This window comes from Rousettus aegyptiacus, unplaced genomic scaffold (genome assembly GCF_014176215.1).
Source record: "Rousettus aegyptiacus isolate mRouAeg1 unplaced genomic scaffold, mRouAeg1.p scaffold_m13_p_3, whole genome shotgun sequence".
NCBI classification, from domain to species: domain Eukaryota; kingdom Metazoa; phylum Chordata; class Mammalia; order Chiroptera; family Pteropodidae; genus Rousettus; species Rousettus aegyptiacus.
The window spans coordinates 138,814,273-138,958,451 of NW_023416306.1; the positions used below are offsets into that span (position 1 = coordinate 138,814,273).

The window sequence follows — 144,179 nt, forward strand, 5'->3', positions numbered from 1 at the left end:
TCCCCCTGGCCTGAGCCAGCTGTCAGAGATGAGCCCTGATAAAGGCCCTGGGCCTCCTCCTTGAATTCCTTTGTTCCAGAACCCATCCCATTAGAAAAAGGTCACACATCTTTGGCCCCTTTTAATTTCAGGGGTGGAGAGGTAAAAGCCCAGTCGGGGAAACATGTGCAATTATGAGCAATTACTTAAACGGCTTTCAGACAAGCCTTGGCCCTCCACCAGCAGGCAGAGGGGCCGGCGTCTGGGTTTTGTAGGCGAGAAGGAGCGAGGGTGGGAAGGTGGGGAGAGGGGGAGGGGAGACAGCAAAGCCTTTTGTCACAGGGCTAGAAAAAATAAAAAAAAAAAAAACATTGGTATTTCCTGCCACTGGACTAGCTGACACTAACCAGCACGGCACAGGGGAACTATTCACTTAAAAGTCATCGTTTCCTTTACTTATCTGCCTCTAAAGAAACAAATCTATTAGCAGCAAGAAACCACTCCAGTGGCTTTAACTAAGTGCTTCTTCTCCTGCTGAAAATACCAAAGCCTTCCCTTCAGCTCCCGCCCACCATCCCCTGGCCTCGCTCCTCAGGCAGCAGCTCTGCGCTGGCCCGTGTCAGGGTGTCTCTGGCCACTACAGATAACAAGGGCCATTACATTCCAAATCCTTCCCCAACCTCCTTCCCTCCCTTCCACCAAAATCCCAAACCCAATTTCTCCCCGGCAGATCAAAGGCTGCCCAAGCTACAGGAGAGCTCACTCGATCAATAAATTCTTGACACGGGAATAAACAGAACAATCCAATATTTTCCTTCAGGATTTATTTGGCCTATGGAATAGCAAGCAGTACATTGCTATGCCTTTCCTTTTGAGAACCATGGAAATTTGGTGTGGAGTTCAAAATAGTTTACTCTCTGAATTAAAAAGCAAAAATCCCCAAATAGCTCCAAGGACACTTTTCTAGTCTTTGTCAATCTTACACAAACCGTGCAGTGGTACAGTTAGACGTTTTGCGTCTTCCAAAAGCAACTTTCCTTCTACTTCAACTAAGTTTGCAAGAGTTACCGAAGAGCTCTCTGAGCAAGCAGATCTAATTTTAACAATTAACTTTGCAATTTTGGAAATATAATAAAAATGAATATGCCTCTCTTACTGTTCACCCTAAAGAATTCCAAAGTGCTTCGTGGACAATTGTCTGAAACTTTGGATCAAAAAGCACAACAAAGAAATAAGTTAAATTCGGGATGTCATGCATTTGGGACATACCAGTTGCTTTTAAACCCATGAGAGTATTCATTTAAAAAAGCAATTCCATTGATTCCTAGATCGCTCTCCTATGACTATTTCTTTAACGTCTAAACTCTTAATCCATGAATTTGGAAGAGAGAGTATGGAGTGCTGAATTGCTAAAATAGTCCAGGCCATGCATTTAGAAAACAGCTGTCTAGACTGCCCCTTTACCTACGTACAAGGTCATCTTTACGCACACCGGCCTTCATGTATATCACCTGTATATTACAATTTTAGAAATAAAATCGTGCATCTCCCTCCTTTATAAAATACATAAACATATGTTTAGAGCAATATGACCTTTTCATTAGTAAGCATGGGGAATGCTCAACAAAAATCACTGAAGCATATTAAACCACTCTGATTTAGGATCCAGATAAAAGAAAACAAAGTAGATCAGTGACATAAGCCAGAAAATGGGAGGGTGGGAGGGTGGGTGGGAGGGTGGGGAGGGGAACAGTGTCTTCTGACACAATGACAGTTACGGCTTAAGCCCAGAATATAGACGACAGGATGTGTCAGGTTTACACTTAGAGCCTATAGGAAGAATATGGACTCCTTGCCTAGCTCTTTGTCTATTGCCTTCTAAAGTATGATTTAATGAGATAGCTACTATTTATTGAGAGCTCACACTTACCAAGAATGCAGAGAATCATTTGACAAGCTTTACATTATTTCCTTCAGTTCTCACCATTTAACAGATGAGGTAAGTGGTTCTAAAGAGGTTAACTGTCTTCCCCAAGGTCACACAAGAGTAACTGGAAATGCTGAGATTTGAATGGAGGCATCTGACTTCATGGCCAGCACATGAACTGTCAACCTGAAACCAAAATGTCTGCAACTTCCCCACTAGCCCACCTTCGTAATGTCAACCAAGAAGTGATAATCTCTCTTCTACAACATCTTTCCCAGTCTTCTCCAACTTTCATATGGCTTTAGCAATGTTTGTTTCATTCATGAGAATGTTTACATTGCCTATCTCTAGTTATATTGTTTTTTACACTTTCCCCTCATTCTTGCATTTCTGTTAAGTCAGGAGAAAACCAATATTTCATAGAGGAGAACATGGACCACAAAGTGCATTGGTGGGAACCTAGAAACAGGTCCAACAATTCATGTGCCTTCCTCCTACGTCCTGTGACCTTCAGGAAACACATCATTTACATTAATTTTCTTAGTTCTCAAGTGCAACAGCTTAAAGAAGCCTGGCATGATTTACTGACATCTGTGGCCCAGCAGAAGTTTATCCATTTTACCCATTTTCCTCTTCCTCCTCTTACAACAATGATTTGTACTAATCCTTTAGTGAGGCGATGGAGAAGCCTTTTGTTTCATTAATGTGCAACTGTCTTAAGATCCTTCATTTAACGACTACTTTGCCAGTCCTCTCGAGAAGTTCAGCATGAAAGTTCAGGGTCAAACAGCCTTTGGATGCACCTATGTCACACCCTCAGCAAATTCACCTGGAATATCCTGCCTGCCTGAAGACAGAAGTTAGCATCCTTGGCCTAAGGTTAATCAGCATCACTGGCCCACCTTGTGGGAAATAAAACTCTCTGAGCCAAACAACACAAATCCAAAGTGGTGGGGAGAAAAAAAAACCCAAACCAACCAATAGGCGATTTTTATTCTCTGTCTAGAAAATCAGCTGGGTGGGACCGAAATGAAATGGTGGGAATGGGGCTGGCAGCTCCAGTGGCAACCATGGCGAATAATGGCCTCTAACAACGGTGCTTCTAATTGTGATGAGCATGTTCTGGGTCTTCGTCAGCATCCCTAAGGAGTGATCATCGCCATGTTGGTGACTGTTTGGTTTGCTGCTATCTCCTTTGGCTGATTGCAATTCTGGCTCAAGTCAACCCTCTCCTTGGACCGCAGGTGAAAAGGAAACCGTGTACTCTCAAGCATCATTGTCTCTGAGGAAGAAGGCCTGCTCTCTAGTGGTCAGTCATCGAGGTCATGAAGAGAATTCTTCTAGATGCATAATCACCTCCAAACCCAGACCACCTTCCTTGACGCACCTATTTTGGCTATCAGCTGCCTTAAGCATTCATATCACATTTGAATCTTATTCTACAATGCAATATTTTTTCCTATTACCTATTTTACACTTTGATAAATTATGGGCCTATTTAACCTAAACTGTGCCAACTCCACAAAATGTTTATGCACTCTTCTGAGATAGAAGGTGCTATTTCTTTGAGAAATTATTTCTATCTCCTTGGAATCTATGGATTTGAAGATGGCTCCTGCCTGCTCACAACTTAGGAACCAGTGAAGTGTTTAAAAACAGTTACATTAAAAATTAAGACTCTAGTAGGGCAATCAATAGGAAAACAAGTTCAAATGGATGGATAATCTGACCCAACTGAATTAAACCAAAGTATATTTTCAGGATGAATTTATTTCTGCCATCTTTGCAATAAATTCTTTTCCTAATTTCTATGGGGAAAAAAAGAAAAAAATTAATTCCCTCCTCTCAATAGTGCATAAGTTGAAGAAGAGCCTGTAATGTACTGAGATTTATGTCAAAAAGTCATCAATTCAAGTTTTGTTGAATAGAGTCAAGGAAACAGTGGCTGGACAAAGAGTGTCTTAGCAAACAGAGGAGTAACTAACTTCCTCAATGAGTGAGCCTCCATGAAAAGTAACATTTCCTAGGATATGCCTTTCCATGGGATTTCTCAAATATCAGAGAATTTTGTGACGAAGGAGGCAGCTCAGCCCAAAGTGTCTCTGTGGGGGTCACAGTGAGGCAACTACCTGCTCTCCCACATGACTGTGGCCACGATAAATCTTCCCTGTCCACTGACACGCTGTCACCTGGGCTCCTCACGGCCAACAGTACATGTGCCTAAACTGGCTAAATGAATTCTTGGCCTCATAACAAAACGAAGATATCCAACCACTGGTGTTTGAGGCCATGACTTTGGCTTCATTACCACCATGCTTTCCCCAACAGGCTTAAGGAGCTATACCCTATGTGGACATGTCACCTAACATGAAACCATCAAGCAAGCGAGCCCTGGATGAGCAAGAAAAGTCTGGGGAAATTAAGGCTGAAATACTGCCTACACATCTAATTCTAGGAAGTAGTGTATTTCATATAACATGTTTCTGTTTTCAAAAATATAAAAATTGTTACAGAATAAAAATGTTTGATCTTGAAACTTTAATAAAATATAAGGCTATACAATAGACAGGCAAATAGATATTTTAACTATACTCACAATATATTATATTCATATATTAAATTATATATAGATGATATATAAATACATTTATTATAACACTATATAAATACATGTTATATTTATATAAAATTATATATATGTGTGTATATGTGTGTGTATACATATATATACACACACGCATATACATATATATGTATATATATATATATATATATATATATAATTTTAGAACCCTTCTTCTTGAGAAGAAACTGAAATAAGGTGTTTCAGAAGCTTTCCAGTGGCTCCATTTCACTGAGACCTATCAGGAAGACTCATGAAATGAGGATCTTTTTTTGTTTTCCAAAGTAAAATCACCACCAAAATTCAAGTGTACCTTTTCCTGGAAGATCCTCTTTTTACTTAATCTCCAGGTTTTTCTCTTTGTGGGGTGTCTCAGGGGCAAAGAGTCCACCTACGATGAAAGCCTGCACTTTGGGGAACTTAAGTGGAATCTAACTATAAACCAATTTTCTGCAGCAACCCTCCATCCCCTTCCTAATACTTTGCTTCTTGTCACTGTCATCCACCAAGACCTCAGCCCGTACCACTCTCCCTTTCCCACACCATGTTCCTGACATAATGGCCTTCTTTCTCGAACATACCAAGCTCCTTCCCACTCACAGGTGCTTGCATTTTCTGTTTGTCCTAACTGGAAGACTCTTCCCTGTCTCCTTCTCATCTTTCATTTCCTACCTCAGTAATCACCTGCTCAGAGACATCGCCCTGACCTCTGCACCTGAATCTGTCTTCTGCTTCCACCCTATTACTCACCTTTACATTTCCCTAAGACTTTTCTTTAGAGTATTTATCATCATTGATAAATCTTCTGCATTTATTTATTGTTAGCTCTCTCCTCCCTCTAGAATATAAGTTTCATGAAGTAGGAACCTCACCTACATTTTGTACTCTCAAACACCTAGCACCTAGGCAATGCCTGGCACATAGTAGGAGCTAAATAAATAATCGATGAATGAATGAATGAATGAATGAATGAATGAGTGAGTCAATGAGAGAACTGTCCAGTGTTCCTCAGAGGAAACGCACAGCTCCTGCAGAGAGACTATCAAATATTGAATACCTTATTTAGGAAGGTTAAAGAGCATTAACACTCCACTCAGTGTCCAGGTGTTGTGAGAACCTGCCTGACGTTGGGGGGATCCTCCAGTTTCCCAACACAAAATCACCTATATATTAAAATGCTTAGATATATTTAACATCTAGATAATGAAAATCATTACCATGTAGTGAGCGCCTTCCCTGCCAGGAATGTGTATAACACATTCTCTCATTAATCTGCACAGCAACCCTATGAGGCAAGGGTATTATCTCTACAGATGAGGAGATTGAGCCTCAAATGGTTTGCAAAAACACCTGGAACAAATAAGTATTAGAACTGGTATCTGAACCTTGTCTGTTTCATCCATATTGAAGGCTTATGTTTTTAACCACTTCTTTGTTTTGAGAAGCCCAAACAGCAATAAAGGCAATCAGCTCATGGTACACATACATATGATATCCTTGCATTTGCATAATGTTATTTGCAGTAATTGTTTTCCAACCCCTTCATACCCATCCTAGACACGTGCTTATTTACAAGATATGAATACAACTACCTCAGGGATCTTGTGAGTTTTCAGGGTTTTCAAATAGCGTTCCCATCAACTCCAATGAAAGAAAGCAGAATAATTTGAGGTTCAGCACCTGTAGAAAATGCTGTTATTTTTTCCAAGTGATAAGCACCTTACATTTATGGAAGATAAAAGCTGAGTTCTTCCTTCTTTAGTAGTAAATGTCTCCTGAAAGTAATGTGCAGGGCTGAAAAACTAATAGTCCTAAGAGTAAAATTTATAAAGTTTACGTTTCCTAATTTTTCTATAATAGCTATATCATCGTTGACACTACTCAAACAGGCTATAAAAACATTAGGATAATATTTCAGAGAAAAACAGAGAATGAAATAATTTACTCTCTTTCAACCCTGTTATTTTTCTTTTATCCTGATACCTGACTTTTCTTTCTTAATCTATCCATCATGTAGATCACTCTCTCCTAATCTTTTTTCTTTCTTCTTTCCTAGAGCTCATCACAAAAGTATCTACTTATTAAGCTCTTGTCCCTTCTACCTGCCTTTTAATCTCCCACCCAATTTCTACATGAAACTCCTCCCTTAAATTTTTTCTTCTGTGAGATGAGCTTCCAAGTTCATATTCCTTTCTGCTTGGCTTTGTATGAAAATGCAAGTGTTTAAGATTTACAACTCTGCTTAGCAGACTCTTTCCATCTATCCTGGGGCTTAACTACTGAGCTAAAAATCCCCCAGCTAAAACAGCAACAGATGGAAGGTTTTGAAGACATATTCAAATTTCCCAGTTCAACCAAAAAAGCAATAGCTTTCACACTTGTTACGTTATGGCAGGGAAGGAGTTTCCACAGCCTGATGATCCATCTTTCTAAAGGGGCATTTTCAGCTGCCTCTATGATGTATTAGCCAAATTACTGAATTTAATAAGAGCTTTTTCACAATAGAGAATGCCTATGTGCACATGGACCTTCTCTCTCAAGCCAGGTTAGAATAGCAAGTGTCCAGGTCACAGGACATCTTCCCACTCTTGGGTTATGGTGAGAAGGAGGTTTAAAAAAAAAATCAGAGAAGATAAAATGTAGAGATTAGTGAGAAGTGGTATGATATGGTGGTTAAGAGCAAAGGCCTTGGGATCTTAATTTGAGATCTTAATTTGTACGATCTTGGGCAAACTAACTTCTCCAAGCCTCGTTTGTAAAATGAGGCCATTTATAGTACCTAATTTGTTATTTTGCTATGACAAAATAGTAAAAAAAAAAAAGTACTTAACATTTTTATGGTACCATGCTCGATAAGTAGTTATCATTGTTTTTATTTGCTATAACATCATCAGACTAGGCAGCTTCTCATGATTATCAAAGAAATTTAGGACAACAGGTACATAGTCAGATGCCCTCCTAGATAACTCAAAACTATACCAGATAAATTAAGCAGGAAAAAAATAATAAATAAAGGACCTTTTAAATGTGTTTCCAATATAAATAGTCTAGAAGCAGAAAAGAGGGGAAAAGGAAAAGGAAAAGGACAGACAAAACAAATAAAGCTTGCCTCTCTCCCAGATTTCAATACAAACAATCATGGATTTAGAGAAGATCCATTCATTAATTCTTCTAAATTCTTTTCTCAAGGGAGAAAATCTCGCCAGAGAAGAGAGATAATGACTGACCTGAAAATACGAAGAGAAAAGTTCAAAACTGGCCTTCGCATTGAGGTAGCCATCTCCAGATCATGAGTGTTGACCTGTGTGCAGAGTGTCTACTGATGGAGCCATTGAAAGAGGGACCCTCAGGGATCCACATTTTCACTTTCAATCCTGAATATCCTCACATTGCAAGGAATGCTCAGGAGAAGTGGGGGGAAGTTCATCAGCCCCACCAAACTAGTGCTTCTGATGGCTGATGCTCTGACCCTCTGGCCACCAGCTGCCATAAGAGGATTGTGTCTACCTTTCTGAGATTCAGAATAACCTCACTGAAAGGTTGTTCAAAAGGCATGTCATTCAGAGCAGACAAAACAAATTCAAATGTGCGTTAGAACAGGGCTAATTCTGATGCTGAGACCAGAGTCAAGCTGCCTGCCACTTTGCTTATTTTAAACCTAGTTTATTGGGGCTAGAAAACTCAGCACCTTCTACATCCTAAAACACGATGCCAGCAGTGTTGGATGTTCCTTAAGCTAAGCTTTTGTGGTTATTTTTAGATGGGCTGAAAAGGAGACAGTTGGACCCACCTATGAATTGTCCATGGCTTAAGTAGTAGATAAGTATTTCCCCAGTGTGTGCTTTAAAATTTCACCTGTTTGGAAAAGGACACTAGCCATGTGCCTCGTTTACCTAAAATCCAATCATTCTCCTCCCTCCATAAATTTAACTATTCTATGAAATAAGACTGTTTTATTTTTATAGAGTATCTTTTTCACCAACGAAGATTTTGAAGGCTTCAAAGATCTGAAATCATTGTCAGAGGTAAAACTCTGATTTAACTGCTTTTTCTTCGTCTTTTTGGAATAGCTATTTAAAATGCTAATAGAGTCCGAGTTCATTTATATTGCAACCAACACAAAACAAGTTCCTCACTTCTTTTACTCGCCTCATCTAGAGACCTGGTGCCTGGCAAACGTTTCTCCTTTTATAACTACTTGAGCGTGGCAGGCTCTTCCTATTAGCTACATTACATCATCATTATCAAAGACGAAAGGAAATTAATTTTGTTTTTCAAGGTCTTGGCAATAAGTTGGTTCTTTACTTCATCAGACATCTGCTGTTTTTCTATGTGTGTCATTTGCGAGGCTGAGTTTTCCTTATGACTTTATTCTCATAACAATTTATCACGCAACAGTGTTTACCAGAGAACTTGTGCCGACGGATTTTTCTCTCTCCAGGCAAAAGTGTAACATTAACTTAAAGCCAATATCATCATCTATATTTCATTCTCAAATAGTTTTCTGGGCTTTAAAAAAAAAAAAAAAAAAAACCGCCAACAAGACTGTCAAGAAAAAATAACCACTTACGGTCTCTGGCTGAAATGTATTGCCAATGCAACTCCACTTTGTTTTAACAGATGGGCCTTTATCAGCAAATTATGTGGGCAGTTCACCAACTTCCCTTAGGAATGGAGGAGTGCTTCCATTTACTTGGGCTCTTATCTGTTCACTTAAAGCCGCATTTAACCACAAAATTCTAGGTATTTTTTTCATATATTGATACAAAGGATAAACTACAAAAAATCTTCTGTTCTCCAATAATTAGTCATTCCTGGACCGATTAATAGATTCTTAGCCTTACTTCACATTGGTAAAAAAAAAAAAAAAAAAAAATCAAAACAAACAAACAAACAAACCACTGGCTTCTCTAATGGGCTCTGTATTGATTCCTTTGCCAAATGTAATCTGGGTCTCTGAAAAAGCTCTTCACAATATTTACTTTGATGAATAATCTGCTGGGGTTCGACTCATGTTTTTCTTTTCCTTCTCCAGTCTCTTACTGTGCGTCTCACTTTCTCCAGCTGCTGACGAATTCAGCCTCGATTCTGCTGGTAAACACAGCAGCAAAATTCACGTGAGGCTCTTGTTTCAGACAAGTCCACAGCTCTAGAATGCAGCGGGATAGAGAATCTGAGAACTAACTTCGAGGAATATTAGAGAAAACCTCCATTTGCCACATGCTTTATGCATAGACCTGTGTTTTTCTGTTTACATTTTTTATAGAGGCGATTCATGCCAAAAAAAAAAAAAAAAGAGAGAGAGAGAGAGAGAGAGATGAATGATGACACTTAAAATTTTATTTTATCCTGAAAATTACTTTCACCTTTCCTTGTTGCAATTTTCCATAATCATTTCCACAAGAATCAAATCCCTAGGCCTCAGTTTCTCTAAACCTATAAAATGAGAAGTTTGAACTAGACCCAAAGTTGAGTGTTCACGAGAAACACCTGGGGAACTAGTTCAAGATGCAGCTCCACTCCCAGCAACATTTCTGATTCAGTTGCGTTAAAGTGAGACCCAGGAATATTCCATTTTTGAGTTGCCATTGGAGGTCTAACGCAGATAGTCCTGGACCATGCTCTGATGAACCATGCTTCCTCTTCTAATAGTCTGTGACTCTATTTTTAAAAATATCAGTGGAATATTAGCCGATTATCTGGGCCAATCTTAACATTTAGTGACTAACCTATCTCCACTAGGTGCCTGCCTCATTAGCATCTTTATTCCCTGTGTCTACTTTGTGAGCAGTGCAAGCCCAGCTCCAGCGGAGGTTTTGAGGCTGAGCTGGGTGCAGATAGCAGCCCTGCCCACCAAGAACTGAGCACACTGGCCTAGCCCAGCCCAGCCCAGCCTGTGTGCTCCTCCCAGCCTCGGAGAAGGAGGGCTCTTCAAAATACTACTTCCCTTTTGTGTTCAAAGTGAGTTCAAAACAGCAGACACTTCCATTTTCAAGGTTAAGTGCAGAAACCTTTCATTTTAAAGGCAAGTAGTGACTTTGGGATCACCCACGATTTTTTATTTATTATATGACGTCTTCTCCATTAGCACAATGAGAGAACGTTGTTGGGATAAAGTTAGAAAACCAATTACGACCCACATGACAAATGAACCACAACTGAGTGTGGAACTTTTCAAAACCACTCATCTTAACCTCAGGCCTCATAAATGAAAACCAGAGAAAGTGCATGGCTGGCGTGACCCAGAGGCCCAGTGCTCACACGTGCTGACGGAATTGACAGGGTGCTGTGTGCACAAGAGTCCAGCTCACTGGCATATTGAAATCAGAGACCAAGGTTTGACCAAAGCTTCCTTACTACTTGTGTGACCTAGGCCAAGTTATTTCACTTCTCTAAGCCTTGGTTTCCTTACATGTAAAATGGGGTTCACGGTTACAGTCGTCCCCTCCACCACCACCACCCTTATCCAGTTTTACTTTTCATGGTTTCAGTTACCAGGAGTCAGTCTTGTTCAGAAAATATTTAATGGAACATTCCAGAAATAAGATATTCATAGGTTTTAAATTTGTGCCATTTCAAGTAGCGTGATGAAATCTCATGCTGTCTTGCTCTCTCCCACCCAGGACATGAATCGCCCCTTTGTCCAGCATATCCTCGTGTGTACAGCACCCGTCCGTTAGTCACTTAGCAGCCATCTTGGTTACCAGATTGACTATCTCAGTATCGTGGTGTTTGTGTTCAAATAACTCTTATTTTACTTAATAATGGCCCCAAAGCTCAAGAGTAGTGGTACTGGCTATTCAGATATGTCAAGGAGAAGCCGTAAAGTGTTTCCTTTAAGTGAAAAAGTGAGTACGGTACAATAAGATATATTTGAGAGAGAGATTACATGCACACAACTTTTATTACAGTATATTGTTATAATTGTTCTATTTCATATTAGTTCTTATTAATTTCTTACTGTTCCTAATTTATAAGTTAAACTTTATCATAGTTGTGTATGTACGAATAAGAAAAAAAACATGTATATATAGGGTTCAGTACTATCTGCGGTTTCAGGCATTCTCTGGGGGTCTTGGAAGGTATCCCACACAAATAAGCGAGGACAACTGTATTCAACAAATCTTTTTTGGATACCTGGAGTGAGCCAGCAACTATATAATAATCAAGTAGTGAACAAAACAGGCAAAAATCCCTGCCCTCAGCAGGAATACAGACCAAAGACAAAGAAATGGAAACTGCAATGTCAGGTAGTGCTAAACCCATACGTGCTATGATGACAACTAAAGCAGGGTCAGGAGATAAAGAGTAAGGGACTGCTGTTCCAGGTAAGGTGGTCAGGGAAGGCCTCCCTGAGGAGGGGGACTTGAACGGAGGCCAGAATATAGTGAGGAAGGAGCCTCGTAATATCTGGGCAAAAGCCACCAATGCAGAAGCAAAGTGTAGGTGCAAAGGCCCTGAGGCAGGAGCATTTGAGGAAAGGTCAGTGACAGCAAGGAGGCACGTGTGGCTTAGGGACAGGAGTGAACACAGAGTGGTACGAAATGACGTCAAAGAAGTAGCCAGATCAAAAACAACCCGAAAGGGAGCCCTCTGCGTCTCATTCGATATCGATGAGGAGCCATTAGAAATTCTGAGCAGCATAGCCTGATAGGATAATTCCAGTCACTGTTAGAAAATGAGACCATCAGGGTGGAGGTGTACACAATCAGGGTAAGCTAGGTCATCCTTCCTTGCTGCAATCTGACATAATCATTTCTACATGAATTAAACACCTAGGCCTCAGTTTCTCTAAACCTATAAAATAAGATGATAATAACCACAAAATCTCAGTGGATTATAAAAGCAAAGGTCACTCCATGTCCATGGCTGGGGTTCTGCTCCACCCCTCCTTACCCTGGGACGCAGGGATGGAACTCCCTCTATTCAAACCACTGCAGATCATCTTTATGGAAGGAAAAGGGGGCACGGCAACTCATGCACGAGCTCCAAAGCATCAACCTGGAAGTGACATGCGTCACTTCTCCTCATATTTCATTGGCCAAATCGTTTGATCACATCTCACTTCAAAGGCAGTGGGAAAGTACAATCTACCATGTGCCTGCAAGACGGAATATTGGGTAAACAACACTAACGAATACCACACAGATCAGAAGGAAGCAGAGAGACTAATTAGGGGGCTATATTACAGTAATTCGGGCAAGAGATGAGAACAGCTCAGACCAGGCAGCCTCAAGAGAAGTGTTAGGAAACAGATGCAGAAGATATTTTGAAGACAGAGACAAGATTTGCTGATGGATTGGATGTGGAATAATCATAACCACCTCACAGTGGATTTATTTTGGTGCAGATTAAATGAGGTGATGTATACAAAGTTCTTGCACAATACCAGACACACTGTAAGCCTCAACAATGGTGATTATTATTGTTGTAGTTCTAGACTGAAGAGGTGCTTACAATAACAAAAAAGAACAGTTTAATTTTGGACCATCCTATTTTCCAAGACATATAGTTGCTTTACTTTTAACCCCACCCCCACCTCTACCCCCCCCCCACCACACACAGTTTCCAAAAATGATCACAGTAATTATTATCAACTTGACTTTAATTGGTCTTCACCTCTTTAAAAAATCTTCTAATAATAAATTGATTTTCCTAGTAGCTTCAGAGAAGCTTTCGTTCCTGTAGACATGTTTGAGACCAAGAAAGTAGCCTGCATAAAAGTCAGGAAGCCCACAGTCTTCCTGCTCAGATGTTGTAGATTAATAGTCATTCGATTTGGGAATGTGAAATGAACTGATAAGAAAAGCTGTACGTACCAATGACATTCAGGAATGAAAACTGACAGATCACCTGCTTTAGAAGATTTGATTCTTCAGATTTCACAAGGGGGAGAAAAAGACCTTTAGTAACATTCGCTCTCTTATGGCTTACATTAAACAATTTAATATATAACATGAGGGAGAGAACATGATATAAACAATATATCCAGGAGGAAAAATAAATGACCTCAGTCCCAAGAGGCACTGTTATGCACTGGTACTATTCATGTACATTAGAAGGAATGATGTATCAGTTTTACTTCTAATCAGTATCCAAATATATCACCGTCGGTTCCTGGAGTGCATTACACTATCTCACAATGCATGCTCACATTTTACATTAATGTGGAAAGTATCCATCCGTTATCAGGCAGAACTTAATTCTATACTGAAAAATGAGGTGTCTGTTTGGTACGCTTCTATTTTAAGGTTTAAAGTCATTGAGAAACCAAATCTAAAATAGAACTTTGAAACTAAACTATGCTGTGTTTATGGCACAGATGTTGAGAGATAATGGTTTGTTGGGTGTCTGACTGAAGGCATCACCTATGTTTTTGGTGCCTCTGGTTCCCAACCCTGTGTGGGAGCATCTATCCCAACAGCATTATGAAATTCTTAAAAATAGTATTAGAATAAATTTTAAAATAAACGTATAATGCATGTGGCTATCCCTGTGTTAACTGTCCCTATAAATAAGCAAAACATCCCAGAAAATGCTACGACTTTAGCCACATGCCCAGGCCACTGCAGATGTTCCCTAAAGTGGATCTGATAGATTTACCAAGCATCTTCTATGTGCGTAGGATGTAGTGCCACGTGAAATAACTAAATATGTGCAACTATCTCTGGTCTCACACTCTCAAAACAATTGAGGATTCAGTTGACTTCTGATGGGTATAAGTGATGGAAACACAACTTGATCTAGCCCAACCAAAACAGAAAAAGTGGAGGGAGGTGGGAAGTGATTGGCTCACCCAACTAAACTATGAGGCAAGTGTAGATCTGGCATTAGGGATGGAGGAGTAAAATGCTCGAGTGCCCTGTTTCTATGTCTCACTCCTATGCATCTCTCTGTGCATCAGCATCATTCTCTCAGACTGAGTTTTCAAGAAAACACAACTCTGACACTCCTATATTCACATCTTGATCACCAGAAAGGCACCAGAAAGAAAAGAACCCTTCCCCAGTGGTTCTATGAAGTAAAGCCGATTTTCTCCCACCCCAGCCAGTTTCAAGCTACCACGCTGAGGTCACTGAATGGGGAGTAAGGAAGAGAGGTGCATGAAGGGCTCACCTGAGCCTGTCTGAGCAGGTGCAAGCAGGTGCGAGCCAGCTCCAGGACAACACTGAGTACACTGTACTGCATACCCCTCTATACACATGTACCAAAAAATTGTACCCTGGCCCCTGGTTTCAAGGGATTTTTCAGAGGAGATGGAGAAGGAAATAAATAATTACAATACAGCATGGTAACTGCTATCTACAGGCACACACAGTGATAGCCCAAAGGTGAGGGTGATCCCCTCCACCTGGGCTGATGTTGAGCCCTCAGAGGAGGCTTTATAGGAGAAATGTCTTTATGCTTGAAAACGTGTCTTTATGCTTATAAGTGTCGTGGGGGGAGGACGTGCAGAGAAAACACGGTGCACAGAGACCCACGGGAATGCAACAAAAATTGGGAGAAGGGAGGAACTGTGAGAATGGCCCCAGGGAAGGTACAAGAAGCTGCAAGACTTTTGTGAGGCTGGGGGTAAACCAGCGGATGGGTCATGAGGACATTGCATGCTCTCTGAAGAATTTGAATTTTTATCATATCAGCCAGAGGTTTACAACCTGTTATTGATTGATTGATTGATTGATATTTTTTAGGTGAAGCAACCCTTGGTTGACCTCACAGATAGCAAGGACCTCATCAGCTTACAATCCCTTATTTTATTTATTTATTTGTTTGTTTGTTTATTTATTTATTTATTTTACACCTGCAGCACCTGGTCTTCCTAGGTGGTCTCCCATCCAAGCATTCCTGCTTTTAAATAAATAGCATTGCTTTTCTGTAATGAAATCATCGAATGATAGGAAGAAGGAAAGAAGGACTAATGTCCGATGGCACCAGGAGACAGAGAGGAGGATGGAATCCTATATTCAGGAGATGGAGCGACACCAAGCTCTCCCATCAACATGGCGGGGAATGAGGCTGTGGAAAGGGCGCGGACAAGCCCCAGTTTTCAGGCTGGAGCTCCTGGAGAGATGGAGGTGCAGCTCGGCAGGGCGTGGCTCACAGGGAGCACACTGGTTTGGATAGAAGACCATGAATTCCGTTTCTGACATAATTCTGGCCCAGCTTATCTTCTGGAAAGCCAGAAGAAGCAGGACTAAATGAGAGATAAAAAGAGAAAATAACAGCCACAGGAAGTTTGGAAAGGGCCAACGAAAGCTGCACGGCAATGAACACTTGGAATTGGTCCTTAGAACTATCTTGAAACTGCTGGTCTTTATTGACTGGCCCATTACCATAGCCACAAACACACCATCCACCCAAAACTTGTGGTCCTGCCTCTCCCTCAGTCCCTATCAGGTCCTCTGCAGGAGCACAAGGCTGAGCGGCTTTGCAATCGGATAGGATAGATACTACCTCAAATTCTAGCTCCACCTCTTCGTAGCTGGGTGACCTCGTGCATATCAGCTCATCTTTCTAAGCCTCGGTTTCTCTTCTGTAAGATGGAGAGAGAGTAAAACAGCACCTGCCTCGTCATGTTGTTGTGGGGATCATGGGATACTATAAGGCAAGTAAGTGCCGGCACAATGCCTGACTCAGACAAGGCATTTTATCTTTTTTTCTGTTAACCTCAGGTAATCAAGATTCTGTCTCCTCGCACTCTAATATAAGCTAGACAATACTCTACCGCAGCGGCTTTCAACCTTAGCTATGCACGACAGTCAACTGGAGAGCTTTTAAAAGATACCAAGACTCAGGCCCCAGCGCCCAGGGAGTCGGACTGCATCGGTCTGGGGCGGAGCTCGGCATTAGTGTTTTGTCGTCGTCGTTGCTGTTGTTTAAAGCTCCAAGGTGATTTTAAGCAGAGTTCAGCACCACTGCTTTCTTCACACACTAAATCTGAAAAAGGTTTCTCCTAGGTTGTATTCCCTCTTGACCCTTCTGACAGCACTTCAGAAGAGAAACAGATTGCTTAAATATTGTTCTTTTATCCCAAACATCCAAAGCATAGAGCAATATGTTATTATCTAGGAACTTCTTTTCTGAGAAACATAAATACCACCTTCCCCACAGGAAGAAAGGAATGTTCTTCCCCACCCAAAAGAAACCTGCCCCTTTCTCACTCACCCAGGCAGGCCGAAAAGCAAAACACAATTGGAGCTTGGTCAGCGCAAACTCGGCCAGTAGGAGAGCAGCCAGTAAGCGGCACGTCTTCCCGCGGGCACGGTCCAAGCCGTCCCAACCAGGGAAGGGACCCGGAGGCGTGGGGGGCGGGGGGGGGGGGGGCTCCCAGAGGGCGACGCCACATCTGCTCACTGGACGAGTCGTATTTAATGGGTGTTGGCTCTTTCTCAGGAGGCACATGAACCGCTGCCCTGCACCGACACCACCCACATCCACCAAACCGACGTGCGCGCATGCCAAAAGCCAGTTCCTCCATCTATGCTCTGGTCTGCAGGAGGAAAGGAAATAAGGTAGAATACGAACGAACAGCGGAAGCCCAAGGTACCGGATGGGTGAATACTTCAAAGGAGGGGTGTCTAAGTCATCGCCTATCACCAGCTGCCCCCTCTAAACAGGAAAGAGAAACTTTTCTGACAACAAGAAGTAGCTTTATGGTCAATTTATCTTGTCTTTTGCAAACCTTTATCTAATCTAAAATGTTTGATCTCCATTGTTTACCAGTTTAGGAGTATTTCGATGAGGGGGTTCCAGGATATACCTTCCATGAAGCCTGAAATTCCAAAATTCCATTCAGTAATGAGGCTTGCTGCCTTAGGTCACCCACCTGCCCTCCAGGGACCCTGAGGCTTGTAGATTTCAATATAAAACAAACTGACACATCTCCAATGGTACTGAGAGGAGCACCTAAAAGACAGCGTTTAGAATGTAGGTGCCAATGCTATCCTTGGTTTTGAGCTACACATTTTTAAAGAATTGATGGACTCTTGAGCCTGGGCAGCCCAGCCGCAGAGTGTCTAGCCATTCTTTATATACTTAGGTGGCCCAGTTCAAATGTATCTTCACAAGAGCTGGGGCCCAATGGCCGATGTCTGACACAGACCGAGCCTTGGGACAGACACTTGTAGAGTTCGAGCCATGACTGCAGCAGCTGTGCACCCTCGCACAGCCGTGGACCCAGAGTCCTTAGCGACCCCACAGCGGCTGGAGCAATTCCACCCAACCCCTCCCTCTACTTTCCTCCTCTTTTTCTAAACCTTGCTTGGACTGGTAGGAAACTGTAATCTTTGGCTGAAGAACATCTCTTGTATTCTCATCAGGTATCAAAAAGACCCCGGGGCACTAGATAGAGAAGGAGAGAGCAATAAATAAATAAATATAAAGAAAAACAGGAGACTAGGAGTTTGACCATCACATGAACAAGGAATTAAAACCCTTCTGCAAGCTTACCTTTATTTACCAATTGTCTACAATTTGCTTTAAAATACTTCAGCACATGCAAACGGATATTGTGTATCTTGGTTTAAGCCGTTAAGTCTAGGGCTGGGTTGTCCAAGCCCAGGGAAGAATTTGGCTCAAGAATGATCAAATCTCCAACAGTTAGCTGGAATTCTCTTCAAGAAACCTGTACTCCGGATACAGCTACTAAAAATGCTTCAAATCTATATGTCAATCAAATTCAAGGCTTTCAAATTAACATATTTGATGTCAGAAATGGGTTGTTGCTTTTGAAAACAAAAGTAGTGGTTTGTTTACTAGAATAACAACTGTTAGAAATAGGTTGTCATTGGTGAAATTATAAGTATTTAGTATACGTTTATTGACAACAAATATGTTATAGAACCTCCCCACCTCTGCATGAATTAGGTATAACATTCTAGGTCTAGCCCACACCCAAGTGGAGATTACACAAGGGCGTAAATACCAGTAGGGGGTATCACTGGGGACCATCTCAAAGGCTGGCTACCTTCTGTTTTCAGCTATGGATCCTGAAGGGTTCTAAATTCCTGATGCCAATTGTAAGGGTAAAAAAAAAAAACAACAACAACAATGACAACAACAACAAAAAAACCTAAAAAACCTTGCCTCTAGACTCTTGCCATTCGCCTCAAGTAACTTTTCACTTAAGACAGTGGGCAGAGTACCCTCCATTGAACGTCCTGAGCTCCTTGGTCAGCAACCTTTTTTCCAGAAAGTTCTTCTCTTCTCCTCGATTATAAATGAACCAAGTCTATGTCCTGGATCCTCAAACTAAGGAATGTATTTGGCAAATACACTTGACCTGAGGTATTCGTGTTAATGAGGCTTACCACGTTATCCTTCACAGGAAACACATTTGGACCTGAACTGAAGCCTCTGGTGATAGCACCTCCCTGGGAAACTGTTCAGAAAATACTTGGAATGCGGAACTTTCGAAGTTAGAGATCAGAGAGTCTGATATCCTTGCCTTAGAGCTGCGAAGAAAACTGAGGCCCGAAGAGGGACATCTGACCACAGACTTTCCCAAGTTCACATAGCTAGATTTTCAGGGATATTAACAATCAATCTTTCTTTCATTCCCTCTCTCAAATAAATAAAAGAAAGCTTTTTTGTCACCCAAACATAGCTCTAGGGGTGGTAGTGCTCGAGATGGGGGAAAGGGGTGAGTCTTCAGTAGAAGACCCAGGGCTTAATGCTAATTACATGTTCGTTGGTTTGTCTTTCAACACCTAGAGTTTTTCAGCATATTCTGGTAGTTCCAAAGCCTGTAACCACCCAACTCTTCTCTGTTCTCTTCCCCCACCACTTCGTGCACCCTCTCTCCTTACGCTAATCGCCCCACCCGTGCAAAGGGAGAGGCTACCACCACATCTACCCTAACAACGGCTGTCCTCTGAGCACAGCATCCAGTGCCAAGAATGAGACTTGAGCACCAAGAGCTAGAGTGTCCGGTCATCTGGGACGAGCTTCACAAGATGCTATGAATCAGACTGCCCTTGGAAGGCAGGCTTCACCCCTTAACTTCTTTATGTGCAAATGTCATCATCGTTTTTTGACATTCGGACAAAATCTAGTTACACAAGCTGATTAAGCATCGGCATCATCAGAGAGAAGCAAATCTCTGAGAGACTCCAGCAGAGGGCTTCACGTTCCATTGGAATGCTAGCTCACCACCACCACTCAGGAGAGTATCAAAACCTCAGTCGTGGGGTCATGCTCTGAAAACCAAGAATTCTTGGTCTGTCTCACCAGGGCCAAGGCAAGTGCAGCTCTCTTTAGATGCAAAGGAGTCACATCTCTGGAAACCTGGTTTCAAATGTACAAAGTTCTCAATATTGGACTGTTTGTTGGATTTGAGTTGCGTAGTATGTTTTTGAAGCCTCTGAAAGGGAAACAAAATCCAAGCTTCGTGAAGAGGACTGGGTCTATGTGTGAATGTGCGTTTGCAATCTTCTAGTGGAAAATGACTTCAACAGGCCTTTTATGTGGCTTAAACCAGCTTTCAAACACTTGACACTTTTGGCTTCCTGATCAACAGGTTTGACTAGAGGATGCCTCAGACGGATAGAAATTTCACCTGGGTATCGGTCAGGGAGCTCTGAGCTGCTGCTAAGTCAAATCTGCCCCTCTTTGCGAGTCTGCCTTCATGCCCCATCACACCTCCTGGAAGATGTTTGGCAGACCCAAGAGTCAGTTGGCATGAACCAGTTCACAGTACCTTTTAATTTCCCTTTTTTGTACCCCAACAACATGAGGTATTTCCTGCCTTGCCACAAGCCATGCCCCTAGGTCAAACATCTCCTGCTCACATTTTACTCATCAAAGGCCAAGAGAAAATGATTGGACAGCACTTACAGAGATGACATCAAAGATCCAGCTGAACTGGGCCTAACAAAGTGCCCTAGGCGCTGTGGGACGGAAGAAGAGCCCCCTACAGGGTGGGCACCCCAAATCTGGGCAGCTCTCCTGACAATGAGGAGAACCAAGCACTTACACAGGCACCTGGAAGTCAGATGGCACACAGGGGGGGTGAGTCTCCCTCCTAAATATCCGACACAATTTAGATAAGGAAAACCTCTGATAATAGAAATTGCCTAGGAGGCCTTTGTAAATTCCCTGGCACTCTTACTTAATAACTTACCTGTCCCACATTAAAGCATTGACTTATTCTTCATTGAGTCAACAAACATTTATTGAGTGACAGACATAAGAAAAGGCTGAGTATTACATAATTATTTTTTTACTACTAGAAAACCACAGTGCAAACTCCCAGTCCAGGGATTATATGATAATGGGGATAATGGTGCAGAAATATTAATACATTTTTTTGTAAACTTTTCATTGAAATTCAGCATACAGATATAAAAGGGCACAAATCATAGGTATGTAGCTTGCTGAATTTTCATAAACTCAACATTCCCATGCAGTCAACACTCAGATCAAGAAACAACACATTACCAGCACCCCAGAAATTTATTTTGCATATCCCTCCCATCAACGCTCCTCACCAAAGTTAGCCACTAACATAACTTCTAAAGTCACAGATAAGTTTTCCTGTTTTCAAACATTACATATGGAATCAGTGTAGGTACTTTTGTATCCGGCTTCCTGCATAAAAATGTTGTTTGTGAGAGTCAACTACATTGTTTCATGTTGTTATAGTTTGTTTATTCTTATTGCTTTACATCTCATTGTGTGATTACGCCACCACCTACTTATCCAAACTACTGCTGATGAGCATTTGAATTGTGTCCATTTGGGGGCTATTATATAGAACGCTGCTATGGACATTCGATTATGTATCTTCTGATGAACATGTATATTCATCTTGGCCATTTACATAGGACAGTTGATATGTTCTTTTAAATAATAAAAATCTGAAAAGACTTTGAAAAGCACAATGTAAATCTAAGTCTTTTTACTGGTGGTACAGATGGCCCCACTTCGATCCAACAAATTTCTTCTCATTTCTTCCCTTCTAATGTGTAACATGATCTGCTTCTGGTACCTGGAGCAAGTTTGGGTGTTGACTTTTGTCCTGGCCGGGAAACTAGTTCTCTCAAGATTCAGGCCGTGGCCAAAGTTTCTGAACTGATCCGCAGCAGGCAGCCTGGGAACCGCACCTGCCCTGGGCAAAGCTCACAGGTCTGCACAGGAAAGCGAGAAGCCGTTCAAGGGGGGCTTCTGAAAGCATGGCCACTGCACTCCAGACTGTCTCCAGGGCTGCCTGCTCTCTCTGATTTCAGATCCTTTGTGTGCCAGCTTTGAATGTCTTGCTTGCTCTGGAAACACTGCTAGTGCTTTGTCATGGGCCCCAGAGAAAAACCACTGGCATTCTAAGCACACTACTGTCGCTTGGATGGCAAGATTCACCTGATGCCAGTGGGCTGGGCCCAACACTGATATGGCATGTTCCAAAGGGTGAGGTTAACTTGGTCACTCTGCCGGTACTCAGGCTGGCTCGTCACGCACCCCTCCCCCAGCACCACCCAGTAAGGTTTGGGACTTCTTGCATAGAACTAGACAGAACTTCTAATAATTGAGCTCTCCCAAAGTTGCAGCCTCCAGATAGGTTTTTCTACTTATCTTGTCTAGTTAAACAGTCGCATCCGCTCCCTCCACCACAGTAGGTATGATTTTATTTTATAGATGAAGAGGTTGGAGGTTGCCAGAGGTTACACAACTGCCCAACGTCACCAATCTAGCACATAGTAGAGCGAGGATTTCGACCTAGATCCAAACCCAGCTGTTTTTCCGGTACAACTGGAATCTCAAGAATTTTAATATGACTGAAGAAAAGATAATCAGGAAATCGAGGAGGGTAGTTAGTGACAAGAACATGGACATAAGAATTGGGAGATCTGGATATAAACTTCCATTTCAGTTTCCCACCAACTAATCGCGTGATCCTAGGGAGGGCACGCACACGTTCGGAACAGTGTCTTTAACTAACAGTGGCGGGCGGTGCGTTACTCACAGACCACACCTCTAAGAGGCCTGGGGCCACGACTTCTCCTTACTGCAGTGTCCCCAGCACCGAGCATCGTGTCTGGCCCACAGTAGATATTCAACGAATGTTTAATGAATGGATGAATAAACGCATGGGACTACATACCAGAATCTCTTGCAAGCTTTTTCGAAGTGTGCATGCCAAGGCCTCACCCCATAAGCCCTGGTAGGTTGGACTTAATCATACAAATTATTAAAAAAAAAAAAAAAAAAAAAAAAACCCTCTGTAGGCAGTTCTGATTCAGACACATAGTATGAAGTCACTTCCAACTCTAAAATTATATTATTCTATTAAATTAGCTGTATAAATAATCCATCACTAAGTTCAACATAAATTTATTTATTCAATTTTATATAGTTCCCTCTTAATTAGGACACATAGGCAGTATGTACTCTAGATTCCTTCAAATCACTGAGAAGTTGGTCTAATTTCTTTCCCTGTGTTCAGCTAACATAACCTTTTTCCCCCTTCACTACTATATTCTTCTTCCAGTTGCATTAAGTGAAAGGTCTATTATTTTCCTTAAATTACGCCAGTTGGATTAAGACCATCAAATCTATAAAAACACAATATCCAAATAAATTAGAAACCAAATAATTTCTTTTTCTGATAGAATCCCTGTGTGCTGGTTCACAAGTTTTTTCTCTTGTCTTCATCTAAAGTTCAGTTGGAAGGAATAACTGAGAAATTTGTCTTCATTCAGCACTCAGTAGGTGTGTGCCACATGAAAAAGAGAGAAAAGGAAGAAAAATGAAATCAAATCAACCTTGCAAATAAGTCAAATGACCCAGAAACATACAAATAAATATTACTGGCTCGTTTTTGTCTTAGGAAGGATAAAGCTAACTAATACTGGGTTTTAGTATTTCACCCATTTGGCATTACCCTACCCAAGTACTGTTTGCCAGACTACACGGAAACCATATTTACTTTAAACATTGACACCTTTAAACGCCCACTGAAGGTTTTTTTCACAGCCACAGCTTAAGAATTTACTCTTCTGCTTACCTGAGAAACACTGGCCTCCCCTATTACAATGGGGCCCTGCAATCCTGTAACTTTCTTCTCTGTTTTCTACATAATTGCGAGCTATTCAATTTTCTCTCTTGCCACCGCTAGTCCCTGGGTGCTGTATGGCTTTTCCACTTGGGTGTTATTAAAAAACTGAAGAGGGCAAGAGAGAGAAAGTGTTTGCTGGCTCCTGCCAACCAGGCCCTTCCTTCCAAGGCCGCATGGCTCTAGTTTCTTTGTTTCCTCTTATGTTTAATTTTCTTTGGCCCAGGCTCTCCTCAATAGTTTTCTTTTCGCATTTTATCACCATAAATTAATTAAAATGTTTCTGGCACTGAGTTCACATCTGATCATCTTGGCAGGATCCCCTTACACAGATGGCGAGTAGATAAAGGGCGATCCAAGCATCCAAGAACAAGAACAGCCCACATAGGGAGCCAACTGAGACATTGTGAGAGGAGAGTCCAATGAAAAACAAATTGCCACAAGGCTAAATCTACAAGTTAGGCTAGGAGAGTAAAAGGCACAGGTTGGGGGGTGGCAGGGAGGCTCTTGGGACTCTTTGTACTCCATTCCTTCCCCAAACACCCAGAAGAGAGCTGTTGCCCTAATGGAAGAACCAGGAGAGGTTGTTCTACCTCTACTTCCTCTTCACCTTGCAAATTTGGGTGATTCAGGTGAGCGACGCAGGGATTGGGAGATGGGGGAGCATTTCAGAGGTAAAATGTGGCCACAGGCAATGGGAAGAAGCCATGATCAACCTTGACCGAGAATCTACTATAGGTCAGACACCATGCTACACCCATATGGGCCATCTCCAACTCCACGTCCCTCATCTTCCACCCAACACTGGGTCATTTCTTCTTGACCACCTCAAAGGTTCTTTAGCATTTGCACACATGCATTCATGTTATCATAATGCTTCCCTGTCTGCCTCCTCCTCTTGTTGTCATTTACTGTTTGTCCAGGCCCTCCACCCACCCCGACCTCTGACAAGATGGTAAGTTTCTCAGGAATAAGAATTGAGTTGTGTACTTGCTAGGCACTTAGTAGGTGCTGGATACACACAGTGAGTTGAATTTTAAAGTTACAACAAATATATATCTTATTTCCAAATTGTTGAGCATCAACTGTTAAAACATAATATTTTTTAACCATCCCTAAACTTTATTTTAGAATTCTTCAAAGAAAGAGAGAGGAAGAGAGGTAGGGGCAGGGATGAAAGCAATTAAGTCCCTTACTGTTCTTTACTATTATTTTCTTTCATATGCTAATTTGATAAGCAAAATCTATCGGTGATATATACAAATAAGTATATATACATATACTATACTTTATACACACACATACTGATTTCTTTGAAAAATCTTTCTGCATGAATTTTTTCAAGAGTATGATGGGATACATTCTGAGAAGAGAACAAAAAATATTTTAAAAATTTAATGTTGCCAAGTGTTCCTTGTTTTTCTGTTCTTTGTTTAAGTTCCTAGAGTCCTATACCCTGCACTCCCAGCATCACTAAATTCAGAGAAATACAAAGCAGATTTAACCATGAAACAGTACATTAGAGAGCTCTGGGGCCCTGCAAACCTCAAAGATACAGGGTCGAGGAGTGCTATTATTTTTATATTAGTTTACATTTGTCTCTGATTTTGAAACAATTCTCAATGTTTTTGTCTTGTCTTTGCACTTGCACTTGCACTCGGTCTCGTGTGCGAGGCGTGTCGGCTACAGTTACATAGCAGAGCCAGAGGGAGTTCTCGGTCAGAGACTCAGGGCCTGAGAAAAGGCCGGGTCTGGGAATCACTTGTCTGGGGAGACTCTGGCCTGGAGGGGTGGATTGAAACCTTTAGGGAAACTGGACTTCCACCACTCACATTTGGTTCTAAGGAGCTCCTTAAAAACAGCTTGGAGCTCACTCTGTCCTGGTAAAAGGACATTTTGCAGACGCCGCTAACACCGCCCATCCACCAGTCAGGATGCTGAGTCATGCACCTTTTTGGTCATCAGCCTCACCCATTCTCTTAGGGGTTCACGCCTTCTCTTCCATATTTCACGTTTCCTGTATTTGAGAGCTAAGGAAGTGAGATGAGGGTGAAGCATAAAAAGAACTAGTTTAAAAGAGATAATTTAAGTAAAGGCAATCTAAGTGTAAAAAAATTAGACATGCTGGTTCATTTTGGCACCACACGAATCCTGGAGGGTAGGCCATTAGTATTCTCTTTTGTAAATTAGGAAAAGGAAGCACAGAAAAATTCATTATCTTGCCTTTAGTTTGCTGACACTTTGCAGGTAAAGCTTGGAACTTAGGCCATGCAATTCCAAAGCTGCCAAGATTCCCACTCTAACGCATGCCCTGTTGCTGGAAGTATATATACCCAGGCAAAATTCCAGTTTTAAAAAGGGCAGGACCAGAGGGTAGGGGGTAGACAGGGGGAAAAGGAAAAAAAAAGAAAAGAAAAAAAAAAAGGAAAAAATTGTAAATAATTTCTTCAATTTAATAATTTAAATAAATAAATAAATAAATAAATAATAGAAAGGACAGGCGAGCTGGCACAGAAACAAAAAGGACCCACCAGCAGCTTGTGAATGTGTGTAAAGAACACATGGAAAACTCTGGGTCCAAACCCAGGCCTCTCCATTCTCCTTTCCCTCGCCCTCCTCTCCCTGGGTGTAGCCTTTGCACAGATGATATTTAAGACATTTCGGACAACTCAACATCAAATTTTTTACCAAAGGTAAGAATATCAAGTAAGCCTGCTTAAGCAAGAAAGCTTGACCAGGTAGTCTTTTTTAATTTTGCTATCAATCTAAAGGCCATAATGAAATCCTGTTAAATTCTGTTGTGAGCCTATACTGGTTCCTTGCACTAAGCAAAGACAGAAAACTATCTTGCCACGCTTTACCAGTAGGAATCCCTATTTCATACAAACAAAATTCTCTTCAGATGCACTCCCCACCTGATGACATCAGATACATACCAGGAGTGAGCCAGCAAATGATTTGCACTCGAAAAAATTTATTTTTGTCCTTGTTGGGCAGATGGGGGTGAGAGGAAAATGGAAAACCAAACTACCAATTCACATCTGGAAGCCAGGCCCCTGAACCAACTCAGTTCAGATAACTTGTCAACTGGTCATAGTCTACGAGATCAGAAACAATACCTTTCAACTAAAACATTTTTCTCAGGGTAAATTCTCATGACAGTCCGAAGATATTGGAGTCAGGTTTGCCGTTGCGGTTAGAAAGAGAAGTATTAAAGCCGCCCGTCTCCACTTCTCAGGGTTGTGTGCTAGAAACAGTGTCTGGCATTTGGTCTGTGCACATTGATAAGCATTAGTGACACCCCACTTTAGCTGGTGAGTGCAGCAGCCTCCCCACCAGGAAAGAAGTGAGCATGGGGAAGCGCCTGCTCTTCGCGATGTCATAATAAAGCCCAGGCTTTCCACATACACAGTAATCACAACCCTTCTCCCTGTGCCTCCTAAAAGAAAGGACAGGTCTCAGAACACTGGATGTCCCACTTAACTGAGGTTGTGTAAGAGACTGGATCTCACTCTGTGCATCCACAGTGACCTGGGAACTGGGCACAAAGCCACTCGAAGGGGTAAGGAAAATACCTCCCCTCCACTCCCCATAAAACTGCTTATAAAGAAAACAGAAGTAATTATGGGAAAAAATGCTTAAAAACCTAGAGGGCTCTATTAAAATGAACCTCACATGGATTCTAGTTTAAGTTTCCAAGATTCGGGCAAGAAATATTCATGTTTAAAGCCTCCCTTATCCAAGATACTTGGTACGGCCAGCATGGTTGTCCAGAAGCCTAAACAAGCTCCTCTAGGTGACTAGTGGCTTCTCTTTATTTTTAACTTACTGCACAAATGGCCTCAAAATAGAAACAAAGAAAATTAGAAGAGAGAATAGTTCCTTTGCTCCAGCCACACACTGTGGACTTGTTTTTAATCTCATCTTCCCCCTTCTAACCCTTTTCATGGGCCAACATGATTTTTACATAGTAAATAAATGGCTCTCTAATCTCATTGTTAAAAAATATTTTCCAAGTAACTCTGAATGTATTAAAATCCCACAGTGATCCGTCTAGCCACACTCTGAGCCACATCCTCTCCTACCTGCCGCCAGTTAGATCTATATCAAGCCAGTCATTTTTCAGGCCTAAAGATTCCTTATTTGTGCTAACACAATCCACTTCCAAGTAGGTGAATAGCGCCCAATCCCTAATAAGATAGAGAGGGACCATAAATCACCATATAAATGAGCACTAGCCTTACTGGGTGTCTTCCATTTGCCCCTCTAGATCCACTGTCCACCCTTCTCCATTCTGATCCATGCCCAGGAAGGCTGACTCATGTGGACTTTGTCTTGAGCTCCTTGCCCTCTGGTTTCTAGTTGGGGTCAGCCAATGGGAGTCACCAGCAGGAGATCAGAGGGCAAGAGGAGAGTGAGGTCAGGGTATTTATTCCACCAGCTCTTTTCCTGCTGGGTCTCCCTGGATTGAACACATCCTTCTCCTGAAGGCCACAGCTCCTCTCCTGCAGCCAACTACTCCAGATACAACTACAGCTCTCAGGGCTGCATAACTGCTCCCTCCTCTCACTCCTGCAGGCTAAGGGTGGTAAGTCTTCCCACTATCGCTGCTTTCCCTTAGCTGTACTCAGACCTTTATAATTAGTCTCTTCTCTTGGCCAAGCTTCTTGAGTGTACCATTGATTTCTACTGGGATCCTGACTCATATATTAGACAATGCAGGAAATGACTGGGTGGACACCAAGTCATGTTCCCATTTCATCCTGTGTCTAAAGGCAGTGGGGCAGGGGAAAGCACCCTATAGTCCTACAGCAGAAGGACATTAGAGAAAAATCAGTGAAACAGATGGAACTCAATTTAATCTTGCAGAGGGCCTACCACCGACCTAAGAACTCTGCTTTTCCCTGAATCTCAAGGCCACACTGAGTGCCAGGGGCCGCTCCTAGACTGAGGCATGACTGTCAGATACCTCTGTGCTCCATTTCAGGTCCTCTCAGCCCCCTTTTTCCTCCAGCTGTTCCTGTGGCAACCAGCTGCACACAAGTGCACTCAGCCTCAACCTGGCCTCAGCTGCACCCAGGATCTCTTACGTTTTGCCAGGGCTTCTCTGACACAGTGGCAATATGGGACACCCTGGCACTCACACGTGCACACCTCTGGAGGTGCAAGGAAGTTAATCTCATGGAACAATCCTTGACCTATGGAGCACGGGAGCCAGTGGAGAAATGCTTCCCTCTTCTGTCCCTTGGGTAGATAATTCTGAGGTGCATTTTCCATGACTCCTCAGGGGGGTCCTAGTGGAACTGAGTCCCAGCTGCCCCTGGTGACCAGCTCAATGATGCACCTTTGCTGTGGCTTTCCCTCTTTCCTTTTTTCACTATTCCCAACATCTCCCCTGCCAGCAACACCACCACCCACACATATGCGTCTATTCTCATGGAAGACTTCACAAAATACACTACCTGCACACAATTCCTTCTCTCTGGCTCTGCCGGAGAGAGCCCAAGCTAAGATAGGAAGTAAGAACTCTTTATCGTTCCATAATAGAAAGAAAACTCAGAAAGGGGAGAAATAACAATGAGGAAAATACCTCCTTCTTATGCCTGTTTGAAATCATCCCCAAGTGCTCAATGACCTGGCTGGCAAACCCCAGGATTTCGAACTTCCTCAACCACATAAAAATGTGTCCTGGCAGAACCACACTCCACACCAGCTACAAGGTAGTTTTTGATGTCCCTATACTTTACATTAGTCCTATATCCACTCTCTTTCAGTGGGGGGAGTAAACCAAGGATGGACACACAAAACCCACTTCCCCTGGCATAAAGGCCAAGTATCCCCAATGTCTTCAGGAAGTGCATAAAACTTGATTTCTACAGTTTATCTTCTGACTGCTCTATTTGCCTGATGCAGAAGGAATCATTTCTTCAAAACTCAAACGCTTTTAAAGTTATCTATCCCACCTATTTCCAGAAATTCTCCCTAGTACGAATAATTCTTTTTTAAAAATGCTTTCTTCTTTCAAAAAGTCAAGAAATGACTCTTCCAGTGGCCTTTGGGGTGTACAAGAAAATACATTGGTTTCATATATCATTAGTCCAGGGTGGCGGGGGGAGGGGAAGGTTCATTTGATGGAATCAGGTGAACTGAGGGGAGTAAGACAAGTAGGGAGAATGAGCAGGAAGGTACAGTCTAGTGGTGAGTGCTGAGGGAAAGGCTCTGGCACTCAGGAAGTTCTATTCCTAGAGATGTCAAATGGAATAACTTTAAGCAAGCCACTTTGCATTCCTTTAAGTCAGTAAGATTCTTTTCAGTTCATTCATCTGTTAAAATGAGAACAAGTTCCACTTATCTAGGACAAAGATCAAAGCCAGACAACTTCTTATGTACGAATATTCCTGGGACCACAAAAACAAAGCTAGAAACCCTGATAGGATGGTCTAGCAGTGGAATCTCAGCAATCTAATACCTGGCTTCAAAATAAAGTATATGACTTGTTAGGTAGTTTTCCAAATAAATCCCTTATAGAGGGCTTATGTCTGGAGTTCAAATTCTTAATAATGCTGGTAGGTTATAATGAACAGAATTTCTACTCCTTGTCTTCTTTAACTTTATAAGTCAGCCCCTGGGCATGCACACAAGTCCCCCTTCTCCTTGCCTTTGTTAATTTATCCAGTAATAAAGCCTCATGCCCAGGGCCACACAGGGGGCTGAGATGAACATCACAGGCCCTAACTCTGTGGAAAACGGTCTTTCAGCAGTAGCATCTGGCTTCTTGGCATGTTCCCCCAGCTGTTGCGCTGACAGCTCTAAAGTTGCTTTTTACTTTGTCATATGGTTCAGCTGCTAATGAGCTGTCTCTTCTTGCTTGTCCTCCTCTGGGTCATTTTTCCTTTCAAAATTGCATTGAGCTCCAAGAAAATTGCACACCATGACTCCTCTGCAGGAAAGCCTCATCTCTAGTTGCTGTGGCATTCAAGGGCTGAGCATCCCAAGTGGGAGTAAGCAGTCCCAACGTTCGAAGGGGAAACATCCCATTACACTGCCGGGTACATTTATTCCACAAGAAGGAGGCCTATGAAGAAGAGATTAGGTAACTTGACAGGCGCAAGTGGTAGACTAATATAAAGCATTATTTGTCTTTATGTTTACACAGAACTTATTACCATAGTACCCAGGACTTAAACGAGCACATAATTTTGACACAAAAGGCCATGCGTGCTCCTCATAATTGGCAAACCGGTTGGATTCCAAGTATTTTCTCCTCTCGGTGCCAATATGAATACTCAAATGTGAAATCTAGCACCTGCGCATGGTTTCTTAGGCTCCTACCTGCCCCATCAGCAATCTGTGGAGACGCTGCATGGGCAGTAACAGACCAGACAAGAATTGGATGTCTAAACACGAGCCTGCTTTCCTAAAAGTCTATGAGTGGCTGAAGAAATCACCATGCAGTTGGCTTCCCATTCAACCCTTCCAGAGATACCCAGGGTCCAGACGAGCCCACAATGACTTTCCAAGTGACCAGAAATCAATCAAACGTGCAGGGCTCAATCCAGAGAACGCCATCCCGACAGGCTACTGATGTTGTGGCCCTGAGGTTGTGCCACACAATGGCCCCACTCTCAGAGAAGCGATAACTACAGAATATAGGACAAGGACAAACACATCGCAAATTTAAATTGCCTATAAATGACGTAAATGACAGAAAGCTGTAAGCATTTTTTAGAGCATATCAAATACAAACCCCTGAAATAAGCATAAAGGAGTTTCTGCAGTAATTTAATCTTAAAAGGTAGAACCATTTCTGGTAAAGTAAAAGAGAATGATGAGGAAATGACTTGATGAAGAAGAAAGAGAAGACAATGTGATACAACAGCAAAGCAAAGCCTGAGACAGAATTGTGCGGATGGAGTGGAGCTGTTTCTTCAGGAGAAATTCAAGGGGCACCTGAAGCATTGATTATATGGCTAGAACCCCGTTTTCTCTCAGCTCCCTTAAATTCTTCCATCTGTGACCTTTTTCCAACCCCCTTCATTTCTTCAATGAATATTTGAGCTCCTGGGCTGGGCCCTATGGAGATCTGAAAATATGAAAAAGACAAGAGCTCTGTCTTCACGAAATTAAAGTCTAATGGACAAGTTAGGGCAAGTTTACATGAAAATAGAAGGCAACATTTTATACCATTGTACAAAATGCCACCAGCATCCTAAGGAAAGAGAGCTCACTTCCTCTCACAGGGGTAAGAAGAGGGTCTTCAGGGAAGAAGTGGCACCTCAAACAGACCTAGAACAACAGAATGTCAGCAGGTAGGGGGGAGGGAGAGCACATTTTGAACAAACAGTAGGACATAAATAAAGGCACAGAGGTAAAGGGTAAGGCGATGGAAAGAGTTTGCTCGGAATAAAAGTGTATGCAGGGAGACAAAGGACATGAAGGTAACTTGATGCAATTTAACACTGGAAAGTTGGGCTGAGAAATAGGGTTGAATGCCTTGAATGACAAACTATAGAGGCTGAACATCCTTTTGAGTCCATGAGCAGAAATCCATTGTTACATTATGTTAAATGTTGAGCAGAGAGTGATGTAATTAATTAGAAGCGGGCATTAAAAGAAGTTTTATCTGGCAGCAGAGTTCTAGTTAATTGGAGATGGTAGAGACTAGTAGCCCAGGACAAATTAGCAGGTAAGAGGCAGCATGGTGCTGGACTGCAGCCATGGCAATAGGAATGGAAATTTGGGTTAGATGCCAACAAGGTCAGGCAACCTTCTGGATACGCAAGCAAGAAGCGAGAAAAGAACAAGCTGAGGTTTTAGGCCTGAGAGAAAGGAAACTGGGATGCCAACCAGTGCAAACATGACTCTTCCTTTAAAGTGAGATTAAATTTGAGATGCCTGTGGACTATCCAGCTAGAGATGGTCAGCCGGAAGTTGGGGGAGTGCTGGCACTGGTGTGAGGGGCTGGATTGCAGCCCTGGCCCTACCTCTAGCAAGTTCTAGTTATGTGATTTGGAGCAAGTTAGTAAACTAAGTCTCAGTTATCTGTAAAATGGGGACAAATATTGTAAATAGTACAATATTAATATCTCCAGCATTGCAGTGAAGATTAAATGAAAGAATAGATGTTAGCACTGAGCCAAGAACCCAATAAGCCTTCAGTAAGTACTGTCTACTGTTACTATTCCTAGGGAGCCATTGCCTTCATTTCAGTGATCAAGTTAGTGCTTAACACTGGACCACAGCCTTCCTTCTGCCACTTTGCATCTTAAGGCCCTCCATAGGCTTCGTGTATAGCCCTTCTTCCTCACTGTTCCCTGGGGTGTGAGCCACCTTGGCACTTGTTTGATCCACCCAACCTCTTCTTTCTGACATGCCTGACCCTTGATAAATGCCACGGCCCCCAAACACGCTTTCTATCACAGATCCTCATCCTGAATTCACCATCCGTTGCTACCCATGTCCTCGTGGAATGATTTGTTTTCTAATCCGGGGTCAAAACGAGGGGAAATGGGCCCACATCTCAGCCAGAGGGTTTGACTTCAAGTCTTAGACAATATATTTCCTTACTATAAAAGTTGTAAAACATTAGGATACTGTTACGTTTTACTGCCCCTCCTTTGTGCCCCCATAGCGCTTTGTCCATCTCTTTGTGGCAGAATTTATCACGTTGTGTTAGAGTTGGTTATGGACTGCCTCCCTGCCAGGCCATGGGCTCCTCCAGGGCAGGGACCAAACCTTATTCATCTTTGTTTCCCCAAGCGTACCGTAGATATTGAATAAATACTGAAAGAGAGTTAACAACAGCTTCCATCTGTATAGGTCCTTATGTTTTGCAAAGGCCGCTGAGGGAGAAAGTGGAATCTGGCTCTAGAATGCTGAGCTATAATTTTTCTCTTGTTCAATATACCTTGAGTAAGTATACCCATCAAAACGGGAAGAAATAACATGCCTGTTTTTAAAAAGCAACAATTCCAAGGCTTTTGAATTTCACTAATAAGTTTTTCAAATCACCTTTTAATTGGGATTAGCAACATAGTGTTCCCAACTACTTACTTTGCCAAGCAGGTACATTAAAGAAAAACAATCAACTGCTACTCTGTTCATTTCACGAAAAGAAGATTTTAAGCTCCCCCACTGAAAAGAAGGAGAAGGAGGAGAAGGAGGAGGAGGAGAAGGAGAAGGAGGAGGAGGAGGAGGAGGAGGAGGAGGAGGAGGAGGAGGAGGAGGAGGAGGAGGAGGAGGAGGAGAGAAGAAGAAGAGACATAAACATAAGCCTAGACAAAAATAACACCTTTTAAATGGACAAATACAGTTTTATGGAAACCCAACACAGTAGCCTGGCTTTTCCACATTTCACCAAGGACAGCAGACTGGACCTAGGACCCCGACTGAGGTTGGACAGCCATAGTGTTTCTCCAACTGCCATATTCTTGGATGTCCGGAAAATGCTCTGTTAGAATTTTTTATATGTAAAATACACATAAGGTAAAATTTACCATTTTATCCATTTTTAAGTGTATAGTTCAGTGGCATTAACTACATTCACTTTGTCGTGCAACTGTCGCCCCCACCGATCTTCAGAACTCTTTCATCTTACAAAACTAAATTCTATGCCTATAAAACACCAACTGCCCATTCCCCTCTCCTCCCAGTGCCTGGCGACCGTCATTCTGCTTTCCGTCTCTTTGAATTTGACTGCGCTAGGTGTCTCATAAAAGTGGAATCATACAGTATTTGTCCTTTCGTGACGGGCTTATTTCACTTACCATTATGTCTTCAAGGATCATCCATGTTGTAGCATGTGTCAGAATTTCTTTCCTTTTTAAGGCTGAATAATAGTTCATTGTATGTATAAACCACAGTTTGTTTATCCATTCATCCATCGATGGACATGTGGATTGTTTCCATCTTTAGGTCTTCGTGCTATTAAAATCTTTAAGTCATTTCTTTCACATGATATTGATATCAAACATATAATGTAAGTCAAATCCTGGATCACCTTGTTGGTGCCTTACAACCGAACACTGCTCTGGGGTAACCACACCTGCTTCTGCCTTTCTACAGTATATGATTCACATGAGACAGTCTTATGGTACTTCACATTTAAAAACACTGGGGGAGGACTTGGGTCATCACAAAGCACACAATAATATAGGCATACAGTGCTCAGAAGAACCTTTACCATAACAGTTTTTACTCCATTTATAATGTGAGCTAATGTGTTAGGTGGCCCTTGAATTTGTACATAGCTTTTTCACCAGATTGTTACCATAAGTATAATAGCAAAAAAAAAAAAAAAAACCAATAAAGAATATTTGTAATTCTAATTCCAACAATAATTGAATCAAATAGCCATTTGATGCAGATTTCAGTTCACTGTGATGCGAATCTTACATTCTAGTGCAAAAGACACCTTCACACAATTAACTGACGCCTCATTCAAATTGGTATTTGAAAATTTGATTTTCAGCAAATCTTAGATTTAATATAAGGTCTGACTTTCCTTCGTAAACAAAGCCTTGAAGTTATTATTAATCTTTTTTCTACAGCTGACTTGTATGTACAGAAATACTCTGAACTAGCAACACTGAAGTTAAAAGTACAAATTAAATATAGGACTGGATTCAAGTTTGTGTTTCTACTATGAATCAGGGATTTGGGCTTTAGCAAAACGACACCGTCTACTCTATTTGGTCAATAGTATTGCTATTTTGAATAGTATTGGTTTTGTAAGCATAAGAAATCAGCATCCAATGTTATGTGTATATTCAGGATAATAACAAATAGGATATAAGTCAGCACCAGGGGCGCACACGGACAATGTTGTCCCTTTAAGAGGTCCGTACATTTCTCCAGTTTGAGAGGCTCACGTTTTGAGCTCTGTTCCTGGAATGCTCCCCCTCATGTAAGAAGCAGTGGGGCAGGACAAACCAATTAAGTGTTCCTAAAAACAGCTTACCAAATACCATGGCTGCAGGATAACAACACCGAAAGCCAGCCAGCAGTTTAGAGTGGAGCACAGAGAGGAATGACCCCAGGGGACACCGAGTTAAAAGCTCGGATTTCACTTCCCTTGTGTAGCACTTTCCTTTCGAACTGCGACCTCTATCGCCGCCACTGAGAACCACATCTCTTCCCTAGTCCCTGAGGTGAGCACTCTCCCCTCCAGCTTCTGGGCCAGATTGCAGCCAAATGACCCACCAGGCACTCCCGTGGGATAGTCAAGACATTTGCCCTGGGAACCGTAATACAATTTGACCTTCTTTACGCTGAAGTAAGCACACCACCTGTCACCTCTGAAAACTCAGCCTTAGAGGCAAGCACATCTGGAACCAGCCTATAAACGTAGTCCTGAGATTAATGTTGAACAAGAAAGAAGGCAAAGGTATTCTGCCACTGATTTCCACTTACTGACAATTCCCACTCAGCAGCAATGTTCAGCTTCCACATGTGGACACCTGAACACTTCCCTATCAGCAACGCTACTCTTAGATCTGCCAAAAACAGGCTTTAGAACACCTCAAAATACATCTCAGCTTCTTCGAATCCTCAGCATGTGGTTTCTAGTGTCTGTGCCTTCTGAAGGCAGAATCTGAAGTGACAAGGGTGACAGTGATGAGGCTCACTCACAGAACTGCCTCAGGCACATTTAGAGGCTCTCCAATTTTCACCTCTTATCAATTAAGGCCAAAGTAGGAATTGAGGCCATAAACTGAAATCCTAGAAACTCGTCAATGCACAGGAAATGTTCAAAGTTGCCATCTCCCCAGGAAGGTTACATTTCCAAGAAACCAAAAGGAGAAAGAGAAGCGTGAAAATGTCTTGCCTCGAAGCTCACTGAAGTACACCTACGTTTGATGAAAGGGTAAATAAAGGCGTGTACAATGCCCTTTTCGCAAAAATGATTTCCCTATTAACATGGAAATAAACTTCACGTCTTGAACCTTGAGTGCAAAATATGATTACCTATAACCCTGATTATGCAACTAATCTGCTGTCCAATGGCACTGACTACCCGAGTGAGATGCCCTGTTGAGAATGAGGAAGGCAGGAAGGCTGCTTCTCCTTAAGTAAAACTTGTTTTGTTTCGCACCTGAGCACAATTTGGTAGGCCTCACATTTGCTGGGTTATTTAAATAGCGCCTCTTAGTCACAGCTCCTGTGGTGTGTGCCAGGATTTAGCGGCACAATGTGATTGTATCTTAAACATCCTGGCCCTCCTCACTTTACCCCTGAAACCAGTTTTGGTGACTGACCCTGCTTTCTTTGCAGCCTTATCAGCCTCTTCTCCCCTTCCTATGGTGGATCTGATCTCCTGCCCAACATTCCTGCGCTGCTGTCTGGCTGAGGGCATTTCCCTTCGCTGCTCAACAAACAAGTTCCTTAGGCTTGTTTTTTGTTTGTTTCCAACACAAGTGCACCACTTTCTGGGAAGTTCCTAGTTGTTTCAGGGAGTTAAGCTTCCCGTTTTGAGGGCTTTTTTTTTTTTTTTGAGGTGAGTGCCCCAAAGTTAATGTGAGATCAGCTAAATCATAAAAACAATTTTGCCTCCCTAGAGACACTGGCTTTCAAAGAAAATTTTATTGCTTGCCTGTACATTTGATAAGAGCGATGAGGAAAGAAAGGAGAAGTTCTCCAAGTCTTCTTCATGTCATCTTTCATACTCCTGTCCCAATTTCAACCCCTCAAAAGTAATACCAGTCTTCTATTAGCTAGCTCTTACTAACATACTCCTTTCACTCTTAGAACTTTACTCTTACCTCAGTACCTGTAACTAAATATAGGGTAATAATCATTCTTCCTGTTGTAAGGTTTTTCTATTTTTTTCCTTTCCCTTTGGGCTTTACTCTTACACTTGGAATTGAAATGCATGAACACCGTATTCTACACACCTCCCCAAGCCAGCTTTGTTTTATTATCTTCCTCCAAGAAGTGGAACACTGTATCCCAGAAACAGGGCTGGTAAGGGCATAGCTGAGCCAACCCTTTCTTTGGCTGCCTTTCAAATAGTTGTTTAAAACAAGATATGTTCTCAAGCTGGAAAAAGGAATTACACATGATAACCTTAGAAAGCAGCTACTTGCTTTATCCAACAAATATTATTTCACGACACCGTGACTCGATGTGGTCAATTCCAGGCCAGAGGCATGCCACTGAAATGGCTACATCGAGATGAAATTAATTTCGATGGAACATGACCATATCGAAATGTTATACTGCATAGAATGGCATAAAGTTGGTATAATTACCACACACTTAATAAGTACAGGATAATTATGAAAAGGATAATGCAAAACTCTTTATTCTGTAAAATGACAAGTGACTCCAGCTCTTGGTCCTTTACCTCACCAACTGATTTCTGACAGTAGCACCTGCTCTGGGAACAGCAGTCTTAATGAATGAACTGACCCGAATCACTCACATCATTCCTCCACTCCCCAGGACAATGACCACATTTATAAGAGAGTAGCCTGAACAATTGAAATATATATTTTTCTCTAGGCAGAGCTAATTAGAACCATTAAACACTGACACCAGAACATCAGATTACTTAGCTCAACCAACTCGGTCAGATCCCACCCCACTCCCCTCAACAGGCAGAAAAAAACTACTTTTCTTTCACAGACTGTTAAGACAGGCACATAAGCAAGCCCAGATTCAGGTCAATGGACAAAAATACAGTCTGGACCTCAATGGAGTGGGTCCACAGATACACACTGACTAAAAGAAAGTGACAACACGACCCAAAGAACACATACTTCAAGAATTTTGTGAGCCGAAGACTTTTAAGCTAGGCTACCAAAGCTGTTATTGCAGAATTCATCTACTAGGAGTATGTCATCATGGCGTCTAGGAGGAAGGAATTCTGTCAACTACCCACTCCAGCACTCCCACCTGATACCACCAGGTGTTAAGATAATAATCAGCACATCTTGTTCTCCAAGACATAAGCCCCACCAAGGCCAGCAAGGGATTCCTCCCTATTTCGAACATGTCCAAATAGCATCATCAGAAAGGGGTGATTATGCTATTACCTGCTTTCCTCGGCCATTGTAGGCACATGTGTCCTCGTGGTGAGAGGTAATTGCAGTCTGGGTCTACAGTGAAAACTTGGCTCAGAGGACACTCCTTGAGTAAAAGTGACTCTTCCATTATGGTTGCCTTTTGACCCGTACCCCAGATATCTGCAGCATCTTTTCTATTCAGCTTTCACCGTGGACATACCCTATAACTGAAACAAAACATTCGTTTGCCTGCGCCTAGGTTCCCCATATGCAGTGTGAAGTAATAGTAATTCTCTCAACTTTCAGGAATAAAGAAGAGCTGCACGCTGCCCTTTTCTTAACAGAGTAATCATTTCAATAACAATTCCTCCTATTTTCATGTTTTTAACTCTTAAAACTCAATATGTATAATGTACCTGAAATTAATAAATTCCCCAACATCTTTGAGTGACACAATATTATTGTTCCATATAACTGGATGTTTATCCAGAAGAAAAGTAATTTATTCTATGACTTACAGTGAATCCATGGGGAAAAAAAAAACTTAAAATCTCTTTACCATTCACTTTGTCTTACTTTCAAAATGTAGAACGTCCAGTTAGTCCTCTCCCTTATAAGTCTTCTTTAAATCTTATCATAAGGAAACAAATTAGCAAAGCACGATTTGTAGGCAGATAGACTCACACCCCAACTGCAAAACTGAACAATTGTCTAATAACCAAAACCTGAATTTAGAAATTTTATTTTTTAAAAAAGACCTGCCGATTTGGTCTTCCCCTGCCCTTAAGAAACTCAGTACCCAATGCTTCCCTATAAATAGTTGTCAATAAACACAACTGCTGCAAATGTATTCAGTAAATGTTAAGGTCAAAGGCCTTCACTGTTTATTGCCTTGTAAACTCAAAGACAAGTGAATTTATTGCTTGAATGAGTTTCAGGGTATTGGCCTTCATAAAAGTTCTGAATCCCAGGTACAAAATGCTCCATCAACTCACACCAAAGCTATTCTGCACAGAACTTAAGAGACCGCCCACCAATGGATTCATAATTCAAATATGTCTTGGAAAGTGTATTGTTTGCCATGTTGCATAGATCCCCATGGATTACTGCTGAACCGTGCCTGTCATTATTACAAGAACTTGCTTCAACTAAACTATAAATTGCTGCTGCTGCTTCTAAAACAATATCACATATTAGTCTGCCAATATAAACTCCTCAAAATATAATCGAAAAGATGTCAAGAATGGAAGAGTTTATAATTTTTCTCTAATCTTCACATAAGGAGATTATCTATAATCTCCCTGATGTAAAATTTGTCAAATTTAAAAGAAAAAAACATTTCATATCAGATCACATAGGAGTGTATGAACTACTTTAGATAACTACATTTTTATATTATTCAAATCCTAATTTTCCTAAATTTTCTACCCGTCACTTGTCAACTTTAAGAATCGATATGCCTACTAGAAATAGCAAAAAGAGAGATCAGAGGACAATTATTAAATAGTTATTTTTGGAAAATTTCTGTAAAAGCATTATGAGAGTTTACATTTCTATTTTTAAGATAGTTGTGTAATTTTTTTTGTACATTTCACTGGTTTATGTTTAAGGTTTTCATTCTGATATAGATATTTTAAAGTTAAATTTATTTCTATAAATAAAACCAGAATCTGGGCTCCAGGACCATTGGGCCTTACTATCTTGAGAACCAAAGCAATATAATGTACAAAGGCTATGGTATTAATACCACAAATGCAGTATTCATTATAAAGTTTAAAATAAAACATCAAACTTAAACCACTGATGGTAAAATAGAATTATCCTAGACTTCTGATTCTCTTTCTGGCATTATAGCTATAGTCTCCCAAGAATGCTTCTGAAATCATACCTTGTATGAACCTGAATTAAAATAACATTAAATATCTTCCGACTGCCAAGACACAGAGTACCAAAAAAAAAAAAAAAAAAAAAAAAACTCATGCACATATGCACTAATCTCACCATAAAATGCAGGCTTGGGCTTAATGCTAGATTATGCCATTTTTCGACATTACCCAGGGAGGAACTGAATTCTTAATTATTTTCTCTCACTTGAAATACTGAATTATACCACTTTTATCCTTAATAAATTCCCTTCATCCTAACAAACATTAAACCACTCTCCAGTTTCTCCAAAGCATGGTTTTAATCAGGAGTTTCTTCTGTACATAAGATCAAAATAGTATCATTGGAAGATACTAAGGTACATTTTTGCTATTTTTATCACAATAGCTACATGAAAATTAAATATATTAGATGACTTACAAAGTAGCCTATGTAAAAAAGAAATGCATTCTTTAAGCAATATCTACCCTGCATTACTGAAATGATTAAGACATGAGCCCAGCTCTTAAGGAATTAATTGAGAGACCACCAGAGTGGGAGTCTGGTGTGAAAACAGATGATTACAATGTAACATGGCAATAGTAGAGCTACTTCAAATGACTAGATAGTTTAGAGATGGGAAGGCAAAGCAAGAAGTGATAACTCTGCCTGCACATCATTTTTGTTTTTATTTTTAGGTACTTACAGCTCATCGCCCCATGAAACAGCCATATAATAAACCAAAATTCATATTATTTTTATGCTAAAAGACTATCTAGGGCAAGATAAAAATAATATACATGTCTACAAGACATATTGACAAGTCTGGAGTCTCTACACAAGTGAAAATGGATCATCTTTAGACGAATACATCTCCCAAAAGGTAGCATGAAAATTCTACTACTCTTGTTGCTTTTTAAAAAGTTATATGCGTTGGGCATTTATTTCATAAATATGAAAATTTATGTTCACACAAAATCTATGTACAGATATTCATAGACTCTTTATTCAAAATAGCCAAAAAAACTAGCAATAAGACAGGTGTCCTTCAATGAGTAAATGATTAAAACAAAGTGTGGTTCAACCGTACCGTGGAATATAACTCAGAGACTCCATACCTGTCAACATGTCTTGTAGACATGTATATTATTTTTATCTTGCCCTAGATAGAGTCTTTTAGCATAAAAATAATATGAATTTTGGTTTATTATATGGCTGTTGATAGATACAACCACTTGGATGAATATCCAGAGAATTATGCTGCGTTAAAAAAAAAAAAAAAGCAGTCATGAGAAGATACATATTTATGTAACACTTTGGCATGACAAAACTTTAGAAATGGAGAACAGATGAGTGGTCGCCAGCAGTGAGAGAGAGGGAGGGGTGACTCTAAAAACAACATGGAGGACATTCCTGGTGACGGAACTCTTCAGTGTCTTGATTGTGGTGGCAGATACACGAGCCTGCACAAGTGCTAAAGTTGTGCAGAACTAAATACACGCACGCACATGTATACGCACAGACACACACACACAAATGAGTACAAGTTAAGCTGGGGAAATATGAACAAGGTCGCCGGATTGTGTAAATGTCCGTATCTTGGTTGTGATATTATTCTAGAGTTTTGCAAAATGTTACCAATGGGAGAAACTGGGAGAAGTGTACATTGGATCTTCCTGCACTATTTCTTACCATTTCGTGTAAATTTGTAATTATCTCAATAAAAACTTTAACTGAAACATTTTTTAATTTTTAAATTTTAAATTAAAAGTTATGTTTGTGATATATTATTAAATGATAAGGGCACAATGTGAGAGAATTCACCGTCATATACAACATCAATGTAAAAAGAAGAGCATTAACTATGATCTCTCTCCTCTCTATGTCTAAATACCACTGGTAAATTTGACTTTGATTCTTCTAAGCAGCCACTGAGGGACTATTCCTCATTCAGGAATCTTGCTGGAGGGCAGTAAGGAAGGTGAATTTAGCTTTCGATCCATTTTGATAGCCAGTATAATAGATAAAAAATCCTCATTAACTAATTTACTGGATGGTACATTCTAGCTTTCAATTTTCAAAATGACACTAAACTTAAGATGTTGCAGGATGTATAGGCATCAGTTGAACTAAAGCAACCTGCATCTAGAAATATGTTAATTATCTGATGCTGAAAACACAAAAGGGATTAGAGGAATTCCGAGGCCGTTTCCTAAAACCTTCATACCTGGTCCATGAAGGGGCCGAGCTCCTGATCACATTCTGACATGAGTAAAGGCCTTCTCTCTCATCCCCTCAGGCTCTTAGGGATCTAAGGCACTTTTGATAGAGATTGTCCGTATGATCAAGGCATTGATTATACCTGTGTCTTTCAGCACGGGTTGGAATGTATTTCAGATAAGACAATTCTGTGTTTGAAAAGTGATCCATAGTCTTTCAAGTGAAAAACGTTTCTACAGAAACACTTTTTAGAATAAGCGCCCTAAGAAGCAGAAAGGCTTTTAATGTATAGGGCCCCTTATTCATTCTAAGTCCATAAAAAATCGCGCTGTGCTGACCATTTATTGACATAACTGAAAAGAGATGTGTTTGTCCATGAACTGAAGGAGGACCGGTAGAACAAAAAAATGCCATGAATAAAAGGCTCTAATTTCAGCCTTACTATCATGAACTACAAGATGAAGGGGACTTTGTTTACATGTAGTGTGTATAAGGAAGGGGAAAGCACGGTTTATAACCAGAAGGTGATTAAGCAGCTTTAGGAGCATGACTCAACCTGAACTCGTTTTCTAAGCATCAAAATGGAAACCATGATTCCTCCTTTACTGGATTTATCAGATTGTTAAGAGAATTCGATGAGAAAATATACACAAAAACTTTACATTGTTAAAGCACTGTAAAAAGATAAGGGATTGTTATTAATAGTCCAAAGAGAAGTCTACTATTAAAAAGTCAACAGAAAATACTCTCTAACTTAAATTCTGAAATGTGCTTCTAAATCAAAACATTACCTGAGTATTTCCTGTTAAGAAAAAAGAAATGCGGAAAGACTATTTAATTGTTGAACCAATTTTCTTTGAGAATTCCTGATTGACCTAAAATTCTACCAGGTACAATAGGTGATAGGGAAAAAAAATCTAGGATAATCATGAAACAATTTGATCTAATAAGAATTAATAGTCAAAGTGAGATTTCTGAAAGGGTACCTTTACAATTCTCTGGTCAGCTTGGTTGTATCTGATCGTATAGAAATCCCCTCATTTGTTGTTGTTGTTTGTTGTTGAATTAAACTATGCAATTGGAGGGCTGAAGGTCTGATTTTACATTTTCAAAAAGTGGAGACCAACAGGAATGAAGTCTCACCACTTTAATACATGCAGGCTGATTTCACGTAATTAATGCCAACACACCTGATGCAAGGAAACACCCAACAGGTATAGCATGTCTATGAGCAGCCTAGGATCTTTGCCAGATTCAGAAAGGAGGCAGACATAAAAGTGCTTCTATGGACTCATTTGAATTTCTTGCAAGGTCGGGCCAAATCTTCAGATCCACCCAAAGGGCTGGGCTAAACCCAGTGACTAGGCAACACTGCCTTCCAGTGGCAACAGTATTTATTAAGAATCAAAAACTGTAGAGTATATACAGTATTTCAACTAGATAATGTCTGCTTGCCCTTAGGCTCCAGAAAACACGGAAGGATTATTTTCAAAGCAATAGTATAGGCACTAATTAAAATCCCACTATTAGTAATACTCTTTCTTAGTACTTGCTGAAAAAATTCAGAGTACCTACCTCCCTGTTGCAGATAGGAAGCCCACTCAGAACAATTATGTTATTCAAATAATGTCACAGGATAACTCTGAACTGGCTTGAGTTTGGTTAATCCTGGATCTCATCATCAAATGCATATTCAGTAGCCAGTGGTTCCAGACATGACGAAATGAAACTGATGCTTTGCAAAGTCATTGTTCTTTGCAAAGGTTGTTCTTATAACTTATGAAAATTCCCATTTTTCCCTGATCAAAACCAATCCAACGATACCTTTTTTATATTTCTCTTAAGTTCTCTAAAATGCCTAAAAAGTACTAAGGATATTCTGGATACCTTAGAAACAATTATTGTGTTGCATTTTTTAAAGTCTGTGCTAACTAGGAAATGTCATTCTGACTTTAAAGTCTCTTGGCCCAAAAATACCTTTTGTAGTTATTCCCCATTCTGAATTCTCCATTCCTGCTGGCCTGTCAGAAATCTCTCAGTAAGTTGATGGGATTTATCCTCATTATATTGATCTATGGCTTAATTGTCACCTTCCTTGTCTGTCTCATGGCTTCTGTCTCTTAGAATCCACATCTCCAGTGCTAGCATTCATTCTTCCTAAGCTGCTGTACCACATAAATATCTTCAGAATTTGTTTATAAGGGTCTGAGCAAGTTATACCAAAAGAAACTAGGGCATCTCTCAAAAGTCCTGCCTGGCTGAGGGGAATTAGAATAGTAATGCCAATATTGTAAAAGTCTCATATATCTGAAGATATCAAAGCACTTCTTGAAAGTTTTTTCACTGACAATCTCAACATCTTAGAGAGTTGAGCAGCCTAATATCATATTGACTGGAGGGGACAACCAAGACATATAGAAGTTTCATAAATGTCTCCTAATAAGGGATTGATCAAATGTGATAATAAATCATTCTGTGGCATACTATGCAACCACCAAAATAATAATTTAGATAAATGTTTATTGATATAGAAAGATGGTAACAATATATCACTAATGAGACAGAAGAGTAGGTAAGCAGACTTAATATATAATATGATGTTTTAGCAGATGTGTGTGTCTCTGTGTACGGAGGCACCACCAATCTAAAGCTATCCAACATGCACAGACAATACCCATGAGCCCTCCTCCCACCTCAGTTACTTCTCAATAAACAAAAATATATGTAAATTCAATCAGTTCTTGTATTTTTTTTTTTTAAGGCTTTAGACAAGCTCTCTAGTATGCTGGCAAATGTTTAACGACTGGTTCTCCAAGGACAAAGGCCTGATTTGTGGCATTTGTCAATTTTCGTAGTGTAAATCCTCTCAACATAATCAGTTTTAAACTACCAACTTTATGTTACTGAACATGATGTTGGGAAGAGATGCTCACAATTGGCTCAATTGCTCTTGCAAACTCATGGCAGCCAGCCTCAGCCACCAACTGCCTAGGCTTTACTTGCACATGTTGTAATCTGTAGGCCACTCTTATATAGACTAAACAATAGAATGTATGTCTTAGGTGGTTTTTATTTATTTCATGTTGTTAACCTATATACCTATATTTCTACTTTTTCAACAAAGACAATATGTTTCCTATGTTGTCTTTCCCTTAATTAAATTTAAAAAGAAAATTGTGTTTCTTTTATTATCTTGAAGCAGAGAATATCTTTGTAACTGTGACACAAAACCTAGAACCCATAAATAAACTTGATAAATTTAACAACATAAAAATTAAACCTTTTATGTAGCAAAAAAAAAAAGCTCTCATAAGCAAAACTGAAATAGAAATTAACTGGGGGTGGAAGGAGAGAAAGTATGGGCAATTTGTTTCTCGGAAACATCATCTATTCTAATATATAATTATTTCTGAAATCACAACCTGATAGAAAAATAAGTAATGATTTGAACAGGCTGTTCAAAAAGAAAAGAAAAAAAGAGATGGCTCTTAGATCTCACCCATGTAAGAGAAACACAACTTAAAATTTAACATGGAGATACCATTCATTTAATCTATCACATTGGTAAAGTTTCGAAAATGTGAACACACATTCTGTAAGGCTAGGATTGGAGTTTAAATTGGTACAAACTCTGTGAGTGCAGTAATCTGAAAAATGACTTCACAAAGGTATCCACATGCTAACTGGGACCCCATGAATATGCTACCTTACATGGCAAAAGAAACTGTGCAAATGTGATTAAAGTTATGAATCTTGAAATATAGAGTTTACCCTCTATTATCTGGGTGGACTCAATGTAGTCACAGAGGTCCTTATAAAAGAGAAGCAGGAGTGTCAGAGTCAGAAAAGTTGTGATGATGGGAGCAGAGGACAGAGAGAAATTTAATGATGCTCTACTTCTGGTCTTAAAGATGGAGGAAGGGCCCACAAGCCAAGGAATGCAGGCGACCTCTAGAACTGGAAAAGATAAGAAAACAGATTTTCCCATAAAGCCTCCAGGAGGAACATAGCCCTGCCGACACCTTGATTTTAAGACTTCTGACCTCCAAACTGTAAGATAAAATTTTGTGTTATTTTAAGTCTAAATTACCACTAAGTTTGTGGTAATTTGTTACAGCGGCAATAGGAAGCTAATTAGGTAGAGCAATTTGGCAAACTATAAATGCATATACTTTTTGGCCCAAAAACTCCACATCTAGGAATTTAACCAAAGATAAATTCATGTACGTGAAGATGATGCACATTTTACATTGCTCTTTGTAACAGCAAACAATCGGAACCCATGTAAATGGCCATCAAAAAGAGGTTTATTAAATAATGATACATCCACACAATGTAATACTATGCAACCATAAAAAATGAATAAGAAAGTTCTTCATGTCATGACATGACAAAAGTGCCAAGATAAAGAAAAAGAAAAAATAAACATGCTTTTAATATAATAAGTACAGTGGGTACAGTATGCTAAGAATTACATAAAAATGGGCAGGAGGGAAAATACATACAGTACTTATTTACACATATATGCATAAATATATCTAGAAGAATAAATAAGAAACTAATAGTATTTGTTGCAAAAGGGAAGGGAACTGGATGGCTGGACAGTGGGAGGGAAAGGAAGACTCCCTCCCAGACAGCTCTGACGTTTTGTTGAAATCGGTATATGTAATACAAATAGTTTACCTATTCAAAAATTTAAATTAACAACAGATTATAAATTAAACAAGAAGGAGATCATGTAGCCCCACTGGGGTCACCCACGAAGTAAACAGAGATGCCATTACAAATCAGAGGGTCTCTGCAGAACGTTTCATTATTTTTGAGGTAGGCAATGCCAGGAATTCCAATCATTCTATAACCATGGGGGTGGATTCATGACATTCTGCGTGACCTAAGGAGTAAGATGGGGGAGCAATTTCATAGTCAGGTGAGTTGCGAATAGAGGTGTGTGGTCGGCTAGAACAGAGCTAACTTTATATTGCCTCCAAGTGAAAATTTATACTTGCTTTAAGTCATGGGTGAGAATTCTTTAGAAGTCCCTGAAAAAACCTTGTTCACTCTCAGACACCCTGAAAGTAGGGTTGCCAGATTCAACAAATAAAATTCCAGGATACCCAGTTTAAATTTGAATTTCAGATAAACAATGAATAATTAAAAATTAAGAAGTTTTTTAAACACAGCAAATGCCTTTCAATATTTAATTCTTTGTTATTTATGGAAAATTCAAATTTAACTGGGCGTTCTGTATTTTATTTAACAACCCTACCTCCAAAGAACTCCCTTAGAGGTCACGTGGCCGCTGTGGGCCAGCAGGTGAGGACAGACGGGCCCATGCAGATGTGCGTGTGCTCCACTCACAGCCTCCACCACTCTCATAGACACTGAAATACCCTTCTGGGAGGACAGACTGGAGAGCTGAACAGGTTTGCATGGCAAGGCATGACTGCCCGGGCAGCATCACTGGCCAAAGACAAAGGCACATGGCTCCAAGTTAAAGTGAGTCTCTAAGCCCACTTCTGGCCCTAGAGTTTCTCCTGAAGGTAATGTGTGGAATGCTTTAGAAGAATTTGGAATGGGGGTGGGGGGAGTGTCAGGCAACTCAGAGAAATGTTCTCCCAGCCCAGGTAATAAACGTATTCCTTTCCCTAAATACCGTTAAAGATGTTTTAAAAAAATCTTTAAAAAAACCCTTTAAGCTGACCTCCTGCCAAAGTACACATCAATTATACAGCTTCAGTCAGGCGGATGCTCGAGGAAAGGGGGATAATGTTACACCCAGCTGGGCACTTTGTAGTTAGCACAAATGTAATATAAAGCACAGCAGAGTTCGTCAAGTGTCTGTCTGGATTTTCAGTTTTCATTAGCGCTATAATTAAAACCACATTTTCAGCTCTATTACCTGTAACAAGAAAGGAATGAGAAATGAGGTTGTCAAGGTCAGGCTTTTCCAGCTATTTATACTGAGTATCTGCAGGCCACAAGTTGTTGAATTTGGTGTAAACCAGAGCGACGGCTGAATGTCGCACAAGGACCCATCCTGTGTGGCTTGAAAGGCACACTTATGAGATCACTTCCTTTGAACGGCCACTGGGCCATGTATGTCTACGGCGCACGAGAACTGCAAACACGGGCAGTTGGGTAAATCCACTCTTGGCCACGGTGACTGGCCCCAGGAGAGGCTTCTCTCCCATTAAGACCCAACTGGTCACATGTCTTAAACAGTCCCAAAGGCTGTCCCCAGACACACTTGTTGAGGACAAGAATCCTAAAAATCTAAAGGCCATCTTCTTCCCGCCTAGACTATGATGTTCAAGAGAGGCCTGGGTAGGAATGTAAATGCTAAACCTCCCTCGCATCTCTCCCTCACCTGCTCACACACTTCACAGAGGCCTCACTATGTGCAGCAAATCACGTCAGCCTGGTCTCAGACCTAGAATCCAGTCACTTCTCACCACCCTCTGGTCCACAGCACCAACATCTCTCCCCCGAATTCGGACAGGAGTCTCCCTGCTTCTGCCTCACACTTCCTACTACGGTTTGAATGTTTGTGTCTGCCCAAAATTCACATGTTGAAATGCTAACCTCCAATGTGATGGTGTAAGGAGGTGGGGCCTTTGGAGGATGATTAGGTCATGAGTGTGGAGCCCATGAATGGGGTTGGTACCTTTATAAAAGAGACCCCAGAGAGCTCCCTCACCCTTCCTACCATGTGAGGACGCAATGAGAAGATGGCCATCTATGAACCAGGAAGCAAGCCCTCACCAGACACCAAATATGCTCGCACCTTGATCTGGGATTTCCCAGCATCCAGAATTGTGAGAAGTAAATTTCTGTTCTTTATCTGCCGCCCAGCCTATAGTATTTTGTTATACCCAAAGGGACTGAGACACTCTTCCTCCAACCCGCCCCCTTCACCTCACACGCACATCTTATAGTCTGTTCTCAACAGAGCGGTCAGATCATGTCAGCACTCCTCTGGGCAAAGCTTTCCGGTGGCTTCCAATTCTCTCAGAGGAGAAGCTGCAGCCCTCACAGTGGCCCTCAAGGCCCACTCCCTCTAGCCTCCTGTCACTTCTCTAACTGCACCTCCCACTACTCTCTCTCTCTCTCTTCCCAGCACAGTCCTTCCTCAGGGCCTTTGCACTTGCTTTTCCTCTACCTGGAGCTCTCTTTTCCCTGTTGTCTGCATGACTTACCCTTATTCGAAAGGCACCTTTTCTTCCAGTGAGGCCTTCCCTGACTACTCTACTTTATAATGCAAACCACCGGCACCCCACCCACACCGCTAACCGTAGCATTCCCTATTTCCCTCCTCACTTTCATTTTTCTCCATGGCACTTATCACTATCTGGTCCATGATATAATTAATGTTTTCTTTATTTTTTTTAAATGTCTGTCTCTCTTCACTTTCTAGTATATAAATTTCTCAAAACAGTGAATTTATTTGTATTTGTTCACTGCTGTGTTCCCAGTACTTAGAAAGAGTCTGATACATAATTAACATTCAACAAATGTTTGTTGAATGAATAAATGAATGCAATCCAGAGATGGCACAAGCCAGAACCAAATGGGCCCTCTTTGAGTGAGTGGATCAGTAGGTCCCTGTGGCTCACCCAACCAGAAAGTGTTTGTGGGACCTCCTACCCAATGATGGGGCTCAGGCAAGTACTCACTCTCTGGTCGAACCTTAGAGTAGTTGAGATACATTCTTACACACCAGAAATGCCCTTATGGTAGGTGTGAGCTGAACTCCCCTCACCGTGTGGGAGGTAGAATACTCTGCAATAAGATTGTCCCCCTTGCATTCCAGCCCAGGCCCTGGGTAGTTTGAACTGCAGCACCAAATGCTTGGCTTTGAAGGTTAATTTCGGGTGACAAGTTGGCTGGGCCACTGGGCTCAGATATGTGGTCAAATATTATTCTGGATATTTCTGTGAGGGTGAGATTAACATTAAATTGGTGGACTTTGAGTAAAGCAGATGGCTCTCCCTAATGTAGGTGGGCCTCATCCAATTAGTTGAAGTTCTGACTAGAACAAAAGACTGACCTACCCTGAGCAAGAGGGAATTTTGCAGCAGATAGCCTTTGAACTTCAACTGCACCATTGGCTCTTACCTGGATCTCTAGCTTATGAGGTCATTCTGCAGACTTTGGACTAGCCAGTCCTCCATAATCACATAGGTACATTCTTTGAAATAAATCTCTCTGGAGAACCCTGACTAATCCACCTACCACCTAAGCTGTTCAGAGGCAGTTCTCCTAAGGATCAACTCTCCTGCAGGAAATGACCCTCTTCCAAAGTGCCAACTGCTCTGGAAGCTTGAGCTTCTGTCACTGACAAGAATTCTTTCCTCCATCCATGCACAAATGCTTACACAGCCCCTAAGCATTTCAAAGGACACTAACTGGCCTCTTCCTACCTCAAAGGGTAACAAAGTATCCCATATTACAAAGACAGATGTTCCGCTGCTGTGCTAAAAGCTGCAAGGAATTTTTTTTGATTTATGTCATTCTTCTGAACAATCTTAACAGGTGCAATAGTATTTATTCATATACTGCATGCAAACATTAACAGTGGCACTTGGAGCAAACGTGTGGCTGAAGCCTAAGAAGCCAAGTAGAGAATAGAACGATTAAGAAAGTGAGCCCAAGGATTCCAGTCCCTGCTCTGCCACAAACTAACTAAATAAAATGTGTCCATTCCCTAAGTCTCAGTGCTCCCATCTTCAGAATGATAATTGTAGTACCTATCTCAAAAGGTTGTAATAAGTGAAAAAAAATGCAAGTAGCACAGACATCCCCATTCCTGGCACATGGCCCATACGCTGTGAATGTTACTGTTATTATTGTTATAGCATGATCTTAGCCCTGAAGAGTCTTCTAGAAGCCCAATGTGGCACTTTGTTGGATGGGCTTAAATCATTTATGACTCTGGGTTACAAGTGAAGAACAGAAAATATGTGGAGAAGACCTGAAGCCCCAAAGAGCTGTTGCTGGAAATGTAATAAATGGAAAGCTGTTGCGCAGGGATACAGAAGCTTGGAACAGGAAGCGCTCTCAGAGGTCATCCTGCCCCTAGAGGATTCTCTTCTGCAATATCCCCAAGAGTAGTCATCACATCGATTCACTCCACAGTGACAGTGGGAGGCCAATCTCACTGCATTGCTAAGCAGACTGAACTGGGAAGAAACTCTATGAGTTATTCATGAAGAATAGCAATAAACAAGTAAACAAACAAGTGCATATGTGCCAGGAAGGAAATAAACAGGGTGCTTTAGCAATTCAAAAGAGGAGGGTCTGAAATGTCCAGGATAAGCAAAGAGGATGCCAGGGGCTGGGAAAAATGAGAAGTGGGAAGTGACTTCTTAATGGTATGGGGTTCCTTTCAGAGGTAATAGAAATGTTCCAAAGTTAATTAGTGGTGATAATTGTACAATCTTGTGACTATACTAAAACTTACTAAATAGTACACTTTGAAACGATAAATTCTATGCTATGTAAAATGTTATGTGAATCATAACGCAATTTAAATTTTTCTGACAAAAGAAAAGCTATAGTAGCTATAGTAGACTAAGAGAAAGCCTCTCTGAGGAATTTACATGAAGCAAGGGACAAGAATAAGAAAGAGCTACCATGGGAAAATGTATGAACAGGCTCACTGAGTGGATGGAGGAGCAAATGCAGAGAGTGTTGAATGTGGACCAGCTCTGCACAATACATAAATGGTCCCAAATTCAGCTGGGTGGCTGGGAAGGAAGGGAGAGAGAGAAAGAGAGACAAGGTTGACAGGTCAGAAGAGGCTATATCTGACAAGGCTTTGGTAGGCACAGTAAGAAAAGGGTGTTCATGCTAAAAGAGATTTTTAAAAAACTACTGAAGGCTTTTATGCAAAGGGGTGCCCTGCTCCAACTGCCATTTTTGAAAAATCACTTACAGCTCCCTGCACATAAAGCATCAGTTACCCAGCAGCAGGACCTACACAAAGTATAAAACATTAAAGAGGTTAATTCTCCTAGTCTATGGCCTTGACACCATGACTGTGCTTGATCTCATCTAATTGCCAAAGCTAAGCAGGGTTGAGCCTGGTTAGTACTTGGATGGGAGACCACCTAAGAATACTGGTGCTGTCGGCATTTAAAAAAAAAAAAAATTAAAGAGGTTAATTTTCACTAGAGTCACTTGTGTACTTTAAATAAAAACCGAACCAAAGTATACAAATTTGAAGATGAATTTGTTTATAAGAAAAATGTTATAAAGGGTAATATGAAAATAATACAGATTTAGGGTCTATTCCAAAATGCACTTAATCTCTCTCCCATTAAATATCTGGTAATAAAAGGGTACTTACTCCCCACTATCCAGCTTCTTTTTCTAGTGACAGTGGCAATGCTATTATTAAGACATGAGCGCCCTCTACAGGTATGAGTCTAGATTGCGCCTTACTATTGAACTAAGTTAAGCCTGGGAAAAGATCTACTTTTATTAATAGTGTGAATAAAAAATTACCATCCCCTAAGCCCATGCCACCCGTGATAAGCTGGCTCCTCTAATACTTTTTCTAAAAACCAGATAAAAACATAGGAATGGAGTGATATTGGCAGGTTTCTTAGATATTTGTAATATCAACACAGAGATTCATCTGTTTGCCTTTTTGGGTAATATATTCCCTCCAAAGACCAAAAAGAAAGTGTGTGTGTGTGTGTGTGTGTGTGTGTGTGTGTGTGTGTGTGTGTGTGTGTGTGTGTACATGTATACACATACATTCTCACTACTAACCAATATTCTACCTCATTATGTAATTGAAAGGACAGAGCATGTGTTTGATCATCTCATCTTCATCAAAATACTTGGTATCAAGTCAATGAAATGTACTTGCCATAAATTGATAGGGAAACAGGGTAAGGGACTGGCTTCCCTTGGCAAGTGACAGTGGCCCGAGGCCGGAGAAAACACTGGAGACCACCAAATGAACAGCCGATAGTATAGTTATGTTTGAAAATGCAGTGGATATATAGATGGGTGGCCTTAAAGTAAAAATGTGAGGAGATAAATGGAAACAAGAAAATCTGATGTGAGGTGATTAAAAAAAAAAAAAAAAAAAAAAGAATATCCAGGGAAAGATACCTGTGCAACCGCTGGAGGGGGTATAAGGAAAAGCTATTTGTCCATGAGATAAATGCTGTTCAACTGGAGCTGAGCAGCCTGGAAACTGGGAAATTATAATTTGTGAAATGCTCCGATGGCTCCCTCTATGGTCCACTCTTCACTCCTAATATTCTTAGGTAAAGTTTATTTGAGGAGAGACAAAGAGGAGATGTACTGGGCACCTAAATGTGGCATTTGAATTCAGACCAGTCTCGCTGTAAAACTTCTACGCCACCTTAAGTACCAAGAACGGGGAAATGTCTGAGTCCCAAGAGGCATGGGGGAGGCGGTAGGAAAACAGATTCCATCCTGCGGTTCTGCTTTTCACTGACTAACGCAGCCATTAAAAAATGAAATCTGTTCTCTAGACAAAATATGGTCAAACATTCCTGCGCGCTCCATCCTTTAAACGGATTTAAATATTGGCCTGTCTTCTCCGTGTTTGCTTTGGTTCCCTTGGCCCACATTGGAGTCCATGGGCTCTTTCACTCACTCATCATCTTGCCTCCCGCTGCTTCGGCAGAGAATGAAGTAATAATTCAGCAAGCTGTTCAGGGCTTCCCATCAGCCCGACGACTGCACAGCGCCCTGTGTTCACGGCTCAGGAATTCCAGTGGCGGTGAACTCCACGGCCCAGCCAGCCACGGGAGGGACCCTGCTCGCGTTGGCTCTCCTGCCTAAATGAAAGCAATTTGGGAAGCAAAGTGAGAAAAGCACTAGAAAAGCACATTAATTTCTCCTCATTGGTTCTCACATTTTCTCATGAAGCTGGACTGTTCGCAGCCACCCCTTCAACTGCATAGTGGTGAGGGGTTCAGACGCCGCTGGGGCGGGGGGGCGGGGGGGGGGGGGAAGGGGCGGAGGGAGTGCAATTATATCTCAATAAAGCTGGGGGGATGGGGGAGAGAAGGTGACTATCGTGTAGAGGCTAGTTAATAGATTGCTGAAAAATAAATTACTGATCCTCTGTTGCCTGAGAGCAACCTGCTGTGGCTTTTGGAAAGCTGCTTTTGTGCCTTGCTTTTCTTCCATCTGAGCTAAAAAATCCTGCTAGAGTCCCACTGTTCAGTTTATTACCCAGCTCATCCTTGCCCCTCAGAAGACAGAGGAGGTAGGAGCCTGGTATTAATGAACACTGTGGGATGTGTTTGTACCCAGAGCTCTCCACAATAAAAAAAAAAAAAAAAAAAAAAAGTTTCCAAGTGCTTCACTATATTGATTTAGTCGCCAATGAATTTTTAACATAGTAAAAAAAAAAAAAGTAATCTTTTTCCCCCCTATTAAAGTAGAAAGAAGCTCTAGAAGATACTATCCATCAATAAAATACCATCTTCGTGAATAAGAGCTTGAAACAAGCTCAGTGGCGGCCATAGGACTAGTTAGTGATTTCCTGGAGAAGACTTGATAACAGAGAAAAAGATTTTCCCCTGATGTAATGCGGATTTTTAAAATGGACTTTATATGTTTATTGTTTATTTGGCTTTGGCACTGGAAAATCAGACCAGGCACTCAGCTCTTTTCACAGGACTAAGTTTTGAACTTTTGCATAATAAGAGCAAAATAAGAGGACCAGGACTGCTTGAAATGGTGAAGAACAGAAGACTAGGATGATTCAGGAGAAGGGCTTCAGCAAGCAAACGGGAAGGCAGCCAATCCTCTGAAAAACCTCCAACGATAACCAACTGGCTGAAAGCCAGCAGTACGGGATTATAATAGACATCAATAGACACTAACCATAAGTACAGAATGGTGAAGGATGAAAAAAATAATACGGTTAATAATACTAAAAACGTTAGGATGCGCAAAGTAAGAATGAGCAAGGAAGACACAAGGAAAACTATACTACTATTTTATTTTAGCTACTAATTCTTAGCAATAACATTTATAATGGTATGTTATTATCATATTAACCAATAAATCTTTTAAACTACTAAAGAATTGAAAAAAATTATATGTAACATATATAGAAAGAGAAAAACAGAGAGTACTCCGGGTAAATTAATAAAGCTAAGCCCATAAAGGTACAAAGTTGAGGGCATTAGCCAAATGACTCCCAGGTACAGAGATCCTAAAAGCCATGCCTGAAATAAGCAGCCAGTCTTGTTGTTGTCATCTTAATTCATTTAGTATACAGTCAATATTTATTGATAATTCAGCTCTAGCAACAGCAGTAGAGACTGTCAGAAGCTTCATTATGTCTTAAATTGAGAGTTCCAGCAGACAGGAACTCTGATTTCCTGGTTTATTTGTACAATAGCACAGAAGCCCAGTACATAAGGTTCTCAAGCAATGTCTTGATTTTCCTATCACTTTCTGTTTTTCAGTTTGTTTGTTTGTGGTATGTATGCATATATTTTATAGATAATGAGAGTTAACATTTAGTAAGTGTTAGTTTTGTGCCAAGCACCATCCAAAATGCTGTGCACATATTAATTCATTTAGCCCTTAAAATAACCTTTTGAGGAGGTACTCTGATTGTCCCCTGTGCAGAGAGGCTAGTAATTCTACTACTCATATTCTCTATCTCAAGCTCCAATTCCACCTGCTGGCAGAAATGATACTCTGAGCTACATTTAGCCATTTCAAGTTTAAAATCAGTTCTGGAGTTTCTCGTCTCCCTCGTTTTCCCTGGGCGTTTTTCAAGCTGCTGGGGCTTGTGCAGCATCATAACACCTGGAGAAGTCATCTCATCCCTTGTGGCCATCAACTTCCCTACACGAGCTTCTGCTGAGATGTTCAGCTCCATTTGGTCCTCGGCTCTGATGGATGACCCTCCAGCCCAGCATTTGCCGAGGGGGTTAGATTCCCATCTGGTTTCCAGCCACTCAGTACATACTCTCACCAAGGCTAGTCTCCCTACCAAAAGACCCCTCAGGCCCCACTGCTCTTGCTCTGCCTCTTGGCTAACTCCCAAGCCCTCCTTAAGTGATGTGAAACCGTTTAGGCTCTCCTAAGGCTCCCTAGGCCAGGAAACCGGAGGGCTGCTGAGGCCCTCTCAGTGTTCACACATTCCACTGCCTTATCTACGCTTCTTCAGGGACATCTCACCAGTGCAGTAGGGAAGCTCCAGCATCTGCTTGCGTTCCCAGGCCCCGCCCTGGGAAAAATCACAAGCTCCCTCTGTCCTTCTATCCTCTTACAGATATAAATGTCCTGGAATACTGCCCCTTCCACAACACGCACTCTCCAGGAAGGGAGGGGCAGCTGCTGTTTTCTCTAAAAACACAGCAGCATCTCATACCTTTCTGCCTCTACCTCACCTCTTTAGCCAATAGTTTTTTCTCCTCCGTGATTCAGAGGAGTAAAAACTTGACTCCTTAAGAATTTTTCACAAATCATACTTATACCCATAAAATGGCTTTTGAATTTAAAGCGAAAAATCAGACACTTTGTGTTCTCTGATTTCATCCCGACAACCTTTCCCTGAAGTGATGATGGCTAACGTCATGTGCCCAGGCTCTGGACAGGGCCTCAAAGTAAAAAGGAGGAAATTCAACAAAGCATAGGGGAGGAAGATACACACAAGTCATCACTCCAAGATATGATGCCCCCATAAACCCATTAGGAAAAAAGTGTAATAGTGGTAGGGACCTTCGAAGGCACCACACACTCTAAAGGCAAAGACCAAAACATCTCATTGGACTCAAAAGGCTACAGATTATATGATTTCATTGTATGACATTCTTGCAAAAGCAAAACTATAGGGGCAAAAAAAGATCATATTTATACAAAGGCATAGTATTCCACTGTAAAAAAATGAATGAGGTATTGATACATGCTACAAAGAGGATGAACCCCAAAACATTTTGCTAAGTGAAAGAAGCCAGGCACAAAAGGTCACATATTTTATGATTCTTTTTGTATAAAATATCTACAATAGATATATCCATAGAAACAGAATGTAGATTGGTGGGTGCCATGGACTTGAAGGAGGAAAGAATGGAAGAGAAAACTATAATGAGTTTTGCTTCGAAATAAAATAAATGTTTTGGAAATAAACAGAAGTGCTGATTGCGCAACATTGTGAATGTACGAAATGCCACTGAATTGTTCATTTTAAAATTACTAACTTTATGTTATATGAATTTCACCTCAATTAATTATTTTTTAAAGATATTGGTCAAGAGGGAGGCTTGACTACAAAGAGGCCCGGGGATGTTGTGGGGGTGGCTGGAACTGTTCTGTATCTTGAGCGTGGTGGTGGTTACACAGCTTTCTGTCTTAGTCAAAACTTGCACAACTGTACACTAAAAAGAGTAGGTGGCACTGTATGTAAATTATAGCATAACTTTTAAATGGCTCAGAGAGAACTATCCAACAATAGGAGCTAAATAAACGTTATTGACTAAAGCATGCAATAGATAATTGTACTAGAGAATAACCACTACACAGAAAGAACCATAGAAAATATTTTCTACAGTTTCATTCTAATGAAAAGAAAATTGTACTGGCTACTATAAAATGGAATTCATATTGACAATCTTTCATCATCACATTACTCACTGTATAAGGATTTGATGTGTATGAACCTGTTAGAGAACTTAACTGAGATCATTTTATAAAAATGAAAATGTATCAGTAGTACATAACTCTCAATGAAGGAATGAGTTCTAATAGGTTATTTGTGAAATAATGTAGCATAGAACTCTAAGGTCAATTACAGCAAGACAATTTAAACTATTCTTTTCTTTTTTCTTTCCAACATTCAACATTATTTTATATTTGTTTCAGGTTAAACTATTCTTGACAAAATAATTTCAAGCATAATAGTCTACTCGCTTCCAAGGTACTCTGACTATCCATTGCTGTATAACAAAAATAATTAAATTAAAACTAATTAAAGAGTGATTTTGTTATCAGCTCCCAGTTTTGTGGTTTGAATGGGCTCAGCTGGATGATTCTGACTGGGGGAGGCGGGGCAGGGCGGGGGGCGGTCACACAGTTGCTGTGCAAAGCTGACTGTGGCTTCAACCTGAAGGCTCAGTTGGACTGGACGTCCAATATGCCCCACTCCCATGCTGACAGTTGATGCTAGCTATTGGCTGGGAGCCCAGCGCGAGTCTGTAAGTGGCCTACATGTGGCCTCTTCGTGTGACCTGAGCTCCACACAAGCCAGGAGCTGGGTTTCCAGAGCGAACCAAGAGCAAGTATTCCAAGGAACTCAGGAAGAAGTGCTAAAACCTCTTATGACCTCTAGCCGTGGAAGTCATAAAAAAACAAGTGGCAGGGCCAGCTCAGATTCTAGGGGAGGGGATGTTTCATTGGTGGCCATCTGTGGAGAATAGCTTCCAAAAGAAGGCAATATTTATGAGGGTTTTGAATAATATTAAGTTTTCAACTGCAAAATAACATTTTGTCTTTTTCTCATAAAAATTAAAGCGAGTGTCCATTTTAGAAAGTATACATCTTGGCAACTAAATATTGCACAATTTATTCATTCCGCAAATATTTATTAACTGCCTACTATGTGCCCATCACTGTGCTAGGCACTGAGGATACATGGATAAATTAGAAAAGGGGCCTGGGTCCCCTTAGGGCTTAAAGTCTAGAGACTGCATCATGGAAACAAATTAACAAACAAAAAGTTCCATAGAACCTGTTGGCAGGCAAAGATAGAAGGGCTGGTTCTTCCCAAAGTGGAGTGAAGCAATGTCAGGAAATGCTTCAGATAGAAGGGACTTCTGAGGGAAGACTTGACAAGCAAGGGTAAATGCCTTATCATTTATTTGAGGACAGAATGGGGATGGGGTAAGAGGACTGTGAGAAGGAAAGAGGGCATTCCAGACAGAGAAAGCCAGCAAAGACAAAGGTGCAGAGGCATACCACATGCTTGGGGAACTGAAGGCAGTTCCATGTGGCTATAATACAGAATTCAGGAGGGGGTTTATAGATATAGGCACCAATCTTGCACAAGCTTACACAGATGTGTTTAATTTGGTCCACAGATCATGTGTTTTTCTTTTTCATTTTCATAATGAACTACCACACAGTGTTTTTAATTTTTAAATTAGTTTCCAACATTTAAAAAACAGAACATTTAACATAAAAATCCAGCTTGTCATAAAAAAAAAAAAAAAAAAAAAGCTTAATTTGGCTGTACTGGGCCCAAATTCCCACCTGGCAACAACTGACTGGAGCCAAAGAAAGTCCCCTTTACATGGAATTATAAAGTCTCCAATTTATACCCTCCACCCACCATTCCTACTGTTCTTTCCACTGTAGGCCTCTGAGTCTCAGATCCCCAAGAAAGCTAAGATGCGTAGCTCAATTACCAATCTTTTATGCTATGCTCAACATTTGAACTGCATCAACAGTGAGGAGCTAGGAAAGGGTACTCAGTAGGGAGATGGTATGATCAGATTTGCATTTTTGAAGGGTCGCTCTGGCACCATCAAATGATTCACATGGAGAATGCACTGGAGAAGCGAATGAGCAGAAACAAGGAGGCAGGTGGAAAACTCAGTATTCCAGGTGAGAATTGATAAGGCCTAACTGGGGCAGTGGCAGTGGAGATGAAAAGAAGGGGACCAAAAACGTGGAAAAGGCAATACTTAGTCACCAATTAAATATGGAGAAGATAGGGCAGGGAAGAATAGAATGATGTTAGGTGTGGGGCTAAAGTGACATGGAGGGAAAGCAAGTTAGAGGAAGGAACCATAATTCCAGCCTTGAGCTTTGCTGCCTGAGGGCCATCAAGGCAGGAGGTAGTTGTGTACATGGGTCTGGAACTCAGAAGGTCGAGAAGTGGAGATTAGGATCAATAAGACAGCCAAGGGGGATGGAGGGAGGGAGTATGGGTTGTTAAAAGAAACCCAAGCAAAGGAATGCCGAGTTTCCAGGACAGTAGGAAGAGGAGGAATCAGAGAGAGCTAGGACAGCTCACTCCTTCAGAACTAAAGGAAGAGGGAATTTCAAGAAGGGATCCGTCATCAGAATTAAGGATCACAGAAAGGTCGCCTGAGGTGTTCATTGAATGTGACAGGAGGATGCCGTCAGGAGGTGACTTTCACAGAGCATACCTGAGGAATACAGAGGTATGGGCCAGAATTCTAAGCACGGTTGGTGTGAAAGATAATAGTCAAACAAAAGACACTATGTTGTGTTTAAGATTCAGGAAAAAAAATATATCAGAAATGACTTTATAAAGGACTTTACCACGGGGGGGAAAAAAAAAAAAAGAGGTCATTTAAAATTGTCCCCTTTAACCAAGAGGAGTTTACATGGCCTTTTTTTTTTTTTAACCTTTTCCAATCAAGCACCTCAGGAAAGAAGATAAGCAAATGTCCTTCTGGCTCATTTAGATAAACCGGTTCAATTTAAGAATCATTATTTATTTTCACCTAGTCCACCAATCTTAAAACAAACTTCAGTATAAGGGATCCAAATGTAGATTTCCTCTTGAATTATAAACAAGTTTTACAATAAAAGATTGTTCTTTTATTTTTCTATTTTGTTGTCAAGAGATTTCACCAACAGAAAGTTTCTTGATAAAATGCGATTTGGGATTTATGCACTTATCCTAATAAATCTAGCTAGCGAAGAAGAAAAAAATATATATTTCTATACCTAAAGGAGAGACATATTTTCTGATTTCATATTTTCCTTCTGAAAAAAACTTTTTTTTCTTGTTTAATTCTGTGAAGGATCATAGGACAAACAAGAAGTGAGAAAGTAGAATCTCTGAATACAGAGCTTTCTATTAAAAAACTAGGCTGTAAGGGTAAAAAATATTGAGGTAGTTTAGGAGATTTGGAGATTGTTCTATTTGTGTGTGTGTGTGCGCGCTCTTCTATGGGCTATCAAGAAGCCAAAAGTGAGGAGAAGGCAGAAAACCGCTATTGCAAGATTCCATGGAAGGGAAGGGATCTGTCTTATATAGAAGGGATGCCTTGTTTGAACTATAAGAAAAGAGGTGAGCGTTGTCATGGCCACATGATGTTATAGGTGCAGACAAATTTTTCTCTGTTAGGAAGGCAAGGTCACAGGCTGAGCCAGGGGAAGGGGGCCACTTCTTGAGGAGAGCAGTGCAGGTTAGGGGAGGAAGGGAGCAGAAATAAGTGAAAAGACTGACAAGTACACATAAGGCCACAGTCAAGGCAGCTATATTTACTTTCAATTTGTCCCATTTAGTAAAGAAATGCTTTTAATTGCTTCAAACTGAATAAAAAGAAAGTGGGGAAAATAAAAGAGAATAAGGAATGGGCAAAATGATATTTACTGTGCAATAAAGAAGAGAGCGGGCTTATACTTATTCATTTACTTATTTATTCATTCAACAAATACTTAGTGGCTATCATGAGCCAGATGCTTGCCTAGATACTATTTACAGTCATTAACAAGACAGAAAAAGTCTTGCCTCATAGAGCACACATTCTATCTAGTCCTTTCCATATATGCCAAGGTGATCCCTACTCACATTCCCACAAAGTGTTTGGTTTTTTCTCACAACTTCCACTGCCATACAGGACATGCTAGTCAACAGCCTCTCTTCCTAGTAAAGGGCTGAAGCACAAAGAACAAGTGTGAATCAGCTTCATTTGAGGACAAGTTGGTTAGTACTCATTCAAATAAAACTGGAAGGACATTTCAGAAAAAGAATGCCATAACTAAGTTTGGGATTTGGCCAGGCCTCCAGACTTAAGTCTCTGAAAGGATCAGTGTCTTCTAATAATCCATCTGACATGTCATGTTCAGAATGTTATTTTCTGATTGAGTAACTAGGCATGAAACTACTTCTGGACTCAGCGGCAGACAGATGCTATAAAATCCATGCATGGTCCCCCAGGTGTTTACTAAGGAAGCTGAAAGGGGCAAGGGATGTGGCCATATCCTCTCTGGTCAAGTTTCAGGATAAATGGATTTAAAGGACAGAACTGTAACCAGGACTTGGCCACCCTGGGAAGGAACGTGGTGTTTGAACAACATCCTTCCCAGACTGAAAGCCACTCAGAGCTGGATCGTCATTCCAGGCATTTGGCACACTGGTTTATACTAGCAGCCAAGTGCATAATTGCCAGGAACTAGCCAAATCCACGGAGACACCGGTCACTTCTGACTGCTGAAAAATGTTTGTAATATACTGTAATAAATGTAAGCCTGATTCATTTAATCAGATCTGAGTCTCACACTGGGGATTTCTGTATGGGAGGGAGATGTTTACTGAAAAGCTACTTTTCTCTATTGCCATCTCCCATTCCAGGAAGAACAGAACTATTATCTAGTTGGCCTTGCCAATTTCTGTTTTATATTTTAGGTCATTAATGTGAATGTTTCCATCTCATTCTGAATTCATTCTAGTACAAAGTGATGAAAATATCCTCCTTCTTCTTATTTTAAATTAGGTTGAAAATGAACTAAGTATTACTGAAAAACAGAAGATTTAAGAGTATCAGACTCTTCACTACTCACGGCAAATTTCTCAAATTGGTTTCCCCAAAACCAATGAGATGGGATGGGGAAAAGGTGCTAGTTATACTCCTCTGTAAGAAGCCGTCTGGGCTGTAGCAACTGGGGAAGATGTGTAGCTCACCTTCAGGAGCTGGCCAAACTGCTTCCTCACAGGAAAGTGAAAAATCAAACCAGCTGTTCTGAGTTCTCTTTCCCAGCTTCTTTGATGTAGAGCCTTGATTCCTCAAGTTCAGAAATCTGATTTTTCCAGAGACAGATCTAGCCCTTACTGGTTCATATCAGTCAAACTCACTAGGAAATTCTCTGAGCTCAGAAGTCAGATTCTTTTGAACCCAGGCCTTTTGACTTCAATGCCCTTGCCCTTTCTGATGGGGCACCCTGCCTTCCTAGTGGGAATCCACATGCAAGTGTGACAAGAGGTGACAAAATGATGGGAGGAGGAGGGCAGCCACCAGGGTAGGACAGGCCATGTGGAGAAAGCGGACAGTGGACAGCAGGACTAATTTGCCTGAGGATCAGGAGCCAGAGTTCAGTCCCAAGACAAGCTGGGGATGGGGGAATGGCAAGAAATAATTGATCCCCACTCAGAACTAACATATGAATGAAACAGAAACTATCTCAAGAAAACGGCGGAAGCCAGATTAGGAAAACTAGACACAAGGCACGCCAGATGGGCCCACCACCTCCAACTGAGTTTCAGAACCATCTATTCCAGCTCTTTCCATCTAGGACCAGAGCAGATAAGAACCTGTAGGTGGAGTCAAAGGGCTGCCACCCTTGGGGCTGAGAAGAAAAGCAGGGTCAGCGAGCTAGGCAGATCATTGTGATGCCAGCACCAGCCTTCGGAGTTCAAAATTCTTTTCTACAGATGCTTTCTTGACTGTTCTAAAATGCACTATTGAGTCTATGGCCATGCCACCCTTGATCTTGGAAGCTAAGCAGGATCGGGCCTGGTTAGTACTTGGATGGGAGACCACCTAGGAAGACCAGGTGCTGTAGGCATAAGAAATAAAAAATAAGGGCTTGTAAACTGACAAGGTCTTTGCAATCTGTGAGGCCAATCGAGGGTTGCCTCGCCTATAAACAAACAAACAAATAAATAGATAGATAGATAGATAGATAGATAGATAAAATGAAGTGTGCTGTTGATTCTGTTTTACCTCTGGAAAACTTTCCTAGAGATGGCTTGAGAGAAAGTGACCATGTAATTTACCACCTAAACCGGACACTTGAAAGTAAAAGAGCTGTTATTAATTATAGCCATACAACAGTCATAAACCAGGACTAATCCAGGCCAACCGGGACATGTGGTCACCCTGGCTTGAGACCAAGCACTGAGGACTCAGGCATTCTGGACACAGCTGGCAGCGGGTGAGATAATCTTGCTAGGGGTTGTACACAGGAGTCCAGGGACTCCTGGGAAGTAGCTCACCCTAAGGGAGAAGTCAAAGTACACACACTGGGTTCAATGACATCAAGACAGGGCCAGAGAGCAGGGATGATTTTACCCAGTGTTGGCTGCACCCAATGTCCTATGACCCAGGTTCCATGGCTTTAAAAAGCCAGTGAAATTTTTTAAAAAGCTGTTTCATTAAAATTTTCACAGGACCCTGAAGATTCAAGGATTAGCAAAATCCTGTGACAATAATTTTAACAGCAACAGAAGGTGCAGTTGGCACAGCAGCTGGAAGTGGAAGGGCGAATTGGTACAACCTCTTTGGAAAACTGCTTGGCAATACTGACTAAGGTAAACATATGCGCTTCTATTCCTAGCATACACTCAACAGCAATGTATATGTATGTTTACCAAATGACATGGACAAGAATGTTTATAGCAGCACTATTTATAATATTGGAACTACCCAATGTTTATCAACAGCAGACTGAATAAATACATTTTAGTATATTCAAACAATGAAATACTGTCATGAGAATGAACAAGTATAACCACGTATGACAACATAAATGAACTCACAAACATAAAGCTAAGCTAAAGAAGCCAGACACAAAAGATACCATTTATATATAATTCACAAACACACAAAATTAAGCAATAGTTTCAAAAGTCAAAACAGAAGTAACCTTGTAGGAGATATCAGACAGGCACATAAAAGGAGGCCCCTGGGGGCTGGTAATGTTCCATTTTTTGATCTGGGTACTGGTTATTGGTATGAAATTTTATTGAGCTTATCATTTGTCACTTCTGCCACATTCTACTCATCAAACTAGTCACTAAGTCTAGCCCATATTCAAGAGGAGGAGTGTTATACACCACCTCACGATGGAGCGTGGCAGGGTCACATTGCAGAAGAGTAATGTGGAATGGGTGAAATTGTTATAGAAAAGATAGTCTATTCCAATTTAAAAATGCAATGACATTTCAAATTGTAAGTCATATTTTAAATAAATTTTACAATCTACTCCAATTATCCAGGGCAAATTAGAACTCTGCATTATTCTGAGGTAAAGCAGAAATCTTAGGAAAGTAAAGAAGAAAATAAGAGCTCCAGCAATCAAAGCAAACAAGACCAGGAAAAATGTTCCAGTTTAGGTCATATGAATTCCCTGGACTAATAACTGTGACCAAAGGAATAGGGTACATGTATGGGTCAGTCCTGGTCACATGCCCACAAGATGACATGAAATGGAAAAGAAGTAATTCATCAAAGAGAAAAACAATGGGAAAATAACACATCTACTGCAAATGTCATATACTGTATCTGACTGTCATCACATAAGAATTTCTTAAAATTGGGTCAAGAATGGGGTATGTCCTCTTCAAGTTGCATTTAACTCTAAGATTCCAGTGTTCTCTCCCTAACACACATGTCACATCTATTAGTATTAATATTAAAATATTTTTAAAATATAGATCTAGTTGTAAAACATATATCCAAGTACAACTACTGATGGCAATTATGTTTCATTTCTCTTTGAGCATCTCTTAAAATACTCATCTGTCTATGAACATATGTAAACACTTTTATGTTTGGTAGTTTGGATAAGTCTTCTACACTATTTTGACCACACACATTTCTGTTAACAGCCATGAGTCACACACCAAAAATTAACTGAAAACTAGAGGTGTGACAGGCTGAACTTAAGCGCCACTCCTCCCCTCAGGGGAGATGCTTGGAAATTAGGAAGAAACCAAGTTATTGTTAGGCCATTTAACCAGATGGTTGAGCCACAAGCCTTGTCAGTTTATGTGGGGACCTCCATAATTAAAGGGACCAAGCCAAGTAGAAGAAAACATTTTAGCATAATAAAGCCAAAACTTTTATTTTGTAAGAAATGGACTTAGAGTCATGTTATTAGAAGAACTATACATTTCTGTCATAGACTATGCACCAGAAGTGGGCAAATTTTTTCTGTAAAGAGCCAGACAGTAAATATTTTAGGCTTTTTAGTAGTTACGGTCCCTGCTGTAACTACTCAACTCTACAGTTAAAACACAGGAATAGCCATAAACAATAAACACATGAGCGTGGTTGTATTTCAATAAAATGTCACAAAAACAGGCCTGTGAGATTTGGTCCATCGGCTAAAATGTGCCAACCCCTGAACTAGAGCACCTCCTCTCCCAAAAAAAAAAACTACATCACAAAGGTAAGATGTGTTTGTTTTCGGGTAAAGACAAAGCCTGGACACAGCCCCCCCGCTGGTAGAGAGAACAAACAGAAATTGAAATACTCCAACTTACTCCACCTCTCCACCCACTTCTAGCATGGGAGCTTGTCCTCTCCTCTCTGCAGACACAGCAGGAGCCAGAACAGACTGAGATTGTGTTTATATCCAGCTGAGGCAAGAGGTGACAGAATTTGCAAAATACTCGAAGAGGCTGGGCTTCATTAATTCCAAAGGGGAAGGTATGTGCTGAGGGACACTTGATGCTGAAGATTAAAGACAACATCTGTGGAGACAACATGGGGAGAAATGGCAAGAAAGCAAGAGTTAGGAAGTCAGGGAATATCAACATCCTGAAGCCTGCCCAGAGAGGACTTGCTCCGCTGTGCCGCACGAAGATACGAATTACCTTACCTAGAGCCCAGGTCTTAATCTATCTTTGGAACTTCTCTTGAGTCCTTCAGCAAAGATGCTCTGAAGCCTCCCACAAGGCCCTGCCGCATTTCCTACCATTCTACCTCAGTCAATCAGCCTCTCCCGGTCTGGCCTCCTTGCTGTTCTTTGAATAACCTAGGACACTACCACCTCAGGGCCTTTGTACCTCCTTACTCTTCAGACCGATTAAAAGTCCTTCCCTAAATATTCAAATGATTCACTGTCTTCCTTTGGGTATTTCTCAAATGACATCTCTTCAAAGATGCCTTCTTTAACTTTTCTGTCTAGAATAGCATCCCCATCAGGCTCCACTTGTTTTAATTTTTCTTCGCACCACATATCACTACTTGACTATCTCCCCCAATAGCATGTGAGCCCCATAAAGACAGGGACTTTGTTTAGTTCACTCTGGTATTCCAAGCACTTTGAATACTATGTAGGACACAGATGATGTTCAATATTTATTAACATCAAAGAATAGATGAATCAAGTCCGATGTGTCTGTTATGGCTCATTTTATGTATCAATTTGTCTGGACTATGGTACCCAGACATTTTGTCAAACATTATTTTGGATATTTCTGTGAGGGTATTTGGAAGGAATTAATATTTAAATTGGTAGACTTTGAGTAAAGCCAACTTCTCTCTATAACGTGGCTGAGTCTCATCCAATTAGTCAAAAGCCCTGGTAGAAGAAAAAGTCAAAAGGGCAGAGGAACAGAACCAATAGGATATATTCATAAAGAAATTTATTTTAAGGAATTGGCTCCTGCAATTGTAGGAGGATTAGTGAGTTCAAAATCCTATGAGGGGGGCTGAGGGCTTAAGACTGCGGAAAGAGTTTCAGTGAGAGTTCAAAGGCAGTCTACTACAGAACTGGGACTAGTTGATGCTGTATATAAAGTCTAAAAGTTGTCTGATGCCAAGTGCCCTTTTGACTTTTTCTTCCTAATAGCTCCATATCCACTGGTTTTAACAATACGAGTCAGGGAGCTGAAACTTCTGCATATTTTTGTTAGAACAGCAGGTAATATTGCTCCAGGTGACTTCCTTCAACATGGCCAGCAAAATAGAGCCTGGAGAATGGAGAAGAGAATAATCAAACATATTTTATAAAGATTATAGCCCATTATGTAAGAAACATTGGCGCTTGGAGCCATCTGGAGACTTTTTATCTTCCCTTCATACAATATTATTTCATTCATATTTAGTAAACTAGAAGGTTGATCTACACCCTAACTAGTCTAGATCCTATAATGATAAAGAACATAAAATATCATACGAGGTAGCTTTATATTCCAGATTTTTAGCCATTTCCATAGTATTTGCATGATTAGATGTGCCCATAACTATAAAGTCTATATCAGGGGTTCCCAACCCCAGGGGCCACTGACCGGTTTGGGTTCATAGCCTGTTCCGCACTGGGCTGCACAGCAGGAGGTGAGCGCCAGGGAGGGAGGGAAGCTTCATCTGTATTAGCAGCAGCTCCCCAGCGCGATTACCGCCTCAGCTCCACCTACTTATAGGGGCACTGGTGCCAAAAAGGTTGGGGACCGCTTTTCCTTGGGATGTGTTGTGTTTTCATAAGATGCTTCCCCACCGCTCGCTGCTCTTAAACTTTTCTTAAGGAAAAAAATAAAACAAAACAAACAAACAAACAAAAAAACAAAAAAGAAAGAAAACAAAACAAAACCCCCTACCCTGATACCACTATGAAATCCTGCCATGAGGGAAGCAGGGCTTCCCCAGCACCTGCAAAGCGCTGGAGCTTCCTTTAGACGATTTCAATCGGCCCCCTCCGCGGTCCCAACTGGTCCCAGGAGCGCGCTCTCCCAGCCAATCAAAGTTCAACAGGGCCCTCCTCCCGCGCGTCTTTCAAAGGCCACCTAGGAACCAATGAGCGGTGAGAGGCCGAGCCTAGGCATCCGGGGGCGGAGTAAGAAACAGAGAGATAGTGTGATTGGCTCCTAGGAGACACCACGCCCCACCTCACAGAAGGATGTACCAATGACCTGAGCAGAGGGACGGGTTCCGCTCGGGGCTGCGAGACGCCGGTGCTGCCCTAGGGAGGCGGTGGCGGTCAGGACGTGGGGCATCCTGCGATGAAGCCGGTGAGTTGGGTCGAAGCTTGGAGGAGCGAAGCTGCAGGGATGGGAACGGTCCCGAGGCCAGTTCTTGGGCCCGAGGACAGCCTAGGCTTGGTCGCAGAATAACTCAACGCAGCAACCGTCTTGGGTAAGGGAGGTGGCACTTCGCGGGAAGGCGAGAGCGATGACCGAGAAAGAACAGGGTCAGTGGCGAGCCAAGGAAAGACGGACATTCGCTGTGCGCCTGTTGTGGCCTGTCGCCTGCAGGTTGGCCTTAGCCTCACGGCAGCCCTGCCGAAAAGGGCTGAGCCTCTTTTTACCAAAGAAACTGGGGTTTCTAGAGCTTACGTGTCTCTGTGTACCAGTCTGCCTGATACTGCAGCCCCAAAGAATGTCCAAGGCTACCCTGTGCCCCCTGGGGAGTAGTCCTCACCGGAGATGAGGAAAATTTCATGAAAGATGATTGCCAACCCCCGCTTGTGGGTGTTATCACCATTATCACCGTCCCCCAAGGCCACCTGGCACTGCGTGCTTTTCCCGGGGGTTCAGAATCCCTGCGCCTGGGAGAGCGGAAATGTCAAACAAACTATGTTAGGATTTGTAAACTTGGCTAGGAGAGCCTGAGTAAGTTGGCCACACGAATTGAACATCTCGAATCATTAAAACTGCTTTGAAGAGAAAGAAAGAAATAGATGCAAGGCACTGAAGTTCCGACTGATTCACAAGGTTGACATTATTGAAGGGCCTTCATTTGAGTTGAGCAGATAATAATAATACAGATAGAACCAAAGCAACTCAAACCCATATTCTAATTTGGCTCCGAAATGGGATCTTGTAATAACAAACAAGACCATTATAGAATATAGCTTCAGAGCTAAAAAGGACATTAGGTGGTTACACTTACTTATCCCCATGTTATCAAGTGGAGGGACATCAGCTGTCCTTCCCTCCTGGCCTCCTTCTCCACTTGTCCTCAGAAGAGGATATGTGAGTAATCTGATCCTCAAGTTTGAGAGAAGCTGAACACAAGTAGCCCTACCCTTTCTTCCCTTCTCTCTGCAGAGAGTACTTTCTGAAGTGCTCTCTGCCACCCTGGAGCCCTGGGTTGTCATTGGCTGCCAGTGACTAGATGGATGAATCCAATTCTGGAGTGAAGAAATGACAAGCTCACCTGACCGCAGCTTTAAAGCCATATCCACTCTTTGATACTCAATAATAAAACTAATGTGTTGATCTCCATTCGCCTCTCAAGTTTCTTATCTCTCAGTTGGTTCCAAGTAGAAAGTAGAAGAAAGGTGTGTTTTTTTTATTGGCCCTATAAAACTAGCAGTCTTCCATGTAGACACGATGCCTACAGCATTGAATTATGACTCCTTATTTAGGTCAGCACACAAAGTCCATCTCAATCTCTTTAATCCAGCGAGTCACAGATTATTACACTTATACTTCCCCTCCCCCAGCACTGAACTACTAGGCTGTATGAGGGTCATTTTTTGAGAAATGGGGTAGGTAAAACTACATCTCTAGCTTTATTTCCTCTGCTGTATCACAATTCCCAAATATACAAGTCTTTTCTCCTTTTGCCTTAACTTGTTCTTAATTTGCATAAAACTTCCTGCTTATCCTTCACAACCCAGTTATGCAGCTCCTCTGTGAAGCTTCCTCCAGCTCCCTAAATAGCCACTCCCTTTTGTGTTCTAAAGTGCAATAATTATGCTTTCGTTTTAGCATTTACATCTTTCTCCGGTAATCTGTGTGCACATCTATGTCTTCAGCTATACCGGAGGTAGGCAGTTTATTTTATGGATCTTTGCTCTCTAGAACTTGACGAATGAAGATGTCCAAGAAATGTTTGCAAATAAATGAGTTAATCTTCTCACTTAATAGTTGTGGAAAACTAAGATCCAGAATAAACTACTGTTGCTTGTCCAAGATTATACAGTAAGTGACAGAGCCAATACCAAAAGTCAGGTTTCTTGATTCCCAATCCGACTCTCTTTCCGCTACATAATGTTGTAATTATATATAGGATGTTAAATAGCAATAATTTATTATTGATATTGCTGATCTCTCTGATATTTCATATTGAATAAATTACAAATATGCAGTGTGTGTTAAGCAAAGATTAACCATACTAAGATCATATATAAATATTCATTACAGTTATTTAACATAACTGACTTCTTTTGAAGCCTAGTTCATTGCAAACAAGTGAGTTCGACTCATCAGATGAAGAGCCTATTGAAGATGAACAGACTCCAATTCAGATATCATGGTATGTTAACATTTCTGATCAATGACGAGCTAAAATATTTGATGTGTACATCATAACCTTTGTAGAATGTAGTCCACATATTGAATATATTTTATAATTATCTTCCACTGTTTATATAATTATAATCTTTAAGGGTTATCTAATTCCATGATTACTGTCCATGACAGAATTAGGCTTTTGGAGGGTTGTGGGTCCTTCTTTATACATTGAGAAAACCATAACAGAAACAAGGAAGTAAGGAGTTGAAATCAGACTGGAATGATCTCCCATTTAGTACCAACACTTACCTATTTTTTTATGACAAAAGACTAGTGTACATAGTATGAAACATTTAATCATTTATCATTTAGTCAAATCCTAGAACTATGTGCCACTGTAATGCATCTGTCAGCAGACACTGTTTAAGATTAAAGCCACATTATCATAGATACAATAACAAAAACACGGTTCTATATAAAATCGACTTCTAAATCTTGGCAGTGATTTATGGTTATACCAGATTCTCTATAACCAACAATCAAATGCTTTCTCTAATCCCTGTAAATGTAATACTCTCTCTTTTAAAAAGCACTGTTCCCTACTATAGGAAGAGAAAAAGAATGTAAGTGTTGTCCCTAAAGTTTTTTGTTCTGCCATCAAATAGCAATTTTCTTTCATTGCTCTTTCTAACCCCACTTTGAAATTCAAAACTCATCTAATTTTCAAATTCAAGTGGTATTTGTGTGCTGCCTCCTGTTTTCCTAAACTCATCTTGTCTTGCAAATAAAGTGAGCCCCTGCCTTCATTGTCCCTGAGTACTACAAAGTGGGACTATGATTTCTTGAAATTATTTCATTTTTACCAAAATCCAGTACAACAAAGAATGGGTAGCTGGTGGTTTTTATCATATAAAATTATATCTGTTTAAGGAAGTCCTACAAAGAAATCTTAAAATAGTAATATAGAATGAATGCTCAGGATGAAATTGTCAGATGGTCATTTTCCAGCTTATTTGCTAAGGTTATTAAGACAAAATATCTCAGGTAACATACCATAAGTAACTTAAGTACACTTTATACTAGTTGTAGGCAATCTAGGCTTTGTTATCATTATGGTAAGTTTAAATTAACCTACCACTTTTAAAACTTAAATTGTAACAAAACAAATGATAAGTCTCTGTTTCAAAAATTGCCTTTTTGTGACCATCGATATTTAATTATAAATTTTTGTTGTGTGACTAAAACTTTAAAACACCCTTATTCAGTGGCAAGCATGCACATTGGTTAAATTGAATTTCCATTTATAACTTTTGTAACTTTTAAAAATTCAAACTGAGCTTGATAAAGTTTTTTTTTTTTTCAGGCTACCCCTGTCACGCGTGAATTGTTCTCAGTTTCTTGGTTTATGTGCTCTTCCAGGTAGGTACCACTACAGCTGGCTTCTTATTGCTACATTACACCATTTTGTGTTTTTTGTTTTGATTTGTTTTGTTATCAGCATTCTCTGTACTGAGCAATAGGAGAATTTCACAGACCATCTGCATGGGGAACTCACTTTTGGGAAGCCTTCATGGGGGCCATAGGCGAAGGAACATAGATCTACCCTTCAATCCTTCTGGATCCACATTCACAGTTGTACCTTTCCATTTTACCTGTTTTATGAAAATTTATACACTGGGGTACAATGTGAAGCTTAGGGCGATAGCTAAGCACTTATTACAGAAAGGACATAGAATCCCTGGCTTATATTCCTAAGAATTTAAGAAATTGAAATTCATATTCAAAATGGAATTTGAACATATAAATGATCATATGGGATGACTTTCTAAAGTAGCTATATATATGTTTAAATATACTTGTTATGTATAACCCAGATCTGACTTTTTCACTTGTCTTATTACTACTTATAGGTTGTAAATTCAAAGATATTAGAAGAAATATCCAAAAGGATACAGGTAGGTATAATAGTAAACAACTGTATTAATAGTTTTTTTTTTTTTATAACACTGAAAACATCTTTGTCAAAAAGAACAAACTGTAGTCTCTTCTCAGTATACCAAATAAATATTTGATATTTCATAAAATTTCAAATTACAGACTTATCTAATAAGTGAAGAGGTATTTGCGAAGAGCTAATTGTCGTAGTTATATATAGAAATTGCATTCGAGTTTAGAATGTATAAGTTGGAGAGAGAAACGTATGTAAATAGAAAACTGGCATTGCACTGCACAAATCTTGGAACATGCTGTTCTTTACAGACTTGACTGTGATAGTAGAAATTTTCTGGATAGAAAATGTAGAGAGCCAGCATGTAGGTGGGAAAGATGGAGTGGTGTCCGATCTTTGCATGCCCACGGATGTTCATACAACTGTAGCCTCAAGTCTAATAATCCCAATCGGAATTTACATATTGCATGATACTAAAATTTTAAATTTTTAAAATATTTTATTCTAGTTGGCCTGGAATCTTTCAAGGCTAATAGTCCTGCCAATGTCCTTATAAAACATCAAAATAAAAACATATATCTTGCTTGGTTCTGATCAGTATAGATTTTTTAAATCTTAAAATTTTTTTCTGGTTGTTTTAGGATATCAATTTGCTGATATACTTTCTCTAATTTATTCCTTACCTACCAAAAAAGACTTAAAGAGGCTAATAGATTAGTTGACCCTTGCAAAATTGGGAAAGATTTTCTGATTTTGAGACAACCACCATGGTAGGAAATTTTCATTTGGAAAATATTTAAGTCATACACAAAATATAATGTAAATCATTGCTTCAAGTACCAATCTTGCACATTTTGGAAAGACCTATTCATTTAGTATCTTCTGTAAAAGGGCTTTCCAGTGTTTTAGCAAACCCTTTCTTTTCCAATGAAATCTTAAATGGAATCCAATATGTAAAACGAATGACAATGTTTGATGGAGGAGGCCTACAATCTCCCTGCAGCTGTTCCTGTAGTTCCTCCTAAGAGTACTTTCTAGGAAGTTTGAAAACCACTGTATAATGGAAATTATTTAGTGTGTACAAAGGCAAAGAGAAAATTACCTACCATTAAAAATGGTTAAGTACGTTAAATCCTTTTAGAAGTACAAAAATGTGATAGTATTATCTAGAGTAGCACCATCCAATAGAAATATAATGGGGGCCACAAATAGAAGCCATATATGTAACTTTATATTTTCTAGTTGCCACATTTAAAAAAAGTAAAACACAGGTGAAATTAATTTAACAATATTTTTATCTAACCTAACATTGCTTAAAAAGTATCATTTCAATGGGCTTTGATTATAAAACAAATTATGAATGAGATAGATTTTTTTGTACTTAATCTTTTAAATCAGATATGTATTTTATACTTAGAAAAAATCTCAATCTGGACTAGCCGCATTTCAAGTGCAAATCTAGAGCTTCATGATCAAAGGCACTTTATACTTAAATAACTAAATGTTGTTGGATTTAGGAGGCAGGGAGGGTGAGGAGGCTCAGGTCAGCCAGAATTAGTTTTTCATTATGAACCAAATGTTCTATAGTAACTATTGCCGTGAGAAAGTTCCAGTGTATAGAATGGTCCACGGTACTATTGCTTGGATCATATTCATTATAGTGAAAGCGTCTAAGTTACATAATTCTAATACAGTTAATGTTTTATTTCCTAGAGACCTAGTCCCAAAATTAAATGCATGATGGTGTGGTACAGTAACGAATATAGGGGAGAATACAAGAGCACTGGCACTGTGACCATGCTGGAGATTTTCCGTACAATGCTTAGGATAAGCAAAAAAACAGAGTGATGAAAATAGCAAACATGGTTGGTTTTGTAAGAAGAAAAACAGGAAAAAAAAGTGTCATCATCCCTTCTTCAGAGTTTGTTTTGAAATATTATATGGTTTTAAATTTCTTTTAAAGCAGCATTTATTGTAAAATTATTTCTCAAGAACAGCAATATAACTGACTCGTGTTAAAATTCAGTAAAAAGCATTTGAATTATAAAGTCAGATTTAATTTTAATCACCTTTCAGTTCAGATGTTTCTAAGTGACTTGATTTTTACCCTAGTTTGAAGACAAGTCAATACATTTTAGATTTATCAATAAGCACTTCAAATTTATAGATTATCATTTGTTATTTATTCAGTTTAAGAAATTTAACTCCATATTCTCACTCTTGACCATATTTAAATTTGTAATGTTTTGTACATGTATGTCTTTGTATCTCGGTCTATTGGCAGAAGAACTAAAGAGCTATGGTATACAAGACATATTTGTTTTCTGCACCAGAGGGGAACTGTCAAAATATAGAGTCCCAAACCTCCTGGACCTCTACCAGCAGTATGGAATTGTCACGCATCATCATCCCATCCCAGATGGAGGGACTCCTGACATAGCCAGCTGCTGCGAAATAATGGAGGAGCTTGCAATCTGCCTTAAAAATAATCGAAAAACCTTAATACAGTAGGTTCTCCTTTTCTCCATGCATTACATGAGAAATGTCCCAGTCAGAATGATTTTTTTAATTACTGCATCCTTTTTCAGTTACTACCTACTTTGTAATTTGTCACGAGGATCAAAAAGAGATAAAGGATAAAAAGTACTAGCCCGGTATAGAGTGTGTACTCCGATATTTGTTATTATAACTTTTGAAGAATAAGGACAATAAACGAGTAGATTTGCAAATTTTTAGAATAGGGTTACAGGCTTTTTTTTCTTTCATTTTGTCTTAGACTTTCAGTTATCATTTTGAGACACCCTCTCTCAAAAAGGGTGAGTCATTCATCTCGTTAACCTTACTTGTTGGTCAGCCTTTCAATCACTCCCAAGAGCAAAAGAGTCAATTTTTAAAAAAATTAGCAGCAAAGAAATCATCCCTAAGCAATAAGAAATCTTAAAAATATTCTTGAAAATTATAATTGATGATGTGAATTTGCTATCACAATGAAAGAAGGACTCTTATTGTTTTTCTATGATTTTACAAACACTGCTGGTATGAAAGTTTAAAACAAAATAAAAAGAGGTTAAGAAAAAAATGATGAGAGAAGAACAAAATGGCTTGGGGAAAGGACGAAGAGAGTGACAACCAGCAGGAGACAGTAGCGAAGATGAGAAGTAGTGCTGTGGGTGAGAACCAGAGGTGCTCAGCTGGAAGTGAGACACAGAGTAGAGGAAGGTGAGCCAGCGCAGGTAACAAACTAGTCCTTCTCTGTGCCAATTGCACTTTTTGTATTCTACTAAGCTGCTAATCCTTTCTGGAACAAGATAAAGTACTAAATAGTTTGATACCTCAAAAGCCCTAAGGTCCCTGAAGTCATTGCATTAAGCTAGACAGTATGCAGACTCCACCAAGTATCCAGTATAGTCTCAGGGCTGGCCCAGCCAACTTCTCTCCTTCCACCTAGAGCTCAGGGCCCTCATGCCAATAGTTACCATTCTGAAGGCAAAACAACTAATACAAGAGTTTTTGAGGACACAAAACTGTTTGTAGCCAAACTCAACTCTGATATACAGAGAAGTATAGCCTACCGAGTAGAGAATAAAGATACAGAAGCAATCCTATAGTCTATTGTTTCCAAACTTTCTCTAGAGAAAAGCATAATCTCTCAGTGTAAGCAATTACTAATTGTAAAAGCAAAATTTTAGACTAAATAGTTGTCCATGCTAAATTTTCTAAATCTAAGTAAAATAGCATTAGATAATTAGATGGAGCTAGTGAAAAATATTTCCCAGTTTTTTAACCCATTTTCCAAACCAATTCTGAGATCTTTTTTTTCCAAATAAATCTTTGAAAGCAGCCTCTCCTAAAAAGATTCCAGGCATCAAACTAGCTCAGATTAGTAAAGCTTAACAAATTCTACTCTAGCAGGTTCTAGCGTACTGAATGCTCTGATGTTTGAACAGAATACAAACAGGTTGGAAAGATGGGTGGGTGGGCTTGCATATGTTAAATGCTTCAGGCTCACATAAAACATAGCATCTGATGACAAAATTTTCATTAGCCTACACCTTTCAAAAGTGTCCTACAGTGACTACTGTTTGGACAAAGACAATTTTTCATCCATTCTGCCATCTTTGAGTGTTCATATTGCTAGACAGCTCTTGAGTAAATGTTTTTCACTCTTGTTGGCTACCAGTGCTATCTCACAGTTCTCCCCTGGCATTTTCATTCCTTTATAAAATCGGTGAACGCTGCTTGCCTACTATATATACCATTTTCTAGGGCTGTTGTAACAAAGTATCACAAACTAGATAGCCTAAAGCAACAGAAATTTATTCTCTCCCATTCTGTAAGCTAGAAGCTCAGAGTCAAAACCATGGCCACACTCCCTCTGAGACTCTAGACGGAAAACTTCCTTGCCTCTCCCCAGCTTCTGGTGGTGGCAGTAGATCCTTGGCATTCTTTAGCTTGCAACTGCATCACTCTAATCTCTGACTGTCACTACATGATCCTCCTTGTGTGTTTGTATCTTCACATGGTATTTCCTCCTATACGGACACCAGTCATATTGGGTTAGGGCCACCCTAGTGACCTCACCTTAACTTGATCACATCCACAAAGACCTTATTTCGAAATGAGGTCACATTCAGAGTACTAGGGATTATGACTTCAATATATCTTTTTGGGGACACAATTCAGCCTATAACACATACTGTGTTCCAAAGTGAATTACAAAACACACCCTGTGAGGCGCAATCCCCACCCTCAAGGAACCCACAGCTTACTACACTACCACATAAGTGCAATAAGATTCACACGGGATATGTAAGGGGCAGTGCACAGGACAGCAATGGTTTAGGTGGAGACACAAAGGCATTTTGGGGAATAAAATTTGAAGTGGGTTTTGAAGGATGAGTGGGAATCAGAGAGAGGAGGGAAGATAAGAGTAAAGAGTAGCAAGAGGTATAAAGTAGTTTTAAAGTAGTATTCATCTTTCAGAAAGCCACTGCAGTATTCTACCTCTCTCTACCTTTCCATGGTAGATCCTCATCTCTGAAACAGGCCTACATCTGGGACACTATAGAAAGCAAGTTCACGAACACTCCAGCAGTCAGCACCTGTTTGGTCCTCTGTCTCACATCCTATCACAAGACATGTACCTAGACCTTCATCTACAATATACTACAGTTCAAGTTAAGTCTCAGCACCCAGTTAGGTTCAGCACGTCTTCTAAGAAAGTTAGAACGTGTGCAACACATTTTTTAGGATCTTCGAAAATGATTAAAATGGTTTTGTTGCTTTCAGGGTTAATTTTAATTTTTATGAGAAATTCAGTTATGCAGAACTGCTAATATCTTCATAATACTAACATTCATTTACTTCTTACTCTTTGCCAAGCTGCATTCTAAGCCCTTTCAATGCTATCTCATTCGGTCCTCACTATGATCTAGGTACTATTGCTGTTACCATTTTATAGGCGAGAAGGCTGAGGCCTAGAGAAGCTACATCACTCCTTAGGTTCATACATCTAATAAATGACAGATCCAGGATTCAACCTAGGCGGTGGGACCCTAGAGCTTATGCTTTAAAACTCTTTGATACACAACCTCTGCACTCTTTGGATAAATGAAGTTATTATACCAATAGCTCTTGTTCCATAACCACTAAGATTTTGTCCAGACAGAGGAAAATAATCCAAGTGGCCATTGGTAAAACAGTCTGACTCCTACCTCTTCAGTAATATGTTCCACTGCTCATATGTGGATCCCAGAATTTAAAGAAGTCACTAAAAAGGCCCTGCCTCCCTTGACCCTTAGAAGAGTTCAGAGATTTCATCTCAGTGTGCAAGGCACTATGCTAGGCATTAGAGTTAAAACTATGAGGCAGAAAGAACAAGCCTGTAGTTGTAATTGTGGGGATGAAATGAAAATGTGCAAATTTCAAAACTGTACTTTTTTTTCAGCTGTTATGGAGGAGTTGGGAGATCTTGTCTTGGTAAGAAATATATTTTCATTATTCGGTATTTTTTTTTTTTTTCATTTCAAAGTAGGCAAACTCCTGTTTCTGGGCCATATGCTCACTGTATGAAAATGAAACCAAACACAATAAAGTCTGCTAAACCCCGAAGGATTACTTAATGCCCTAAATTTGGCATTCTCTAGGAAGACTGGGTGGGACTGGGGGTTGTTTTCAGCATTGCTTTGGCGGGTTCTACAAAATAATTTACATCTTAGCATCTGTATTCTTGTGTTTTGTTTTGTTTTCTAATATTCTCCCTATGCAGGTGTTATGATACTGACAGTAACTTCTAAATAATATCCACAGGTAACATAAGTATGAAAACCAATGTTAATTACCATATGTTTACTTTAAACTTTTAAAAAATGTGTTAGGGAAAAAAGAAGTTAACGAAATGGCATATTAGAGTAACAGTTATTCCTTTTTGTTTTGGACAGTACGGAAATTGAAAACTTTTATGTTTCAAAGAACACTATCAAAATCAAAGACAACTCACAGAACAGGAAATACTTACAAACTATATATCTGATAAGGGACTCACACCTAGGATACATAAAGAACTTTCATAGCTCAATAATAAAGACAAACAACCCAATTTTTTTAAATGGACAAATGATCTGAATATATATTTCTCCAAACAAAATATATAAATGACCAACAAGCACATGAAAAAGATGCTCGACATCATTGGTCATCAGGAAAATGAGATACTATTAAGATACTATTGAACACTCATTAGTGTGGGTGTTCCAAAAAATGTAAAATATATGCGAGGATGTGGAGAAATCGGATCCCTCATATACTGCTAGTAGGTATGTAAAATGGTACAGTTGCTTTGGAAAATAGTCTGGCAGTACTGCCTCAAACAGTTAAACATAAAGTTACCATATGACCCAGCAGTTCCACTCCTAAGTGTATACCCAAAAGAAATGAAAACATTTCCACACAAAAACTTGTACTTGAATGTTTATAGCAGCATTATTCATAATAGCAAAAAAATAGAAACAACCTAAATGCCCATCAGTTGACAACTAGATGAACAAAATGTCTATCCATACAATGGTATATTATTCATCCACAAAAAGGAATGAAGTACTGGTACGTGCCACAATTTGTATGAAAATGAACACATTATGCTAAGCAAAAGAAGCATGTCACAAAAGACCATATATGATTTCATTTATATTAAATGCCTAGAATAGGCAAATCTATAGAGACAGAGAGTAGATAATTGGTTGTTTAGGGCAGGGGTAATGAGGTCATAGGGGGATTTTAACAAAAGGGTGCAGGGGTTTTTTGAGATGATGAAAATGTTCCACAATTGACTGGTTGGTGATGGCTGCACATATCTGTGAATACACTAAAATCCACTGAATTGTATACTTTAAATGAATAGTGTGGTATGTGAATTATAACTCATTAAAGCTACATAAAAACCAAAAAAAAAGGAATGAAGCCACTGCTAAACTTTAATTTAACCAATTTAAAATCATAATTTAACTGTCAAAAACACATAAGGCCTCCATCTTTTCATTCATTTCAATTACACCGAACTCAGTCTTCTGTACCAATATAAGTCTAATTAAATATAAAATGCTCTATCATTATTTAATAATATGCATTTTTTTTTATCATGTTCTGTTAGTAGCCGCTTGTCTCCTACTGTATCTGTCTGACACAGTATCACCACAGCAAGCCATAGACAGCCTGAGAGACCTAAGAGGATCTGGAGCAATACAGACCATAAAGGTAAGGAGGTTGACTGTTCTTGTGTGGGTGTGATTAAGTGTGCAGCAGACCCTTACAAATACACCGTAATTCAGCATTGCAGGGAAAGAGGAAAATTTCCCCTTCCCTCTGCTGGTTTTCAGCTGGTTGAATAATCAAATCAACATAAGACAGATTAACAAGAGAAAATCAAATTAAATTTAGTGCACATGGGAACCCCACACACAGGAAAGAAGATCTCAAATGCACAAGAGATTCTGAGACAGAAATGGAAAATTACTTACATATGACATTCTGAGCTAGGGAGGAAGTAAGGCACCTTAGGGCTTCGGAAGGTTAATTGCATGAAAAGCCTGTGTTCAGTAATCGATAATTTGCCCTGGTCATCTCTGATGATCTCTTGTATGAGTAAGGCCCCTAATTCAAATTCCTCTAGGTAGTTTGAACTTCCCAGGATCTACCAGTGTTCAGTTTTTGCCTATTCGGCTCTCACTTAGAAAAATAAGAAGGTTACTATAAGCTTGGTAGTTTCCTGGGTAGATTTTCAGCCAAAAAGATCTAATGAAGATCTAATTATATCACCAAAATGCTTAATAAAGATGAATGACTATAACACAAAAAATGTAAAGCAATGCTAATTACTCTTTGCTGTGGATAACCAAAGGTGATATCTTCCACATTTACTTTTCCCTTAACATTCAAAAATACTGCCATAGCAATGCTCAAGGATATTGTTATATACTAATCATGTTGCTGAAAAGATTCTGCAGATTTCACTTTATCTGTAGCTCTGTAAAGCTAACTTGCCCTCCTTTCCCAAGCACCCAGCCTCAGCTTTAGTACTAAATCAGGAGCAGGCACTAAAGGATCCTGGCCTTTACACAGCTCCTTGAGCTGCAGAGTCCATCTGCCCAGGGTTCAGGTCTAACCAAGTGTCATGAATATGAATTATTATAACTGATAATTTCACCGAGCAGCCTGATTCTCAGTGCTCAAATAAGGTCTTTCAAAAACCAATCCATACAGGACCCCACTTCACTGCATAGGTTCTGAAAACAGAGCTGCCCATATTATCTGTTACGATCAAATGATGCTTCAAATTCGAGATGTTCTCAGGTCTCTCTTTTAAACAAAATACATGATCAAACACATGTGCATATGTATGTATATGCATGTTTTACACCTTTAATCTTGGAGAGAATTAAGCCCATATTAATATGGGCTGTCGACGTATCACCTCAGCATCCTGTGGCAAACAGGCTTTTCCCATCCCTGCCGATTTAAGTTAGCAATATGCGATTTCAACTCCCTAGTGAGATGAAATGAGACTAGCAAAGTAAAAATATCCTCTAGGAAGCTATTAAAATTCTGAATAAAGTTTTTTTTTTTGGCTTATCTGTTAAAATTATTTTTATTATTTGCTATAAAAATTATTCCAAAGGGAGTGTCATCACGAAAAAGCAGAAAACTAGGACTTCTATAAATAAATATTTTCTTGAACATACCATTGTTAATTGCTACAGAAGGTATCTTCTCCTCCCTACTTAGCCCCAGAGGAATACATTAGCAAAAAGAATGCCTTCATGTACTATTTTTAATCTTACTTGTTCCTGCCAGTAAAGGGAGAAATCAGATTTTAAAACATTCATCTGTATTTCATGCTACCTTCTGATTTTTAGAGATTTTTAAAGCAATAGTTTTCACACTATATGTAGCTTTATTGAAAGATAAAACTTCCCCATGAAACTTCCTTACCTGAAAGGATATAGAATTGTTCTTAGCAAATATTTTTGATTCCTGATTCCTGCTAGTATTGTAACTACTCCAGTAACTAGTTTTCTACAATGTGTTTCAATACATCTTTACTTTTTTCAGCAATATAATTATCTTCATGAGTTCCGGGACAAACTAGCTGCACATCTATCATCAGGAGATTCAGTATCAAGATCTGTATCTAGATAAAAAAAAAAAAAATTTAAACAGCATATGTATATATATGACCGTGTCTGAAATTTAAGAGCTAACATAACTTGATTGAAGTGAAAATACTACTGTTATCACCTTGATTGTAAATGTGTATGTGCAGATATTCCTAAAGCTTTTATTGACAAATTTCATTGTGTCTCTTTCATCTCTTATAGGAGACAGAATAACTGCTGTATACTTTCCTTTTTAGAAATGCACTGGTTGCTCTGGTATATTTTATGTGGGGATAATGCTGGAAAAGTATATGGAAAAACATTTGACTGCATTTATCACACTTTTACCTCATTTTACTATTTGTAACTACCGAGTGACATATAACATAGTAACAAGTATGAAAATTTGTTATTTAAATGACTTTATTTAAATGACTTTCATTTAAACGTTATTTAAATGACTTTCATCCTTTATTCCTCCCAAAATTTTTCCCCTTATTTTTTCTACTTCATAGACATACAAAATTGTAAGGAATCCTACAAATTATCTAATCATCTCCCTCCTAGTGCTGGATCATGCCCAATAGGTGTTTATCCTGCATTTGCTGGGAAATTTTCAGAAACGACAAATTCGCTGGTTCAGACAACTGCTCTATTTTTAAAGCATTCACTTTTTCACCTTAGAAACAACACAACGAATTTAATCCTCCTTTCACATTTATTTATAAAGTAGTTATCTACATATTAACAATCTTCAATTTTCTCCTTCATCTTACTTATATCATTAAACATGTCTTTTTGTCTTTAAATTCAACGTTGCAGCTAGCTACTCAAAGCAGTCATTTAGACTATAGATAGAATTACACGATGAGTCAAAGCCACCTGTTTTAACAGACATCAATGGTTTCAGAGTCACATAAGGTAGATGCATGGCTCTCTTGGCTACTGGTAATCACAGAAGTGAACCAGTGGTCATAGGCACTTACACACAAGGTCAAGTAAATTTCACATCAGAACAATTTTTAAATAATTACATAATTGCCAAAAATCTTATTTTGTCTCACACTCTTCTTGCTGCTGCTGAACTACTTTAATTTCACCAGGGAATACTTTAAAACAAGTACTAGTGCTGTTGAAAACTTCAGACCAGAGAACCACTATGTACCATTAATATAATCAATATTTTAATACTTTTATATATGCATTGCTTCTAGAATTTAAGATTTTATAATACTAAGAAAGATTAGAAAGTCACATATCCCACTAGTATCTGAATGTTTAAACAAGGGATTTCTTATCTAACAAAATAAATACCAAAAGTTGTAGCAAGAAAGTTATTTTTTTTAAAGTACAGGCTGTAATCATAGATTGATACCTTCTTCATGATGTTATTACAACAAAATATAATTTAAAAAGCACAATATTCTATTAAAATTTAGGAAGTCACTGAAATTAACATGACCAAATCTTATATTAGCTTTCTCCCAATATAAATAAATATTCAGTTTATTCATGAATACTTATGAAAATGGAGGGAAAATATTGGCATGGATTTATCAAATCTTTTAATAATCAATTGAATTCTCAAAGTGTATGCTTTTCTCAATTTCCATTGCAAGTGCCAGTTAAGCCTTCCACATTTAAAATGCTTGACTAAACTACTTTAATACCAATTGTAAGGAAAACACCAATTATTCCATAACAGAGAAACATGGTACTACTCAAATATAATTGTCCAATTAAGTTTAATAATATGTAATTTCCAACATTCTTGGAAAGTATCTTCTGTGGGATACCCCCTCAAAACAATAGGGTAGGGGAGACAGAGACAATCTAGAGTCCTGGTCATACTCAAGCCAGAGTTAGCGAGTTAGCTGCTGAAATTGAATTAACACAGATTCAACCATTATCCATAAACTACACAAGGGAACATTTGAAATGGTTTTTATTAAATGTACAAAAGCAAAATAAATCAAGCAAACTCTAAGAGGGCAGGACTACTTAGGGCATTTTCTTTGGACAATGGTACAGCACCATTAACTTAGATTTTAATAAACCATGAACACAGATGGCTAACTACACTCTGCGTTTCCTTAGTATCTTCAGGGTCTACCCTGTCACCAATCTATTAAGAAAATTTTCTTCTTCAGAATACATGAATACAGTAATCGAAGAAATGTAAATGTTTAGAAAAAGCATTGTACAATAAAAATGTATTCACTCTTATCCATGTCAAGATGTTCAATACATCTTCATTTCCACAATGTATATTAATGTGGGATAAAACTTTCACTCTGATCCCTTCACCAATTAATCACCTTATATTGTGAATACTATTTTCCACAATGAGCAGAAGCAGCAGCAGAACTGTTCACTCCTTTTAGACAGTTAGCTTCAGAATGCACAATTTTAACCAAAATAAAATTGTGCTAAGTTATTCAACATATCCAGAAATGCATTTTTTTTTCTCTTGGCATCACCCTGGAATATTAGTTCAAAACCATCTTCTGAGCTATATTAATACCAGAGATCCATTAGTTAAAAACTATCTTCTAAGCTATATTGGTACCAGAGACTCATTAGTATTATGACTGCTGGTCTGACTGCAGATCAATGACTGGTTTAAGCAAAAGAGCTTAAGTTATTAGTTATTTGAGACTAACATTATTAGTTTCCCCAAAAGGATGAATAAGAGTACTTTAATGAATAATGCTAGACACAATATCAATTTTTATCTTTCCTCTTTGAAAAGAATGTTTTAAAATATTTTTGCTGTCAGAATTTCTGATTTACAATTACAGTGTACAATTGATTATTGAGAAATGCACATTCATGAGCGTTAAATTGTATAAAAAAGTAAACTAGATACTTTTAAATACAGATCATTATGTGAATGGGCTCAATATATCACAATACTATGATGTAGCCACACCAAAAATGAAAGCCCATTCCTCTGCAGAGTATGAAAATACTACACAAATGATTATTTGCACCATGGCAATAACATTAACACTGATCATAAACATAATTAGAGAAAAAGAGAAATGTTGTAACAAGGAAAATATCTGCTAGTTTCAAAGTATATCTACATCTCTATTTCCTGACATTTTCAAAACATGTTGATTTGAGGAGCAAAGAAGGGCTCTTAAGAGAACTATCAGTTTGGTCCTCAAGCTGAAAAATACTGAAAGGCTTTAAAAGAGACAAACTGCCATGTACTTTGTTGCTTTGTGAAAGGCCATTATTACCTGGGTATCTGAACTTGACTGGTAGGTCTGCCAGTTCATGGTATAATGCTTGAGGTTTTCTAAAATGCTTTAGTAGTACCTAATGTCAAAAGCGGATTTCTGGTCAGTTCCTATCATCCCCTCCCCACCTTCTCATAGAAAATAATTCAAATTTCAAACAAATTTGTAGTTTGTCTACAGCCTGGGACCCAACTCTCCTCCACCCTGGGGTAGAGGGTAGGGAAATCAGCTAAGCACTATGAAAATCATCAAACATCATTAATAAAATTCAGACATCAGCATTCAAATAAATTTCCACCCCTATACCTCCTTAGTACTAATGGGACATATTGCCATTATATAGTATTATGACTCAGGAGAATAACTTCTAGACTACACTTGTTATATAAGATTTTTAACTCAGAAGAATCTACAGTAGTCATAGCAACCAAGAATTGTTAATACAAATATAAATCACAATGTGTTACACTAATAGTTTGTGAGAGTTGGAAAGCTCTTAAAGATAAATCAAAGCACATGATAACAATACTAATTGTAACAAGGAAAAGAAGTACCTAAATAAACAGCTGTCACTGCACAGGGAAAAGCAGTTTAATATAAACTGGGAAGGATTACAAATCCAGGCTAACTATGCCTCAGCTGGACCTGCAGAAATAACATAAGGCTACAGCTACCCAAAAACATTAATGAGGGGGAACAAATTAAATTCGGAGCAATGAAGAGTTAACAGGATATTGTCAAATGCACTTTTGTTTCTTTCTCTTGGTAAGGGATTTAATTTCATAAAACATTAGAAAAGGTAAAGATGGGTAGAGATTATGAGGCCATCAAGGTATTCAATCTTCTAATCACTTTTATGCCTAAGAATTAACAACCTACCACCAAGATGGGTAAACTTCACTGCTGATCATCTTTGAGGAATCAGCTAAGGACTATAAATCTAAATTTTGAAGCATGAGAAGGCAGCTTCCACAAATTGCAACCAATAAATCTTGCATTCATTCTGGAATATTCTGGAATACATTATTAAAAGGATTTTTTTAAAAAACTTAGAAAGGAATGTTTAAGACAGCAAGGGCTTGTGAAACTATTTTGACAGAAATACGAAAATAACAGCCCCAGGGAACCTATCTGGAGGACAGAAGACTTGGCCAGGTCTCTCATGATCAAAAATACTTGTGAACAGAAAGAATAATAATAAGTGGGTGCTGACATAATTAGGTGGATCAGAAACTGAATGACTGCTCATACTCAAAGCATGAATCTTCACTGCCTAGCAAATGCTCAATAATTTACTGCATCAACAGACTAAAGGTCAGATCCCTCAAGGCATTCTCCAGACTAGAAAAAACAAGGTCTTTAAAGTTTCTCTCATTATGAAATGAGACTCTCTTCAATCTTATGATATATGTATTCTCTACAACATACTCAACTCCATTACCCAATTGCAAAACAGTAACAGCTATTCTCCCAAAGGTGGGGAAGCATTTTTTCACTAATAGAAAGTAAAATAGCATCTAATTCAAGGGATTCTTAACTGCCACAAAGACATCCATAAACTCCCTTGATCATTATGTGGAATTTCTATATATTGGTTTTCTTTGTCCTTTAAGAAATTCTGAACCATCTGCACTATTTTCAATTGCCTTAACTTCCCCATCCCAAATAAAGCACAAAAACGCTTATAAAAACATGCAAGCCATAATTTACCTGCCTTATAAGAAGTAGCAAAAAACTCAAATTCATAAGTCATTTTACCTTACACCTGCTGTTTCAAAAAGGAACAAAAATTAAAACATTTTAAGTGCCACAATAATTTTTTAAATTGGTAGAAAAATGATGATGCAGCACCATCAATGGTTATAAATTTTGTCAAGTGACAATAGAATGCAATGTGCTTAACCATTTAAAAATCCTTTTTAAATCCAGACATGGCATTTAAAAAAAAAAAAACAATGTAATACTTTAACATTTTTTCCAAATTGACAGTTACATGTCTTTATTATGGATTAAGCAAGTTTATGAAATAGTTATTTGTAATCTTTAAAATAATGCACTGAAAATAAGTCTTAAATTCAGAGTTTTATTGTATTGCACTAAAGGAACAGCAGGATGGTTATACAATTTTCTCTCATTCGGTTTTGTAAATCTAAAGTACTTGCAAATTCTTAAGAATACCTTTACCACCAGATTAGAACAGTAAGTAGAATAACCAATTTCTTAATGTCTTAGAAATTAAAACACATTTAAAATAGCTTTAAATGCATTCTTCATAATTGAGTATGTTTTTATATCATGTTCACTTATGCTTAAGAATTAAAGCAAGTATATTACTCTGATGGAAATATGGGAAATCTCTCATTCATGCAATATACAGGGATAATATTCAAGTCAAAGGATAAATCCCACTCTTATTTTTTAATGTATCCATATTTAATCGCCTACATGATAGATGAGGAAACCCGTGAAGTTTCCCACATATCAGATATATATTTTCAGTTCATCAGAAGCACCGATATCTACAGCTAATTTATAATTAGATGGCATTTCAATAAAACCAAAATGAGCCCTACAAGTTCCTATACACAAAAGCTTCCAATGGACTAAGGACAGTCTATAATTAATGCAATCATTCAAGGGACTATGGCTGTTCCTTAAGGAGTGCAAGTTCAAACCTGTCAATACCAGAGGTAATCATTTTATATTAATTTAAACATAATTCCATTTAAATTCTTTATCCAAGGATAACATATGAAAAGTCTTTCCACAAGCAAAAAATGTGGAAACATTTAAAAAATGAGTCAATTTTAAAGTAACTGATCAGATTCCATAGGCTACTCTTGGAAACAGGATCTTGCTGGATAGAATCTCTTCGTTTGGTGGCTTTTCGCATGCACTTAACTGGACCAATTCTTCTGTGTGTTGTTCTAAGAACTCACCAAAACATAGATCATGCTGAAAAGAAGAAAAAGGTTGTTAATTCAAACATTCCTAATTATAAAAGCTAAGAGCACCAAAAAGGTGAGTCTGCTTTATAAAGCAAGTAAGTTTCTAGTATCACATCATCACACAAAATAAAAAGACCAGTGACAAGTTCACAGTATGGTTTTAATTTGCATTTATGGACTTTTGCCTATGGCAGGACTTGGCTCAGTGCAAATGCTATACTTGTCCCCTATTTCCTTCCAATTTTAGCAAGTAGAACAGCACAGCTGAAAGCTTAATAGGGGATCAGAGCCTAGAGGAAAAATCCAAAACAGTGCACTGCTCTGGAGTTGGGTCTAATAACAGGGGCAAGCATGTCCAAGGACTCACTTCATGCCAGGCCCAGTTAGATCTTTTATATATGACCTCGCTGAATCCTCCCAGCAGTCTTAGGAGATGAGTATTATTATCATCCCCATTTTACAGAAATCAATGGTCAACTAAGGAACCTTCCCATTAGAGAAAATCTCTAGGCAACAGCAATAGGGTTAAAAAAGGAGACAAACAAGCAAAATAAAAAAGCAAAATAACCATTTGATTTAGACTTAAGGAATGCCAGAGAATTCTATAGAAAGATGTGGGAAAGGTGTAGTTTAAAAACGTATCTCTACATGGAAATACAAAGCAAGAAAGTAAGAAAACTCAATAGACAATTTAAAACAGAAACGAATGCCTAAGTGCCACTATCTCCTGATGAACATCTTCCCACAACAGCACATCTCCAAATTTACCATTTATCCAATCATTTATCTTTTTCTTCTGTCAACAAATATGTTTTAAGTGTCTACTATATGCCAGCACTGTTCCAGACATGTGTTACAGGAACTTAAAAATGAAAACAAGAATTAGAATGACACATGGATTTTCACTGCTCAGAACATATTCGCTATCTTTGCTTCATATATCGATGACATCTGTAGATACACTCAAGGATACTCATATTCAGTTATAACCTCAAAAAGCATAAAAAATGTTTTCCTAAATTCCAGTCTAGCACCTCACACATACTTTTCTACCACGGAAATTTATATGATGTAAAGAGAACTATGAATATAAACCTACCATATAATAATTAGCAAGTTTTCAAGCAACAACTAGAGGGAATGGAAGCTAATTATTATAATGATTTCTCATAGTTAATTTCCTTCATATTTTAAAAATCAGGTGGAAAGCTCTCTCTGGATGAATATATATCAATAAAAGATGAGAAAAGTGTATTTATTTAGCTTCAAGAAAAATTGTAATTCCACACCTGACAGTGTTGTTTTTTAGTTTTAATAAGCAGCCATTTTATCTCACCTACAGTACACTTAGAGCAGTAGGTTCTCAAGTAGGGCCAATTTTGCCCCACAGGAGACATTTTTGGTTATTATAACAAGGAGAAGGCATCTAGTGGGTAGATACAATGGATGATGCTGTTCTAAATATCTTGCAATGCACAGGACAGCTACCTACAACAAGATTTATCTAGCCCAAAATGTCAACATTGCTGAGGTTGAGAAACTCTGGCCTAGAAGAATGACATGAGTTCATCATGGTAGAAAAGGAGAAAAATCAATACTTGTACCATCCTGTTTCTTTCATTCACCTCATTCGGATCAAGCAAACCAGCAAATAAAGGGCAGAGCATACAGTTTGTGAAAAATGATAAAGAAAAAACTAAATACAATCTTGAGACTAAAGTAAGCAAACTTTGCAAATTCACCAAGCCACATCTTCCCAATGCCATCACTCTGCCATAAGAATGAGGACTGCTCTTCACTCACTGAATGAGTCTGAAAATTTAGGAAGCAGAATCCTTGCCCAAACTATCTGCCCCCGACAGCACGCTAGTTGGATATTTTGATAAGTACCAGTGTATTCCTAGTCAATGTGCATGAATTCGCTAGTGCGCACTGTGTCGTTAACAGTTACCACACCGTTCAAGACACTGAGTTATTCTTCAAGTGGATTCCAAAGTGTTAAGACCATAATGCCTGCAAACTTTTTAGGTGGCTCGTGAAATCATTATTTTAATTTTATTTTTTAAACTTACCCATATAGGTAGTAAAAAAATGCTAGAAGATAAAAAGCTAATTTGCACCATCCTTCTTTCTGACAATATGCTAAAATATCTGCATTCATGATGGTTGTAGGGTCATAGAGTCCTGGTCCACTCATCACTGGTCTACTCATATACCTGTAATAAAAACAGTCTATTAGCCACTCAGAAAGTGAGCAAACTTTCGGGAGGGGAAGGAGGGCTTTTTCCTAATATTTGATTCGATGAGAGGTGGCCCACATAGGAAATGATATTTTTAATTACAGACTGAATTCTTTCCTTTTATCATCTTAATTTTAAAATTAGAGCCCCTAAATGAGCAGAACAGGACAGCTAAACAAGTCGCATTTGATCTCTATACTTTATCGGAAATCTAACAGGAGTAACTATAAAAAGAAAATAAGACTTTATTTTAACATAATTTTAGACTTACAGAAAAGGTACAAGAATACTTCACCCAGATGTTCCACCTTTAACACACTTGCTTTATCCTTGTTTTTTCTCATTCTATCTCTAATTATACATACATTCTTTAACTATTCCAGAGTCAGCTATGGTTGTGATACCACTTATACACCTAAACACTTCCTCAGTAGGTAGATTCTAAAATCAAGGGCAATGAGATTTTTACATGCCTATTTAAAACAAAAAACAATATAGATAAGATGGAACTTTTAGGAGTTATGAAATATAAATATCTTTTAAAGTAGCCAAATTTAAAGTCATAAAGTAAACATGGAGAAAGAAGTTAGGTACACATTATACATATAGATTTACATGAAGTTCAAAGACAGGCAAAATTAATCTAAGTGTTTAGAGGTCAATGGTTCTCCTTGAGAAGTGCTGGGGTAACTGACTGGGATGGGGCACAAGGGAATCTTCTGCGGGGCAGAGACTGTTGTATGTCTCAATATGGGTGGTGATTTGACGGGTGGATATGTATGTACAAATTCATTGAGCTGTATACTTTATAGACTTATACACATTATTATATGTAAGTTATACCTCATTTTTTAAAAAAAAAACCTCTTTAAAGAGTAAGCTCTATAAAAGGTTATTAAAACAGTTATTTGTTCATCCACTTGATTTTTAAAATAAATGCCAACTAATTTTCAGTTTTCATTTCGGTGACTAACATGTAAGAAAACCATGTCAACCATAGTACAATTAAAATTTAATGAAGAAAAATATTAGAAGTATATCTAAATATTACCTCCAAATATGATATGCCAAGAGGGGCATATTGAGACCCAGTGTAAGCCACTCTGCTGCACAAAGAAACATGACACAGAAGAAAGCATGGATGAGGTACTCTGGAAGTACAAGCTGGAAGAAAAATACAAGTTGGTTATCAAAATGCCTGGGCATTAAGTCAAATGCTAATTTGGAAAGCAGGTGGCAACCAAGTTTCCATAGTGAAAAACCACTGTTTTCATAGAATCAAAGATGAAGATGCTACTGAGTTTTATTCCTGTATTTACCTTTTTACCAAAAGCAAGATTACAAGCAAACTGGCCAGAGGATATAGCTTGCACTAAAAGAACTAAGATAAAACTTAAAACTTAAAACTCAAATTCTTATAGCAACAGATTATATTACACAAAGTTACCACCCAGACTGTTAAACACAGTTCTTTGCTAATCAATTGGAGTACTTTTTTCTTTCCACCATTCAACAATGGTAAAAATACAAAAATGAGATATCTGATCACATGCAACATGATATAACAAAAATCCACACACACACACAAAAACACTCTCCTATAGAAGTTTACACACTAGTGTTTTTAAGTCATTAACATAAACCAGGAATGCTACATATACAATATTTAGCAACCCACATCACATTTAGCACAAAAGTAATTTTTCAATGGAGAGCCAACAGCCAATAATCTCAGCACAGTCAGGGAGGAAAGAATGCTAATATGCACAAATGCAAACGATGTCTTTCTGCAATGTAGGAGGGAAAAAAACTGAGTTCTGACCAATGAAATTGGAATTTTCCCCAGTTCCTGAGCTTCCATTCTTACATGGCCTTCCAGTTTCTTTAAGCTGGTTTCCCAATGAAATGCTACAGATAGAGCAGATCTGTAGAAGCTCAGAACTCGAGAACGAAATAAATCCTTTGATAGTAGGTAGTAAGTATTAAATGAGGAAAATTAATTTAAGCAAAATGCTTTTTATGAAATGACTAGGAGTTAATGCTTTATTTTAAATTATCTTTCTTATTCTTAAGATTTCAGCCTAATGCCTTTGTTCAATAGAAATAACAACATCTTTCATTATAAGTTGCAGCCAAAGGACTTCCTACAAGTCACAGCTGCTAAGTCAGTTTCTCAAAAGTCTGCATCATGCCCAACTAAAATTACATGAATCCTCAACATAATCAGATCTTTCCTGAGGGGAAATCATAGCTGTAGAAACACTATAGTTACACTCCATATTCAAGCCTATTTTCTAAAACTCACAAATTACTTTTTCCAATTTAAAGGTATAGAGAGAAGTCCTTAATGAATACTATTTTAAATGAAATCCCAGTAAAACCAACTAATCTATACCACTAACCAGATATTTCTACAAACTTAAGCACTATACTAACAAAAGATAAACTCTGCATATGTATATAAAGTTGTAACTAACGTGAACCTTTAAGCCAACATTTATTTAACATCACAGTTAAACACCTACACTAAATAATAAAATGTCCTTAGGAAACCTCTAAAACTCAGTGACTACAACCAGGAAAATCAAGAAAAATAGGCATTAGGATTTCCATTAGAGCTGCTGTTCACAATCCTATTTTAAATTATGGACTTTTTCTTTAAAAAATAATAAGCCTATTTCAGCCCTCTGAAAGCCAACTGATATCCAGAATATGAATTATTATCCAAATTTTCATCCTATACTTACAAGTTGAGGTATGGGGAGAGAATGATTTGAAAGCGTGATCTCCATTGCCTTAAACAATATACTTTAATGAGAGTGAAAATAAAGATAATCCACAACTCTACCACCAGTTCTAATATGAAATACCACGCTCTCCCTTCTCAAAAAAAAGGTCCAGAACTTTTTATTACATACCTCTCATAAAAACCAGTCCTCTCCAATCATTCCGATTTATTAATAATGAAATTTTTCCCCTTAAGTGGTACAAAAATTATTACATTTAGGAATCAACATTTACACAAAAACTAAGATCCAGAAAAAATACGGCTGAAATGAGTACTTACACAAGCAAAGCATAATATTTCTAGTTAAAGTTCATATTTTTTTAAAATAATATTTGTCTTCCCCCATACTTTGGCAGAACTGTCAAAACAAATTTTTAATAGGAAAAACTGTCAGATGCACTGCTATTAGGCCAATTATCAGCACCCTATCCAAAACATAACTTATGATTGTATAAAAACTTCCAACCTACTGTAGCATTAGGATGTCCCAAGCATGTCTCTTCTTAGTGAGAATTTCTTTTCATTAAGAAAAGGCAGAAATCACACATTATATGTTAGAATGAAATTAGTCCTTCTTAAATTCATAGTAAACTTAGAAAACTAAAAGAGTTTTAGCTTAAAAATCAGGCTACCTGGGTTCAAATTCTAGCTCTACTTTAGCTGTGTGACTTTGGGCTAAGTACTTTAGTATCGCTCCTATTCATGCAAATAACACTATACCTACCTCAGGATTGTCATGAAAACTGAATGCAAAAAAAAAAAAAAAAAAAAACTAGATAAAGATGCTTAGCACAGAGCCTGGAACCCTCATCTGATTTTAGCTAAAATTATCCTCATCATTTGGTTTTTGTAGTAATGAAAAGCCAAAGAAGATAGAATACGATTATTAAACAGATGTCAAAAGAAGAAATTTCAGCTTGTAAATTTCTTGGTAACAGTTTCGAAAGTAAGTTTTTTTCCAATAAACATTATTACTTTCCAACAAGAAGGGAGATTCATCATATTTTGTTTCATAACAGTGGAGAAACAGCTAGTAAGTTAATACTTTTAATGGACCTACATCAAGTCTTACTGTAACTGTGCTTTAAAGACAAACTAGAAATCTATTCTATCATTCGTATTTATCTAGGAAACAATAATAAAGTAGCAAACTAACTTTATAGACCCTTTTCCAAATAAAATCCCTCTAGCATGCTAGTGCATTATGGTTTTAGACAATTAAAGTCTACACAAGTTCTCATCATTATTTTTAACGATGAATTATTGTACATTAATTCCTGAAAACCTATCCATTGTTTTCTTACAAAAAACCTTCCAGTTTCTTACCAGTTACATAAAATCAAACCTACAGACTAAAGGAGAATCTTTCTAAATGAGAAAACTAAATGAAGTCAAAAATATATATAGAATCCCTAAGCACAATGGAGCCACATTATAATTAAATCCATCAGAGCTCAATGTAAGACAAGTCTGTTTTACAAATTTAGAGAGGATATATATTAGAAATAATTATGTAGACATTTGTATGCAAATTGTTATCTACCGAATTCTGAGAGCATGTAAGTCCAGAGGTCAGCATTATGACAGCATTACATAGGATTCCAGATCCTAAGAATAGTTATCCAACTTAGAAGGCTCTGAAAAAACATCAGCTGAAAAAGTGAATTAATTCCAGAATGGACATAACCGAAGTTTAGATAGGGTACTAAAGGCTCCACTTGCAGACTATCTCAAAGTAAGTCACAACAGGTGAATAAATCTTGTCTATTAAAGTCTCTTTAGGTTAACCAACTGCCAAACAATGCACTAAATAATTTAATATATGGATATAACATTTTTTTAATGCATAAGCATTTAACAGCTTTCCCTACTTGACTGGGCCAGCAAGCAAACATTTGCATAAAATATGAAATTTCATGAAATCATAAACCTCAACAGGCATATGAACGAGCACAGTGAACAGAACATTTTACAGATACAAATGCCCTAACCCTCCCCATGATATGAATGTAGCATTAAAACATTAAACTAAAAAGCAGTACACACCTTTAATGCAATTTTGACTCTTTTAATCTTTTTGACTTTTTCAACTGTCTTTGGCCGACAATGTAAAAAGCAGATTGGAAGATTGTTAGTATGACAGCTGACAAGATCACCGGCAGATTAATAATAGTCAGAACAGTCAAGCAGGACAGGAAAAAGAATATTTATTTTAAATTCTGCCTACTTCGAAAAGTACAAATATATCATGCTACTGAGAATATTGGCTATTTTCAAAACATCAAGGTAAAAGTAAAAACAGTTTAAAAATCTAAAGGAAAATCCAATATAACTTACAGGATTCAGGGTATTACACTGGTCTATAGGATTCTTGTAATCAGTCTTCAGCTCATCAAATGCTATAATCTAAAAAAATTGAAATAGTTAGGACCTCTCACTTTAATAAAAAGCAGCAACAAACCTACCCCGTCATCGAATAATAATTGAATGAAGTTAATAAATCAAAAGCAAAAGTGTACCAACATTACAAGTACCAATCTAAATTTAATATGTGCTAATATGTGCTAGAAACAGATTTAAAGAACTGAAAACACTTTTATATTGTCACTAAAATGATGATACCACTATGATAAATATCTTCAATTTTCAACTTTTTCAATACTGCTATCAAGTTATTTTTTCAACTTGAAATCTTTCCCCACTCACAACTATTTCTCAAAATTCCTCTGTATCTTAAAAAAAAACCCTCTTCCGACGTCAACTCCTCTCTGTAGGTTTCTCTCACTCCTTTGAACAGAAATAAGTGCCTATCTGCCCAATCTCCACACACAGGGCTTTATAATGCTGCCAATATGGCATTGCTCACAATGGAGCGGAGTATTTATGTACGGGTTTGTGTCCCTCCACCAGACTGTGCCCACAGGGTGAAGTGTTTTTAAGCATTTATGCATGCCCTTCCCTTTTCACAGTGTTCCGTGGGACTTTAGAGATGGACTCACATGCTTCAATTTGTTCCCATTTGTGCCTAAACACATACATTCCAAAATCCTGCTTCAATCTAGAAACGTAAGAAATGATCTCAGAATAGAGAAACACTAGAGATAAGGGATTACTCAACTTCGCCAGGACCACCACAGTGGGGCAGTTTCTACATAGGACAAAAAGCCTCAAGTGGGGGGTTCTAGCCAGCCCATGTTCTTGCTGCCAAGCACCCTGGCATGGGCTCTGCACCAGGCTCTGTACCCAAGGGCTGGTAGTTTCAGGAGGGAGGATTCTTGCACCCCAAGTGGCATCTTCTTCCAATTCACTTAAAGGCACCATGTAAACAAGAGCAGAGCTCTGTTCAAGGCCACTATAAAAGTGATCAGTCTGACCTCCTTTCGTGTCCTATGTATATTCCTACTGCATGCGGGTCAATTTCATCTGGTCACCAAGCTGAAGACTGAACAAGGGTAAGCCCAAGTAAGGCCAGCTTCTCACAGCCTGATGAGTGAAACAGTTATAAATGTGATAAGGAATAAGAGATTGCATCCATTTAACATATCTGGCAAAAATGCTTTTTGTCCAGACTCTGGAGAAATGTTACTTTAACATTTAGGGTCACTAAACACAGAACTTCAAAGTTGAAATGTACTAAAAAATCAAAATAGGGGCAATGCACCACTTTGTGGCATTAAGTTAAATAAGAGCCAAAAGCACCAAGTTTATGGAGGAGCTATTTTAGTTGTTGCCACTAGTACTCAATCTGCCCTCCCTCTGGTGGGTTATGAATAGTATTTTTACACGAGTGGGTGTTACTAGTAACCAATGGAATCATATATTTCTACCTTTTAACATGTTGGTTTATTTCCCTGTTAAAGTTCTTAGCTTCGTAGAAAGATAATTTCTTAATTTCTAGAATTTTATAAAATTTACCCACGGGACCTAACAAAAATCCTAACTAAAATAGGAACAGAAAGAAAATAATTAAACATTAAAATGTAAACTCCATGAGGGCAAAAGATTTTTGCTCTGTTCACTGCCAGGTCTACAATAGTGCCTGGCACATACTTAAGTGTTCAAACGATATTTACTGAATATAAAGAGAGAAAAAACTATAGCTCTATGCTTTAAAAAAGCAGAGAACTCACCAAAAGTCATTTTCCTTCACTAATGAACCCTGACACAAAGAAATGTTAAAAATATAAATGTACAATTAGAAGATACTAATTTCTGATTACTTATTAACATTATTAGTCAATTACCTGATATCAGTTGTAATATATTCCCAACTCATTTGGGTAATAAAGTTCAAGACAAGTACCATGACTGCAAATTACTTGCTTATAACAAGATCCAATTTAATAACAGAGCACAGAACTTAGGTTTTAAAACTAATCCTTTTTTGATTGGACATTTTCTTCAGATGATTTCAAAGGATCTTTTAATGAGTACGTTGCTGAATGTGTTTGTTTGAGTGCTGTAAGGTAGTTTTGAAAACTCTTCTGAAAAAATCCTTAAACTAGCAGTATTCAAATCTTTTGCAACAATGCATCTGGACAAAGATGTGCACAAAATTTTCCACAGAAGTACAAAAAAATAAAACAGATATATCCCTAAAGACACCACACTACACAATTCAGGAACCTTCAAATTTGATGCACATCTTTAGGGAATGACTTCTGCATTTTTAGCTTTCAAATAAATCTTTGCTCCAACTCTGTTCTCCACAGGGCATCAATCACATGAATTAGGACTAAACTAATGGATGTAACCATGAGCATAAAAAACATCCTCCATACAACAATTCATGTTAACAAGATTTTAATTTATGCTTGAAATTGCCAAATGAGTGTTCTGACAGATAGTAAAACTACAAACATAAACTAAAGGTTATTTAGTTGACAGAAAAATTAAAACTACTTATTTAGAATTTTTAATTTGTTCCCAAAGGATGCATAATCCTCTGAACTGGAAGAAATCCCTAAAGATCCACTAATCTATGGAGCACACTTTTTTTTTTTTTTAATTCTCTAATAGGACTTAAAATTATCTACCTCACCCAAATAGATTCATTTCAAAGCTAAAACTAAATTGCCCATTTTTTAAAAGTGCAGTTCAGATTTTCCTTAAACTAAACACAACCTGGTTCAAAATGTAAAAAGACCATCCACAGCTCTAAGAAGCCTCACCACCTCAGAAAATAAACAGCACCCATTAAGCAGAAAGCCACTTAAGTTCACATCTACAGCTGGAAGGGAACCACACATTTCAGTTTCAGCAGAGGCTAAGATGGAGCTAGTATACACCTCAAATTATCTTTTATTGTTCTTCCACCATAGAAGAGCCTAAAATGCTCTTCAAGTTATCGATTACTACTGATGAGCATTTTGAGGGAGCAATTGCTCAAGAGCCTATTCCCCACTACAAAACCAGTTGTGTTCTAAATAATTATAAACATACTCACTCTCTTTAGCAAAAGGGAACAGATTTGTGATACCACTCTACAGATTTCTGTTAAGATTTTTTTTGTGCTTAAGACACTGATGCCTTTTAAATGACTCTGGCCCTCAATGTGCCTTAACAAATCCTTGTTTAGGGGCATAAAACCTGACTTAAAATTTACATGAGAGTGAACATGCCCAATCATTCAAATGACTAGACTATAAGGGGACGGAGAGCAGGCAGAAGCAAATATAAGATAAATTTTTAATGAATGCTCATTTCCAGAAGGCTACTTCTAATTTTGTGTTAGATTATCAGGACTCCTTAAAAATCTCCTGTAGAACTGTATCACAGGGAATTTACTTGTTCCTTCCTAAGACCGGAAAGGATGTGCTTCTAACGTACAGCACGGTGTTAGTAAAAGAAAAAAAAAAAAAAATGCCCCAGAGAAGCTCAGGTTTCTGAGGATTTGAAAAACACACAGGTGGCTAGGAAGACCGTTTCTTGCGAAACGCTAGAGACCAAAGTATGATTTAGAGGGAAAGTTCGGATTTGCGGCCAACAAAGTAACCAATCCAATCTGCATCACAGTTCACAAGTCTACAAGAATCCGAAAATAAAGTGATTCCACTTGAAAAACACCCGACTAGTGCTGGGAAAGTAGCTGGAAATTCGTCTAAAGTTACAACTATCTCATCTGGGTTATACCCCTGCGGAAACCTGAAAAGGAAGGCAATTCGAATTAAATAACAATTCGGAAAACTTCATTTCCGCTAAGTACGTAGCTGCCTCCCTGCGCCTTGACATCCTCCCGCGGATGCGGGGCTGCGTGCCGGGCCACGGTCCGCACCAGCTAGGCGCTGTCCCCCAGGGCCCGTCAGGACCTCGGCTGCCCCACCCCGCGGGGAAGCGGCAGCGGCGGGCGCGGCCTCCGCCGGGGCACAGAGAGCGCATCCATCCCGACACCGCACGCCTCGGCTCCTCGGCGACCCTCAGCCCCCGGCAGGCGGACGGAGGGCGCTGACCTCTCGCCGCGCGGCCAGCACCGACCCTGCCCCGCCCCGTCCCCCGGCGCGGACCTCCGTGGCCGTCGCCACCCCGACCGCGGGCCAGGAGCAAGAGGAGGCTACGCCACTGCCTCGCCCGCCCTCCCCCGGCGCCGGCTACTCACGTGCCAGATAGCGAAGAAGATGAGGGCGGCGGTAAGCAGCAGCGCCAGCATGTAGCAGAAGGCCGCGAAAGTGAACGCCATGGCCGGGGAGGAGAAGGGAGCAGCGCCGGTGCCAGCGGAGAAACGCGGCGCAGAGCCCTCTGGGTAAAACCATTCACTTCCCCCGGCCACAGCCTGGCCCAACGCCGCAGCTGCTGCCGCCGCCGCCGCCGCCGCCGCCGCCGCGCCGCCCGCCCTCTCAGCGCGCCTGCGCTGTGGCCCAGGTGCTTCGGCGCCCTCTGACGGCAGGAATATGCATAGCACTTATATTGTCCACACAGCAGATTTTTTTCCTTCCTTCCCTTGTTAATTCTTTGAACAAATATTTATTGAATGAGTGCCTAATATGGTCCAGGTGCTGTGCTCCTCCTTGGAGATACAAAGATGAGTAAGATAATACTTGCATTCAAAGAAATCATTACGGTATTGTATCCCTGTTAACGGAAGTCTGTGGGATGTTACGAAAGGTCAGAGAAGGTCACGCAGCCCGCCCCAAAGCGTTCAAGGCAGGATTTCTGGAGTAGATGTTTCTTAAGCTGAAGCTCACATGATGAGTAGAAGCTGTCCACGTAAAAAGATGGAATTGGCAGCCCAAGGAAAAGTTTCAGCATGAGCGAAGGCAAAGAGATGAAAGAAAGAAAAAAAGAACTGTGTTTAAAGTGAAATCATCAGCAGTTCTAAATTAGTGGAACATGGGGCAAGCCAGTGTTGAGAATTAGAAAGGGGTTAGTCAGGGTTCACATCATAGATGGTCTTGTATGCATGGTTAAGGAGCTCAGACTTCATATTCCATAAGCTTAAGTTTTTCAAACTGTTTTGCTCACAAAACAATTCTAAAGATCCATGGATGCTTTCCCTTCTGTTTTGTTGTTGTTGTTTTGCTGTTTTGTTTTTAACGCTGGTTGCAACCCACAAAACTGATTTCACCACCTGCTAACTGATCGCTGTAGATGGAAGCAGAACTCACTGAAGAGTTTTAAGAGAGGGACATATTTAGATTTGCATTAAAGATCACTCAAACTAGCAAATCATATAGCGAATGGTTTAGAAGTGCTGTATTTTGCTATGCTTCTGTGGCCTGTAGTACTGAATAAGTCTGCTTCTAATCTTAAACAAGAATGGAAAATTATTAAAAATCAATAATCATCAAAAGTTTAATATATTCACTGCTGGGCTGTTATTTGTATCTGTTCATGTCCTCTTAGGCCAACCTCTTTAGACCCTGAAACATCAGAGAACGTGCCTCTATGACTCTTAACTGAGAGTCCAGTAACTCCATTGGCTTAGAAGACATTTTGAAAAGAGCAAATTTTTGCAGATATACAAGTCTGGGAGCACTGAAGGGGCTATTCAGCTAGTGCTGAGTATCATTCTCAGTACTTCTACATGTGGTCTTTAGGATCCATAGTGAGTGCGTAGGTATCTGTTTTAGCATTTGGTTAATCTTTTAATTTTACACTCTTTTGTGCTTAATCTTTAAACTGTACAGCTTAAAAATTTTTGTTCAGTTATTAGAAAGTTTGTAATTTTTTAAGTAAAAGTTTATCATTTAAAAAGAACCCATTTCCTTCCAGTTCTTTTGGACTAGCTCCATTCTGTTTCTCAGAGGGGGCCACAAGCTAGAAGAACAGTAATGAGATTCCACTTTTCACCTCCAACGTTACCAGGACTCTCACCTTCAGAAGCCAGGTGTGGGGCAGGTGCCAGTCCAGCCATGCAGCACATTGAGATGCACTGGACTATGTGCAATGGTGTGGCCAGGGCTGAAGGAAACTAACAAGGGAAGGTGCAGTACTGTGTGGCCAGCAACAGCCAGGAGCCATTACTACCCACAAGCCCAAAGGGTTGTAAAGGGAACTGAATCTGAATTCATAATGTGAGAGTAGCTATGAGGAAAGGCTCAGTTGGGCCATGGTGAAGGGAAGTCAAATTGCTTTTGAGTAAACCAAAGCAGTGAGAATAAGAAAAGATTAACGAGTAGATGGCTAGGTGGTTCAACCGCAGGAACACAGAACTAGACAGGAAGATGCTTTATTACCCTAATGGCAGAGGATCAACAAACTTCTGCATTTGGTGTAATGACCAGAAAACTATCCATGCAGCTAGAGCTGGGTGCTTCCAGTTCCTGAGCCATATTCCATATTCCAATGAGGTGCAGCTATACAGCCATCCCGGGGTCAATCTCTTTATTATCATAAGTAATTTCACAATTAATCCCATGACTAGAACCAGATTAAAATGAATACCTGGAAATTTCAACAAAGAATGTGTGCTACCAATATGAAAAAAATTATACAACCTCACTGAAAAAATAAAAGACCTAAATAAAAGATTTTCCTTGATCGAAGTTTAAAGAGATGTCATTTACTCCCAAGTTGATGTATATTACCACTATTATAACCAAAATCCCAATGAGATTTTGTACAAAATTATGTTAAGAGTCACCTTAAAAATACATGAAAATATCAAATAAATATCTGAAAACAAAGAAAGGCGAAAATAAATTAGTCTTATGAGATTTGAAAACATTTTATAAAGCTACAATAATTCTAAGTCTGTTTGAGGCACAAAAATCGATGGACACATCAATGTTAGAATAATTATTCTAGAAAAAGACCCAATTCCATATAAGAATTGAATATTTTTTAAAAGAGACATCCCAATTATTGAGAAAAAATATTTTGGGTGATGTTAAAATCTTTGTTGAGGTCTACTAATAATTTAAATTCTCTCTTTAGATCATAAAGATGGGGCTTCAAGGAGAAACAAGGAACTGACAGGTTTTCTTATGTGTTGAAGCATTTGGCAAAATTGCTAGGCATTTGATTAATCTGTTGGGGTATGTGGGGAAAAAATAGCAATGAATACATTGAAAACTAAGAAAATAGGAAATGGTCATCATTAAAGTAACACAAAAATTGTAGAAAGAGTAATTGTGAAGACATCCTGAAAAGCCATCCAAAGACCCAAAAGATGACCCTCAGGAAAGAACCATCATTTGAATTCCGGCCCCACTCTTCAAACTCAAGGCCAGTCAGTGTTAAATAGAGAAGCAATAACATTCAAAAGAATAGCAACCCACTTACCAGTAACATGAGCAAGTATGCGAAGAAAGAAATCAATCAAGGAGAGTATAGTCAATTTGCTGTGTGTAGGTCACAGAATGTAATATCTTTTCTGTCTCCTTCCTCCCCTCTCCAACACCAGAGGGATAAGGGAGAGTGGCAGTGCAAGAGGGCAGGACATGAGGACAGGAGCCCCACACCATCCTTTCCCCAAGAGCCACAGGGTTAGCCTGTGCCAAGGGAGAGAAAGGGCTGGAAGAAAATATGAGGTTGATATTTTTACATGAACAGGAAACACGCTTTTAACAACCAAGCAACTGAAATATTATGGAAATGTTATATCATCAAGGAAGCTTTCTAACCAGAGGAAAAAGAGAGGTTTGACAGGGAATGGAGATAGTTTTTGAAAAACAACCAAAAATTATAACACTTTTCCATTTGACAGACCAGTTACATAATTAGAAAAGAAATATCAGATGGTAGCAAATGCCGTGCAGAGAATTAAAACAAAGTTGATGTGATGGTAAGTATGTTGCTGCCTTAGAATGGATGATCAGGAAAGGGCTCTGTGAGAGGCAACATTTAAGCTCAGTTCAAAATGAAGGAGCCAGCAGAATATGTGGGGAGAGAGGATCTGAGCAATCTTCCCAGGAGGAAGCTTACAGCTACTTCGAAGGCCTGAGCTTAATATGTTTGAGGAAAAAATAAGCCCAGCATGGCTCAGGTGTAGTAGACTAAGAGAATAGGGAAAAATGACATCAGTGAGGTATGCAGGAGCCAGATCTGAGAGCTGCACCCTCCTTGATGGCAGCAAGGAAAAATGCATATTTCTTGTGGTACAGTATGAATCCGGTGTCAAGATGCCAGTCTGGAGAAGCAAGATGACTATAATAACTACAACAGAGAGAAAACTACTAGAAGCTAAGAGCTGAGGGGGCAGTTGTAAAGCCACCAGACACAGGAGGCATGGCCCAAGTCAAGGGAACTGTAGCCCAAGTCCCCACTGGAGGAATGGGCAGGTAAAGCGCTCCATGGTGGGGAAAGAGCTGGCATTTGACATTGGTCACACCTCTGAGGTCACTCACTCCAGATTATATCTGTGCCAGGTTAATAAGCCTTTTCGTGCTCCCTTACGTTGTCCCTCCTTCTCTGATCCCACTACTAGAGCAAGGCAGAGCAATAATAAGGGACAGAACACACCCCATTCACCCTGGTGGATTTCCCGGCCTGCAGGATAGGTGAAGGAGGTGAAGCAGGGGAAAGGCGGGGTGGAGGGAAGAAACTTTAAAGAAAATAAGTTGTTGAAGTTTTGACGTCAGACTAGATTGGGATTCTTATTACCAGAAAAAAAAAAAATGAACATAAATTATAATTGTTTTGCAATTATCACCTTTTAAATTCACAATTCCCTAATTCTTAAAAGAGGCCAAAAAAAAATTCCTCCAGACACAAGAAATAAGAAAATCAAAAATGTCAGAGCAGAAAGAACTGACCCCACCTCATAAAGATGGGACTCTGAAGTATCCACAGATGAAAGGAATCTAAAAGGCAGCGATGTGTCTCTTTGATTTGGGACTCCACGATTCAGCTACTCTCCACTAGCCTATTTCATTCTTCACTGCCCTGGCTGGTGTTCTTTCCCTCTGCTCTGTAGGTTGCACATGGCCTCTTCTACATCTAATGGCATTCTTCCAAGTTCAGCTCTCACTGCTAACTGCCTCATTCAAGAGAATGAGATCATTTTCCCAAAGTCAGGAATTGAATCGAGACCCAGCTCATTGGTACCAGTCAAGCAACATCATACAAGCTGGCTGCCCTTGGGTTCAACAGGAAGGGGCTGGAAGCAAGAGACTGTGTGTGTATTGGGGGTAGGATATTGAGGACAGGAAGGTGCATCTATCTGGGTGGGGCAAATCACATCTGCCTAAAGGACTACCCCTTCAGCAAGGAGCAGTGGCTGAGGCATTTCAACCTAACCAAGGGCTGTGGCATATTTGGGCTTGGCTTGTACATTACAGATAAGGAATGGGTCAAAATATGGAGGACCTTAAGAATCTATACTTAATTGTGTAAGAGAAACTAGAAATTGTGTGCATGTGCGCACACGCACACACCAGCTTTGGGCGCTACAGGGTGGCTTTTGGATGTAACCTAGGCATTCTGTTTTTTCTTTCCTATAACCAGAACAGAAGGTTACCTCAGTAGGGAACTTTCATGTACCCAGGAGCATATCCCAAGTAAAGGATAAGAGAACTGTGTGAAAACTCCCTGATGCTCAGCAATAAGAACTTTAATCTAATTGGCTCCCAAACACAGCTGAACATATATTGTACAAGGATATAATATTCACTCAAGTGTGCTGTCATGCAAATGGGAATGGACCCATGCTTTCACTTTTTGCTTTTGAAAAGTGAAAAGAATGAAAAGATAAGGAAGGAAAAAAAACCTAGGAGCTGGTCAGGTAGCTAAAAAGCTAAATTTGATAAATAAGGAAGGCAAATTTTACTCTGGCCAATTCTCCTAGTGGGATTCTTAAAAAAATAATAAGACATAAACTATTTCTTTCACAACCATAAACAAACTGTGACTACTACCACATATTCGATCACAGGAAGTATATGGCAAAAACTATTAAGTACTGGTAAGTCACATTCATTCAATAGATTTCTACAAAACATATACCATGTAGAATAGTCTACATATAATAAAGGCAGAATGGGTCTTTGGTGGATGTCTAATAAAGTGATAAGCTATATTTAATAAAAGAACCTTTAATTTGATTTCTTAGGATATACAGAACCTCTAATGTCTAGTTTTTCCTTTGAGAGCAAGGTTTCATTATTTGACATAATGTCTTCTGCTACAAACTAATAATTTTAGCTTCAGACCAAGTGTTGGAAATTATTATAATCTCATTCTATTCTCCCTCCGCCAGTCCCACATTGTCCAATGATTCCCATTTATTTTGCCTATCAGTTTTTCCAGATAAACTGCTGAATCTGTGTGGCTCACACAAATGCCACAATTAAGCCAGACAAGTAGTAGTAACTCCAAAGGGGAGAAGAGGAGAGTAAAAAATGAAAAGCTAGAAGTCCTTTCATGTTAACATTTTATTTAAACCAGTACAAGCACCATGCTTAACAGAAGACTGTCCAAAATAAACATGCAATATGAACTAGCAGAGACTGAAACCACAGCTTAAGAAGTTGTGCCAGCTGTTGATTTTGTTAAATGATGACAGGGAACTGTTAAAATTCACAAGACTAACCATTAATGTTTCAAGCCTCCTGAATGAGATTATATTGGACCATCTAAATTAGTCGGAACTGCCCCGGCATGTTTATGACCTCAAACAATATTCAAGTAATTATATGAATATGAACTATATCCCAAAAAGCAAGAAAACATAGTTTCTATCACAACCTTAATGTAGTTGTTTTAAATATTACAGGAATATGATCACTGATTTGAAATGTTATATGGCATTACAGGAAACAAATTTCTCAAGAATATTCAAGTTGGGACCACCGGTGTTAAGCGGCCCACAAGGTTTACATTCTTCCAGAAATACAGGATAAGATTTGTCCAGAAATGTTTGAGACAGTTCTTCACATAAGCTGGAAAGGCTCAAATTCTGTAGATTCCAGTATCATGTCTATTTAACAAATAGGGAAAGCAATTGTACTAAGAATATTTGAATTGACAGAATACGAGTTACTCTCTACTTCCACCAAATATCAGCATTTTAACTCTTATGAAAATATCTGTTCATCACTAGTCCACATTACGGAATAATGACATTATTCGGATTTTAAAGTAGTCCAAACATTTTTTTTTTAAGTACACCTTCCTTACTAACTATATGGGTGGGGAATCAAGACAGCCAAATTTAATTTGGCAATAAACTCCTCTTACTGGAAATATTTAAAGTGTCAGACCAGAATACAATTTATGGCTACATTTGACTCCTGAAAATAGGAGATAAAAAGGGAGAGAAAAGTGCTGACAGACATTTTGCTACAAAGGTTATTTAGTAATGACATAAATTTCACAATACCCTCTTAAACAAGAGTTTAACTGCACTAGGCATTTAGTAAACTTTTTAGAAATAGACAATTTGCACATTTATTTTAGAAGTCAATTAAACAAAAACAGTTAATCAACATTTTTCCTAACATAATTGCTTCAATACCAGAACAAAATGAATAGTATTCAAAACTCTGACATTTTGGAATTTCAGCATAATAACCTGAGAACAATTTCTTCATGTCATTTACGTTGCCACAAAAACCATACTAAAAACATGCTGTGATTACTAGTTGGTTCTATTTTGACAACATTAGATGCTATGCAGAATTTATGCGAGGCCAACAATTTCAAAACTAATGTTGATTTACAAGACCAGGAAGGAGGTTCTCAGGAAAAAAAAAATTCCTGCCAAAAAAGAAACATTAAGATTTAGGGCTGAATAGGAATGGTTGTACCAGAAAGTGATGGAATGTACAAATTAGAATTATGAAATCTGGAGTTGCTATTTGAGAGAAGGCAAAAAAAGAAATTGAATAAGAAATGTACTTGAATAATGCAAAATTTGGTTAGATGGAAGGGAAATTCATATAAAACTCAGAATACTTTGGAGCATGGGATTTGTAAATCTCCCTATAGGACAGAGGAAGTGAAAAAAATGTTGTACTGATCCCTTAACCTCAATCTATTGTTTTGCAAACTACATGTCACTGATAAGAAGCAGATGAGCTCAAAGAAAAACAAGATTTATCACACACAGTTCTTTGCCCTTTAGAAAACAGAGGAACTAAGAATTCTGTGTATGGAGGTCAATCAATATTATCTGACATTATGGAAGACTTTAAAAAAAAAAAATACCACTAAAATGCCCAAGACAAAATAAGGAACCTTATTATAAAAAATACATTCTTGCAGCACTAGTTTCTTATGACTGCGGACCAGGTGAAACAAAATCTCATTTCTTTCATTCAAAACATTAAAAACACTCTCCATTCACTTGGATTACATTTGCATTTCTGCAGAATCATAAGCGTTATTCTGCAATATCAAAATAGCTATTCAAAGAATTCTTAAACTTACTGGGTGACGTTTTCCTTCTTTCTCACTCTCTCTTTTTCTCTCTGGAAATTAGAATAAAGGATCCTTCCCATTCATTAATCAAAACAAATAACCACTCGAGCACTTCCTCATCTCCAACTAACTTCCTATTGCTTCCTGTTTCTAGATTATTGAAGCCAAACGTTATCAGGAACAGAAGATGCTCTATTCAATATTGTGAAAATTCCAACTACCTTGACCTTTTGTTAAAGTTGGCACAGAAACCTCAAAAAACAAAATGTTAAAGAACATATTAATGGAAAAATGTCAACATAAAAAAAATGCCTTTGCTAGTTTTGAAAGGACTAAGCTATTCTTAATATAAGAATTTACTCACCAAATTTGGTTAATCTTTTAGAGTTTCAAGACCTGTTGTCAAATTAATGTTAGACAGTTACTTATGTTTGTTTTTAAAGTATACTATATATATGAGAATCCTTGCTTTATGCCAAGGATGACATCATCTAACAAGACAGGTGTCCAATTTAGAATTCCTTCTAAAATCTAGAATATAGAATGAAATTTCTATTGATATGTTAATGTTATTAACTATGGCCAATATTTTAAGATAAGTAATTTTTTTCCTATGGCACAAAACTAATCACAAATATGCCCCAGATTAGAACTCGCCACTGCCATATATTCACCAATATAAGTAGATAGCTGGAATTTTAAAAATATAAAGTTGGTTTTATCACAAATGTCAGATACACACATTAGAAAATTGTTTTACTTGGACCCTTTACAAAAGTATTAATTTCACCAAATCTGGAATACTGGCAGTGTAAAAGTCTTGAACTAACTTTAAAGCTAACAAATCAAAGGCACATTATTAACACATTTAAAATAACTAGTTTTCACAGGACAACATTGAGATGCTTTATAATAAAGTGTTAATAACCTAGATTTGAAATTATCTAGAAATAACACAACCAGGAATGAAGCTCTTGATTAGTTACAACCCAACAATTCCTAAGATGCTATTTTCCATAAGAATAGTCATAACTATTATAAAATCTAACTCCCAGAACTTAAGAATGCATAATTGATGAACAAAGTTTTTGGACTTGATTAAAAAGATATAAGAAACCAAAGAAGGGACAGAATTGATGAAAAATATACTTGTAATACAGGTTTTACTATAGTAAATTACTAATGATGGCTCAAAATTGGGTCACTCAAAGTCTTTTACTCCAAATTAACTTCAAAGATTCAACAAGTGATAATATGCTATTTTCATATATAAACTAATATCCAGTATTTGTCAAAAGGAGGCAACTGTTGTCTATCACAATCTAATACCCACTTGCTAATGGTGTCTGTAAATAGTAACAAATTCTGAACCATAATTTATAGAAATTAGTCACAGGACCGCAAAAAGTCCCTGGAGAGTAGTCCACCTAACGATTACAAATATAAGGAAACACTTTACAAAATTTCATTACTATGAAGATGATATCTTCTTTGTTCAAACTTTGAACAAACAAAGAATTTTTCTTTACTGCAGGAAACAAACTGTAAGTTACAGTGCATTTTTAGGCATAAATAAGTATTTATGTCTGGTTCCAGTATGGTCAGGTTAATACATAAAATACTTTAGAAACATAAAATTTCACATTAGTGGAAAAATCCAAGTTTTTCACGTAACCATTCTTCAGTTAGGTCTTCAGTATTTCTGATTTCAAATACCTTAAAAAAAAAGAACAACTTAGGTTATATTTTGATACTCTCAAAATAAAAATCAACCATGTTACATATTTGAGTATTAAATATCAAATTCTTCTTTCTTTTCATATTGGTCATGACCCAATCTGTGTAAATTAGATATACCATTTTGGAGGCACTTTATCTTTTTTAAATACTAAGTATTCAGTTACCAAAGTTTAGCAATTAAGATGGCAATAAAACCAACTCTCTCTTAAAAGTGAAAATCTACCAATATTCTAAAAGAGAAATTCTGTAAATCCCACCCACCAAAAGAAACAACCCAAGTACATCAATCTAGTTAGTTAGGAGCTAGAATAACATATGCTAGTCCTCCATAATTGGAGGAAGTACTTGCTGTATATTGTTTTGATAAAGATAGACTAGAGAGCAGCTCCAAATCTCCAGCAAGAATCTGAACACACACAGGTTCAGAAAGTATAATGGCTATACAGCAGAAAGGACAGCATTCGAGGCAGATATGAGTTTGAATCCTAGTATTGTCATATATTATTATGCAACACTGGGCAAGTCATTCATCCTCTGAATCTGTTTTCCCATCTATAGGAATACCACCATCAACCTTACACAGTTGTGAGGATTCAATGGGATTATTTGTAAAAGCAATCTGTAAATTGTCCTGCCTTAATTCCAGCACTTTAGGTCACATTCGGCATTAGATTAGACTTGAAACTATTAACAGAGCTCGTTCTTAACCACCCAACACCTTAGAGCACCTCCAGGGGATTCCTATGATACAAATGAGGAAAAGTAGTATCTATAAGTTGATGGTATCAGTGACAATCATATGGGCTAAAGGGAAAAAACAGAGAGCACTTAAAGACGTCCCCTGGGTTGATGATTAAGCACCCGAGGGGAAAACACTGATGCTGGCCTTAAAACCTGAAAGGAAATATTATTTAATACCATTTCAGTGATATTCTATTTCAAAACCTTAAATGTGCATACTTTTTCAACTCAAACTAATATGTGTAAGTTACATAAAGTTTAAAAGCAAAAAACCCTCTTACATTCAACCTTAAAAATGCCACAAACAATGGGGACATGTTAAATCATAAAGTGTCTCGTATACAACATGTTCTACCTTAATAAAGCTAATAATAAGTATTCTTCCTTAGATTCTTAAGAATTTACATTTAGATTGGGAAGCACTATAGTTAACTGCATAATATAGAATTCCTGCACAGAATTTAGTTCATTCAGCCTAAAGGTAAAGGTAAAGGTCTAATGGTCAAGGGCTCAGAGAAGCTTCAATGCTGACTTTTCCTATCAGAAATTATATTATGGAAGATGAACTCTCAATACATAAATAGTTAGTGGCTTTTCTAAAGCTGCCTACATTTTAATGTGATTTCTTCTAATTATAATCAACTTATAATTCCCATTCAAAAAACACACTTTTGGTTAAAGACTTCTATAATTCTATTTCCAACTAATAAAAAGTTTTGACTAATTTGCCGCTCTTTTCCAAATAATGTTCACCTGCATAAAAAGTACTTAACTCTTCAAATTATTTTAGCTATTTCTCTGTACAGTAGTTCCCTCTTATCTTCAGGGGATATATTCCAAGATCCCCAGTGGATGCCTGAAACTCAGGACAGTAAAGAACCCTTTACAATGTTTTTTCTTATACATACGTATCTTTTCACTTAAAGGAAACACTTCAGACTTCTCTTTGGCATATCCGAATTGCCAGCATCACTACTCTTGTGCTCTGGGGCCATTATTAAGTAAAATAAGGATAATCTGAACATAAGCACTGTGATTCTTCAACAGTGATCTCATAACTGAGACAGGTACTAAGTGACTAACAGGCAGGCAGCGTACACACCTAGGTATGTATATCCTGTATATACACATGCTGGACAAAGGGATGATTCACACACTGGGTAGGACTGAGATTTCATCACACTACTCAGAATGGTATGCAATATAAAACTTATGAATTGTTATTTCTGGAATTTTCCATTTATTATATTTGGATTGTGGTTCATCACAGGTAAATGAAACTGTGGAAAGCGAAACCGCAGATAAGGGCTGGGGAAACTACCGTAAACTAAGGAAAAATAACGTTTCAACAAGCAAGTCAAATATAAATACCACCTTGGTTAGTTCAGCTGTTTGGACTAGCTTATTCTTACTCCCAGCATACATCATCTGTTGTTCAGGCTTACATCCTGGAAAAGAGACATTTGTGTAGAAATGAGACTTATATTTGGAAAATGTAAAGGATTTGCATTGTTTATTTTTAAAAAAATGACATTTTAGGATTTCCTCTGTGTTCAAGTTTCTAAAAAATTTCAGTCTACATGTGTAGGGGTTGTATTTTGAGAATTTTACCATTGTATACTGCCTGTACAAAGAGACACAGCTAAATTACAAATAAACAAGCCTGGGTCAGCAAAAAATGAGACTATACCTCTGTAGATCTTAACTTTTAGAGCTCTGCAAACAGTTGAAAACTTTTCAGCATTTTCTTAATTTTGACTTTAAATATTAAAATCAATTTTATGTATGCCTAACACAGATAAAGTTTTGGGAAGATGGTAGGTCAGTGGGGCTGGAATATCTGCCCTTGAAAAAAGTGAGTCTGATTACATATTAACTTAAAAATATATTGCAGTATATTTTAAGTGCTAAGTAAATGACATATATGAAAAAGGTTAAAGAAGAGTTCACTGAGTAGAAACTTTACTGTGGGCTTCAATGGTGGTGGTAGTGGGAGGTCTGGTGATAGATACCTTAAATACCAATAAGCCATTTTAATATCCAATGTAAGGTACTCTGGGACTATTCTCATGATTATTGGCATATCGTAGGTAACTACTATTTTAAAGATAAACACAAATATATATCATGATTTTACACGGAGCTCACATACTTATTAAAAACTTAAAATATAGGAGAAAATGTACTTTTGTTATTTTAAAATTTCATTACATTTCAAATTCTTTAAAATGTGTGTATGATGTGCCATAACCATGAGAGTTCTAGGAATTTATCCTAAGAAAATAAGCAAGTAAATTCCTAGTAATTTATTTCTAGGAATGTATTTACACATGTGTTCACACACACACTTCGACTTAGATTTATTCAATAATTTTCATCTTTAAAACAAGCATAAAATTTGTCTAGTATAAAAAATGGTTTTATTACTTGGATCAGAAACAAATATGCACTATTTAAAGAAATTCACTTACCAACAGGACTGGAGAAAATAAAACACAGAGGATATGAAACTCTTCCATCATCATGTTGATATTTATAACTATACACAATGAAGGTTTTTCTCAAGTTAAAGAAACTAAAATTACTGCTCTATTTGAGACAAGTACCTACCAACAAAGGTCTGAAATACACGCCCGTGGAGCTAGTGCATGGTAAATTTCTGACCTACCCATTTAGGTCACACCTTCATTATTCATTATCTTTCCACGAATTTATTAATGGGCCCCAAAGTCAAGTCATAAAATAAAATATCTCTCAAAAATAAACTTACCTAGAAGTATGGATTTAATATGGATTTCTTTTTACCGTTCTCATTTTTATTATAAACACATAATAATGAAACTTTTTAAAAGGAAATAATGTATCCCACTAATACAATTTTTCATTTTTCTTAGTCCAATATGTGCATAAATATTTTACTTTGGTTGTGATCATGGAGTAGAGAAAATTTTGTAAAATATGTGTCTTTTAAAAGATGAATGTCTATGGCCATGCCACCCTGAACGTGTCCGATCTCATCTGATCTCGGAAGCTAAACAGGGTCGGACCTAGTTAGTACTTGGATAGGAGACCACCTAGGAATACTAGGTGCTGTAGACATTAAAATTTAAACAAACAAACAAACAAACAAATAAAATAAAAGATGAATAAATAAAATCATAAATTCTGATCACTAAGGAAAACAAATCTTTTAAAAGCACACTAAGAAAAGGATATCGAGGTTGTCGTTCGGGTAGTTCATCTTTAAGTTCATCTGGTGATATGCCCTAGCACCATAAAGAAAAACAACTTTTAAACATTTGTTTACTCATATCGTTAAGAGATATACCAAGCACCCATTCTACTAATAGGGATCAATTCATAACCATATACCACAACATAAAACTTTATTTTACTAAATTATACACAAACTTAGGTTACCAAACCCTCAATCTAATGAAAACCCATTCTAGCCCACTCAGTTTAGTTCCGTTAATTTAACTAAATATGGAGCTGAGAGGCACAGTTGTCTATGCATGTTCCAACTGTCAGAAATACCGAGATAAGCCAATCCCTCAGAAGAAACAGTATCTGAATTAGGGAGGAAAAAGTTCATTTCTTTTCATTCTAAATTAGTTACTTCATTTGACAAACTACATACTTAAGTTATAGGATTTTGGTATTTAATACTGGCTAAGCAATTTAAGAGCAAGTTATAAAATTGACTCACTATTTACTGGACAGATAGCCCTAACTTCTACCACTTATTACACTGGATTTTCATCACTGTTTTAAAGAAGGTGATTAAATTAGCAAGATAATATATTATGCAATAGATAGCACTTGCTTTTCATGCATAATGAGCATGTATTTAAAGGTTTAGAACTAATTTTACAAGTATCTGTAACTAATATATAGCATCTTTTGGGCAATAATTGCGTAAGTATAAAACTATATTTAGCTGACCAAACAAACCTCAAGCTCTTCATCCAGTACCACCAGGCGTTTATCCTTATCAATCTTCACTAAAATAAAAACATAGTATGAGTAAACTGTGAGTCTAATGTGACCTCAATCTACCCAACCCAGAGTCTCAGCCCTTTTTCTGGCACCTAAAATTAAAGCATCGAAAAACAGAAGCATAAAACTCATTTGCAGTTTTAGTTTAGGTCTTTCAGCTAACTTTGCTTTCAAGTAGTCAGTGTTTAAAAGCCTTTATCCACAATTCATAGCACCTAATTTGCTTATTTAGAACATAAAGTTCAACTCCTTAGATTCACTGTGTATTTGGAGAACTTTGTAACTCAAATACAACTTCCTAGATAATAAGGTCTGAAAGAGAAACTGTGATTGAGATTGGTCTAATGTAACATGGTTAGAGATGCAATTGAAAAATGGACCAGGGGTCAAGATAGAACAACTGCCAGATTCTCAGCTTTTCCAGAGTTAGGATTTCATGGCGCGGTATGAGTATTGTAAGAAAGTGATAGCTATAAATATATGTGACATAATCCAAAGCCAAATTAAAATATATTTAGATAATCTATGTCTCTATCTTTTCTATCACTCTGAAAAGTTGGCCATTTCTGGTTGGGCACTAATTTCATAGTAAATCCTCAAATAGTTTTATCTTTTGTGGCAAAATGGCACTGACACACATTTTCACTTTTAAGAACTGTATTCCTATGTTGTAGTATTTATTTGTAACAGGACCAGAATTCGTGACAGGTTGTCACCACCTCACTGATTCACATCTGCCAGATGCATCTCTGTTTGTTTAGTCCACAGATTTTTATATTTTCACCCCCTCATCCTTCCTTTTATCTTTCTAAATCACTACCCACATATTAAATATTACCTAAGAATATTCAAAAAAACCCTGCAGAACAAAAGATACAGTACATAGTAGGAGAGGTTATATTCAAATCATTCTTTCCATTGTCAGAAGTCAGTGCCACTTAAATGTCCTCTCCATGAAACTAGAGTTTGAGTCTAGAATTGAAATAGGCCTCAAATCATTTTGAATATAATGGTGAACTTTACCATTTTAAGTGTAGGCAAAAGTTCCTGTTTGAGGATGAATAGCCAGGCTATTTTTAGTCCCCTGAGAAATTAAAGGATGCAGTTGGATGGGTCACTACAAATGACCAACTGACTGAGATAAACTCCTCCAGCGCTATATAGGCAGCTGAGGGGGGAGGTAGGACATGCTACCTATGTTCTGTGATATTAGCTGTCACTTATTTTTAAAAGTGATCTTAAAGGGGAGTGGGAATTAAAACAAGTAAATTACTTTCTATAGGTTCAGTTTATTCAATGTAGCTATAAGATAAAAACAAACACCAAGTAACTGAGGCAATCACTTTTAGCTTACTTATAATGGCAGCATTGTTCGTTTCTTTGCGAAAACGAAACTTTCTCAGCTTTTCCACTAAATCTTCAGCAACATCACAAACCACCAAAGACTCACTCTAGAAAAAAAGAAATCACATATAAAATGCCATGACTTCAATACACAATGTATGTTAAAGTTATAAAACCCAATACTTTTAAAAAGGTATAGTGACATCTACAAATGTCACAATTATGTTAAAGGATTAATGTGAAACACATAAACACTTAAAGAACTTTTAAAACTAACTACCTTTGTAACTACACGTTACACATATTTATTTGTTCATCTTATATATATGTAGGGTATAGTTTAACTTCCTCTTTGGCTAGTAAGCATCTCAAAGAACTAGACACATAATAATGTACACATTTATCAGAACTGGAGAGAAAGAGAAGAATGTGGGAAAAGTCTATGTTCACTGTCTGCTGTTATAAATATTTTTGCACTATGCAGGAAGAAGGGGATAATCATCTTATTGTATTTAGAATTAATAAAACCATGATTCATTTTTGGCTCTCACAATGATGAAAAATATACAAATAAACAAAAGTATTAAAAAAAACCACTAAGAGTAAAGATCAATAATATTTATATTTAAAGAACTAAGATGATTTTAAAAAGCATTTAACAATTATGAAAGCAAAACCATTTTAAACAAATATAAAAACTAAAAGAAACTTCTACAAATTATGAAAAATTAAGAGAGACTCTTCTCCAGAAATCTGGCAAGAGAATGATCAAAAAGCATTCTTCTTTGGTGCAAATGTGTTAGTGATTGTGAATACAAGGATGGAAATCTTTCTTCTCATTTTTAAACATGTAAAACTTCAAACACATAAAAGTGGAGGAGTATAGTGAAACCTTATGCACCTATCACTCAGCTTCAACCATTATCAACACATAGCCAATTTTATTTCATCTAACACCCTCAGCACTGCCCCGTGGACTGTCACACAGCAAAGACCAGAAATAATTCCAACTGTAAATATTTCAGTATCTATCATTAAAAGGGCAGTATGTGCTATTAAAAATATAAAAAATATAAAAACGATAACATTATCTTACCTAAAAAACCTAACAATAATTCCAGTCTCAAATATTCAGATAAAGTTCAAATTTCCCTATTTTAAAATATATTTTTTTTTACATTGATTTAATTGAGTCAGGTTCCAAACAAGGTTCATATACTTCGGTCTCTTTTCATACACAGGTTCCCCCCTCCACCTTCAAGAAAATTAGAATAGTTCTGAGACCAATGCTAAATATTTATATATGTAAATATGTAAATGTGTATATATGTCTCATTATAGCCCAAAAGGGTTAAAGCCTCCAATTATGAGTTAAAATAAATATTTAACAAAAGCCTGCTTTTCTAACCCTGTGTTGGGTAAATGAAAGCATGTTAAAGCAGGAAGTGATTATCAATTTTAAACTGTCCATTAAATTCAGAACATTGGTAATATATAAGGTGTGATATACCACAGGAAATGCTATTATATGGATTAGAAAGTACATCCCATTCGTAGGTAGATTCCAATATATAAAGCTTCTATAGAAGTCACATCTGTCCATCCTTTTATTTCTCTTCAGAGAAAGAGATGTTAAGTCATATGGATCTTCCTGAAGGTAGTATTCAACTCTAGTCTTTTTTTTTTTTTTAAGTTTCTAAGAAAGATATGAAAGTCAGAAAACCGTAATTTCTATTCTCTCTTCAACCAAAGGTAGAACCCATTAGTAGGATGAATAAATATTTAATTTTTGTTTCGATAAAGACCAATTTATCACGAAAATCTTATCTTCCAGTTGATACCAGAGCTTTTTGTGCAATACTGACATTCTAAGGATCAGAAACCAGGCGGGAAAAAAAAAAAATGCTGTGATTTAATTTAGATAGTTTTTTTTTTTTTTTGCATTTTCATTCTTCCCAATACCATAATAAGGCCAAAAATGCCTTCCTGCAAGAAAAAGGACCAAGGCTCAGCCAATCCTAATGGCTAGAAGCATACGAGTATAATGTCCTGAAATAACTTTATATGATAAATTTTAACATAGTGGAGAGTTGAGCCCAAGTGTGCAGTTATTGGTTTATCCACACAATAAACATTTAATGAGTATCAGCACCATGATAAATGCTAAGGATACAATCATATAAAATATAGTTGTATCACATAACATTAAGGTCAACAACAGACTGTATATATGATTATAGTCTCATGAGAGTATAATGGAGCTGAAAAGCACCCATAGCCTACTGACCTCTGAGCTGTAGTGCAATGTATTAGTCACATGTTTGTGGTATACTGGTGTAAACAAACCTACTGCACTGTCAGGCATACATAAGTAAAGCACATAGTTATCGACAGTACATTATACTTGATAGTGGTAAAAAGTTACTAATTTATGTATTTACTACACTTTTTATCATTACTTTATAGTATATTCTTTCTACTTACAAAAAAGTCTTCTGTAAAACAGTATGCTTGTGCAATCCTGACATTCTAAGAATCAGAAAACAAGTGGAAAAAAAACATGCTGTGATTTATACAGCTTTTTCTTGCGTCTCTTGATTGCATCATTTTCTCTTACGCTTGATTTAATCTCATGTTACTTTATAAATTCAGTGTAGCCTAAGTGTGCAGTGTTTATAAAGTCTACAATAGTGTACGGTAGTGTCCTAGTCCTTCACTCACCACTCACTCACTGATTCACCCAGAGCAACTTCCGTAAACTCCCACAAGATCCATTCACGGTAGATGTCCTATACAGATGTACTATTTCACCTTTTATATATTTTTACTACGCCTTTTCTGTGTTTAGATACACAAATATTTACCATTGTGTTACAACTGTCTACAGTATTCAATACAAAAAGGAGAGTGTGGTCGACAAACCAAAATGCAGCTGAAAAGATCAGGAAAGATAAGAATTGAAGAGTCCCTTGAATTTAGTGACCATAACAAGATCTGTTGGATGTAGGTGGGTTGCAAAATGAGTGGGAGGTCAGAGATATGATGGGGGAGGGAGTGGGTGTTTGTTTCTAATTAAAGGAGCATATTTTAAAAGCCGATAGAAAAGATCCAGAGGTTCCTGTGGGGCAATGGACTTAATTTTCCACTTATTTTTGAGCGTACGGGTCCAACTCCTAAGAAAACAGAAGCTAAAATCCCTAGACCCAGCAAAATTAAAGCTTCTGAAATTCCAAAGCTTCAATTCCAAATGTCAAAACCTGTGTCAAAAGGTTTCCAACTGCCGAGATCGAAGAAAGCAAGGATAGGAGAAATCTTAGAGGCAGGCCGGGGGAAGAAGGAGACAAGCTAAGGAGGCCAAGAGAATGGAATCAGAATTTAAGCGAGCCCTCCCAGCAAAGGCCGCCAGGCGGAAGGTGCTCGGCGCCTGCCAAGTTCCTGGCAGAGAAATCGGGTTCTGGGGAGACCTCCACTGGGTCAGACCCCCGGCACCTCCAACCCTTGAGCTCAGGAGCTGGATACCTTCTATCCAGCAAGACCCGGCGAGGGTGGCCCATCCCTACTAGCCGCACCTTAGTCCCTGAACCTGCTTTGGGGAAGTGGGGGGTGTCGACAACAGGCCCGGCTGGAAAATGCTGCCCTTAGGCGGGGCGGCAGCAGCGGTGGCTGAGGGGGTGGGGGAGACGGAGGGCAAGTCTCTGGCTGTAGGTACCAGCCAGCAGCCAAGGCGGAAGCGGCCGCCGACCCACCCCGGTTGTTGCCCGCCGAGACCGGCTCCGGCAAACAGGAAAGCCCAGCTGCCTGGCCCAGCCCTCTGGCCCCCACCCTCCCTGGAGGCAACTCACCATTTTCCTTCCGGCCGTCAGCAGTCTCTCCCTTTCCCTCGGGCCCCTTTAAGAATGGCACCGCGGCCGCCTCCCTTCCACCTCCAGCGCTTGGCAGAGCCCCCCCCCACGGATCAACGCGACCGTGGCGGGACGACACGTGACCGCGGACGGTAGGAGGCGCGGCTCAAACTTAGCCGGAACGCGGGTGTCTCTGGACTCCTGTGCCTTCCAAGAGAGAACGCTGTGTCTGACTGGGAGTGGGCAACTGTACCAAAATGTGCTCTTAAAATTCAAGATCCAGTAGAATTTTCTGTATCAAGTTTCTCAACTTAAGCAGTATTGACATTTGGAGTCCAGTAATTCTTTGTTGTGGGTGGACTGCGCTGTGCACTTAGAGTGTTTAGGAGCTTCCCGGGTCTCTACCAGCTAGATGCCAGCAGCATCTCCCCAGTTGTGAACCAAAAATGTGACCAGACACTGTCAAAAGTTGCCAGGAGGCAGGAATGGGAAATCACCCCAAGTTGAGACCATAGATAAATGTCCTAAGCTTTGGGCCACAGACTAAGTACCATGTTAATCACCAGCGTCAGCTTAGTTGCAGCAGGCATCAGGTAGTCCTGCAACTTAGGGCCGCAGACTAAGTACCATGTTAATCACCAGCGTCAGCTTAGTTGCAGCAGGCATCAGGTAGTCCTGCAACTTAGTGTATATGGATGACAGAAGCCCAACATCTAAGACCATGAAAGCTTTTTACTAGAGGGACTGGAAGTTCATAGGGTTCAAAGGGTTAGGTTCTGCTTAGGTACTATAAGATTTTTCACAATTCCTGTCATCTGTGGGATCATACTCAAATTGCATATTCATTTGATTCTGTTGTGCGGCAACTGCCTCAAAGTTTGAAGCTCAAAGTTATGAAGCGTATTCCTATCGATGTCCCAAAACAGACATAAATTTGCCCTTTCAGGAAATAATATGGGATATAGTAAGGCCATATAAAATAAACGAAAGGGTTGGTGACACCAAGAAAGATACATACTGGGGATAATTTTTGAAAACATATTAATAATTTTTGCATTTCTCTTATGAATATCTCTCTTTGGATGACCAGAAGTATCTATGAGCCTCAAAAGAGAAATAGAACTGTGATGTTGGGAATGCAACAAAAAAAAAGCAGCTTTTCACTACCAAATAGGAGTTTGAGTCCCAAGAAACACAATAGTCTTGAAAAACCTAGACGTTACTGAGAGAAACAGTTAAAAAAAATTTAAAGCTCCATTAACATTCCAAAATCCAGACCTTGGAAAAATTAAAACTGGCATTTAGTACATACCATTTCGTACAGAAAAGGGAGGCTATGTGACATAAAGAAAGCACCTGCTGAGCAGAAAGACAGGAAAGCCTTTTTGCTCTGGTCTTGTGAGGAGCTCGATGGAAACTGGGCTTAAGTGAGTGCAACAGGCAATCATGCACAAACCACTCTAGCTGACGTCTCAGATTGGGGGGGGGGGCAGGGGGAGGGACTGTATTAAAGTACACAAATAGATGTGATATTGGAGAACCTGAAGAGTTAGGAATTGGTAGTCTACCCCTCTAAGAAAGGAGGAGAGGACTTGCATTTGCATTTGGCTCTGCACTCCCTTGAACATGACTCAGGTACAATAGTATTCAATGGCAGAGGTGGCCTATTTTGGTATCCTAAGATAACTCCTGGTTCTCAGTGACCTGCAGGTGTAATGTAGGAGAATCTACATGTTCATACATTCCGTGAGGAAATAAAATTGGAGATGGCAAACAATATGGTGAACCAGTAGAGCTAAAAGGTCATAGTGCATGAGGGCTTTACAACCAGAGGTAAATGGCTAGAACCCTGGCTCTCAGGAGTGGTTGCCAGCTGGTGCCACAAAAGGCCAGATGAAACCTGCTTTACCTTACTGAGGACTCACAGCATTGTGCAGAGCTGAGGCCTCATTTTTCCAACCCTATCATGAGATCATGTGAATATTAAGTACATATGGTGTCCCTAGGATACTGTCTTAGGAAGAAGCAAGAGAAGAGGGAGGAGTAAGAAGAGAGACTAAGACTTTTCCTGAAAGAGACCAGCTATCCAAAGGGGCAGTTAAACTCAAAGAAACCAGGATGGCTTTAATTGACAAATTTAAGCTCTTGTTGTCCACTCTTTTTCTCCCTTCGACTACTCAGTGGGGGTGAAGATTCAGGAGCAAAACTATATCAGTTATAGATAATAAAGAAGAGCCATTCTATTTGAGAGTTACGCAGATTTTAGCCCAATATAGAGCCTTTGCTACCATGTTATGGAGAACTCCCTCCCTCCCTCCATTCCTCCCTCCTTTCTTCTTTCCATAAACATCTGTTGAGCCGCTACAAGATATATGTTAGGTACTGTTGCACACACATCAGTTAGGTGTCATTCTTGCACTCAGGGTGCCAGTGACTTAGTAAGATAGACTAGTGAGTAAACGCTTTCGCCAAGGTCAGAGGGACTCTATATAGATCCACACTGGGTGCTATGAGAGAGGCATCTCTCCCCAAGGGTTGGAAAGTGTTCAGGAAGGCTTCCTGGGAAAAGGAGCTTCAGAGCTGAGTCTTCAAGATAACTAGAAGTTTGCCAGGAGAAGGAGGAGGAGGAAAGAAGAGCTCTTTGGGCAAAGGGAAGAGCATATGCACATAGCTGTGATGATTAATTTTATGTGTCAACTTGACTTTTCCATCAGGTGCTCAAATTAAATAGCATTTCAGAGTGTGTCTGTGATAGTGTTTCTGGATGAGATTAGCATTGAACTGGTGCACTTGGCAAAGTAGATTGCCCTCCCCAGTGTGGGTGGGCATCATCCAATCAAGGGCCTGAACTGAACAAAAGACAGGGAAAGGAGGAATTTGCCTCCCCCTTTTATCTCTTCCTGCCTACTTGAGCTGGAACTTTGGTCTTCTCCTGTCCTTGGACTGGAATTTACACCATTGACTCCCTGGTTCTCAACCCTTCAGAGTTGGACCAAGATGGCACCACTACTTTCCTGGATCTTCAGTTTGTAGATGGCAGACTGTGGGGCTTCTCAGCCTCTATAACCATGTGAGCCAATTCCTCATAATCAATCGATCGATCAATCTCCCTCATACAATAATTCTAATATCGCTCTCCCTTCCCTTTCTCTGGAGAACCCTAATATAATGGTCAGTTTTGAGATCTGAAAATAACTTATTTCACTGATTTAAGATTCAGTACCCTTAACCCACCACATTTTAACCTCTCCGAAATCAGGATGCACCTAACAATCCACGGCATCTCATAATTTTGTTGGTGAGGCTTAAAGCACCCTAAATTGAATACAATTTATGCTTTGGGGAACCTCATTTGCATGGGCCCTTTCCAAAGGCCTTAATTTATATTTATAATTTTCTGTTCACCCTCTTAGAATGGGTCCCCCAAATGGTATGAGCTTCAGGACTCACATACCTGCATCCATCTCTGATGTATTTTAGAAGACTGGTGCTTCAGTAGGTCTATGATTGGAGTTTATAAAGGATGAGGGAGAGGGGAACAGGGAAGGGGAATAGGGATAAGTCGTGACTCTCAAGACTGGAGACTTGGGATCTCATTTCAGTGAATAACAGCTACATGCATTCATCTGGTGGAAGAAGCCAGAAACATCAACTCCTGCCTCTCTCTCATGCCCCATGTCCAATCCATTATCAGATCCTGTGTATTTATCCTATAACAGAGACTCATAGTTCGCCTTCAAATTCTGTTTTCTCCTTCTATACATAATAGAACCATCTAGTTTTAGCTGGACACATGGCCACTCTGAACAAAGAGTATCTTCCTGCCTCCCTTCCAGTGAAATGTGGACATGAGGCTGAGTTTTGGCAAATGGAATGCGTGCTGTATCCTTAGGTTTTCTTTTTATATAAGGATACCAGTCCTATTGGATTAGCATTATGACTTCACCTAAAGGCCCCATCTCCAAACTGAGCCACATTGGAGATTAGAGCTTCAACATATGAATTTTGGGGGACACGATTCCATCCATAACACTCTCCTTCTTCAATTATATACATTCTCATTGCTCTTAGGGTAAAGTCGAGTACTTAAAATGGCAAGATTCCTGTATAATCTGGACTCTACCTGTCTCTCCATTTTCATCTCATAGCATGCTTTTTTCACTCTTCATGTTTTAGTCAAACTGGCCTTTCATTTTCTCTGGTACGCTATGATTGCTCACACCTCAGGGCCTTTGCACATGCTGTAGCTTCTATCCTAAATGCTCTTTCTCTCTTATGTCTCTTTGCCTGATAAATCTCTATCAGCTCTCAGTTCGATTATCTGTTCTTCAGGAAAGCCTTCCCTGGTCTTCCTTATATTTCCCCATTCCTTCATTATCTACTCTCATAGCTCCATGTACCTCTTTTTAATAGCACTTACCATAATTTTGCCTTTATATTTTGTTCAAGATTTTTTGGTTAATGTTTGTCTTTCCATTAGTTGATAAACTCCAGGAGAAGAGAGATATATGTAATTTTTGGCTTATTATTGTATCTCTAATGCCTTCTACAGTGTCTAGAACATATCTGACACTCAAGAAAGTCTCTGAATAAGTGAGAGGTAAATGAGTGTTGGGTCATGTAGAAGTGGGTATGCCAAACAAGAAACTTGGGACTTCATCCTCAAGCATACATAGCATAGTAATCAAGAATTTTCGGTAGTGGGGTGAAATAATTCTTCAGTGTAAATTAGGTTGGGACTCAGTTTTCCCCAGTGTTGATTTGGAATTTGGCTTTCATGGCCTCGTTAGCGAATTATCCTTGTTCATCTGTTTTCCATCTTCCAATATGTTACTGCTATTATTTCTTTCCCATTCTTGTTTTTGTTGATTTTTAAAATCCCTTTATTGTAGTGTTAGTGGAGTTTGGGGAGAGAGTAAAATTATAGGCATGTTCAATATACTACTTTAACTTGAGACTCCTACACCTTTGTATTCATTATGAAAATTATTGTTTATTGCAATAAAATTGCCTTTCACATCGATCAAGATTTTTCTTAAGTGACACTATGAAATGATGGCAAAACTGAGGATGAGAGAGTGGGATTGTAAACTGGTACATTTCTGGAAAGCAGCGTTTCTCCAAAGGCTTAACATGCACACACTTTTTGAACTAAAAGTTTTACCTCTAGGAATTTATCCCAAAGAATGATTTAGTTTAAGAATGTTCATTGCAGTATTATTTACAATTTTAAAAATTGTCCAGCAATTGAGGGCTGATTAAATAAGCTATATACTTTCACCAATCATGTGTAATCCTCAAAAATTATGTTGGTTCAAGCTTCTCACAGAGCACTACTGCAAAGAATATGCAAGACATAGTCATTTGCCAAGCGATATATGAAGCCATTGAACAAATTTATCTCATCTTCCCCCAGCACTAATTTATTGGTGATTTAGGAGTGTGAAGGGACCACTAGTTAGCCATCCCGAGGTCCTCTGTCCCTTTTTTCCTCGGTAAAACCCCCCGATTTGTAGCAGGTATGTAGCTGTTCAGAATAAAAGAGTACATTTCCCTGTCTCTATGGTGGTTAAGTGTGGTTTTAGAGAACTAAAGGCAAACCGATATAATCAGTGGAAGTGTGAGCGACTTCCGGGGAGGCTAACTTGATGGAGTTGACCGAACAGGAATGGAGAAAGGGTGAACGTTTTGCTTCTTTCTTGTACTTAAAAGCTTCTGCTCGGTTAAAAATAAAAGTAAGTATATGTATACATATACACATATATACACACACAGGATACATATTTTAAATTATCGTTAAGGTGAAAATTAATACAAAAATGTTCAAATATCTAAACCTAATTTGAAGGGTGTAGGGAGAAGAGAAAAATAAGGGGATGTGAGAAGACACCCGATTCATTTCTATGGGCATCTTGATTCGCAATGCTAATTTGCTTCTATCATTAAATCCAACTAGAGAAGGCTGACAAGGCTCGTATAAACTGCTTGTAAGACTCCCCTTAGTGTTCCCCACGCTGCCTAGCTGTAAGTTTTCTAGGTAAAAGAAGAGCGGGTATGGAGTTCTTGCACTTTGTAGAGCCAAAGATGCCGGCCTTTCTCCTCCTCCTCCCAAATTTGCCTCGGGTCTAATACGTAGGGTTTCAGGATCTAGGTTCTGTGACGTGGATTTCGGACTGTGCCTCCTCTCTCTGACATCAGAAAACCCTACCTGAGTCTGGGAGTTGGCGGCGACATCTATTTAGAATTTGCCGCAGAAAGGCGCGGACCGCTAGGACAGACAGACGGAGAAGGCACTCTCTGGGTACCAATCCCAGGAGTCTGGGCGGTGTGAGCCCGGGCTCTGCCCCTCGGTGAAGCCAATAGCTCGGGACGGGAGCGGGAGGGGCGGGGAGAGCTCTGCAGGCGACGTCGTGATTGGCACGCCGGCTCTCGCAACCCGCGAGGCTGCCCCGACGTCCAGTTTGTAAGAACCCAAGCGAGTGCGGATCTACAAAGTTTGTCCGCTGCGGGGCACCGTAGTTGCCTTTACGCTGCCCGGACGGGCTGATCGGAGCTGGGCGGCTGGAGCCCGTTTCAGCTTAGGAGATCCTGATGGCTGCAGTGTTTCTAGTAACGCTCTATGAGTACTCGCCGCTTTTCTACATCGCGGTGGTCTTTACCTGCTTCATCGTGACCACCGGCCTGGTATTGGGATGGTAAGTGCCCTAGGGCTGGGGGCAAGGGACGGAGCGACAGACAGCGGGGAATAGGGTCCCAGCGAGGAACTGGGGGCATCGGAGCAGAGGGGCTGCGGTGCTAGGGCGCCCGAGGATGTCGGGGAGCCGGTGCCAAAGGCTTCAACTTGCTCCGCGAGGAAAACTAGGTGGACAGCTCATCTGCATCACTGTGCCGCATTACCGCCGGTTCCCTTTTGTCGCAGGCATACGGAGTTGGTGCCGGATTAAGATATTTTACCCAGCGTTGTTTATAGGTAATAAAGCATCCAGTAAGGGCCCAGTCTTGGTATTGGGGTAGAGTGATTGTCCAACAGGCTTCTGTTCTGGATTGAGGCCTACCTACTGTGTGCCCAAAAGTGTCCAGTCACCTGCAGTACAGTGCCCAGACATATACAGTAAACAAGGTTTATTGGTGTACTTCTGAACCGAACACTTGGTTTCAGCTCTTTTAGCGTAACTTGTAACTGAACTCTGTTGTATCATGTTTAGGAAAGCCTTATAAATACAGCTAGTTGAAACCATCTTACTAGTCTATCCACTGAAGGGGAGAGACATGAGCTGGATTTTGAAGAATGAGTATTTTGAAAAATAAATGTAGTAAAAAGTGTATAATAGAGAATAGAAGGCATTTCAGAGAATGCAATATGAACAGAGGGGCAGAGGAGATGTGTTAGCGAATGAAGCAAGCTGTGTAAAATGAGTTTAAAAATACCCTTTGATCATATATAGGTGGTAAAAACAACAACAACAACAACAACACAAGCCCTTGTCATTTTATGAAAATATATGCCATGTTTAGGAAGCATAGTTTTGACATCTTTACACTGCTCCCCCTACTGTAAGCAGCAGAACATAAAATTCCTTGTTTGTGGTTGGGGGAAGATTAAGACCAATTTTACAACAGTTTATTATTATTGCCTCATCAGATTTTATTGCTATTGTTCTTCAAGAAAGTTTGTAATTGGAATTAGGAAGCTGTTGCCCAAGTGAGAAAGGCAATCTTAACACAGGATTTAAAAATAACTATAAGATTAGCATTATTCTCTTAAATGTAATGTTTCTCCATTAAGGAAAATAGGTTAATAATTGCATTATATCCTTAAATTTTAATTTTCAGTAGGCCAACTAACTAGATACCTTAGATATCTATCTTTAGTATTGGGAAGAGGAAAATGAGCGAAGGCTCAATTGGTAATGAAGGCAGCATCAGTGTGTGAAGAGAAGAAACTTCATGTTTGTAGTGGTTAAGAGACAGACTTTGGTATCAGACAGACCTAGGTTCAAATTCTGGCTCAGTTTCTGGTTTAAGATTTGGTCAGAAAACTCGGTGATTGCCTAACTACTACATTTAGGTATGGCTTTTACAAGGGTGGAAGCCTAGGTAATTGTAGAACTTTTGGAAGTCTGAGCTAAGCGCTGCTGAGGTCACAAGACCATGTCAGTGCCAGTCACTTCCATCCTGATTTGAGTCTAACCAGTAATCTTGAGCCTAACCCAACTATTCTGGGTTAGCTTTGCTTATGTAGTGTTTATTTGCTAACCTAAGGGAAGATCACAGATTTATTGAGTAGAAACAATGAAAACCATCTAGATCTCATGAAAACAACTTTCTGATAGTACCCCAGGCAGAAGATATACCCATTAATCCACTATGCTCTTCACTTTTGTCATTTTTTTTTTAACTTCCCAATATATAATCCCAATTAGTCATCTGTCTTTTCACTCTCATCGTTCTTACCTCAGTCCTGTTCTAAGTTTCATTCCCATTGCTTTTTTCTACTGTTTTCCTTGTCTGGCTGCACTGTGTGTGGGTGGAAAAAGAATAGGAACATCCAATTATTGGAATCCTGATAGCAATAGCAAAGAATCATGTAACTGGAAGTATGGTATTTCTGTTTAACTACATGGTGGTTTCTGTGAGCCCGAGTAGCTTGCCAGGCACTGTACAGAAAAGACCAAAAAGCCATATGCATTTTTTAGGTTTCAGATAATCAGGGACCTGACTCTGCAGCTACTCCCTGCTTCTTCTCAACTGCAGGTTATTAAACTATTGTCTCAGCTATTAATACCATCATTGTATACTCTCCTTGGTGAATCTGGGACAGAACCTTTAAACCGCATTTCTTTTTTGCTAGCTGGCTGCCCATGGGGCTTTGTCAGTAGGGGAGGGAGAGTGGAAAGCCAGAGGACAAAAGGACTTGCTGCTTCCTGTTTGATCCTTTTTGTTGTCTGTCTCACCACAACAATAGTGCCTCACTCTGTCATTAACAGTTGGTCCCAGTTTTTCCAGTTTATAGTTTTCCACTCTCTGAGGACCAGCCTCATTGTACCCCTTCAGAGATAATACCCTTTCTTCAAACAGTAGTCCCACCTCCATGTGGGTCCTTCCTCCAAATTTCTAAGCTGTAATAACTTACTTTCCTCTAATCCATGTCCTAGGAGTGGTAGTTCCTTCCTACTGTTACTATGATTTTGATATTCAGTGTTCCCTCTTTCCTCTTCAGTTCTTTAACATCTGGTTAAAATTTTATATATATATAAATAAAATTATGTCTGTTAAAATAACTAGTATCGTTTTGGTCTCCTGACTGGAATGATAAAGGTATCAATAAAAAAGTTGTTACTAAGAATGAGATCCTGGGAGGGAAGACCCTCAAAGATCGGATTTGGGGATTAGTTCGGTCATTTCTTAAGCTCCTTGCCTATGATTCTAGTAATCCATTGCATGCATTGGCATCACAGTTAATCAAATCATTACCTTTGGTTGATTGTGATAAAATAATATCTGAAGCAAATACCTTAAGAGACCAAGTGGCTAAAGCACTTGATCATTATGGCAGTCATGATGACTACAAGGACTGAGGGATGGGTGGGATTGTCACTTCTGAGATTATTGGAGCACTTATAGAAAGAAAATGACAAGCTCAAGTCTTTTAACTCTCAGATCAAGTCTTAGAGAATCAGAGAGTTTCTGTGGTTCTAAAGCACTTTATTTTCATGTAGCCACAGAGCTAAATATTGAACACAGCTTTAATTGTGCTGGTACTAGAATTACACTGCCGTGTAGATATCTCATTCAGGACACTGATTGGAAAGAAGTAGAGCCCTGGGACTCGGAATGCGAACATCTTAACAGCTTGGGCAAAACTGAGTATCTTGATACCCCAGTTACTGTGAGCCTCCCTTTTTGATGAAGGCAGCCTGCTTTCCATGTCTGAGAACACTAGCCTTCCCTTACTTAAAAATTTTGTAATAACCTCATCTAGGGCAGTTGCTTTGCAAGGGTATCTGTGTTTAAGTCTTTTCTCTGTTACGTTTTGCCATGTGGCCCAGATCTTCCCATGCTCCATAGCACAGAGACAAAAATCTGACCTGGTTGGAAATAGCCTAGCCTCTAAAAACCAATTGCAAATATTTGCTCATTTATATCATTGGGAGTTTAGGTAATATGTGTGACGATGGCTTGTGAGTAGGTTAGTCCAAAGAGGATAGACTACAACACTAGATCAGATAGAATTTATTGATCTGGGTGTGTTCTCAAGAAATTATGAATCTAAAGTGTTAAGCTCCTACTCAGTTGACTGAAACTTGGACTCAGAGGTGGCTTATATTTAATGAGGTTGAGATGCTAGAACTTTCCTCACATGATAAGGAAGGAATCTGAAGGCTTAGGAAAACAGGAATGTTCGACTGGACTTATTATGTGGAACCTGTATGCACATTCCCCTATTGCATCCTTCAAGAAGACACAGAAGACACACTTTTTATGAAGGCACTGAGAACTATATTACTGAGAGGGGACTGGTATCCTTGAAAATCTCTGGCACCTGTCCTCTGTAGGCTATTTATGATGGGAGATGCTACCATCATCTGATTTGACATCCAGCGACAACACATAATCACAGGAGTCAAGGTGGATATCTGTTCCATAATGGACAGTAGAGGACAAAGCAGAGAATCTTTTGGCCTGCCAGGATCTTTGGCAGTGGCTAATGGATTAATTACAGTGTCCCTAGAAATAAAATAGATGGGCGGCCTACTAAATGCTACATGAACTGCATAGAAGGAAAAACTCCAGGTCTGGAGCCAGAACCCCGATGTGAGTCACAACAATGGAAAGTTATGATCTTTTACCCAGTTTCCAGATCTAAGCCAATCCATAAAAAGGGAGCTTTCAATTGAAGGGGAGGTCAGTTCCCCTTGGGAAAGGACCCTATACCCTGCAGAATTGCCATGAGGATATACTGTAAATCATCCTCCAGATCTTTCTCTGTTGTCTCTCAGCTGTAAACATGTTCTGTACTCTGCTTTGTGCTAGTTCGTTCCATATTAGGCTCTGCCAATAGGAGGTGCTAGAAAGAGGAGAGAAGGCTGGAGGAGGAAGAAGGAACTTCCTCTTAACAGTTAACTTCCTTTTCTCAGTCTACATTTTTGCAACGTTGACTTTCACCCTGGCAGTGACAGTCTGCCCAAGTTGCAGCAGTTTATTTTAGTTTATAATTTTTCCTCATTCCTAGAACCAGCCTTAGGGCACAGCTTTAAAGATATCAGCACCAGAAGGTCAGCACTCCTACAGAAAAGATCTGGGTCCTAGCTCTGGGAGATCCCTTCTCTGAGTTTCTAAATTGTAATAATCCCCACTATTCCCTTTGTTTCCCCAGCCCTAGAAGTAATGGCTGCTTCTTGCCGGGATACCTTAGTGTCCCCTTCTTGCCTTTTTCAGTCCTCCATTACTTGGTTAACAATTCTTTATATTAAATTCTGTATGTGAAAATAACCATTGTAGTGTCTGTCTCCTGCCAACCCTGCCTGATACACTGACCTTGACTATTTCTCATCTCACTTGTTGAATGCAGGTTGTATGTGTGTGATGAGGTTGGTGATGAGGTATAGATTCCTCCTTAGGAAAAGAATATGACTTTAGTTTCTATTTGCTTAAGGTACAAAATATATGGTGCATTGGCAAGCATTTTCTTGGAACATTTTAGAAGAAAACACAAAACTGTTAGAAATGGCATTTCAAGCCTTAGTAGGGCCTTAAGATTACTTATTCTACCCTTCTTTTTAGGCACAGAATTTTAGAGATTGAGTCAAAGTCGTATCTCATACCAAAGATTTCCCCATGAATGGTTTTTATATGCTAATTCAGTCTCAGTATCCAGTTAGCCAAGTAAGACCATTTAGAGGACATTGCACAGGAGAGGAAGCCCCACAAACTGCCTTTGTGTTTTGTGATTGGCTTTAGAACTCAAGGCTGAAGGAATGATAAAAATTGTTGACTGCTGAGTTTGAAATGTTAGCCTCAAAGTAACTTTTATTCATGAGGGACTCCATGAGACTCCAGACACTAGGTCAGTGATACTGCTTTAGCTACTGACAAGCTTAGGAAGTGTGTGTAGGATAAGATATTGTTTAGGCAGTATGAAACAGTGTGGACAGAATTGTAAGTCCACAGGTTATTGCTATGTTGGAAGTTTGAGCATTATGAACAAGTACAACAAACAATTTTGAAATGGGGAAAAAAAAACAATTATAGAGAATTCAAGAAGATTAAGTATAAAATTATAACAGTAAAGGAAAGAGAATGAAAAATTCTCCTTATAGCTATAAAATCTATATATAAGTTTATAAGTTTTATAAGTTTATAAAAAAGACAAAGTAATGAACATTAAGAAACATTTATTTAGTTGGTAATCCGTTACTAACAGTTGCTAAAATGACTTTGAGTAGAAAAAAGGTAAAGATGGAATTCGATTGAAAAGAAAATTGGTCAACTTTCTATTTTAATATTTTGTTTTACTATTCCTTCTAATTTCATATTGGCCATAAGCTGATATACAGGGCATCAATGTCTTTATTTGAGTTTTTGATTAAAAATGTGGTAAAAGCCAGAGGTAAGGTAGCACATCACTGGGTCTACTTAACGAGTATTTTATGGAACCATTTGTTAGCACCTCTTATGGATTGCTATTTAATGAGTGTCCAGATTTTTCCAAAGCATTTCTGCACATTGACTTCTGAGTAACACATTGGATATAGAAATATTGTCCGTGTCAAACAGTTGAAACTGTCAGAGTTGTGGATTTTTGTGCAAAAATGAGCAGGTTCATGCAGGATCAGGTATGTGAAAATGTTTAGGATTACACTAGGCCGAAAGTTCAACATGAGTCATTAGTGTGTTAAGTGCCCAAAAAACGCCTTTCATGATCTTAGAGTACATTAAGCATGATGTTTAGGACAAGAGATGTTGTCAGATGATGATGTCACTCTATTACACAATGAATTCTATCCCCTGCCCTCCTTTTATTCCCCCAAAGCATGAGGATGTCAGGGAACAGGGCTGGCAAAGTCAAATATGGACCTTGATAAAGTGCTGGCTGCTGTAGCCATGCTTGGCTAACTCCTTTAGGAGGACAGGAATACAAAAAAAATTGAGATTGTAATTCAGAAATGTAGCAGTATTAGGACATAATTCAGATAAGGCAGTAATGAAACACCAAAGAGCAAAAGCATTAACCTTAAAGGAAAAGATAACTTTGTGTTAAAATTAAGAACTCTGTTCATCAAAAGATACCATTATGAACTTGAAAAGGCAAGGTGTAAAAGAGGTGAAGGTAATCCAACAAAGTGCTCGTATTCAAAACATATTAAGAATTTCTATCAATAAGAAAAATAAAGACAGAACAGTAGAAAAACAGAGAAAGGACTTGACAAGGGCTTTCACAAAAGAAGATATTTAAGTAGCAGTAAACATAAGAAAGAGTGCTCAATCTCATTAGTTATCAAGAAAGCAGAAATTAAAACTTTATTGGAATGCCACCACACCAGGATGGCTGTTTTGGCAAGGATATGGAGCAAGGGGAGAACTCATTCATTGCAGATAGAAGTGTAAATTGGTACCACACAGAACACTTGTTAGCATTATCCACTGAAACTGAAGCACAGACTTTATGGCTGAGAAATTCCATTCTCAGTGTATGCCTAACAAATGCATGTATTTACACTGAGAACCATATATGAAACCGTTCACATATGCATTATTCATAATGACCAAAATGTGAGGACAACTTAAATGTCCATTAAGAGTAGAATGAGTAAGCAAATTATGGCATATTTATACAATAGAATACAAAAATGGACTTCGGTCTTTTTTATATCTTCCATGTCTCTGTATAATATACTCAATTTTACTTCCTGAAAAAAGTATAGTTGTAACAATTATTTTGATGTCTTTATCTACTAATTCTAGCATCTGTATCATTTCTGGGGTCTATTTCTATTAATTTCTCTCCTCCTTGTGGGTCATATTTCCCTGCTTCCTTGTATGCCTGTTAATTTTTTATTGAATGCTAAACTCTGTGAATTTTACCGTATTTGGTGCTGGATGTTTTTGTATTCATGTAAATATTCTTGAGCGTTGTTTTAGGATGTGGTTAACTTACTTAGAAACAGTTTAATCTGTTAGAGGCTTGCTTTTTAGCTTTTTCAAGCAGGACTAGAACATCCTTATTTAACTGTTCTATAAATTAAATTCATCTAGAATGGAATTTTATTCTATTTGTTAATTTTATTGGCTTTCTGTTGGGATTAGATTTATTCATGTGTTTTGAAATTTTACTTTGCAACCTAAATTTAAGTGGAAGTTCCCCTCCTTTTGTCCTCATCCTTGCTGTTTAATCATTTTATAATTGCCTCCACCCAAATTCATAGACACCCTCCCCCTCCCCCCATCCCCAGTCAAGGACCAGATCTTGTAATGATAGTTCTGTTCCATAATGATATTGGTATAACCCAGCTAATAGATTCAAATTCTGAACATGGCTCTGGCCCTTGCCTGGAGCAGATAACCTATAAGGCCCCCTTACTATGCGAAGGCTTAGTTGCCACTGCCTGCTACCAGACCCAGAACTCATCAAACCATGGCATCACCCTTACTCATTATATTTTTTTTCCTTTTTCAGATACATAAAAATTCATCTTTGAACGAAGCCATGTCTCTTTTTTCCAGTATTTTATTATTAAAACTTTATACATACAGAAAACTTGAAAGAATTATACAGTACAAACAAATATACCCATCACATAGGTTCTGAATCACCATTTTGCTGTATTGTCTTTATTACATATCTGTTCTGACCCATCCATCTTTCTGTCCACCCATCAGTCTGTCTTATTTCTTGATCACCTCACAGTAACTTATACTCTTCACCCATAAGTGCTAAAGCATCACATATTATTAGCTAGAATTGAATATTTTTTTATTATAGTTCTTTCTAGATCTTAAGTGTTATCAAACACATCACTGGTACGACTCAAACCTCTGTCAAGATACAGAATTTTAACCAGAGTTTCCTCATGCCCTTTCCCAGTTCCTACTCTTCCACCGCAGAAACAATGAACATTGTTTTTTATTTCTGCCATCGATTACTTTTGCTTGCTCTAGAATTTCATAATGTGGGATCATATATAACATGTACTCTTTTGTGTTAGGCTTCTTTTGCACAGTGTATTGTTTTTGAGGTTTGTCCATGTGGTTGTAGCAATAATTTCTTTTCATTGCTGAGTATTTCATTCCTGTTTAAACACATCCCATTTCAGTGGGGGTCCTTTTTGATTTTTCTATTTTTTATTTATCACTGCTGTTTATAGAGAAGAGAGTGCATCAAAGTATGAACCTAAGTGCCAGGTTAACCTAAGTCCCCTGGTTTAATTAATATGTATTCATTTTAAGTTATTTTATTTAAATTGAGTAAGCTTAGCTGCTTTTTTAACTTTATAAAGAATTGGAAGAGAAAAAAAGTGGTGAAGATGATAGAGGCTCTGTTCATCCCTCTGGCAACCAAATCAAAGTTGTGATGAAAACAAGGAGCAGCAGCAAGGAAAAATCACCTGGGATGAACAAGCCATACAACTAGGGAGAAATCCAAGAAATCACCCCGCAACAGCAGAAGGTAGGACAGGGCGAGGACACGCGGCTACCTGGTCTCGAGCAGCTGAGTGAGTCGGAGGACCAGTGGCAGATGCCTTGTAAAGGAGCCTCATCTGCGAGCAGATTTTCGCAGTGTCAGACTTGTTCCCACTGAGCACCAGTGCCGATTCAGCTGCACGCTAGGGGCATCAGGGACTTACAAGGAGACATTGTTGGAGTGAGGGCCAACTAGCTCTGTACAGAAATGCCAGCCCTATCCATTGTTCACTGTTGAGCCCCCCCACTAGTGTGCCCGACACAGCGCTGCCATAGCCGTGACATCATCAAACTGGATAACAAGAGGTTGCTTCTGCCAGAGGATTTCCTGAAACGTCACCTCCCCCAACTCATGGCCCACCTAAGCCACATCCAGGTATATCCTCAGAGAGTCAGGTACTCCTTGCAAAGACTCACACTGGAGGCAACTATAAGCACAGCATCTATAGATTGCTTGCTGAATCTTAACAGAGGGGCAGAGTCTTGGGCTGAGTTTGGACTGCAGCTAAACCCCTCACAGGACTGTGCCACTGGACACTTACTTCACAAATCCACACTAATAAGACTGGGAGACTTAGGAGCTTTGCTTAGTACATAGAAACAGACACAGAAGGGCAGCCAAAATGGGAAGACAAAGAAACAGAAACCATATGAGAGAACAGAACAGAGATCCAGAAATAATGGAGTCAAGTAATCTCACAGATGCAGAGTTCAAAACACTGGTTATAAAGATGCTCAATGAACTTATGGGAAGTGTAGATAAATTCAGTGAGAACTTCAACAAAAAGATAAAAAATGGAAATGGAAATTATAAAAGGGAACCAGTCCGAAATGAACACATTATCTGAGATGAGAAGCATATTAAGTGGAATAAACAAAGTGAATAAAGAAGAGGATCAAATGCCCTATCTAGAAGACAGGATAGCCAAGAACCCTAAATCAGAATGGCAAGAAAAAAGGTGCTAGGACTATAAAAATAATTTAAGGAGGATATGGAACACTTTTAAGACTCCAAATATTCATCTGATCAGTGTAACTCAGAAAATCAAGATGTTGAGCAGCTGTTTGAAGAAATAATGATGGAAAACTTCCCCAACCTGGTGAAGGAAATGGACATAAAACCCCAGGAAGCTCAGAGTTCCAAAAATCAGGGATCCAAAGAGGCCCACACCAAGACACATCATGATTAAAATGCCAAAGGTTAAATACAAAGAAAATATTAAAAGCAGCAAGAGAAAAACAGATAATTACATATAAGGGAACACTCATAAGACTGGCAACTGATTTCTCAAAAGAAACTATGTAGGACAGAAGGGCTTGGCAAAAATTATTCGATAGGATGAAGACTCAGAATCTACAACCAAGAATAATTTATCCAGCAAAGCTATCATTTAAAGTCGAAGGACAGTTAAAGAGCTTCCCAGACAAAAATAAGCTAAAGGAATTTACCACCACCAAGCTAGTATTACAGGAAATGTTGGAGGGACTTCTTTAAGAAGAAAAAACGTATCAAAAACAAGAATAAAGAATAGTAACAACTACATTTCTATCAACAAATACTTTAAATGGAAAAGAATTAAGTGTGCCAACCAAAAGATAGAGTGGCTGAAAGGATAAGAAAACAAGACCCCTACATATGAAAAGGAAAGGGATGGAAAAAGATATTGCTTTGATGGACCTAGAAGATATTTAAGTCAGACAGAGAAAGATAAACTATATGATTTTACATATGTGGAATCTAAGGAATAAAAAGAATAAACTAATTAAAAACAAACTCACAAATATAGTGGACAATTTGGTGTCTGACAGAGGGGAGGAAGGTTTGGGGGGCTGGGAGAATGGGGTGAAAAGCTAAAGAAATACAAATTAGTAGCTGATGGATGGTCACAGGAATGGGGAGCACAGCATAGGGATTGCAGTTAGCATTAATATACTGGCTAGATGGAAAACCAGAGGAGAGAAGGAGCAATTAGGGGGATTGTTTTATAAACTACATAGATTTCTAACCAATGTGCTGTATACTTGAAACAAAAAAATAAAGGTAAAAAAAAAAAAGAATTTTATCCCTTTCATTTCCTTCTAGTCAGTTCAGTAGGCATTATCACATTTTTATATGAAATTTAAAAGAAGAATATATGTTATATAAATGAGCTATATTTGATGTTTAAAAATTCTCTTGCCTCATAAAGAATATCAGATTGCATGTTAAATATGTATTTGTTTTTCATATTAAAAAATTCAATAATTTGATCATGTTTTTACTGTTACATTAGGTACAATTTATAATCACTATACTCTTTTGTTATCAACAATACTATTAACAGAACTCTTTTGTTTTCAAGAGTATGTTGAATCAGCCAGATGAACGTTATATTGCAATTCTGTGGGACCTCTAATCTCTCTTAATTCTAGATTAATTCTGCAATATAATGTAAACTGAGTAACTTAATCTCCTTTTCTGATGCTTAACTAATGAAGCATAACATACACTACATATAACACACATTTCATTGATTAAAATTATATTTTATTTTTATCTTTTTTCAGGTTTGGTTGGGATGTTCCAGTAATTTTGAGAAATTCAGAAGAGACCCAGTTCAACACAAGAGTTTTCAAAAAGCAAATGAGACAAGTCAAGAATCCTTTTGGTTTAGAAATCACTAATCCATCTTCAGCTTCAATTACAAGTTGGTAGCTTTTTCCCAAAGATTGTTCTCTCTTTCTATGCGCTTTTCTTAACCCTTTTATTTTCTCTATTGTTTTTCTTTCTCTATTGTTTTACCTATTATTTTCTCTATTGTTCTGGGAGCCGTACTATGTACTACAGATACAAAGACAAATAATTCACAAACCTTGCTCCAACGGAACTTATCAATTAGCAAACAGGCATTTGAGAAGAATAAATTATTACAGGTGTTACTAATATCACAGGTGTTAGGACACTGCCATTTTCACTGGTCTTCAGTGCAGTGAGAAATGTTAAGAATGGTGTAAGTACAGTTAATGTAAGGTTGCTAACCTTCTAAAGAACAGCTGTCTTTTAATCTAAAATGTCATTTTGGTATATTATTTTGATATAAAATGTTAATTTGGTAGATGTTAATAATAGATGGTAGTTGTTTATTTCTGTACTTGACTTGTAAAAAAATATTGTCTGCAAGGATATCTGGGAATCAGTGGACTGAAAGAGAAAGTGGGGTGCTGGGTGTAGGTAAGAGAAAAGAGTCAAGAAAGATCTTGCTTGGGTCCTCCATAGACAGGTCCCTTTACTGAAATGAGGAATTCAGGAGGAACAACAGGTTTTGGAAGAAAGGCAGTAAGTTCAGTTTTGAATTTCTGGACTTCTAAATGCTCTTATAACAGTCAAGTAGAGGTATAGAGTAGGTAGTTCTAGATACAGTTCTGTAGCTCTACAGAGATTTCTGGGCTGAGACTCTATCATGTTTTATGCTTCGTCACATTTCTGGTACCTTAAAAATAAACAATGTAAAACTTTCTGAGCTTTTCATCTTATTCTAGCTACTGTCCAATTTCTCTTCTTCCCTTCACAGACAGGCTTCTTAACAGCAGTATGCATTTGCCTTGTCCTCTTAGCCCACTTCCATTTTACTCCTAAGAGCAGTAGTAGTATGGTTTTTACCTATATCTCACTATTGAAATGGCTTTTCCAAGGTCACTAATCACTACTTCTGCCCCCACCTCCAACCCCCAGCAGTTATAAAACCCAGTTCTCTTCTCTGCAGTGTTTAACAAAGTTGACCAGTCCTTCCTGACACCCTGCTCCCTTTCTTCTGTGAACATTCCTGTCTAGTTATCTTCTTGTCTGTAACTTCCAGAATCACTTGTCAAAAATTAGTGTACTTAGTCAATAGTGTACTTCAGTTAATCTTGATTTTATAATGAAAAAGTACAGAATTCTTATTTTTCTTCCTTAACTATAAATACTGTATGATATATAATATATATAAAATGCTATATTATATACATAGTATATAAAATACTATACCTATATATGACTTGAAAGGAACTAACGACACTTTTTTTCCCAAATGGTAGATAAGGGGTTCATTCTGAAATTTTTCACTTGGAAAAACCAAATTTCAAGATATGACAGAGAAAACTAACTTATTTAGAAAATATGCCTGAATAAAATGTGTAGAATAGTGGTAGCTTGGTTATCTCTGACCTTTGTGGCCATGTGCTTAGACCTGCTATAATGTCACATCTGGCTCTTGAGCAGGACGGCCATTTTAAAAAAACTACCATTACAAAACCATCCTTCCTGAAGCACAGTTCCACAAGCCTGAAAACACTAAAAGAGCAAAAACTGATACATTGTGAACAAACACAGGACCCTTATGAGCTAGAAAGTATCAAGAAATCCATCAATCTGCCTTTAAGACAGAAAGTCTCAAATAGAGGTCACCCGGTAAATGTTAAGCAAATGAAAAGCAAATAAAAAGATAATCTGCTAAGCAGAAGACCTCTCATGCCCAACACACTAGTTGCTAACCAATAGTAGCTGTACTGAAGCACATGAAAAAAATTTTAAGTGTGTGGACTTATAGCATGCTTGTTGAAGTATTTTAATTTTTAAAATGCCAATGTATATCGTTCATTATCTGTCTTCTGTGGGGAAATAAGAAGGATTTTGGTGGGAATTGTACTCACCAGAATAAAATTCATTTGTTTAAACTTTGGAATAGTGGGTGTCATTGAAGATGCCTGACCAGGATATTGAAATAATATTCTGAGCAATAATTGTGATACATCTTTCCAACACATACTCTTGATCACTTTAAAAAATAGGTAATATATCAATAGAATTACTATTAGCAAGAGATAGAAACAATTCCAATAAAAGCATATTGAATAATTTATAGACTTGCCAGTAGATTTGTGGAGCCAAAATCGGAAACCAAGGCTGTTCAGCTGGGAACAATGACCAAAAACATTCCCTTTTGCTTTACTAAGTATACCACTGCCGCAAGTGAAGGAAAAAAATCATATAGGTGGCACATAGTAAATCCTAATTAAGTGTTAAATAAGTAGGTAAAATTATATAATTCAATTTATATGTCCACTTATAATTTATATAGCCTCTTAATTAGGTCTACTCAAATTATTATATCTTTTATTTTGCTGAAAGCAAACAAATGAATGAGAACATCACTATTAAACCTTTCCTGTTTTGGAATCCCCCTCTTTCCTTGGGATATTTTACATACTACATGGGACATTAACTATGTGATAAGAATATATATTAATGTTGTCATTGTGTATATTAATATTAGAAAAGCTCAATTTCTTTTAATATTTTAGCTACTCCAGTGATCATCGTGTGCACCAGTGGGTGGTGTGTATCCACTTTCAGAGAGCTCTGCTCTGTTTGTAGTTACAAGGTTATGTGTTTCCACTTTTGGAAACAGCCTACTGTTTCTTGTAGTTAGCGTTATAGACACTATTAGAGTGGTAAGTTAACAATAATGGACTGTAATCCTGTTTTTAAAATGTGGGAAAAGTCTTGAAGTCACCAAAAAAATTAAATCAATACTTTCCAAGCATAAATATATAAATAATAAAGAGTTTACTGAGAGTACTTCGAAACTGCGTAGACACTGAGGTTTTTTATATCATTTTAGAGATCAGTTCCTTCATTTATAGGCACATACCCTTTAACGAGTTCCTTTAACTGCCAGCAGCCTGGCCAGTATCCAAAAGGAAGCTTTTGTTACTCGCTATGTACAATTGTGTTAGAAATTACGTTAGCTAATTTTCTTCTCTTTGTCTTGTTTGTTTTCTACAGCTGGCATAACTCTGACAACAGATTGCCTTGAAGATAGCCTCCTTACATGCTACTGGGGGTGCAGTGTTCAAAAATTATATGAGGCTCTGCAGAAGCACTTTTATTGCTTCCGAATAAGCACTCCCCAAGCATTGGAAGATGCTGTGTATAGTGAATATCTCTATCAAGAACAGTATTTGTATCCTTTTATCTGATATATCCATTAGCACATGAAAATTTTAGACATTAGATATTTTATGGATAAAATAAAGTATTGCTAAGTTACGATTGATCGCCTTTGGTATATTATATTTTGGTTATGGTGGCAATTTACCTTTACATCTTTGAAAAGTATTAAAAAGGACTGCAAAGAAGAAATATATTGCCAGTTACCAAAAGACACTAAAGTTGAAGACTTTGGTACAGTGCCCAGATCTCGCTATCCATTGGTAGCGCTGTTGACCCTAGCTCATGAAGATGACCGAGAAATTTATGATATTGTAAGTAATTTTAAAATTCTGGAAGCATTACTTTTAAGTGATTTAGATAGTAGGTCTTAATTATTTGGCGAAATAAAGGAAGTTTTATGTTAATTTCTGAGGATATACATTTGGCCTGAACACTTTTTTTAAATGAATACATGGGAAGTACACCTATATGATTTTTATAATTGTTACAGTTCCTTTAGAGTTTAACTATTTTTTTTCATATGAGTTGCAAGAATATGATTTTATTTAAAAAATAAAGAATGTATTTAAATTAGGTTAATGCCATCGTTCTGTATTCTGTCATCTTTGTTACATAGAAAAAGTGTTGGGAAGAATGTTTATCCTTAACATTTTTAGCGCTGAATAAATAAGCCTTGTAGTGATCTGAAGTGTCCACTTTTAAGACAGTATCCACGCTTCTCTTTGAATGTTTACAGTTAACTTGTTTCCATCATAGTCCCTGATGCAACTGTATCTTATATATGTTTGGTCCCTATATTTTCAGTAATTATAGTGATAATTACTTTTCTCATATGCTAATTATTTCTTTAGTCCAGTAGTTTATCCCTATTAGGAAGATAAAAGCATCTTAGAGATCTAAGAGGACCTGAGCTCTGACAATCCTCTAAGTATGGTAGAAGCTTATACATGAAATAAACTTTTGGTGAAATCATATCATGGTAAGAATTCCCTTATACACAATTTACTCCTTTTCTGAAGTGCATGATATAGATGTATTAATAAAGATATGGTAATTTTTATGATGCTTCGTAATAAACAGAGTACATTCACTAACATCAATTTACTTATTCCTCCTAACAACCTTGTATGTTAGAGCAAAATCCTTTTAGTAAAGACTGGAACAGTCAGAAAAAGTCCCAGTTGTTCAGAAAATAAGAGATGTGCTTGACCCTGAGCCTTTGTAGTCCTGTGCCAGTACCCGTCCCCTGCCTGCCCCCCTACCCCCGCTTTTTTGTTTTTTTTTTCTAGGAATATCTCCTCCGGAACAAGCATGCACACTGAGCATTGGAAAGTGTAGACCCTTATTGAGAAATCTAGATCCTGGTCATATGTGGTTAAGCTTTTGTAGGTTGAGGGGTTTTTAATCTTATCTAATTGAAGTTCCTTTGAGCTGAAGTCAGCTTGTTTTTTTTCCAAATAAAAGATATACCAATAGCTGTGTATTTTCTAAATCTAATACAGTTCTTAGAACACGGTAGGTGCTCAATAAATCTGATAAGTGAAAAAAGTCCTACCAAGCAATGTTAGTGAGCATTGTAGAAAAGCTCTTTAGTTGCATGTGCACAAGGTAGTGTACATGAGAG

At 38.7% G+C, this 144,179-nt stretch overlaps 4 protein-coding genes, 1 long non-coding RNA gene and 1 other non-coding gene across 9 annotated transcripts in view; 3 read left to right on the forward strand and 3 right to left on the reverse strand.

Moving 5' to 3' along the window:
- Positions 1 to 53,937: 53,937 nt before the first annotated feature.
- Positions 53,938 to 69,104, reverse strand: LOC107503964. Its single transcript, XR_001595339.2, has 3 exons — positions 68,671 to 69,104; positions 66,919 to 67,128; positions 53,938 to 54,484 (listed from the first exon to the last, which is right to left on the reverse strand). It is a non-coding gene; the product is annotated as an uncharacterized LOC107503964 (long non-coding RNA).
- Positions 69,105 to 69,281: 177 nt separating this feature from the next.
- CDKN3 (cyclin dependent kinase inhibitor 3) lies at positions 69,282 to 87,963 on the forward strand. 3 transcript variants are annotated; one of them, XM_016132817.2, is made up of 8 exons: positions 69,282 to 69,387; positions 71,556 to 71,638; positions 72,980 to 73,035; positions 73,527 to 73,571; positions 75,849 to 76,071; positions 79,512 to 79,543; positions 81,216 to 81,316; positions 83,171 to 87,963. In XM_016132817.2, exons 1-8 carry the CDS (start codon positions 69,379 to 69,381, stop codon positions 83,255 to 83,257), a joined length of 636 nt encoding a protein of 211 aa, XP_015988303.1. In that variant the 5' UTR covers positions 69,282 to 69,378; the 3' UTR covers positions 83,258 to 87,963. The 3 variants fall into 3 exon arrangements, with proteins under 3 accessions (XP_015988303.1, XP_015988302.1, XP_015988300.1); XM_016132816.2 differs by having other exon boundaries at positions 81,213 to 81,316; positions 83,171 to 83,412; XM_016132814.2 differs by lacking the exon at positions 69,282 to 69,387 and adding an exon at positions 71,114 to 71,149 and having other exon boundaries at positions 81,213 to 81,316; positions 83,171 to 83,412.
- A 562-nt stretch (positions 87,964 to 88,525) lies between these two features.
- Positions 88,526 to 101,241, reverse strand: CNIH1 (cornichon family AMPA receptor auxiliary protein 1). Its single transcript, XM_016132818.2, has 5 exons — positions 101,034 to 101,241; positions 96,776 to 96,844; positions 92,702 to 92,814; positions 91,483 to 91,626; positions 88,526 to 89,417 (listed from the first exon to the last, which is right to left on the reverse strand). The coding sequence occupies exons 1-5, from the start codon at positions 101,112 to 101,114 to the stop codon at positions 89,390 to 89,392; spliced, it is 435 nt and encodes a 144-aa protein (XP_015988304.1). The 5' UTR covers positions 101,115 to 101,241; the 3' UTR covers positions 88,526 to 89,389.
- A 5,988-nt stretch (positions 101,242 to 107,229) lies between these two features.
- Positions 107,230 to 121,040, reverse strand: GMFB (glia maturation factor beta). 2 transcript variants are annotated; one of them, XM_016132824.2, is made up of 7 exons: positions 120,901 to 121,040; positions 117,069 to 117,165; positions 115,670 to 115,719; positions 114,932 to 114,981; positions 114,187 to 114,269; positions 113,090 to 113,163; positions 107,230 to 110,950 (listed from the first exon to the last, which is right to left on the reverse strand). In XM_016132824.2, the coding sequence occupies exons 1-7, from the start codon at positions 120,901 to 120,903 to the stop codon at positions 110,879 to 110,881; spliced, it is 429 nt and encodes a 142-aa protein (XP_015988310.1). In that variant the 5' UTR covers positions 120,904 to 121,040; the 3' UTR covers positions 107,230 to 110,878. The 2 variants fall into 2 exon arrangements, with proteins under 2 accessions (XP_015988310.1, XP_015988309.1); XM_016132823.2 differs by having other exon boundaries at positions 114,187 to 114,272.
- On the forward strand, positions 114,696 to 114,814 carry LOC118601395. Its single transcript, XR_004950290.1, has one exon. It is a non-coding gene; the product is annotated as a 5S ribosomal RNA (ribosomal RNA).
- A 6,338-nt stretch (positions 121,041 to 127,378) lies between the features above and the next one.
- Positions 127,379 to 144,179, forward strand: part of CGRRF1 (cell growth regulator with ring finger domain 1) — a 23,197-nt gene continuing 6,396 nt past the window's right edge. The window contains exons 1-4 of the mRNA XM_016132825.2: positions 127,379 to 127,595; positions 139,129 to 139,268; positions 142,388 to 142,565; positions 142,719 to 142,866. Of these exons, the coding sequence (XP_015988311.1) occupies positions 127,492 to 127,595; positions 139,129 to 139,268; positions 142,388 to 142,565; positions 142,719 to 142,866 (570 nt within the window). The 5' untranslated portion in view covers positions 127,379 to 127,491. The remainder of the gene's footprint in view (positions 127,596 to 139,128; positions 139,269 to 142,387; positions 142,566 to 142,718; positions 142,867 to 144,179) is intronic.

What these genes read in the sequence shown, in the direction of transcription:
- CDKN3 (XM_016132814.2), top strand. Translation starts at nt 71,129, where the DNA reads ATGTCTTCAGCTATACCGGAG. An exon ending in TGTCTTCAGCTATACCGGAG is followed by an intron (nt 71,150 to 71,555) that starts GTAGGCAGTTTA and finishes CTTCTTTTGAAG; the next exon opens with CCTAGTTCATTGCAAACAAG. An exon ending in AATCGAAAAACCTTAATACA is followed by an intron (nt 76,072 to 79,511) that starts GTAGGTTCTCCT and finishes CTTTTTTTTCAG; the next exon opens with CTGTTATGGAGGAGTTGGGA.
- GMFB (XM_016132823.2), bottom strand. An exon ending in TACTGGATGAAGAGCTTGAG is followed by an intron (nt 114,982 to 115,669) that starts GTTTGTTTGGTC and finishes TTATGGTGCTAG; the next exon opens with GGCATATCACCAGATGAACT. An exon ending in TATTTTCTCCAGTCCTGTTG is followed by an intron (nt 113,164 to 114,186) that starts GTAAGTGAATTT and finishes TCTCTTTTCCAG; the next exon opens with GATGTAAGCCTGAACAACAG.
- CNIH1 (XM_016132818.2), bottom strand. Translation starts at nt 101,114, where the DNA reads ATGGCGTTCACTTTCGCGGCCTTCTGCTACATGCTGGCGCTGCTGCTT. An exon ending in TCTTCTTCGCTATCTGGCAC is followed by an intron (nt 96,845 to 101,033) that starts GTGAGTAGCCGG and finishes CAATTTTTTTAG; the next exon opens with ATTATAGCATTTGATGAGCT. An exon ending in TTGGCATATCATATTTGGAG is followed by an intron (nt 91,627 to 92,701) that starts GTAATATTTAGA and finishes TTTTTATTACAG; the next exon opens with GTATATGAGTAGACCAGTGA.